Below are 144179 nucleotides of genomic sequence, written 5' to 3' on the forward strand. Positions count from 1 at the left end.
CTGAGCAAGCTAATTAAGTGACTAACCATTTTCCAAATTTATATGATCTCTTGTACATAGCGATTAATATTATGTTTGTATTTAGGGGTGGCAACACTACTCGAATCTGCGAGTACCCACTCCATCTCTACCTGTTCGGAGCGGATAATTATCCGCACCCACACTGGGACAGGTTTTAACGGGGCGGGTTTTTGGGTGGGACGGAACGGGTCGGATTTAGGTTAAATCCGCCTCTGCCCGTCCCGATATATATAATAGATATATAAATATATATTTTTAATATATAATATATATAAGATATATATAAAATAATTAGTAAAATGATTAATAATATTGTATCATATTTTAATTTTTACTTTAATTTATGTTATGTATATAAATAATAGTTATATAATTTTTAAAATTTTATTTTATTTTTTGGATTTAATAATTATAGGGGCGGGGCGGGTACCCGCAGAGGCGGGTTAGGGTTTAATATTTTACTACCCGCGGATAGAGGCGGAGCGGATTCGATACGGGTTTTCGTTGAGCGGGGCAGGGTCGGGTAGAGCAAAATCCCGCCCCTACCCGCCCCGTTGCCACCCCTATTTGTACTATCAATCATAGATCCATAGGTTCAATACTACTTATTAAGCTATATCGTTTGATATGCATTTCAAATAAAAAGCATATTATTATATCTTAGATATAAATTTTTGAGTAAAGGACATTTTCGTCCCTGACCTTTTTTTTATGGACATTTTCGTCCTCAAGCAATGGAAAATACATTAAAACCCCTGACTGTTGAAAAATATGGACATTTATGTCCCTCCGTTGATTTCTGCAGTTTGCACTGGACGAAAAACGCTGAGGTGGCACAGATAGCGCTAAGGTGGCACGTAACGGAGGCCATGTGGCATGGGGCCAAAAGTTAGTGGACATATAAGTCCCTGGAGACGAAAATGACGCCGTTTCGTCTCCTCTCCCAATCTTTGAAAGTCGTCTTCCCTGATCCCTCGTCTGGACAGTGACGGCGCAGTGGGTGTTGTGGGGAGTTGTGGTAGAAAGAAAATTCTTCCTTCCATGGCATCTGAAGGGGTATCTTCCAGTTGGAGAAGAGGTGGAGGTCAGGTGGGCTCGAGCTCGCGTCCTAAGGAGAAGGACAGTAAAGATGGCGTCTCACCAAAGTGCTTCTGTGGAGAAAACACAGTCCTTTTCATGTCGAAGACGCGAAGCAATCCGGACAGATTGTTTCTAGGCTGTCCCTTTTACAAGGTATGGAAACGAAATGTGATGCACGTTTGGGTGAAGATGTGTTAGGGTTACTAATTTTTAGGGTTTGAATTATGTGGGTTGATTTGCTGCAGGCAAGACAATCGTATTGCAAATTTTTTGTGTGGCTTGATGAGCACGTTGCTGGACTTGGATTGACAGCAACAAAGTATATGGAAGAGAAGGAATTTGTAGATGTAGAAGATTATCAGAGGCAGCATGACATGGAAATGAGGATCAGTTGCTTGGAGAAGAGGATATTAGCTCTAGAGATGAAAAGAAAGCCAATAAGATGGTGTATCTGTGTCATTGTCATTGTGTTGGTTTTTGCTGTTCTAAGTTGTAAGAGTTGATAAAGGAATAAAAAAGGGTGTTGCATTGTTGCAGCAATTATAGGTGAATTCAATGTCATTTATATGAATGATTGTATTGCCTTGTACGTGTTGTGTAAGATGTGGAGGAAATTAAAGTTGGTTTCCTAATACATAACATACCATTGCATTAGTGATAAAAAAAAGTAGTTTAGTTAACATCCATGTTCATCTGAACCACAAAAGGTGTTCAAAAAGTATGGGACAAAAAGCTAAATTGTTTGTAGTACTTTTCAACAACCATTACATAGACAAAAAGTTAACACAAAAAGCAGTTAATGACAGTAGTCTTCATTCTTTCGAGTCCTTTGTTTTTGGAGAAGTTGGCAAATTTTGGGGTGGAGCTTCTTGATTCGGAGCTGCATATGGGATGGTAGAAGTGGTTGGCTGTTGTGTATTAGTGTTGATTGTGGATGCAACGATTGGAGCCGGCGGCCTGAAGATCTTCTGCTTTGGTCTGAACCTGGACTGTTGTGGGCAAGATGTGTCATTGGCTTTTCCTGGAGGTTGAAATGGACGGCCTATAGTTGGGGCAGGTGGCCTGGTTTGAGTGGCTGTTGGCCCTGGAGGTGAAATGATAAGTGTGGATCTTGTCACTCTTGTTGGAGCTGGTGGCATAGTTGGATTGGTTGTGGTAGATGATTCCACAACAGTGGAGTTTGGAGAGCTGCCTGGTTGGCTGCTGGATGCATCCTGGAAATATGCATGTAAGATGTGAACATAATAGTATTATGAAGACAGATTAGTCCCTAAGCATAGTACCACTAATACAGAATAGTCCCTAGCCATATCAGTAATCAGACATGGTAGTCCTTAATGATTTCCAAACTAAGACAGAATAATCCCTAACCATAATATCACTAATACGAAATAGCCCCTATAATACAACATTCCACTATAGGTTCTTACCTCTGAACCTGGAGCAGATTGGGACAGTGGAAGCACAATCAGTGACTATGAGGTTGTAGCTGCTTTCTTCCTAGGGCGCCTTGTCTTCGGCTTTCAGTTTGGGTTGGAAGGGGCTCCCTTACATGTTTTGTAATTGTGGCCCTTCTCACCACACTTGCTGCAGGATACAACGAATGACCTTTTTAGTTTTCCTTCTTGCATGAGTGGCTCAGCCGGATCCTTTTGCCTATTATGAACCTTTGGCCGTCCAATTGGCCTTTTGATAATAGGTGGGTCTGGCTTCGAGAACTCAGTTCCAACCCAAAATTCTGGGCTTGGAATAGGCTTAATACAGTGTGCATATGTCCTCCTGATGGACTCCATGCATAGCTAAGGGTGAACATAGTCATGAGGTGTGTCATGTCTCTTCCTAATGGCAGCAAATGCATGTAAGCAGGGCATGCCTAAGGTAATGCAGTGAAGGTGAGTAATATAACTAAAATAATAGTAAAGGGAATTCAAATCAAAATATCATTAAAACTGAACCAAGTATGGTACAAGTCTTACCAGTCAGTTGCCATCGATTGCATGAGCAACTATGCCTAATGAGGTCCACATCCACCTTAGTTCCTTTCCGAGAAACCTCAAACCTCTTTCGTTCATTGTCACCAACACATTCAACCGTCCACTTGGTGCTTAGGTTTAACAGTTTCTCCATCCTCTTTTCCTAAACTGGTGCTAGCCTCCCTGAGTGATTCTCCAAGACTCGTTTATGATTTACCATCCGCCTCATGAGATAGCATCTAATCTCTTCACACATGGTGAGGATAGGCTTGCAACGGTAGTTAACTATTTTTGCATTAAAAACCTCACACATATTGTTTGTGAGGTTATCCACTTTTGGACCATGGGAGAAGTAAGCCTTCACCCATGTCTCAGGTTCAAATTTGCTGAGGTACTCCCAGGCACCCTTGTTAACTGTCTTCAACTTCTCCATGCATTCCTTGAATTCAGCAACAGTTGTGCACCTAGCACACTCCCACACAACTTGTCGAATGTACAAATCCTTATAGCGATTGATGAAGTTTTTCCACATATGCATAACGCAATTGCGGAGCTTAGCGCGTGGCATGACCTCCTTCAACGCAGGAAGCAAACCCTGGCCATATTATCAACCACACAGCAATGAAATTAACCAACTAGGTAGCAATGAATATCATCAACAAATTAGAAATGATCTAAACCAAATGCAGAGAAATGAAAATAACCATAAACTGGTTTTACCTTCTGTTGGTCCGATATAAAGTTCCAACCATGGTTAGCATCGTCTCCTATGTCCCCTTGTAGATTGGTTAGGAACCACTTCCAGGCTTCCTTAGTCTCAGCCCTGACCACTCCATAGGCAACAACATAAAATTGGTTGTTGGCATCCTGAGCAACTGCTGCTAGAAGCCAACCACCATAATATGTTTTCAGAAAGCACCCATCCAAATGCAACAGGGGACGACATCCATCTTTGAAACCTTGTTTGCAGGCATCTAGGCAAATGTATAATTTATCAAAAATAGGGGGGCCATCTGGAATTGGCATGAGCTCAAGCCTGGCTGATGAGCCTGGATTGCTCCTAAGTATTTCCTCACAATAATCCCTGGATCTCTTGTATTGTTCCTTTTCATTTCCTTGGATCTTCTCCCTAGCCTCCTTCACTGCTCTATAAACCATTTTAGGATGGGGACAGAGGGAAAATTCCTCTTTAAGAAAATCAGTAGCCTCCTTTGTATTCATGTGTGGTTGGGTGGACATCCGCTTTTCAATCTTCTTACTTAGCCAGTGTTGATCAGCAGCGTTGCTGCCCAAATCCCTCGCACAAGTGTGTTCTGGATGGTAGGTCTTCACTTGATAACACTGCAGACTTTTGTTGTATGATAAGTGAACCAAGTAAGGGCACTCCTTATCCCCACACCCCACTCTCACTCTCTCTTTGTCATTTTTTATCCATTTCACTTCCCGACCCTCAGCAATGAAAGAATCTTTAACTACCTCCTTGAACCTTTCTACAGTGGCAAACCTAGTTCCTAGCTCAAACCTGCCCTCACCATGAGCATACTCATCATTAAACTCTGGAAACTTTTTACCTCTGCCTTCATCATCAGATGATATGGGAGTATGTACGTCTTTAGACTCATACTCAAACATTATCTCCTCCACCTCCGTTGGGAGCTCACTGACATAAAACCCACCCCCGACTGCATAATCTGGCTGGACATCAGGTCCTTGATCCCTTGCTTCACCACGTGCATTAGTCCCATTCCCACTTCCTTCCTCTCTTTCATTAACCCTTGTGCAAAATTGTCTTTTCTTCTTCCCTTGCTTCTTTAGTGTAACTACCTTCTTCCTTGGAGTAATTACCTTCTTCTTCGAAGTGACTACCTTCTTGATCGGCGTAACGACCTTATTCTTACCCTTGACACCTCTTTTCCTCTTCCCAGCAGTGACCCCACCATTGCTGTCACTCTCACTGCTATCACTCTCAATTCCAGCCGGTGGAAGTTTGTACAAGACGTCCTCTGTGCTCTCGTACCCGTCATCAGATGAAGAGGAAGAATTCAGTTCCTCTGCAGTTTCACCCACCTCCTCTGCAGTATCTCTGTCCTGGGCAGCATCCTCAACAACCTCCGGCTCGTCGACAGGATGGTCAAAGTATATATGGAACTCACCTCGCCCTGGGTGCTTCATTAGGTTCTCTCGCATTGCGTTGATCCTTGCATCCCCAGTCAATATGTTCATCCCGGATTCAAATTCAGTGCTTGATGGATCATACTAGTATACTGCCTTGTATGACTGGTAGCCCAAACCCTTAAATAGTGTCACTAGGTCTCCGAAATTAACAAAGTCTAGGTCCATCTCAGGGAACCTCTCCTCCTTTCCATTCTGATAAACCAACTTTCCACCAACTCCTCTTACGAAGTTCCCTCCATGATGAAAGACCGGAACCACAAACACGTCAACCATCTGAAATTAACCAGTGCAGAACTACGATTAAAAAAGGAAACAACACAATGCATGAAAGAAACTATATTTTCCGAACACAATCCCTCCCCCTAATCCTACACAGGACGCAATACACCCCTTTTTCACTTTCTTTCTTACACTGCAAACATGCAAACACATTGCATTCCTAACTAACCATCACAATCTTACCTTGTGATGAAGACACCAGCCACGACCTCGAACAAAGCTTCTCCTCAGCCTCTGCCACCAGCTATCACCCCTGGCCTTTTGCTCTTCTACGTGTTGTATTTTTTTGGAGGGAGAAACAGAGACGAAGAAGTTTGATCGTCTTTGGGTTAGGATTTTCTGTAATTCTCTCACTCAACTATGGGTCTTCTGGGTATTGCATATGGGGATTCAACTGTGTTTCAAGAGGAGGAGACAAAACGGCGTCGTTTTCGTCTCCAGGGATTTATATGTCTACTAACTTTTTGCCCCATGCCACATGGCATCCGTTACGTCCCACCTAAGCGCCACCTGTCCCACCTCAACGCTACCTGTGTCACCTCAGTGTTTTCCGTCCAGTGCAAACGGCAGAAATCAACGGAGGGACATAAATGTCCACGTTTTTCAACGATCAGGGGTTTTAATGTATTTTTCATTGCTTGAGAACGAAAATGTCCGTAAAAAAAAGGTCAGAGACGAAAATGTCCTTTACTCTAAATTTTTTTTATGATGTTACTATTATTTTAATTATCTGCTCTCATTATTAGCATTCAATATGATTTATTTAATTTATTTGATAATTTAATATTTCATATCTTTTTAATATTTATTTTTATTGTTATTGTTTATTCTTCCTTAATCAATTATATATCATCATTATAATTAATGATTCTTGTGTGGTATCTCTTAATTTTGATATTACAAAATTCGCATAAGATTACATTTATTTATATCACATCCTCATTGTTTTTATGTATGTATATTATATTTTTTAAGAATATCTTTAAATAAAGAAACGGAATCAAATACTTAAAAACTAAATATAATATTTATTTTAAAGCATATAAAATTTTTCTATATATATCTATTATACTATAACAATTGTTCAATACATTTTTATTATTTGTTTTACTATTTAATTCTACCTATTTTTCTTACTTAAATATTGAATATTGTTCATCATGTCTGATCAAGAAAAAAAATACGAGTGTGATCAATGTGATAAAAAGTTTTCAACTTCAAAAAATTTGCGCGGCCATAAAAGCAAGTCTCACAATCCAGTTACTTATAATCCAAGTAATTGTAGTATATGCAATAAATACTTCGACATTTCATCGTTGCTACAAGTTCATATAAAGGAAGAACATGGTTATTATACATTCTTGTGAATGTTAAGGTATTTGAAATAAGTCCACGAGTTATGTTAGTTAAAGTTTAGAATGAGAATCAATAATTATTGTATTTTATTTATTGCTTTATTAAGAATTTTCTTAAAAAATTTAATTTGAAAATTGTTATCCTATTAATTAGAATTTTAGGGTTATAGTTTATTTTATATGGTCCTTATTATGTATGTAGATATCTTTTTTTTATTTGTTAAATTTGCACAATTATATTTTATTAATAAAAAAATTAGAGTTTAAATTCTAATCTTTGTAAGTGTTTTTTTATTTTTATTAATATATGGTCAATATGAATTTTTACGGGTAATATCTTTGATTTTTTGAAGTGAAATTTTATTTATTGTGATATAGCAATTCTTGTTAATTATTTTTATTAAAAATCCAAAATATTAATTAAAACTTTAAACATTTACCAAGTGTAACTGTGTAAGGCTTGCATATTGATTCATACTATTAAATAATTAACCTTGTATGTAATATATATTTATAAAAATGTTAAGTATATATAAAAAAAAAATTAATCAGTAACTATGATATATTGGCATATATATATTTATTTTGTTTTACATAGTTAATTTTGTATAAAATATATATTACCATATTCATGGAAGTCATTAATTATTGTCTCTCCCACAACCCTTTTATTCACTTAGCTTGTTGAATCTTTTCCTGCAAAGCTTCAAGAATGATACATGGTGGTAAAATATATAGATTATGGAAACACAGCTAAGGAGACAATAAATTAGTATGATATGTATAAAATGAGGCATACCGTATGTTCATGTTCTCATATGTTGTAAAGAATAGCGTATTATATACTTCCATATTCCTTGTTGATATATATTGTATGACCTTCGCAAAACTTACCAATAACAAGTCATACAAATAATTAATTATATTTCGATAATTAATGAAAAATAGGGAGCAGGTATATGTATCCCCCATCCAAAAGATTATATATAGGATATAGCCACACTTTGTATTCTATATCATGCTTTTCATGTGATTATTATATTGATAGAAAATTTAATGAGATAGATATCAATTTGATACCTAAAAGATTTTGGTGCCGATAAAATGGTATTTGATTTTGGTTATTGATAAAATAATTTTTGAATGATTTTAAAATTCGAAGAGTGTGTTCTCAAACTCGTCAAGAGTACACTTCTCATGAGAAAGACGTTGAGGTGACCATCAAATTTTTCTAATATAACATATCTTTTTAGATAATTACTAAATTGTCCTTTATAATTAATTTAAAAATTGAAAATCTCCGATCTTTTGTCCTAAATTTTACTAAGCTGAAAAATATGCATTGACCTCTTCTTTTACTACGTCCGCCACCTCCCTCCCCTCTTACGGTCACCTGCCACCTTCTTCTCTCTCATCGCCAAGCTCCTCCGTCTCACTGTTTTTCTTTCTCGCTCTCAAAGTTGCCGTAATAATTATTTATGTATAAAATAAGATTCAAATTTTCGATACTTGCTTAAACAAACGAGTGAGTTAACCATTAAGTCAATTTGATTACTTAAATTTTAGCTTAATAGATCATTATTTTTAAAAAAATTACCACAACAATAACAACCATTCCCACATCAAATTAAATAATGAAAGAGTAAAATCAATTTTTTTTAAATGTATTCGTTTAATAATTTTTTAAATATTTAGTTTAAAAATGAATCATTTTAAAATATAATAATACAAATTAAATATTTATATAAAATTATTTTACTTAGTAAAAGTTAGATACATAATATAATATATATATATATATATATATATATATATATATATAAGCATTATATTATTTTCATCATGTTTACATAAATAACTAATAGTGTATTACTATATCAGTAAAAATAATTAGTGTTTATTCATTATTTAAAGATCATCTAAAAAATTTGATTGGATAATCATTTATAATTTCTTACTAGTGTATGTTTTCGTGTCCTACACGGAATAATACATAAAATTATATAAAAATTTTTATTAAAATTTAAATAAAAAATATACATAGTAATTATTATTATAAATATTTTACAACTTAAAAATATTAAAAATAATTAATATTTATTTTAATCAATTTAAATTTATTGAATGGTTATTTTATTTGCCCGCTTAAGCAAGTATTTGGAGTTTGAATCTCGCCTTGTGTATATCACAATCCATTAGTTAGCGACAAACCCTTAATAAATAGAGCATCAATATGTGGTGGATTAATTCTCGACTTGCCAAGTTAGGAAATCCATAAAAAAAATGTATTTGTGTTTAAAATAGATTAATTTTTCATTAATAAAAATACTTATGAATTTTTGTCTTTGTTGAAATTTACTTGGGACAATTTTATTTATTGCTATCGTATTCATTCTTGAAATCAAAACAATATGGTCAACATTATTACCTGTTAAAACTTCACATTTTATGAAATAATTTTTAAATTTTCAAATTCATAAACTTATGTCATTACAAAATTTATTAGATCGATTAATATTTTTTGGTAATATAGTGTATCGAAACACCATCGTTGAGTATTAGTTAGTGTGAAAAGAAACCGATAACAACTTTTGTTATTCAATATATCATTTATTCTATTGAAAAATAAATTAATATGGTAATGAGGACTCACGGGAGTATGAGAAACCCACTTTTCATCCTTCATTCTTATTTAAAAAAATGTCCCCATTTTTTCTCCGTCATTGCAAGTTTCTATTTAATTACCCCTTAGAGAACGTAAATCTCTTCGGGTATCTACGAATATTCTTTGAAAACTTAAAAAAAAATTAACACAAAAAAGACATAATATAATAAATCATAAAATAATCAATTCAATATAATTCAACACAATTTATAACATATTCGTTATGAAAAATAACATTTCAAAAGGAGAAAACATAAAAAAATAATCCAACATAATAACATAACATAATTTTTTAGGATGATACTGAGCGACATAGTGACTGACTTGATGAGAGGTAGAGAAAGTGGGTTAGAGAGAGAGGGGATCAAGGCTGAGAATGAGTTTGGAAGAAAAAGAAAAAATTCGAACTGGAGGAAGAAATTAGGGTTACTAAATTCAAGAAATGGATTTACGTATATATAAATTAGGATAAATTAATAATTTTATATTCGCGTATATTTAATAAGTTTCATGGGGCGGGTACTTATGTATGTTCCCCTATTAGGAGTGGTAAACGGAAAAATCTGCCTTGTCTCGCCAAAAGTCCGTCCCGCCTAGTAAGACGGTCCTAAATTTTCTCCCCACCTGCCTAATGGTAGGCTGGCAGGATCTCCTTTTTTATAAACCATTAAATATTAAACAATATATATAATTTCACAACAATTTCAATAAATTTATAATTTCTAAAAATATAAAAAAATTATAATTCACGCACATTAATGTATTTATAATTATAAATACGTAATAAATATAATTATAAGTCAATTTTTTTGAAACAAAATAATAAAATTAACATTGTTCAAAGCAAAACCAATATTATCCAAAATATAACTTAAAATCTTCTTCAATTATCATCTTCATCATTTTGTAGATCAATAATATCATAAAAATTTGAAAAAAAAAATAGCTCTACCAAAATAAAAGCTTGGCCCAGCGGAAAAGTCTGCCCCGCCCCGTCGAAGCCCGCCAAATCCCGTGGATTAGGCGGTGCAGGGTAGGCGGGATTTTTAAGTTTGGTGGTCATAAATTTCCAACCCAACCCGCATTTTTTGGCGGGTTATGCGACCAGCTTGACAGGTTTCGACCCGTTTGCCACCCCTAGTCCCCATCCATTTTCGCATGGCAGGTCGTGAGGATTTCAGGAGTCTCCGTCTAGCTCCAAAACACGAGTAATCCCCTGCAAATACCCGTTTCGGCTGTTTTTGTAATCATCCTTATTGCTAGCATTCATTGGTTCGTGACGTGGAGCTATTCTAGCCACTCAATAAATTCTTAGATAATCAAAGTTTAGGTTATATCATTTTTATAAAGTTACATGTATCATTGTTATAACAATGTTAATAAAAGATAAATGGATAAACACTAAACTATTGTTTGGATATAAGATAAAAAAAATAAGAGGAAAGAAAAGTATATTTTTGTGTGTGTGTTGTTTAGATTAAAAAAAGAATGAAAAGAAAATAGAGGAAAATTTTTTTTTGCTTGAATGGAAGGAAAAGTAAGAAGAGAAAAAATTATAATAGAGAAAAATTATATTAATGTTTTTATATATTATATATAAATTATATTTTAAATGGTAACTCTGTATTTTTATCCATGTTTACACTTTTGAATCAGTTTTCTTCGCAACTTTGAAGAGAAAAAAATTATGTGAGTTTCATATACACTTTTATGTTTGTTATTCAATTTCTTTGTTGAACCAAATAATGAAAAATTGATTTTTCTATCCATTTTCTTCCCCAACATGTTATTTCTCTACAAATTCTTCTAATCTAAACAATATATATATAACAAAAACTAATATCACATATTAGGTTAATTTATGTTGATAAACCAAAGTCACTCTAACATTACCTGAATCCCCTAATCCCAATAGCGTTACCTAGTTGTCTCCATTTAAATCGAATTTAATAAATTCGAAGTAGGGTAATAAGTAATAAATATAATTTATATTAAATAATTTACCTCTAACTTATGGTAAAAATGTAAGATATGATACAAAAAAAAAACTAAAGCTTCATAAATTTTTTACTGATAAAAAATATTTTTTTTTTCATTTTTTAGACACGTATCTATCTTTTTAAGTTATATATTTTGATTTATATAAATTAATGATAATTAAATGTAAAAAAAATACTAATTAATAAAGGAATAAAATTTAAGATAAACATATCCTGAACAAATTGAAATAAAATAAAGACTTTAATTATGATCATTAATTATAATTACATATATTTACTTCAAGATTTATACTTCAAAAACACAGTATATTAATATTTTGTATTTTTATTTTTTAATTTTATACTATCACAAACATTAGTTACTCTCCAATAATGACAATACTTTTAAAAAAATAAATATAACTAAATTATCTTAAAATTATATAATAATTTTTAACATAATAAAAAAAATATACAATTACCTAAAATATAATATTTGTGTAGTAACTAAAATTTAATTGTCAATATAAAGTAATATATAATATCATTTCATAATCAAAGAATTTAATATTTATATAATAATATGACAAAATAAATTAAAGTTTGAGTTTAATCATAGCAAGCGTTCAAGTTTAAATTTTTATAAATTAATTTATTTGTGTTAAAGTGAATTGCGCAATAAAAAATTCATAAAAATTTCATATGTTGAAGTAGACAATAATTTATTTATAAATACAAAAAGTGTATTGAATAAGTAAGAAATTATTTTATTTTAATTTGGTCCATAATTCATATGATTTAAATTTAGCTCAATATATATGATATGATTTGATTTGATTTAATTATTAGTTGAAAATATCTCAGTTTCCTATTTTATTCATAGATTTATTATTTTAATGACTAATAAATTAATCAAATTAATTAATTAGTACATACAATAAATTTGGGTTAATAAATTTAAAAAAATAAAAATACTAACAGAATATTAAAATAAATAAATTAAAAAATACTACCAAATCAAATTGATATAAATTACAATAAATTATATAAAATTTAAATATTTAATCAAATCAATTAGTTGATATAGTTAATTTATCGTAATAACTTATAGTTAATGAGTTAAAAGAAATAAATCGAAAAACATTCTCAGAAGTATGCTATGTCAGGTTCATCGATCATTAAGTACAAAAATTCGATTTTTATATAATAGAATAGATAAATTTAAATGCGTAATATTATTCTTATTAAAATTATCTAATTATATTTACGTAATTTAAACTTTTACAGAAGATTATTAATGACATCTTATTGGTTAAAAAACTTATTAATGACTCTAGAGTCTAGATAACTTTATGTGATTTTTTTTTTAATTTTTTACATTAACTTTAGATAAAAAAGATTAGTTCTGACATATAATTGAAATTTGAAAACTTAAAATGCAATTAATAAATTTTTTTTTATCTATAATTATTAATGAGATATAATCTAGATATAATGAGAAAGAAATCTTATAAATAGAGATTTTGCATAATAGGTAGAGTTAAATTCAAGGATAACTATGTTTTTTAATTAATTTTTTTAATTTATTCAATTACAATAATAATAATAATATATATATATATTTGTCTAACTTAATTTAATTTTTTATAGACAATTTATAATATATTTTATATTCATCTACATTTAAAAAAAAAGAAAGAAATGAAAGATATATAATCTTTAACACGGTGCTCTTTTAGGTATTTAGAAATCTGAAAAAAAAAAAGCCTTGAAAAACCAAATAGCCACCCAACTTTTCTTGCCCTCAATTCTATGACCTCATTCCCAAAAACTCAGGATAGTAGAATATTGCTTGACTTGCTTTCGAATGCAATAGAGAAGAACATGCAACTTCCATCTCGTCGCCGTTATTCTACCTGTCCAGTTACTACTGTTGTCGTGTCTGTTCTACCACCGTGTGCGTTGCTATGCGTCATCCAATTTAATGAATTTAATTAGAATAAAAAATAAATTATTTATTTTATTTTAAATTTTATAAATAAAAAAACTAATTCACTGATATAATGAATTATAATTAACGTAGTCTAATTAATTAAGTAATATAAATTTTAATAAATTATATTAATATTTAAATATTCAATCAAATTAATTAGTTAATATAATTAAGTTATCGTAATAAATTATATTTAATGAGTTAAAATAATTAAATTGAGAAACTCTCTGGAGCATACTACGTCAGCTCCATTATTAAGTGCAGAAACTCAATTTTTATATAATAGAATAAATAAATAGAATAAATAAGTAAGTAAGTATTTGCACTATTATACTTCTTGTTCTACATGATGATTTAAGATATTTATTTTGTATGTTTATTTTGTATCTTATATTCATTAAATATTAATATTAAGATGAGAAAATTATGTACTAAATTTTATAAATAGTAATTACAAAAAATAATTATTTATTATATATAATAATTCTTGGTATATATAGGATCATGTATATATTAGGATATCTATTTTAATTATGTGAGTAATTATTGTTATTTTTAATTTTTTATTATATTAGTAAATAATTTTTAAAACTAAAAGAAAATAATAACTAAAAAATTTTCTTAATTTGAATAAAAACTCTCTTATAAATATAGTAAAAATATAATATGTGATATAGAAAAAAAAACTAAAGCGACATAAATTTTTACTAAAAATAAAAATATTTTTTTGTTCATTTTTTTAGACATATAACTATTTTATTCAAGGTATAAATTTTAATTGATATTTTACCAAAAAAACACAATTAATACAAAAATAAAACTTAAATAAGGCAAATATGTTGCAAAAAAAATTAGAATAAAATAAAAACTCCCATTATAACTATTAATCATAATCATATATATTTATTTTAAAATTTATATTTCGAAAATTCAGAATATTAATATTTTTTATTTTTTATTTTTTTCAATTTTAAACTATTATAAATATTCGTTGTTCTTTAATAATAGTAATCCTTTTAAAAGAATAAACAAAACTAAATAATTTTAAAAATATATAATGATTTATAAAATAATAAAAAATATACAATTACCTAAAATATATTATTTTTGTGTAGCAATTGAAATTTAATTGCCAATATACAAATTATATATAATATCCTATCATAAACAAATAAGTATTTAATCAAAGAATTTAATATTTATATAATATAAAAAATAAATTAAAATTTGAGCTTAATGATAGTAAACGCTCAAGTTTAAATTTTTATAAATCAAATTTTATCATTTTTTTCTCGAAGTGACTTATACCATGAAAAATTCCTAATGCATTATTTGATACTTAAATAATAGAAATAATATATTAATAAATAAAAAATATTATTAAAAGTTAAATCTACAGATAAAAAATTATAACTTGCAAAAATATCTCTAAAATTTATTACATAAATATTAAAAGTCATGTATTTATATAAATTAAATTATATTAAATTATAAGATATTTAGATATTTAATTAAATTTAAAAATAAATAGTATGCCAATTCAAATAATTTTGATTGAAGATAAAAAAATATATAATCAAATTATATCATATAATATAACATTTCTATAAGTTTCTTTTATAAGAGATTTAATACAAAAATATTTATCATCATCTATTTGACGTAACAATTTATATTTAAGTGAATTGTTCCAAAAAATACCTTTTTGAATTATTTATTGTTAATATCAGGTCAATTTCATAACATTCAATAATAACATAAATGATTATATTTGAACCACAGAGTTAACCTAAAATAAAATCTAGAAATTGATGAGAACAAAATATTAAGACAAAAAATTATTAGAAGCATAAAAATAGAAAAAAATATCAAATTTAAATAATATCAAAAAGAATCTAATATATAAAGATGTGAATTGTAAAAATAGAGGGATACATATATAAAGAAAAATAGCATGCATGCATAAACGTTTTTTCACTATATCATAATTTGCTCCAGCTATACGATGAATTCAGCGGTAGTCGACAGTTACAAAAGTTTACATCGGTGCACCTCGAACACATGACCTGATTTCTTAAGTTGCAAGTATGCCGAGCACATTGTCGACCAATTCCATCAGCAACGGTAATGCCTAAATTGAGATATTTTCAAGTTATAAACAAACAATTAACGAAACACTATTCATCCATACCTTCTCATTTATCCATAAAAGCAATTTTATATAAAAAAAAGAAAAAAAGAGTTAAAATAGCAAGAGTGATAAAAATGATGATTCTTATTATTTTGTTTGGCCGTCTATATATAGAAGACCAGAAAATTATCATTATCTAACAAAATTAATTTGTATTTATTGCATTTAATTTGAATAAGCAAGAAATTGTCATATTTTAGTTTAGTATTTAATTCACATGATTTAAATTTGACTTAATACATATAATTTAATTTGATTTAATTATTAGTCAAAATATCTCAATTACTTATTTTATTTATAAATTTATTATTTTAATTATTAATAATTTAATCAAATCAATTAATTAATATACATAATTTATACCTAATTTGATTTAATAAATTAAAAAATACTACCAAAATATTAAAAGAAATAAATTAGAAAATACTATTAAAACAAATTGATATAAATTATAATTATTATATAATATTTAAATATCTAATCAAATCAATTAGTTGATATAATTAATCTCATAATAAATTATATTTAATAAGTTAAAAGAAATAAATCGAGAAACACTCTCATAAGCATGCCACGTCAGCTCTATCATTAAGTGTAGAAATTCGATTTTTATATAATATAGTAGAATAGACGTTAATTCATATATAGTATATAAATAAATTTAATTAGAATAAATAATAATTTATTTATTTTATTTTAGACTTTATAAATGAAAAGACTAATTTACTAATATAACGAATTATAATTAATGTAGTATAATTAATTAAGTGATATAAATTATAATAAATTATATTAAAAAAAGAAATATTTAAATATCTAATCAAATTAATTAGTTGATATAATTAATTCAGTGCAATTAATTGTGTTGAATGAGTTAAAACAATTAAATTGGGTAACACTCTCTGAAACATGTCATGTCAGCTTCATCGTTAAGTGCAGACATCCGATTTTTATATAATAGAATAGATTACATCAAAATTAAAATTTTTATGGTCACATTTTGTCCAGTAAAAAAAAGAAAAAAATAGATAGATCCTAACTTTTTAAATTTTTGACAAATACATCTCTGACAAAATTTAAATAAAAAAAAGTTCTTGACTTTAACAAAACGGAAGACACTTGAATCCTTCTGTCTATTTGCCTCTCATACACCAAACGAAACTGACTGACGTGGATGAAATGGTGTCCAGGTGTCCATTATGGTGCCACGCTGGAAGAGGAATAAAGTTCGAAGGACAAATAAGTCATTGACTTTATCTTGCAAATAAGGTTCGAAGGACAAATAGGACATTAAGAATTTAGTTCATTATGCTTATATATGTATCATATATTACTATCTAATTCAATAATAAAATGTGTCACATGACACTCTTATTCAAAATTAATAAACTCCCTTCCTAAATTCTCTCATCTACCTTTCTCCATTTTTCTATTTCTCTCTACTATTTTTACTCTATATATAATTTATATTTTATATTAGTAATTTGACAAATCAAAATACGTCATCCGATATTTTTTTACAATTAACATATTTTAAATATGAAAGTATATACGTTACATTATTTTAAATTTTAGATAACGAATGTTAAAATTAATTATTAATAAAAAATTAGACTTTTTCATATAAAAAATAATAACTAAAAATCTTATTATTTAAATTTTTATCTACAGATATCTTGGTCTTCTTAGCAAGAGACTTTTGTCAACTTACGACTTTTTTTGTAAAAGAAGTTTGATTTTATAAATCTTTTGTCAAGCATAATGAACTAAATTCTCAAAGACTTATTTGTCCTTCGAACTTTATTTGCAAAATGACGTCAAGGACTTATTTGTCCTTCGAACTTTATTCCCCTTAGCGTGGCACCATAACGAATATCTAGAAACCATTTCACCTACGTCAGCCAGTTTCGTTTGGTGTATGAACGACAAATAGACAAAATGATTAAATTGTCCTATATTTATGAGCGACAAATAGACAACATGATTAAATTGTCCTATATTTATTAAAATCAGAGACCTTTTTGTATTTAAATTTTGTCACTCAAAAATTTAAAAAGTTTTGACCTATCTATCTTTTTCGCTAACATATTCGGTTATTCACTTTGATTATAAAAAAAAAGAAAAGGCCAAATATTTCATAAATATGAATATTTTTTATTTCGTGAATATAAATATTTGGCGCGTGCGAGAGAGGGGTTTTAGTTCACGCAGCGCAAGCTTCAAGCAGGGATTTTGGCTCTCTCTCTCTTCTCTGCAAATTCACCATGGCCGACGAAGACTACGATGACATCGATATGGGGTTAATCTCTCTATATCTCTCTTTGTTATGTGCATAAATCAGAGTTTGTGGAGATTAAAATTTAAAATCTCGTCTGTGTTTCTTCGATGGATTCGTTTTATTCATTATTAGGGTTTTTTTAATTTTTTATTTTGAGGTTCTGATTTGGTCACTGTTACAAAATTACCTATTAGCTACTGCGTTTCATGCTTTTACAATTTCAATGCTTAGTTAGAGCTATCTATTCTGCTTCTTCAATTTGTTTATTGCTAACTTGTTATTGAGAGATTTCTCATATACAAAGAATGTTGATGATGCAGATATGAAGATGAACCCCCAGAGCCTGAGATTGAGGTATAGAAATTTTTGGCCTTTTGCTATGTTTTTGTCCCCTTTTTTTTATTTATTTTGTACAAGTATATATGGTTATGGAACATGGGATTGAATGATTCAATGAAATTTATTGGTGGATTCTTTGATTTTGATGGGCAGGAGGGGGCAGAGGAGGATGTTGATAACAACAAAAATGAGGACATCACTGGAGAGCCTCTTGAGGTCGATGACAAGGAAGATGAACAACCGGTGGAGCGTCCTCGAAAGACTTCGAAGTACATGACCAAGTACGAGCGTGCCCGGATTCTGGGTACCCGTGCTCTCCAAATCAGGTTTCATTCTAACTCCCTGATGTTTAGGGTCTGTGTAGCTTTAGAAAGAATTTGTTGTGTTCAATATTTACCACAAGAATGCCATCTAATGGTTGATTGTTTCGTTTATCTTGCAATCAGTAAGCAGATTTGGGGATAAAAAAATGAGATGGTAGTTTTGCAGTTAGAATTGAAAATAGAAGATGAAAAAGAATTAACCTTAGGGTTAAGGTTTTGCTTATTATTTTTTTCTTTGTGATGACATAAAATGCTCCTTCTTAAATGGCAGTATGAATGCTCCTGTTATGGTGGAACTGGAGGGGGAAACTGATCCACTTGAGGTAATGCACTTCCTTTTATGTTCTTTTACTTGATCTTTGCTTCCTTCTTGTAATGTTACAATATTTGAGTACATTGTGACTTGTGAGTGTTTTCATTGCTAAATTTGTTATGCCAGATGACAAATATTAAATCTCCAAATATGTGTTAGTGTGGTCATATCCCCTAACATTTCATTAAGAATCTTCACGACATTGACCACCTTAATGCTTTTTTGTCAATTCCGATATCCTTGAAATGCATATTATAGTATTTAGGTTCTTGCCCTGTAGTTTGCTATACAGTTGTACAAATAAGCTGCTAATACACAGATGCATAGATTGTTCATATAGTAGCTCAAATTTCACCAGACATTGGTTTATCTTGATCTATCACGTCCCATGTGTTTCTCTTGTTTTTATGTCTGGCATGTAAACAAGTTTTACTGTCATTGCATGCCTTCTCCTAGCCTTTCCCTTGAAATATAAGTTCTCAGCTTTAGATATTACACCATAAACTGTAGTTTTTAATTCAGTTTGATGATGACATGGTTATTTTAATATAGAAATGTAGAACTATGGATTTTATTTTGATCTGCAATGTGTAGAATTTTATAAGTTATTTGGAGCAGGTTTGTTTGCATTGAATATGCCATGCTGCACATTCTCTTTGTTCCTATGTTATCCTTATTTGTTAATGTGCTGCCAACAGCTTTGATATTTCCTGTAGTTCTGAGCATTCTTTCATAGGTCTAGTTCCAACTATTTTCGTTATATTAATTATTCAAGATACATATTTTGTTTGAGCTCCTCTGTGGTTTCTTCCTTTTACTTACTCAGTTGTTTGATTGCACTAGCTTTGCAATTTTTTGAAATTTTACCTAGATCATATTTCTAATATCTTGTTTGTTCTCTTAATGTATTAGATTGCTATGAAAGAGCTTCGAGAGCGGAAGATACCCTTTACCATCCGTCGCTACTTACCCGATGGAAGGTAACTACATAATGCATTTCACAAGTTTTGGGACCTGATTTTTCTTGTTTACGTCTTCTTTCTTTATGTCATGCTCACTGTTACCATTTTTTGACTAAAATTTTCCAGCTTTGAGGATTGGGGGGTTGATGAACTGATTGTGGAAGACTCGTGGAAGAGGCAAGTTGGCGGTGGTAATTGATGCTTTAAACTGACAGATGAGATATTAGTGAGGGAGGTTCATATCAGGCCTGGATTTTGCATAAACTTTGGGTTATAATGCTGTATGAATTGTTTGTGCATGAGACTTATAGTTACGCTTGTCTATATTTCTTTAGTTTCTTCAATAGTATGTTTTAAGAATTGTCAAATCCCCTTCTTGGAAACAATATGGGATAAATGGAACACTGGATCCAAAGTCCAAACCTAATTCTGTTTTCTACTTTTCTCTAATCTTGTGTCTTGTGATGATATCTTTGGAGAGTTTTCAGGAAAATATAGATATCATCATATTTAATTGATATTATTGTTATTTATGCCTTTTTGTTATAAAAAAATATATGTTCAATTGCTCATAAAAAGATAAATGTATTACATATGTAATTGAATTTTTAAAAAATAACAAAAGTAAAAATAGAACAATAGTCGATTATCTAATCTATATATAATCAAACTACACGGGCTATATTAAACAAGATAATAAACTGATGAAAAATAAACAATTCCACAAACTGAAGCATACTATAATATAAATAAAAAGCAATATTTCATAATTATCTAAATTTGTTTTATTTAAATATTTTATTTGATATTACTACATTAGCAAATAATTTGATTTAACAATCTATCTATTATTTAAAAAATCTTAAGAACTTAACAAAAACATCTATGGATGACGTACATAGCAATTAAACTCTATTAATAAACCATTTAATATGCTACATTGCAACTTGCAATGCCATTGTTTCATATCATGGGAGAAGCAGAAGATTGCTCTCTCTACCTTTGTTTTGCTACGAAAAGCTAAATTTTAAGTTGGTACTTGTTAACAATAGTATTGACTCTTGACTTTCTATATCAGCCAAGAAACTTTTTCAAATTATATGAACCATTGTACATATATACACACGAAGGAAAGATGCTGTAAATTGGATTCACATGCATGTCCGTATGAGTCACTTCCTGACAAATATTTCCTTTGTATTTTTATTCTACTTTTATTTTCACATGTCTCGAGTTAAATATTAAAATAATAAATATTTTGATGATATTAAAACAATGATTCATCATCAACTCTAATGAGATTACATTGCAATCAAACTCAAATAACAATGAAACATTGTTTACATTGATGAAGGAATATTTATATCTCTCTACCTTTGTTCTATTCTGAAGAGCTAAAACTTAAGTTGCTTCAGAAATTGAAGTAAAATTTGGGCACTGATCTACCATGATCTTCACTGCTTTCATTGGCTGTAATAGTTCAAATCCTATGCAAATGTCCACCAGACATGGTAGTTTGTTCAGTTTCATTTCTCTGAGATTTGGAAACACAATCTTGTCACTACTATTCCTGAAAACTTGTACAAGTTCAGCAGCATCTGAAATGTGCAGATAACTTAGTTGAGGAGGCATTCCAAGCACAGAAACAGAGAAAATGCTTTTTAATTTGTTGCAATTCTTGACAGTCAAGTTTCTCAACTTTGGGAAACACACTACTTTAGTATTGGATAAATCATGATGAAGTTCTTCATTCTCTGAAACAATCTCTTCCAGTTCATTGCAGCCTTGTATAACAAGCGATGTCAACTCGGGTAGGCTTCTCAGAATCACAGCTGAGAAGATCGATTTCAATTTCGCACAGCCGTCCACCTTTAAATATTGAAGATGTTGAAGACCCAAAATCTGTCTGTTAGTAGGATCAGACCATATGAACCTCAATTCGGAGAAGCCTCGAAATTCTACTTGCTCTAATTCTGAGGCCAAATGTTTTCCCTGATCCTCCTCAAGGGAAACTCCCTGCATTAGTAGTGTTATATAAGACATCTTAATTTAGTATTTGTAACTAATTGTTTTTTTTCTTTTCGAAACGGTCTTACCAAATTTATGATCAAGTATGTATACTGTACCAAAAGTTTTCAGGAAAAAAAAGCGAATTTATCATCAAGGGGTGGAATGTACCTTATGCAGATGCTGCTGTCTCATTGTTGACCTAACCATAACATTGACACAAGATGTGCTCAATTTTGGACAGTTAACACATCTTAGCTCCCTCAAACATGGCCACCAAGGCTGACTGTTTCCCCTGCATATCTGAATGAGATTCGCGAGGTTCTGGAGTTTGAGTGATTTCAAATTGGGAAGCTTGGTTTGGATCTCATTTTGATATTCATTGCCAAAGATATATTTCAGCTCTGAAGCCTTAAAAATATCTATCTCTTGCAATTTCTCAAGGCCAACACAAAAGCTTGGGAGCACAAATTCTAACTTTGGACAATAATGAATGCAGAGTTTCTTCAAATTTGGGAGCATTGATTGTGAGTTGTTAAGAGCTTGAGATATGTCCTCATTACCATTATCTTCTTCATTTGAAATTATGCACCTTAGATCCTTGCAATCTGCTATAGATAGCTCTTCTAATTGTTCTAGACTTTTGGCAGCAGACATAGAGAATAGTGCAACCGCTGCGCAGCTGATGGCAACAGTTGGCTGATAAAGTCCTCTGCCATCAATTTTAAGGATTTTAAGACTGCGCAATTCGCAGTTCGCAGGGAAAATGTTGCGCAACTGCTCACACTTCCTTATGTAGAGTTCTTCTAATTTCTCAAAGAAGCTAAGAGCATGCATAGGTGAACCATGGCAAAGTTCTTTCAAGTTTTCCACTTCCTCCAGCTCTAACTTGACTAAACCTGGCATCAAGGCATCTAACTGAAAATAACTCCCAGAAGAAGATGTATCTATGATGCATTCTATCTCCGAACAAGAGCGAAGCCTGAGCTTAGTCAAATCATTCATGCTTCCGGCTGCTTTAACCAACTCTGGAGCAACATTCTTACATCCTCCACGAAGGCGGTTCAAGTAAATATCCTCTGCTCTTTGCAGAAGATTCATCTTAGATGCACCAAATTTGGATATATCAAACTCTTTCAAGCTTAGAGCTCTCACACTAGAATTCTCATTGATGCCATGGCCATAAGTTTGTAATGGTCCAAGCTCTAATATATACCTCTGTAGATTCGAAGATATAACATCATCAAGAAAAGTTTGACAAGGAAACATGCATTTATCATCCTTCTGGAAGGAAGGTCCAGAAACATATAACTCTTCAAGCTGTTCACAATTTCCTATTGCTTCAGAATTATAGTTTTCTAGAACTGCACAACCTTGCAAATCCAGCAACTTCAATTTATTCAATCTCTCAATTTCCTTCGGAATTTGTTTGAAGCGACAAGCTCGCAAATCAAGAACCTCAAGCTTTGTAAGGTTCAATATGAAAGATATATCATCTAAATCCCATCCTCTCAAGCATAGAGTTTGCAGGTTAGTCAAGGATTGAGTTGAATGTGGCAATGATAACAAAGTCCTATAACCTTCACTGATAATTGCCATAACCTTGATCTCTTTAAGGCCTTCAAAAGATGCACTTGCTATATCCAAGGACATTCTAGAACTCAGCAGTAGAAACTCAAGCTTTGGAGCAGTGACTTGAGCAGCAATCCGGTTCGTTTTCTTGTTCCATGATGATACTGCAAAATAATCATTGATGTCTCCATTTTCAACCAAGGTGTTTAAATCTTTAACAAGATTTACCAGAATCTTTTTGTTCTCTGATCTAGATGCTATCCACAAAGCAGTGTCGCGAACCATGTCATGCATCTTCACATGATCTGCTCTATTCACATTAGAAAAGTGTTCTTTGTTTTTGTCAGAGTGCATCAGCAGACAAGAGTTTACAAGTTTGTTAATACTAGCTCTCAACTGATTCCTTGCTGTGTCAATTGATTCAACTTCGCCACATATGCCTAATCCCACTCCATATCTGATCAAATCTTCAACAAAGATCTCATGATCTTCTGGAAACATACTACACATCAAGAACATTAACTCATCTCTTTTGCTTCTCAAATGATTGTAGCTTAATTCAATGCAGGAGAAGGCATCTCTCACTCCATCTTCAACATCCATTGGCTTTGAATGTTTCAGACTGTATAATGCTGCCTTCCAGACCTCAATAGGCTTCTTTTTCAAGGAAGATCCCACTGCTTCGATTGCGATTGGTAACCCTTTACATTCCACAGCAACATTTGAGGCCACCTTTAATAGCTCGGATGGCGAATTGTTACCTATTCCTGAATACTCTTTGAAAAACATCCAAGCTTCCTCTTCTGACAAGAGATGTAAAGGAATCTCTCTTTGACAGTTCATCAAGGTGCAAACTCCACGCAGACGTGTAGTCAAAAGGACCTTGCAGCTGCTTTGGTTACCCTCTTCACAAGGAATTCCAATATCTTCAAGCTTAAGCTTAGCCCAAACATCATCCAAGATCACAAGAATTCTCTCTTTACTTTGCAGCCCCAAAGATATTCTTATTGCTCTTGATGCTTTATTTTCTTCAGAAAATTTCAGCCCCATCAATTCAGCAATTTCCTTCTGAATCTCTTTGATATCCGGAGTTTCTGACACAGTGGCAAGCACAACTCGGTCGAAAAGATTCATAGTCTTGGCCTTGTTACCAACTGCTTTCACCAGTATTGTCTTACCAGAACCTCCCATTCCATAGAGTCCAATCAAATTGATACTGTCATCTTGCAACGCCTCCAAAATTTGATCCGAAGCTTTCTGTGTGGACTTGAAGTAAACAATGTTTCCAGGATATAAATACTCACTGCCTGGAATTGGAGCAGGGAAGGAAATAGTATCAAATTGACCATTTTTGTTCAGATTTATTAGAGACTCTATTTTCTGTTGCATTTTCTTGCACAGATTATATCTCTTCCCAATAGAACATTGTCCCTTGAAACAACTTCCATTAGTCTCTATTTCTGTTTCCAGATTCTCCACCTCTTCTACAAGCTTTTCGGCTTCATTGATCCACTTCAGAACAGAATCTTTGACTTGTTCTGTTTTATCAGTTGCTTCAACTCTTTTCTGCACACTACCTAGAGTTGAAATCAGCTTCTGCTTTTCTTTTTCAAGATTCTTAATGAATCTTCCAGCACGAAACAGATACTGTCCTTGACGTATCGCTAAATCCACCGCATATTCCGAGATCTTGGCTGCTATTGAGATGAAAATTTCAGCCATTTAAACAAAGGTAACCTGCCAAGAAAACCACATGTCAATAGCATCAAAGCAAAGAAGATTTTGTTATGAAAACCAGAAGGCAAAAAGTGGAAAAAAATCTCACAAGAAAATATTTATTGTTTATATGGTATTATGAAAGCTATTTCCACCAATGATCTCCTCATCTTTAAAATTTATCAAATTCCATATTAATCAAATTCTTAAATACCAACTTCATCACCATAGATCTTACTTTTCCATTACTATTGAGATGGTAACTATGTAGAATTAAAAAAAATAATAATAAAATGCTAAGACAGTAGAGTGCACAGCATAATCATTGCTTCAACAAAAAAAAAAAAAAAACAAATATTAGACATGAAGAATATAGAGCTTAGTAAGAAAGAGACATGTGGAATTTAAACTCACGGTAATTAAGATTCTGCAGGACTCAAAGTGTGATGATCCCTCAATAATTCTGGCCACCAGAAAGTGAAAGATAGTGTGGATGGATTTGCTTAGTGATTAAACCAAAACCATGCATACTGGGTGGAGATTAGGCACTGGAAACTGGAAAGTAAACTAATCAATCAGTAAGCACTTTTGGTTCATAAAAGTAAGATCAAAAGCAAAAGACTCTTTCAATTATTGAAGAGGAAGCATCCTTTGTAATAAAATAATAATTAATAGAATGACTTGACTTCATGAGTTGACCGAAGTCACCAAAGTTTATAAAATTTAGTTAGTAATGAATATAATATAGCAAAAACTTGTCTCATGCAATAATACTAAAATAGATTTTATTTTATTTTCTCATCACCATTTCATTTATAAAACTTATCTTCTGCAATTGATATTTTCTTTTTGGAACACACACATGGATTATTTTTGGAACAAACCTGTGTCATTTAAATTAATATGTGGAATGCTGAAGTCACTGCAGGCTCAAATTCTTTAAAATTTCATGCCTCTTGTCTTTGTTTTTTTGATAGATATTTTAGAAGAGAAGTATATTGTTGTACTTATAGGCTATAGCAACTTGAATGAAAGCCAAAAGGGCCAAAGTAAAGCTTGAAAAATTAGCATTATAATTTGTCATTGTAATATTTTTTCCAATATCATTGAATATCTTAGCCACTGAAGTGTCAGTGCCACTTACCATACTCTGAATTATTCCAGCTTTGATGAGGATATCTGCATCCTTGTTTGAGTTGACAAGTTGAGCAAGGAAGTAAACATAGTCAGTGATATAGTGTTGTCGAAGATAGTGATACTGCTCCAAAGCCACGATGTTCCTCAACCAAACTTCAGTGGAATCATCCACTACAATGTGTGGGATTTTAAGAATACCATGTTCAAATTCCAAGTCAAGTATGCAGCCATGACTTGATTTATTTACTTGGAACTTCACTCCTGCTTCAACTAACTCATATGCACTGTGACCAAGGATTAACGATCCAGGGTTCCTTGAAGGTGGCAAGTGGAAGTATCTAAGCAGATCAGTGAAGTGTGCTATACTGCTACTAGCCGGTGCTAACACTCCTTGTTTGTTGTGATATGAAAAATAACTAACAGCAAGCGACATAAATATAGGGAATCCACCACCATGTAAGCGAGAAGCAAAAGCTAGATTGTATATTTTTTCAAGAACAAACAAAGGAACCTGATTCTCAATTAATATCAAATCACCGCTTACCAGATCCCAAACCCACTGTTTTGAGAAGATAAGATCATCCTCTGTCGTCCCCTCATACTCTCTGAGGAAAAGCTCAATTACGAAACAACAGTCTATGAATATCACTTTCACCAATTCATCCACTATGAGCTCGATTTTCTCAGAATAACATGCACGAATTTGTGGTTCCAATTGTTGCAGGCAACTCACCAAATCGGACAAACTTGCCTCCGATCTTTGAATGAAATGTTGACAATAAAACTGTTTGTGCCCTTCCATGGTTACCAGCCTGGAATTCCCGTGATGATGAAGAGGCCCAATAGAAACAATCACGGGGATGTATGCATCTTCGTTTAATCGGCGGATTTCATGAGGCACCTTGTAGATGCAGCAGCATTTGGTTGTAAACAGAGGTTGTGCCTTCTCCAACATTGCTTCAAGCTCTATAGCTACATCATTCTCCATATATATCTATAAGGGAGGGGCGAATATGAAAAATATAAGTTAAGAAAAGAGAAAAATTAAAAATTAAAAAAAAATTAAACTGAAAACTTAGAGGTTTGGGAGGGGCCATTGCCCCCCTTCCCACAAACGTAGCTCCGCCACTGTATCTATTCACCTGTGCATGCATGATAATATAACCGCCAGATTGAAAGAAAGGTAAGAACTGATAATGATTGATAAAACACAACCCTTTGTCTACAAGTTATGGACATAATTGGCTAGCTCAATCTTTAACCTTTATTATAGTTCAATTTCTATGATCAGAAGGAAAAAGAGGTATAAATCGGTATTGTCAGAAAAGGTATACATTCTGTTTACAAATCTGACAAATTTTGACCAATACTTAACCAACACAACATACATATATTAGTATACAGAACTTGAATATAGATACATAAAATTAAAAATTTGTGCATGCATTATACATAGGAAAGTTCTATGGTGACATTGGTTTTGGTGGCTAAGAATGGCATACATTTGACCAACAAATAAAATATTGACATATGACAAAAAAATAAATCTAAAACTAAAATGATTCTCTCTTTCTTATAATTTCTTATAATTACTTTTATCAAAATAATTTCTTATAATTTTTTTATAATTATAAAAATAATTTAAAAAATATTAAAATAAATTTTTAATTATTATTTTATTATTATTTTTATTTTTTAAAAATAATTTCTTATAATTATTTTTATAATTATTTTTACTAAAATGATTTTTTTATAATTATTTTTATTATTATTATTTTTTATCAAAATAAATTTTTTTATAATTATTTTTTCTTTTTCTAATTTTGAAAAACTAAAACCAAAATAATATTCTTTCTCTTATAATTTTTTATGATTATTTTTAAACTAACACCAAGAGGAAAAATATCATTTTGGTGTTAGTTTTTCAAAATTACAAAAAAAATCATTATAAAAAATTATTTTTTAGAAACAAAAATAATAATAAAAATAATTATAAAAAATTATTTTAGTAAAAATAATTATAAAAAATTATTTTATTAAAAATAATAAAATAATAATAAAATAATAATTATAAATATAATTATAAAATTATTTTGGTGTTATTTTTTTGAAATTATTTTTTATAATTATGAAAATAATTATAAAAAATTATTTTGATAAAAATAATCATAAAAAATTACAAGAGAGAATCATTTTTATTTTAGATTTAATTTTCTTGTCATATGTTAATATTTTACTTGTTGGTCAAATTTATACCATTTTTAGCCATCAAAACCAATGCCACCATAGAACTTCCCTTATACATATAGGTAACCTTTTGTCTACAAGTTATGGACAAAATTAACTAGCTATATCTTTAACTTATTCAAGTTCAATTTCTATCTTCAGAAAGTGTTGAGTTTGGAAACTTCAAATTGTTGTGATGATCAAACATTGTTAAAAATATTAATTAAAAATTATTAATTTGATTTTAGCTTCAAAATTATTGGTTTAATAATTTGAGCAATGCTAGGGAGCCAGCAACTTTTGTGATTGATAGCCATCAATGATAATTTAATGGTGTGACATTGGTATGAGATTTCATCCAATGGCTCACATTTCTTTGCTGGTAAAAATTTAAAATTGATTTGATGACATTAATTGATTTCACACGTTACTATGTATAGGGGAATAGAAGTGAAAAATTAACTCATTTTAATTTCATTCATTACTTCCATTGAAAGCTTTTCTCTCTTCTCTCTCCTCTCCCTCTATGTTTCGGTCACTTCATTTGTTAGGGAAGAAGATTGTAGAAACAAGTTATCAGAAGAAGAAACAGAAGCTATGAAAAAGCAAGTGGCCAAGGTGATGATGGTCCTTGCAAAAAGAAGATTTACAGTATGACATGACTGAGATTTTTTTCACTAAAGGAAAGATGTGAAGAGGAAGTTTCAAGATTTCCATGCTTAAAGTAGAAGCAATCTGTTTCGGTCAGAGAAGAAGATCTCTGAGGTGAAGCTCGTTTCCACTTTTGTTCATCCATCACAGAAGGTAGCTACTGTAGCTACGTGGAGGAAGAAGCAAAAATGAAACAGATGGAGCTGTCAAGGATCAAGAGTTCATCAAGGGTTAGAATTCTTTCTTGGGGACAAAGTCAAGATGGAAGGCTCAGATTGATGAAGTTTGATGAGAAGGGATGAGAGAGAAGTAATTGCATGTTGATTTGCTTTCGGTTTTCTCTCTCTTCTCTCTCTGACCGAACGAGCCTTTTGGATTGAAGAAGAAGTTGGTTCGGTTGAACCGTTTCAATCTTGGAAGCTTCCCCTTCTATAATAAAGGTGAACGGCCAAGGCTTGAGACAAGGAGAGAAAGCACAGAGTTCTCATAGCTACCCAAGCTAACAGAAGTTTTTCTCCTTCAATGTGATTCACTTTGTATTTTCTTTAGTTTTGTCTGTCTGAGTCTCATGGTGAAAAGGGCAAACAGTGTGAGGTTTGTAAGAAAAAGCCAGTGAGAGGAAAAAGGTAGAGTATACGAAATTAAAGAAAAAATCATAGATATTTTAGAGGTCATTTGTATATCTCTGTGTTGTGTATCATGATTCTGTGGGAATTCCCTTGCAAGTTGGGTTAGCACTTAGCAGTTGATGAAAGCTTGGTAGGTGACCAAGTCAAGTTCAGGATTGGGGATAGATTCTAAACTTGTCCCGAATAGGAAGGATAGTTCCTAGAGAAGAATTGGTGTCTGTAATTAGTCTAATTATAGTGAAATTCCGTCACTGTTGTGATAGAAACTGGATGTAGGCTGCATTGTACTTATCAGCTGAACCAGGATACATCTTGGTGTGAATTTCTCTTTCTCTTCTACTCCATTATTGTTTCTGTTGCGTAGGAGACAAAATTGAAAAATATCTCCTCACCGGTTACGAGACAAAAAGAAAATATCTCTTGACTAGTGACGAGACAAAAAGCAGAAATATCTCTTAAAATATTTTTAAAAGACAGAAAATGTTCTCAGCAAAAAGGAACTAAAATTTAACCCCATTCTCTTAGCCACTTATAACCATCAGAAAAAAAAAATAAAAGGGTATAATCTGTAATCAATTCTCAGAGAACGGAAACATCGTTGTTTGCGCGCTTGTGACATATATATGTTGGACAAGTGTGAAAAAGAAATTTGTGACAATTAGCTTGAAAATTTAAAGGCAGTGAAATAGAGGATTTTTTTTTTACTGGGATAAGAAAGCACCTAGGATTAGCACTAAATTCGTATATTTTTATATTGAGTTTAGAAGTGGTTGCTGAACATATCCAAGAACTCAGATTATAGTATATATTTTTTGTAGATGACATCGTTTTTATGTGAGAATCAAAAGAAACAACAAATAAGAAGTTAGATTTGTAGAAAAAAGTTTTGGAGGTGTATGTATAATTTTTATACAAGTCGTAATGAAATGCAATATATAAAATGTAAATTTTGCATAAGAGGGAAAATTAAAATACTAACACAGAAGTCAAAGGAAAACATCCCACAAAAAATAAAGTGATTTAAGTAATAAAATAAGGAATACGGATATATAAAAAAAAAGTTGGAGTTGTACTTATTATTAAAAAAATGGTAAAATTTTTTTATCAGATAATTTGGATATGTAGAAAGAAGATACATAAGATAGATAAATAGTAAAAGGCAAAGGAAAATTCAAGAAGACTATATATAAGATAGAATTAAAAGAGATCTATGTATAAATAATTTTAGAGTAAAGTATTGTTTTTGTCCCCAATGTTTGGGGTAAGTCCTATTTGTGTCCCTAACATTTAAATTGTCATATTTATATCTTTAACGTTTATAAAAGTGATTCAATGTTATCCTACTATCAATTATATTAACAAATCAGATTATATTTTTCAATTATTCTCACTTGGATGTATTCATTCTCAATTAGGTCTCATTTGGATGTGTTCGATTTTAATATTATACCCGCTATTTATGTTTATATTCAATTATGTCCATAGAAAGGTGAATTATGTAAATGTTGTAGGAAATAGTTTCAATATTTGATGAGCTATTTTTCGGAGTAGGTCATCGATTCTATCCCAGACATTTGTATTTTAACTTCAAGAAGAGATTTTTAAAACTCAAACTAAAGCACTCATGATGTGTAATTGACGGCAGGATAACATTGAATCACTTTTACAAACGTTAGGGATACAAATAAGATGATTTAAATGTTAGGGATACAAATAGGATTTACCCCAAACGTTGAGGACAAAAACGATACTTTACTCATAATTTTATTATAAATAATATGTAAAATATGACTCAATGAAATTATTTAATCTATGTAATTAACTCCATCCTATTCGAATAAAATTTTATTGTTGTTATTATTTTTGACAAATATAATCATAATTATATCATAATCGAATCGGTTAGACGACTAAGTTATCGGATTACTTATTACAGATTAACCCAGTCACAAGAAAGCTACAAAGTCCTATCCAATTTTGTGGCTCTCCATTTCAATTTCCATAACCAAAAGAATGTTGTGTCTAAATTAACACGAACGAGAGTACTTATTAGCAGTCTTGCAGTCTTGCAATAATTACACCTCAAATTAACAGTCCTTATTGTGATTTAGGAATGCCCGTAGTAAACATTCAACTAATTATCTTTGCATAACATTCAACTTATAGGCAGAGCGTTGCATGAATCTTTGTAATAGCATTCAACTTATTGCAAATTTAATTTGGACATATTAATATTCAGCATTAGCACGCATTTTGGTAAAGCTTGTCGTGCAATAATACTGAAATTGGTTATACATGTTGAGAGTGAGAAATAATGATGAGTTCAGTGTGTCTAATTATTTTCTTCTAAATTGGATGTAAAGGAAAGAATGAATGTTACATGTCATTTGCATCCTAGCAAACAAAGAAGATTCTGTTATGAAAACCAAATTAAAAGGCATAAGGCAAAAGCATCTCACAATTATGAAAATATTTCTTGTTTATGTCGCATTATTAAAAGCTAGTTTTAACCACTGATTTGCTTATCATCTTCAAAATTTATCGTTGACAAAAAGTTATCTTCTATAATCGAGTTTCTTCTTCAGCCTTCATTGTTTTAGCGAGAAAAACACACAAGTTTCTTTTTCCCTTGAACATTAAACATTTCACTGTCACTGAAATTATTAAGTCCATATTAATATAATCAAATTCTTAAATACCAATGCAACCTCATAATAGTAGATCTTACTTTTCACTAATATATATGAAAGATTAAAAAAAAAAATAATATTGCTAATAGAGTAGATTTCACAGCACAATCATTGTTCCAATAATGAATAAATAAACATTAGACATGAAGAATATAGAGGTAAGTAAGAATGAGATATGTGGAATTTAACTCACAATAAGATGTTGCAGCCTCGAACTGTGATGATTCCTCGATAATAATTTCTAGCTATTACCAGGAAGTGAAAGATAGTGTGGCTGAAATTGCTTAGTGCTTAAACCAAAACCTTACTTGCATATATTGGGTGGAAGCTAGGCACAATAATCAAGGAAAGTAAGAGTAAGATCAAAAGCAACAGAACCTTCCAATTATTGAAGAGGAAGCATCCTATGTAATATTCAATAAGGATGGCTTGACTTTATGAGTTGACCCAGTCACCAAAGGTTACAAAATTTCGTTAGTAATAAATATAATATAGCAAAAACTTGTCTCATCAAACAACAGTAAAATACATTTTATTAGTTTTTCATCACCATTTCATCAATAAAAGAGTAAAACATGTATTTTGCAAACTAACATTAAGCAAGCCTAACTTATCCTAAACTAAATTATCTTCTACTTATAAAGATATCAGACTTTCTATTTTAGAATATATGAGACTTGATATATACTTTTATCTTATATTTAAATTAATACTTGTAATTTTTTTTACTAAAAAAATGTAAGTCTTAATTTAAATTTTTATCTTATAGAAAGAGATAGAGAAATCAACATGTGAATTCTTTTTTTTTTAAATCTTTCTTTTTTGGGTTGCAATGTGTGTTCTATGTATTTTATGTCTCATTGAAATATGAATGTGAGAACCCACATCTCTTATTATCTATTGGCTAAAGAATAAAATCTAATTATAATGATTATAAAAAGTAATACGAGATATATTTAATACTGTATAAAAGTAATCAATTAGAACGCGCTTTTGGTTCATAAAAGTAAGATCAAAAGCAAAAGACTCTTTCAATTATTGAAGACGAAGCATCCTTTGTAATAAAATAATAAGAGTCAATAGCGGAACTTGAAACAAAATTTTGGGGTCAGATAGAGGATAATTATCAAGATGCTTTTGATATGGACCCTATTTAAGATAAGCTCGTCTAATCTCATCTCTCTGGTTTGGGTGATATTACCAAATTTAAAGCCGTTTTCCAGGGTCTCGTTCCAAAAAATTAAGGTCAAACTCATCAGATGTAACTTTTTGAACTTTTAAAGGTTGTATCTCACTTTTTTCGTGATTCATTAAAGTAGAAGAACTATCTACAGGTATTGATATTGTAAAAGTTATATGTTCTCCTTTTTAAATATTAGCATTCTTCTTAAAAAATGCATCAATTCTTTGATTTTTCATTATTATTTTCTATAAAATTTAAATATATATCCTGTAAAATATGTAAAGAAGAAGTTAGAAGGACAAATATTAAAATTTATAATATTTATTAAATTTTTTTATCAATTTATAGATATACAATAATATTAATACTTATTGAATATTCTATTATTTTTTATCATATAAAAAATTATATTAAATTAAATAAATAAATAATATCTAATTTTTTATATTTGAACTTAAAGATAGATGGAGTGTTGCTTATTGAACTTATTGGGTACTTTAAGTCATAGTAAAGTATTTAAGTCAATTGAACTATTTTTTATCTTTTGAAAAAGTACTACTAATTTTTTTTATAAAAAATTTGGGGGGCATGCCCCCCTTGTCTGAACTAAGCTCCGCCCCTGATAAGAGTATATACCCATTTTGGTCCTTAAAGAATTTCAAATCAGACATTTTAGTCCCCAACTAAAATTAATTACTCGATTGATCCCTAACAATTAATTCCGTCAGTCACTTAGGCTCTTAGCTCCGTCAACTCTAACGGAAGACAAAATGGTCTCTGAAAACTCTAACATGGGACAAAATGATTCCTGACAACTCTAACAAGGGACAAAATGATTCCTGACCCATTTATTCGAAAACGACACTGTTCTTCCCCAATTTGTATCATATCTCGCATAACCCTAACATTCATACTCTTCTTCTTCACCTTCACAGTCTTCTTTTCCATCTTTTCCTTCCTCCTCTTTAACTCCAAGATTAAGCCATGGTGTAATTGTCACACGTGTCGCACCTACCTCAACATGTCATGGACCACACACTTCCTAAATCTTTGTGACTGGTACATCTACCTCCTCTGCACTTCACCCACCAAAAGCATCCACTTCCACGTCTTCGATAACATCACCTCCAACCCCAACAACGTCTACGACATCCTGAAGACCAAGTTCCACAACTACTCCAAGGGCACGCATTTCTCCACTCTTCGGCAAGCAATATAGATTGTTGGACATTAGGACATCATGAGAAGATTCTCCTTCAACATATGCAACTTCTCATTTGAAATAGACACTGAGTGCTTCATTCCTTTTTTCCGGAGTCCAAGTTGGCAGACAGTTTCAACCTCGTATCCAAGCTATCAGTACAATGAGCAATGTCGTCGTTGCCGCTCATATGGAAAATGAAGCGATTACTGAACATTGGTTCGGAGAAGAAGCTAAAGGAAGCGATCGGAGTGGTAGACAATGTGGTCATGGAGATGATAGGGCAGAGGAAGAGGGAGATGACAACGACGACGAGCGGGTCTTAACAAATCAGACTTACTGTTTAGATTCATGGGATCCATCGAAGACGACAACTAGTTGAGAGACATAGACATTAGTTTCCTGAGTATGAATTGGTTGAGAACAAGTTGAGAATTTTTTCTTGTGAACATTAAATTTATAGAGTGTGCATTGTGTAGTTTGAAATTACAGTGTTAGACTGTTAGTGTTATGCGAGATATGATGAAAATTGGGAGAGAACAGTGTCATTACCAAAAAGAGGAGATCATGGACTATTTTGTCCCCTATTAGAGTTGTCAGGGACTATTTTGTCCTCCGTTAGAGTTAACAGAATAAAGGACCTAAGTGATTGACAGAATTAATTGTTAGAGATCAATCGAGTAATTAATTTTAATTGGGGACTAATTAAAGTGTCCAATCTAAAATTTTTTGAGGACCAAAATAAATATATCCTCAAATAATAATTAATAGAATGACTTGACTTCATGAGTTGACCGAAGTCACCAAAGATTATAAAATTTAGTTAGTAATGAATATAATATAGCAAAAACTTGTCTCATGCAATAATACTAAAATAGATTTTATTTTATTTTCTCATCACCATTTCATTTATAAAACTTATCTTCTGCAATTGATATTTTCTTTTTGGAACACACATGGATTATTTTTGGAACAAACCTGTGTCATATAATGTGAGGCTTGATTCTTTTATCTTATATTCAAATTAATACTTACAATTTTTTTTACTAAAAAATAATAAGTATTAATTTAAATTTTTATCTTAGAGGGAGAGAGGGTTCCTTTTATTTTTCCTTTCTTTTTTTTTTGGGTTGTAATATGTGTTCTATGTATTCTATGTATCATTGTAATCTGAATGTGAGAACTCCCACCTCTCTTATTATCTATTTGGCTAAAGAATAAAATCTAATTATAATGATCAGTAGTGCTAGAAGATCAACATATTTTATGATTTGTAGTTATTAATTAATTATTATTATTATTTTTAATTATATAAAATTATATCTAATAATATAAAATTATACATTTTTTTAATAATTAAATGCTAGTTAAATTTTAATAAAAGTATTGGGTTCTCAGACTTTTTTATAACCATTATAAAAAGTAATACTAGTTACGACTTACGTGTATGATCATATAAGGAAGGAAAGTGGGCTGGAAGTAAATAAGCCCAATAGGAATATGTTGAGACAAGCTGGTGGGCTGATGGAGATGGACACAGGGTCCTACCCAGCGATTGGGCATCCTAACCGGGCCGGGTTTGACCCAAGCAGAAACCTGACCCGGCAGGCAATTGATACGCAGAATCGGCCAAGGGTGTGCACGGCGCCTCCAGCCTTGGATAACGACGACGCTGGGACGCGGAACAAGAGAGAAGAGGTCTGCCATCAACACGCTTCGGAGGTGACGGAGCCGTTCGCAAGGACGACCGGGCGAGAGGGGAATCAAGCAGACGCGAGCATGGAACTTGGCCGAATGGTTGACGCAGCGGGAGACTCGGGAATCTATGTTGAGGGGGGCTGTGGGCTGAGCTGCGACCTGGCGGTTGGGGTACGGGAGGCGGCATGTGAGCGGCCTCATGGAGGAAGGAGCACTGTCGAGGAGGCCGCCCATGAGAAGATCGACCGACGACAGAAGAGGAAGGAAGCGGCCTTGAATCCAAAACCTGATGAAGCTTCAAGGACCCGAATTGAAGGAAACGTGGGCCAAGGAAATGCTGATGGAGTACCCAGGAGTTGCAATGATCCAGAGGCCAAACGGTTTTCAAGAAGGGAGTCAGGATTGGGTCTGGGCGAAGGGGATGTCTTGCTGGATGTAGCTGCTCAGAGTAAGGTTAAAGGAAGTGAGGAAAACCATGAGAATGTCGTAGAATTAGGTCCAGAGATGGGGGATGACTCGGAGCGTCATAGGAAAATGGACAACGAAGAACAGAGGCTGACTTGGAAAGAAGAGATGGCAAAGAACAAAGAGGCCTGGAAATTAGCTTGTAGAGTCAAGTGCTCAGTTCAGTGATGAGGACGATATCATAGCGATTTTGCAGGAACAGAACGAAGTAATTGCGATGAAACGACGACAGGCGAAGCAAAAAGAAAAAGTTTAAAGGAGCCGGCTAAAAAATGGTAAATAGGTGTGTAATAATTTAGTTAAATGATTTTTAGTTTATGGAATATAAGGGGGTTGGGAGGTGATGCAAAAGTTAGTATACTAAAGAATTTTAAAAATAAATTTAAGCTGGAAATGTTGGGTATAGTAGAAACAAAGAAGGATATCATGACTAAATTTGATGTTGTCCGTATCTGGGGAAGTGACAGAGCGTGCTGGGAGTTTGTAGGCTCGATTGGATCTTCTGGAGGACTGTTGTTAATATGGAATGAATCGGCTTTTAAAATGTATAATTGTTATAAAGGGGATAGATGGCTGTGTTTAGAGGGAGTCGTGGTAAAAGATAACTTTCATTGTGCTATTTGTTTGGTATATGGATCGCATGCGAGAACTGAGAAGATCTCCATGTGGGAGGAGTTGAGTTATATTGCAGGATTGTGTCAGGTGCCGTTCTGTTTTCTGGGAGACTTTAATGAAATTCTGCTTTTGGAGGAAAGGAAAGGAGCAACCACATTACCAGCGTCTGCAGCAGAGTTTAGAACATGGATAGATGATATGGAGTTGGTCGATTTGGAAGTTAATGATTGTAAGTATACATGGTTTAGGGGACAGTCGTGCAGTCGTATTGATAGGAGCTTGGTTTCTTCAGAGTGGCTTGATATGTACCCGAAGATGCGTCTAAGAAGTGGGCCTCGAGGTTTATCTGATCACTGCCCTTTGATCATGAAAGATTTCAGAAGATTCGATGGTCCAAGACCATTCCGTAGCAAGGAGAAGGGCTTTAGTGAAGTGTTGTGAGAAGTGGTATATAAGCAGGATATGCACTGGAAGCAAATGTTAAGATCTAAATATGCCACTGAGATGGATAGAAACACAAGGTATTTCCATAATATTGCTTCGGCAAGGAGAAGGAATAACCGAATTGAAGCTTTAGTGATTAATGGGAGGCTGGTGAGGAATCAAGCAAGAATCAAGATTGCGATCCGGAACTTTTATAAACATTTGTACCACCAGGAAGCGTCCCCAAGGGTGACTTTTAGGGATGTATTGGTTAACCAGTTAAAGAGGGAGGAAGCGAAAACCTTAGAGGCGCTACCATCAGTAGAGGAAGTGAAAAAGGCAGTATGGAACTGTGAATCTTCTAAGACTCCGGAGAGCGATGGGTACAACATGAACTTTATAAAAAAGTGTTGGACTGAGATTGGCATGGAGTTCACTGCAGCTGTGATGAAGTTTTTTGAGACTGCAAGATTGCCAGCAGACGCTAATGTCACTTGGATAGCGTTGGCTCTGAAATTCGTTGGGGCTAAGGAGATAAAAGACCTTAGACCTATCAACATGGTTGGATGTGTCTATAAAGTTATTTCTAAAATATTGACACGAAGAATGAGAGGTTTTATGCCAGGCTTAGTTGGGGAAACACATAGTGCTTTCGTGAAGGGGAGAAAGATACATGATGGAGCTTTAATAGCATGTGAAACTGTGCAATGGTTAAAATGAAGAAGAAGGCTTCAGCGATTATTAAATTGGACTTCCAGAAAGCCTATGACAGAGTTAAATGGTGCTTCGTTGACACTGTACTGGAGAAGATAGGTTTCGGAAGAACATGGAGGGCGTGGGTGAGGGAGTGTGTTACATCGGCATCTATATCTATCCTAATTAATGGATCTCCGTCGAAACCATTCAAAATGGAGAGGGGGCTACGTCAAGGAGATCCTTTATCGCCTTTCTTGTTTGTACTAGTGGTGGATTTGTTGAATATGATGATTGGGGAGGCGGTTAGAAACAGGCGGATATCTCCTCTGTTAGTTGGTAGGGATAAAATAGAGCTATCAACCTACAATTTGCTTATGACACTATTTTATTCTATCCCCCGGAGGAGGAGACTGTCAGGAACTATAAGAGGCTTCTGAGGTGTTTTGAAATGATGTCTGGGTTGAGCATCAACTTCGAGAAGTCTAACTTGATACCAGTGAATTGCAACCAGGAGTGGGTCAACCGGATGTGTCAACTACTAGGTTGTCAGGAGGCAGCTCTGCCGGTGCGGTACCTTGGCATTAACCTAGGAGTGAATGCGCGATTGGTAAAAACTTGGAAGCCGATGATTGATAAGGTGGAAGAGAAACTCAACTTGTGAAAAGTAAAGGTTCTTAGCAAGGCTGGAAAGCTCGTACTTGTCAAGTCAGTTATCAATAGCTTGCCCATTTACTACCTGAATTTGTACAAGATGCCAAATGCGGTTGCACGAAGAATTATCTCTTTGCAGAGAAAATTTTTTTGGAAAAAGGATGATGGAAGACCGGGTATGGCACTAGTGAAATGGGAGATGATCCAGGCACCTAAGAAGCTAGGAGGGTTGGGGGTGGGTGATGCAGTGGTCCAAAATACGGCATTATTGTTTAAATGGTGGTGCCGGTTCTCCAAGGAGGATTGTCCCCCTATGGAAGAAGATTGTATGTTCTTGCAATAGCTTGAACCCAAGTCACTTATTGTCAACTTAGATATTACCGAAGAGGGAAGGACCGTGGAGGGACATCTGTCAAGTGCAAAAAAACGAACAACATGTTAGGCAGAAGATGATTGATGGGCTGGCTAAGGAAGTAGGAGATGGTAGATCGACCAGATTTTGGGAGGATACATGGCTCCAAGTGGGAAAGCCGAAAGACAACTTTCCGAGACTCTTCTTGATTTCAAACCAAAAAGGATTAGTTATTGGAGACTGTGGGTTCTGGGATGGGATAGAGTGGGTGTGGCACTTCCAATGGAGAAGGGAACTACGACAATGGGAGACAAATGTACTGAACCAGTTGCTGCATGTCCTGCAATCTGTTAGATTGATAGCAGATGTGCAAGATTGAGTGATGTGAAAATTTAACAAGGAAGGCGTTTATTCAACTAATTCATTTGTGCAGGTTTTGCAGGAAGAGACTTTGGATGAGGAGCTACTGAGCTATAGGTTCACAAAAGAAATTTGGAAAGGCCTAGTTCCGCCACGAGTGAAATTGTTCTCCTGGTTCGTTTTGGTAGGCAGAGTCAATACTAAGGATCGGCTGAATAGACTGGGAATCCTACAACATAATGATACTATGTGCATGTTATGTAAGAAAGATGCTGAAAATATACAACATCTGTTTATTACCTATGAATACTCTTGGCAGGTGTGGTGTGCTTGGGTCTCGGTGTTTGGACAAGAATGGATTATCCCTGGTACTGTAAAAGAGCAATTTGAGAGTTGGAGATTTGTGTCAATGAAGAAAGAGATACGCAAGTATTGGTTAGTTGAATTTTTCTCAGTGATATGGACTATATGGTTACGCAAAAATGATGTCATTTTTCACAACAAGATAACAGGGATTAGAAATTGAGTGGAGTAATCCTTTTCATATGCCACATAATAGTGTTGTAAATAACTCATGTTATTGATGACAATAACAGAGATGACATAAAAATTGTACAACTGTTATATTTTATTTATCTGTAATGCTCCACATGTGTGTTAAACTCTTTCTTTTAAAAAAAAAATACTGTATAAATGTAGAGTATTATAAATATCTATCTTAGCTTCTATGTCTAACAATACCTTGTGGGTCCATGCTAAGAGGTCCAATTGAAAGAAGCATTTTGGTCACGTTCTGCTTTAGCATCATCTTCTTGAAAATCGAAAACAAGGGGTGGGACTCAATTTGGATGATGGTTGCAGATCGTTATTATTGAAGGAAATTGATAACTTTATATAACAAAGGAAAGAATTGAATATAGTTTAGCTAGTTACCAATTCTTAATATAAGTTATTCTTACTTTATTTCAGTATATACCTAATTTTTAGTGTGTGTTTGGATTCTGTCATTGAAAGAGAAATACATGCAAAGATAAATTAAATAATTAATTAAATAAGAAGAATAAAAATGGGACAATATTTTTAAATTTGTCTCCAATTTTCTTTTGTAGTATTACAATTTATAGAATAAATTTTCTATCTCTAAAAATAAAATAATTTTGTGTGTATATTTCAATTTCCATAACCAAAAGACTTTTGCGTCTAAATTATCACCAATTAGAGTACTTATTAGCAGTCTTGCAATAATTACACCTCAAATTAGCAGTCCTTATCAACTTATAGGCAGAGCGTTGCATGGATCTTTGTATATAGCATTCAACTTATTATTGCAACTTTAATTTGGACATATTAATATTCACCATTAGCAGTAATACTGAAACTGGTTATATGTTGACAAAATGGAACCCAATTAGAACAATGGAAGAAACAATATCGATTCAAAAGTTCAAAATAGTAGTCACATACAAAGAACATAACATTGAAGCAACTATACCACTATATTATTAGCAGCACTTGCAGTAATCCACACCTTCTTAGTGAATTGTGAATGTCTACATTATTTAAACACATAAACCTCAAACCTACTACTACTAAACTTGGAGGACAGAACATACAGTTTGAATAACAGTGAGAATTAGCAGCATAATTCCAACAATCAAAGCTGCTGTACTCCATGGAGAGGTGAAATAATCGCGTCTTAGAGTTGCCATTTTACTGTGCCATGGATGATTATAGTAAGCATTCAAATCATGGCAAATTCGGAGGTAATCAACATTAGTAGTTGCCACCAAACTATTCTTCCCAACATGGCAGAATAGGTTAGCCACTTTACTTTCATAATTACCACCAAATATGCAATCAATTATTCCAGCTTTGATGAGGACACCGGCATCCTTGTTTGTTTTCATCAAGTGATTAAGAAATACAACATAGTCAAGGATGTAGTGTTCTTTAGGATAATGACACTGCTCAAAAGCCACAATGTTCCTTAACCAAATTTCAGTCCCATCACCCACTTTAATATGTGGAATTTTAAGAGTACCATGATCAAATTCCAGGTCTAGCATGCAACCATTACTTGATGATGATTTATTTACTATGAACTTGACTCCTGCTTCAACTAATTCAGATGCACTGTGACCAAGAACTAACAGTTCAGGGTTCCTTGAAGGTCTTGTATGAGATGGTAGCAAGATGAAGTATCCAATCAGATCAGTGAAGTGTACTATACTGCTACTAGCTGATGGTAATAACAATCCTTGCTTGTTGAACATTGAAAAATAAGTAACAGCAACCGACATAAATGAAGGGAATAGATCACCATCTAAGAGAGAAGCAAAAGCTAGATTGTATATTTTGTCAAAAACAAACAAAGGAATCTGATTCTCAAGTAATAATAAATCATGTATTACCCGAGTACCCATCCACGGTTTTGAATAGATAGCATCATTTGTCATCCACTCATCTTTGAGAAAAAGCTCAATTACAAAACAACAGTCTATGAATATCACCTTCACCAATTCGTCTACTGTGAGGTTAATTTTCTCCAAGTAACATGCACGGATTTGTGGTTCTAACTGTTGCACACAACTCACCAAATCGGTTAAACTTGCATTCGATCTTTGAATGAAATGTTGACAATAGACCTGTTTGTGACTTTCCATGATTACCAGCGTGGAATCCCCGTGATGAAGAGGACCAATTGAAACAACCGTTGGAGTATATGCATCTTCGTTTAATTGCCGGATTTTATGGGACACCTTGTAGATGCAGCAATTTTTTGTTGTAAACAAAGGTTGAGCGTTCTTCAACATTGCTTCAAGCTCTATAACTACATCATTCTCCATATAGAAGCATAATATGATGAGAACCACCAGAAAGAAGGAAAGAAAGAAAGGTTAGAAATTATAATAATTGATGAAAGCCATGCATGAACCTTTAACTACTTGTTCAAGTTAAATTTCTATGTACAAAAAGAAAAAAAAAAGGTATAATTTGTATTATAGTGAAAACAATAATGACTTGTATTTCATCACCATAGATCTTGTCTTTCTAAGTTTTAAATGGTAACTCTATGAAAAGAAGTTGAAAACTGCTAAGACATTAGCTTTTTGGAAGGATACTAGAGGAATCAAATTAGTTATTAATTAGTTATTAATATTTAAAAATGTGAGTTAAAATTATGTTACTAAATTATTAAATTAAAAAAAATAGTTTAATGACTAAACAATGATGTTTAAAAACTAATAAATTTTGATGGCTTCTAATATCATAGCAAGATGTTGAAGGCTCAAACTGTGATAATCTCCTCTATAATTCCGCCACCAGAAAGTGAAGACAGTGATTAAGCTAGAATTATCTTGTTCATAACCAAAAGAATCTAAGCCTACAAATGGAGTAATTACCCAAATCAGTCCCTGAGGATTTTAGAATCGGACATTTTAGTCTCCAAGAAAAATTAATACACAAATTAATCCCAAGGTTTTACTCCGGCAGACAAATCAGTCCCCGGTTCATTTTTCGACAGAATAATTACCCAGATTAGTCCCCAAAGATTTTAAAAACGGACATTTTAGTCCCCAAGAAAAACTAATGTACAAATCAATCCCAAACATTTCTCTCTGTTAGACATAATAGTCTGCTGTCCAAAAATAAAATAAATAAAATTATTATTATTATTAATTATACAATAATATTGTACTATATATTTTGTATTTTTTGGACAAAAATAATGATAAATTTATTCATTAAATTCTTATATATAGTCACTCAATAATAATAATAAAATTATTTGAGATTATTTTACAAAAAATTTTAAGTTAAAACTATTTGATATTTTTTTATTTAATATAATTAAAAGATGTCCTATGTAAAAAAAATATATGTTTGTATTAAAAAATATGTACTAAAAGAAAATATTTTAATTTGGATTTATATTAAATACATATTTTTTTTAATACAAACATATTTTTTAAAATAGTACGTCTTTTGATTATATTAAATACAAAAATATCAAGTGATTTTAACCTTGAATTTCTTGTAAAATAATTTCTAATAATTTTATTGATTATTATTATTATTAATTAATTAATTAATTAATTACATAATAATATTATACCATAATTTTTTGTATTTTCTAAATAAAAATAATGATAAATTTATTCATTAGATTCTTATATATATATATATATATATATATATATATATATATATATATATATATATATATATATATATATATATATATATATATATAGTCACTCAATAATAATAATAATAATAATAATAATAAAACTATTAGAGATGATTTTACAAGAAATTTAAAGTTAAAATTATTTGATATTTTTGTATTTAATATAATCAAAAGATGTACTGTTTTAAAAAATATGTTTGTATTAAAAAAAATATGTATTTAATATAAATCCAAATTAAAATATTTTCTTTTAGTACATATTTTTTAATACAAACATATATTTTTTTTACATAGTACATCTTTTAATTATATTAAATACAAAAATATCAAATGATTTTAATCTTAAATTTCTTATAAAATAATCTCTAATAATTTTATTATTATTATTATTATTATTATTATTATTATTATTATTATTATTATTATTATTATTGAGTGATTATATATATATATATAAGAATTTAATGAATAAATTTATCATTATTTTTGTCCAAAAATACAAAAAATATAGTACAATATTATTGTGAAATTAATAATAATTATTTTATTTTATTTTATTTTTTGAATGGGAACTATTATGTCTAACAGAGAAAAACGTTGGGGATTAATTTGTACATTAGTTTTTCTTGGGGACTAAAATGTCCGTTTTAAAAATCTTTGGGACTGATTTGGGTAATTATTCTGCCGGAAAATGAACTGGGGACTAATTTGTCTGCCGGAGTAAAACCTTAGGGATTAATCTGTGTATTAATTTTTCTTGGAGACTAAAATGTCCGATTCTAAAATTCTTAGAAACTGATTCGGGTAATTACTCCCGACAACGAGTATTAATAACAATGTAATGCTGATTGCTCCAAAGCCAGAATATTCCTCGGCCAAATTTCCGTCCATCTTCATATATGGTGAATTCTATGATGTAGAAAGAGAGAATCTTCTACACCTATATATATTTGTTGTCAATAGAAAAAATTGCCAAGTGTCCAGAGAGAGAAAACTTAAAAAACAATATTTGCCATTGCAGAATTTTTTTATTTTTGTTGTTTCTTGATGTTTAATAACTAAATGTAATAAATATTTATTTAATTAGTGATTATAAAAAAGATGTTAGACTTTTTATTTTTTATTTTTTTTTGTGAATTCTATTTATTTTGGATCAAATCACATTTATAAATAAAAATTAAAAATATAGACCTAAATTTTATAAAATGTTTTATATGTATTAAAGCATGTATTAAGTATGGTGCAACAGAAAAAAAAAATTCCTTCTAAGATGTTCACAAGAAATACATAAATTTTTTTTATGGTAATTAGACATTTTTTTAGAATAATAATTAACAAAATTTATATTAAAATATTAATTAAATTAAAAAATTATTTAAAATAACTGTCAATATTTATTAGAAATACCACAAGAGTAATAATTTGGTTAAAAAATTTGAGAAAGTAATATATATTTAAAAAAATAATATGTTTACAGTTTAAAAGGTTAAAAAATATACATAAATAATAGTTATAGTAAATAATATAAAATTTGTGATATACGCAAATATAATTTTTATTTAATATATGTGACTTGAATACTAATTTAAATTTAAATTTATCTATTTTACAATATTAAATAATATTTTATATTATATTTTAATTTTTAAGTTAATAGATGAATAATTAATTATTTGTAATTTATTATGTGTTAGTTTTTAATTATAAGATAAATTTAATTAATTCACATATCAAGTATTAAAATCGTATTTACATATATTGCAAATTTTATATTATTTACTATAATTATTGTTTATGAAAATTTTTTAACCTTTTAAACAGTAATCATTATTATTTTTTTAAATATATATTACTTTCTCAAATTTTTAACCAAATTATTACGGTTTTAGTATTTCTAATAAATTTTGACAGTTATTTTAAATAATTATTTAATTTAATTAGTATTTTAATATAAATTTTGTTAATTATTATTCTAAAAAAATGTCTAATTACCATAAAAAAAATTTATGTATTTCTTGTGAACATCTTAGAAGAAAATTTTTTTTTCTGTTGTACCATACTTAATACATGCTTTAATACATATAAAACATTTTATAAAATTTAGGTCTATATTTTTAATTTTTATTTATAAATGTGATTTGATCCAAAATAAATAAAATTCACAAAAAAAAAATAAAAAATAAAAAGTCAAACATCTTTTTTATAATCACTAACTAAATAAATATTTATTACATTTAGTTATTAAACATCAAGAAGCAACAAAAATAAAAAAAAATTTGCAATGGTAAATATTGTTTTTTAAGTTTTCTCTCTCTGGACACTTGGCAATTTTTTCTATTGACAATAAATATATATAAGTATAGAAGATTCTCTCTTTCTACATCATAGAATTCACCCTTCATATATACTATAGTTGACTTCTTTTAGGGTATATACCTGCGTTGTGGACGGATTTTGGATTATTAATTTATAGGGTTAACTTATATATAAATTTATTCAACTAAATAAAATTATCTATTAATTAAGAATGTCAATTTATTATAAATTTATTTTTCCATCAATTACTTATAAACACTTATTATAAGTGGATATGAAGAAATAATAAAAAAATATAATATATTATAAAAAAATATGAGACGCAACCTAAGGAATAATGATTTATAATAATTTAACAGATGTAACAAAAAGATGTTGACTATGTTGATTATGTTTATTTTTTTAAGTGAATTTTATCTAATATTTTTTTAAATAAAGAGTAAGTTATTAATTTCTTATAACATGTTTAATTATTATTGAACGAAATAAATTATATCATCATAGTTAATATTAACTCATAATTTAATTTGAATTTTGATAATTAAACTAATTAAATATAATAAAAAAATTTGTAAATTATAGGAATTACAAAAGATATTTTATTGTATAATTTTTTTATTTTTTTAAAACCACACATATATTAATTAGATCTAACAATACCAAAAAAAAAAAAAAATTAAAAAGAACAAATGAAACGAAAAATAAAAAAGTCTAATCATAAATTTAAAATAAATAAAAAAAGTAAATAAGGTGTTAATCGAATAAAGGTGAATTCCATAGTTATTAATAGAATTGATATTGAATTGTATGATTTTGTAGATACGATTATACGAAGGTTTAAGTGGTTTTATTATAATTAATTAGTTTGATTGTCAAAATAAATTTAAATTAAATTAATAGTTAATATTAATCATCATCTTAATGACATAATTTATTTCATTCTATAACTATTAGATTTATTATAGATGGTAATTTATTCTTTATTTAAAAAAAGATGGAGTAAAATTTACCTTATTTTAATATATTGGCTCTTATTTATATCATGTTATAATATCCTCTCTCTTTATAAGTATTCTTTTTTTTCTTATTTTTAAGTGAATAATCATAAAAAAATATTTTGTTCTAGCTTCTTATATGCACAAAACTGATATTGTATAATTAATTTTATCTAACATATTTATTTAATCTCATGTCAATTATTGTTATTTAAGCTAATATTTTTATTATATATCTCGAAGCAAGATTCTATCTAAAAAAAACATTTTCCATCATCTTCTTATATACTAGCTGACTTCTTTTATTCTAGTCAGTTATATCTAAATAGTGGTAATATTGATCTATTTATGAATAGACAATTATTAATTGTTATTCAAGAGAAGAGATTGTCCAAAACAAAAGAAAAAAAGAAAATAATTATAGGAATACCAAACGATTTAGGAATCAATTTGATTATTAATTATGATACAATAATATTTACCTAATGGAATCCAACGTCAGAAACAACGCAATAGCAATCGGTATAGTGTTTTCTTTTTTAATTAATTAAAACTTCTTAATATTATTATTATATATTAAAAGTATGCTACACATACAAACTTTTTTTACTTACAAGTCTTACAAGTTGGCACAAGCCCAACAAAATACACGCGCATTACACTCCCACATTCGAGAGTAAATACACGCACCTTACTCAACCGTTTCCTGTTTCTAAAGCGCGTTACTCACCATTATGAACGACTCTTCTTCTTCTTCCTCGATGAAAACCACAATGTCATTTTTCTTCGTGTTTCTCCTCCTCCTCCTCTTCTTCATTCTTCTCCTCCTTCTTTGTGTTTCTCCTCCTTTTTCTTCGCGTGTTTCATCTTCATCGTCATATTCCTCCTCTTTCTTCTTTTGATTTTGCAACATTATGTATTTTTTTCTTATTTGTTTGATTTTTTCTCCCAAAAAGAATTACGAGAATATAAAATAAGAAGATGAAAAAGAAGAAGCAGCAGAAGATGAGGAGGAGGAAGAGGAAGAGTTCTGAATTATGAAGAACTTATCAAAATAAAAATACATCCAAATATCTTCGTTTTACACCCAAATATATTTTTGTTTTACACCCAAATTTGCTGCAAATAAAGAAATGAGTTATGCTATGTGTACACTAAAATCAGCCACCAAAGTTAGTCACTAGTATAAAATACATACTGGAATACAAATATACATTGAAAATAAATTAAAACACACATGTATTTATACACAAATACATTGGTGGCTGATTTTAATAGCTGATTTTAGTGTACAAATAGTATTTTTGTACAGAAAAATGTTTCCTCTAATGCTGCATTTTCTTCTTCTTCTTCTTTTCCTTATTTCTTTATTTCTTTAATTAAATGAATGTAAGTTCATCCTCTTCCAAGTAATTTTGCAGCATTATGTATTTTTTCTTCTTCTTTGTTTGATTTTTTTATTTTTATTCTTGTTAAGAGAGTAAAACAAGAAGAAACTTGAGAAGGTAAAACAAAAAGAAAAAGATGAATAAGAAAAAAAGAAGAAGATGGTGATGATGAAAAAAAGAAGAAGCAGCAGAAGATGAGGAGGATGAAGAGGAAGAGTTCTGAATTATGCAGAACTTATTAGAATAAAAATACACCCAAATATCTTCGTTTTACACCCAAATTTGTTGCAAATACAAAAATGAGTTATGTTACGTCTACACTAAAATCAACCACCAAAGTCAGCCACCAGTATAAAATACATACTAGAATACAAATATACATTGATTATTAATTTCGTTTCCCTTCTTATTGGTGCTCCAAACTCTTGTAGAAAAACCTGCAACTTTCGAATAATCCTTGTAGAATTTTGCAACATCTTAAAGGGTGTTAAAAGTCATCCCAACCTTGGGGACAAACTGGTCATCAACACCACAGAAAGGCTGTAAAATACACTTAAAATACACCATATTAAAACAAGAATAAACTATAGAATGCAAATACAACTATAAAACCATCATAAAAAATAACAAAAACCAGATTCATGAATTATAACTAAACAGAAACTAAAACTGATGGTTATCAGTGGCTAAGAGAAGGGGGGCTTGAATCTTAGCCCATTTTTTCTTAGTAACACTTGCTGGCCTTTTGAAATAACTTCAGGAGACTTTTTGTTTTTTGTCTCGTACCTAGCCACGAGAAGTTTTCTTTTTATCTCGTAACCAGGTAAGAGATTTTTTCAGTTTTATCTCCTATGCAGCAGAAATAGAAATGGAGTAGAGGGGAGAGAGATAATCACACCACGAAGTATCCTGGTTCAGCTGCTAAGTGCAATGCAACCTACATCCAGTCTCCATCACAACAATGATGGAATTTCACTATAATCATCATGATTACATACACCAATTCTCCCGAGGAACTACCCTTCCTATTTGGGACAAGTCCAAAATCTAACCCTAATCCTGAACTTGACTTGGTCACCTACCAATCTTTCAACTGCTAAGTGCTAACCCAACTTGTAAGGGGATTCCCACAGAATTATGAAACACAACACAGATGTACAAAGGACCTCTAGGACATCTATGGCTTTTTCTTTTAATTTTGTATACTCTGCCTTTTTCCGCTCTATGACTTTTTCATACAAACCTCACTGTTTGCCTTTTTCCATGAGACTCAAGACAGACAAAACTAAACAGAAAAATACAACATGAAACACATTGAAGGAGAAGAACTCCTGTTAGTCTGGGTAGCTATAAGAACTCTATGCTTTTCACTCTTTTCTCCTTACTTCAAGCCCTGGCTGTTCTCCCTTATTTATAGAAGGGGAAGCCTCCAAGGTTGAAACTCTTGAACCGAGCTAAACTTCATCTTCTTCAAGCAAAAACCAGTTCGGTCAGAGAGAGAAGAGAGGAAACCGAATGTAAAACCCAACATACAATTACCTCTGTGTCATCCCTTCTCACCAATCTTCATCAATCCGGGCCTTCTATCTTAACTTGCTCTCCAAGAAGGATTCCTGACCCTTGATGAGTCCTTGATGCTTGACAGCTCCTCCTGCTCTTATCTTCTGCCTCTTCCTCCACGTAGCTACAGTAGCTACCTCCTGTGGTGGTTGATCAAAAGTAGAGACGAGCCATGCTTCCAAGGGATCTTCTTCCTCTGACCGAGTTGGATTTCTTTCATTTTTGGGTATGGAGAGCTTGAGATTACTTCACCACATCTTATCTTTTGTGGCAAAGATCTTAGCCACACCATACTATAGATTTTCTTTTTCTTACCGCCATCATCACAATGACTTCATGCTTGAGCCTAGCTTCACGGCTACAGTGTCATATCTCTGATAGCTTGCTATTTATTCTTCTCTGTTACATGACCGAAAGTGATGAGAGAAAGGAGAGAGAAGAGAGAAAACTTTCAATGTGATTTCATCAAAATAATTAAATTGAATTAATTTCCACTTTCCTTTTGCTTAGTAGTGTGTGTCATTAATGATGACAATCAAATCAATTGCTATTTCTCTCTCATGGTTCCAATGCAATTAAAGCAAGTTGAATAAATTTGAAATTCATCCAAAGAGAGAGTGAGGTAACCGAATTAAGCATGCAACCTTTGCTTTCTCTCTTTTTCAATTTCGGACCACACCCTTGTTGGTCTAGAAAAGAATTTAATTTGGGCTTGTTAAACAAAATCTAGCCCAACTTTTACAATAATAATTCAGCCACATATTTAAAACATTTTCTTGCACAAGACTGATTATATTGGGCTTGTTTACCAAAATTTTGGCCAAATTATCACATCACTAATTCAGCCAATTTATTTAAACATTAAGGCTGAAAATTCACTTCATGTTGGACTTGTTATTTTCGGCCCAAAACAAAATCTGCACACAAAATTATTAATCAATATATGTGAATTTAAAATTCAAATTAATAATTTTGTAATTAATTATTTTAATAATGTTTTATCATCATCAAATTAATTTGGAGTTTTCCAAACTCATCAAAAACAATTCAACTAAAAGAATAAGACAATTCACCCTCCGTCAGATGAAAAGTCATAAACTGTAAATACACCCAAACTTTTCTAAAATACACCCAAATATTCCTAATCTACACCCGAACGTCTGATATAAAATGAACAAAATTATATCAATTCTAATAAAAACTAGTACATTAGATTCAATTCAAACAAGGAAGAATTAACAGCAAATTTCGCAGGCAAGGTTCACGCATTAGCTACATAATAAAAAACTACTAACTGTATTCAAATTCAGATTCAATTACTAACTAAAACTAAATCACACCTCAAGAATTTCATTGAATTCAGTTTCAAAATTCGCTTCACTCTGTTTCATCTGATAATCTGAAGTTGAATCATCTATTATCTTCAAAAACGATTTCAGAGCTTGATGTCAAAAAACAATGGAAATCGAGAATAACGAAGAAAGAAAACAGAGAGAGAAAAGCACGTAAATGAAAAAAGAAAAACAGAGAGAAACGCACGTAAATGACGAAGGAAAAGGTAGAGAGAAACTCACGAAAGAGATCGAAGAGAGAAGGCAAGAAATTCGAAAAAGGAAACGAAATTTTTTCAAAAAAAGAAGTTATATATTCGCGCGTTGATTGAGTTAAAAATCTGTTAGAAGCGCGTGGAACATATGTACATAACAAACGCATTTGAGCGTAATATTAATTAAAGAACTTGTAAGACTTGTATAGCAAAATCACTTGTATGTAGAGATTAATCCTTTTGTTAAATGGAGTGCAGTTAGAGCGTAAAAGATTTCACTAATTAATATGCAAATGGTGGTGTAAAAAGTAATAAATTCCATAAAAATGATGTAATTTCATAATTTATTGAGTTAATATTGCATGTACTTATGAAAATAGATTTGCTTTCTACAATTTGCTTCCGGCATTTTTTACAAGTTGTCCCTAGTGAATTTCTTTTTTAAAAAATTTAAATATTAAAAAGACAATTTGTCCCTAGCTAATTACATTTTAATTTTTCTTTTAAAAATACAATTCCCTCTCACAAAATTAATTTTTGATCCCAATGGATTGTTTTGTTAGAATTAAAGCGTTTTGTTTAACTCGTTATGTTGTGTACTTTCACACTTTTACTTCAATCCAAAAATGAACTTGAACAATCTTCACTGCAAATTTATTCTTGGACCACCAAAATATAATGGAATACCTTGAATAAAGAATTGGTACGTATGCAAAAACTAAATTAAAGAACAAATTCTTTACTTCTCTATATGGCAGTATTCACTTTGTCATTTCTATATATTTTACCATTTTCTTTCACTCCTTCGCTAGCTAAATTTAGAAGTGATTTTTCAAATAATTTTTCATCATCCAAGTTGAATCTGGTGGGTGCTACTCTAGGGTTTGCACATACATATCATCCACATTGAATTGGACACAGTTTTGGACAATAATATCATTATTACTGCTCTCTTAGCTTGTCTATTCCAACGTATACCAGGTAAACGAGTGCACAAATTTATATTGTGTATTACAAATTTCCTTCATTCTTGTCCAACATAAATGTCATAAGCTGCACATGCATAAGATACACATGCTGCTAATTACATCAATTTTTTTTCTTCTGAAGATGGAAACTTAACTAAGATAAAGATTTAGCTAGCTGGCAAGCCAGTAAGTTAAACAAAATTGCTATATTAGCCATTTTAATGTATATTTTATATTTTAAAAGATATTTTATACTTATAACAAATTTTAATGATATCTAACATAATTATAAATTAAAACATACGTAAAAAAGCCATTGGCTAAATAATTTGGTTATAGAGTAAAAAGAGGTGTTTTGGCTGGAAATGGGAGAACTTAGTGTATTTACATATGGATAGACGTTAGAGTTAGTGTTAGTGTTAGGTTATCGGAGTGGGGGTGTTCCCTACATGTAGGTAGGCCTGCAACACACCCCCGTGTGATGCTGCTACAGTTTTGGAACCCAGCAACAACCTGCACTGCTTCACGGGCTCCACAACAACACACTCCCTGCGTGTTGACTGTTCTCTATCTCGTCGCCACATCAACACGCCCCGTGTGTGTTGACGGGGAGCTGCCACGCCGCCAAACTTGCTCAGCCATTACGCTCCCAGCGTGTTGAATCTGACACCATCCTCGGCAAAACACCTCCTTCACCCATATTCGGCCAATACACCAACAAAAGTTCCATAAAAAAAATAATTTCTGAAAGCGATCTTCACCAGATTATTTTGTGGGAGTAATTTCATGTTTTTATTATTTTCACTTTTTCAAAAAAGACATATTGAAAAATAAATTTGGTAATATATATTTATGCACAAATAAGAGTTTACAACTATCATCACCTTGATATGTATATATATATATATATATATATATATATATATATATATATTATAGATATGGAAAATGAGGATCATGTAGCTATAGAGTTTGAAGCTATGCTGGAGAAGGCACACACTCTGTTTTCAAACAAAAGCTGCTGCATCTACAAGGTGCCCCACGATATCCGGCAAACCAATGAAGATGCATACACCCCCATGGTTGTTTCTGTTGGCCCTCTTCATCATCGAAATCCAAGGGTTTTAAGCATGGAAAGCCACAAGTAGGTTTATTACAGACATTTCATTAAAAGATCCAAGGCAAGTTTGACCGATCTGATGAGTTGTGTAAGAGAGTTGGAACCACAAATCCGTGCATGTTACTCTGAGAACATCGATTTTGTTGGGAATAAGACACCATTCCCCCTTGAGAAAACACCTTTGACAGAGAAATAAAATAGACACAATCACAACACAAGAATTTAACGTGGAAACTCCAATTACCGGAGAAAAACCACGGCCGTTGTCAAATGACACAACCAGAGAATATCACTATGTGAAAATTGTTACAACACATAGACTTATTTCTCTCTAACACCGGTACCCCAGTACACCCACACTCTCTCAAAGCAAATATCTAACTACACCTCACAACACTCTCTAATCAAAGAGTACAGAGGAAAAGAAAAATCAGATATAAGCTTAAAGTGTTTCCGACTGGTACAAAAACAAATGAAAAACTTAGCCTCATATTTATAGCCTAGGCCACCCACTCCATTTGCTATCATAAGCAATGTGGGACTAATTCAATCAAATCCTAACAGATCTCACAGTAAATGAATTGGTGAAGTTGATATTGGTAGATTGTGGTTTCGTATTTGAGCTTTTCCTCCGATATGATGAGGGGCCGACAGAGGATGATGTTATCTTCTCAAAATCATGGCTGCAGCTTCGGCTATCCTATGATTTGTTGTTACTCGAGAATCAACTTCCTCTTTTTGTTTTCGTGAAGCTATACAATCTTGCTTTTGCTTCTTCCGATGGTGACGATGAATTCCCTTCGTTTATGGATCTTTCTTACAGTTATTTCTCAGCTGAAAATAATGTCAATGACCAAATAGTGCACTTCACTGATTTGTGTAGATACTGCATTTTAAAACAACGACGACCTTGTGAAAGAAAACATAAACACTTTGTTCTTGGTCACAGTGCATCTGAGTTACTTGAAGCAGGACTGAAGTTTCAAGTAGTAAATAAATCAAGTCCTATTGACATACTAGACTTGAAATTTGAACATGGTGTTCTTACAATCCCGCATATTACTGTAGATGATTTCACTGAAGTTTGGTTGAGGAATATTGTGGCTTTGGAGCAGTGTCACTATCCTGATGAACACTACATCACTGACTATGTTAACTTCCTCAAACAACTTGTCAACTCAAACAGGGATGCGGATGTCCTCATCAAAGCTGGAATAATTCAGAGTGATGTAAGTGGTAGTGACATTTCAGTGGCTAAGCTATTTAGAGACGTTGATAAACATATTCTATTGGAAAATTATAATGTTAATTATCTCCAAATTTGTGATGATTTGAATGCTTATTACAAACATCCTTGCAACACTAAAATGGCAACCCTGAGACGCGATTATTTCCCCACTCCATGGAAGACAGCAGCTTCTATTGCTGGAATTATATTGCTCCTCCTTTCTGTTATTCAGACCGTATGTTCTATTCTCCAAGTTAAATAAGTAGTAGTCACAAAAAAAGGCAGGCTATTCATGAGCTTATGAAGGTGGTTGATTCAATAATCTACTTAGAATTGACGTGTCTTAGTTAATAGAGGAATGCTAGAGGCAGCAATTTTGGTGATTTGTAATTATCAATTGGCCATCAATAGTGTTTTTAATGGTGTGAGATTAGATCTAATGGTGGGAGATCACTCACTTTTATTTTGATGGTTAAGTGCTGGCAAAAAAATACAAAAGTTGCTGGCCTCTAGACTTTTCCTAGTTAATATATTATTGCCAAGACTCCATGGCATATTTTAATTTCTATTCTTTCATTAATTTAATTAACAGTGTATAATATATGTGACAACTCTTTTAATTTGAGCTTTATAAATTGTAATTGATATATATTATTGTTGCGTTCCATATTGTCAATAATATATAAAAATAACATTAAGAAGATTTAACTAGAAAAAAAAAAAAAACACTACCAAAGTGATTAGAGAAACAAATAAGGTGAAAAAAAAAAACACTACCAACAAATAAACATGCACTCATATAGAGTAGAGATAGGAAACATAAATAAAACAAGAAAAAGAGAAATGGTCATTATATTTGCTTTATTTTTAATACGACTTAATAATAAATTGTTTACACCAAGAATTTTCAACTTTTGATTTTATCATAAAAAAGAAAAAAATTCCATGAGACCAAATCATGCTAAAATTTCATTATTATTTTTTCTCAAATTAAACATATCAGAATAAATTAATAATTTAATTAATTTCTTCTGCCTTTCAAATTTTAAACTGAATTTTTCTGAAGTTGTAAAAATCAAATAAGTACTTAGTAACATAGTTCGTCAGCTTCAACAGTTTTCTTGGTTAGTATATAGTATTTTAGAATAGTTGGAGCCTTAATCTAATAATTGAGATTAAATATTTTATTTCATTTTGTTAAAGAGAATTATATATCATTAGATATTTGTGTAAAACTATTTGGTGAAATTGTGTTGTGTACTCTCACAATAGTGCTTTTTTACTTCCATCCCAAAATGAGTTCCAACAATCTTCATGCAAATTTATCCGATCCTTGGACCACCAAAATGCAAGGGAATAGCTTGAATAAACTAAATTAAAGAACTAATTCTTTACTTCAATTCTATATGGTATGTAGTACAGTATTCTCTTTTTCATGCCAGCCTCTCGTTTTATTTATTTATTTATTTATTTATTTTTGTCATTTAAGTACCATATTTTCATCATCCACATTGAATTGCACATTGATATCATTAGTTCATTACCGCGCGCTCCTTTGTATATTTCAACATACGAGGTAAACAATACGATGGAAATACGTGTTTTTCTCTAATTTAATATCTAATAGCTACTAGTTAGCCTCCCACGTTCTATATTGACTTGTTTTTAAATAGTTCTCGGATATATTCTTTGATAATTTTTCAATATGATATTTAGACACAAAATTTCATTTAAATTAATAATTTGATGCCTTTAATAAGGATATATCAAATTCTATCACGTGGAGTGATTTTTCTATTCTTTTAAAATATATTAATAAGTGTATTGATTTTGTTTTCCAAATTGAGCTCCGTTAGTCGTGAGTCATAGGTTTATTTTATTTTATTTTTTTTGTTAACATACACTTCTAAAAAGCGTGCAAAATCTAAAATTAAATATAATTCATATGTGCATTTTTTTATTAATTTGTGTGTAAATTTTATGTAAGATAAATACATATTAAACTAATGAAAATGTTAAAAGGTCAATATTTTTTAGCCAACAAATTATAACTTAAATGACATAGTCTTCCCATATTTATTTAGAGGTTGTGGGTTTGAATTTTCCTATCTTTGATAAAAAAAAAAGATCAATATTTTTAGTATAAAAAAGTTGCGTTTGAATACAAGATGAAAATAAATTAAATAAAAAAAAATTGAGAAGATAAGATTTTTAAATTTGTTTTCATTCTTATCCAATATATATATGTCACAAGTGTACCAACACAATGTTTACTTCTGATGAACTGAGAAATTAAACTTGAATAACAAGTTCAAGATTTAGCTAGCCAATTTTATAATAAAATCTTCACGCATGCATGGTTTTTATGAATATTATTGCCTATTCATATAAAGATAATTTTATATAAAAATAATAATTAATAATTATTAGATAATTTAATATATTTAATTATTATCTTTACATAAAATATTACTTATATATTAAATAAAAAATATTATGAAGCCATCAAAATTTATTATTTTTTGTCATCACTTAATCATCGATTTAATTTCTATAGTCTAATTTTTTTAGTCTAGTAATCAAATAATATAATTTATCCCATACGTTGAACATTAACGATTAAATAATGGATAAAAATAATAAATTATGATAATCTCGTAACATTTTTCTTCAATCATTTCTAAACTTCTTTCTTTCTTTTTTTTCTTTTTTTTTTTTCTTGTGCACATGCATAGATATATGGAGAATGATATAGCTATAGAGGTTGAAGAAATGCTGAAGAAGGCACAACCTTTATTTACAACCAAGGAGTGTTAACACCGGTTAGTAACAGTATAACACACTTTACTGATCTGCTTAGATACTTCATTTTGCCACCATCTCATAAAAGACCTTTAAGAAACGTCCTTGGTCACACTGCATTTGAGTTAGTTGAAGCAGGACTGAAGTTCCAAGTAAATAAATCAAGTCATGGATGCATACTTGACTTGGAATTTGAGCATGGTGTCCTTAAAATTCAAAGAAATAATTGATGAAAGCCATGCATGAAGATTCAAAGTATTAAGATAGAGAATTAACACTAACTAGAGTACTTAGCAATTTTGGTGCTCTGATATCATATAATGAAATTACTCATTCCAAAATTTAAGTCGATAGAAAAAGATAAGAAAAAAACAATATTAATAATTATATTTCTAACCATTGTCATTAATATGGCCGTTACCACAAGTATAAATCGGCTTTACGAGCTATAACTCGGCCGAACCGTTATAAATCGTTTCGAACGTTACAAATCGGCCATTTATTCAAATGATATCACTTAATGATAACGGCGATAAAAAGTGTAACAGTTGATGCTCGGTTATAAAAGGTAAGACATCGTATCCTCAGGATATACAAAAAATACACAATACTAACTTAAGTATCAGAGTACCTTTTGCAAGTACACTCCTTTGTGCTCATATTTTTCGCAACGTGAAATATCTTTGGACGGAAAACTCAGATCCTTCAAGTTCATACGTCGGCGTTGGAGATATTTACTCGGCGGCAACTTCTAGAAACAAGGTCAAGTCCAGATAACTGCACCAGAACAGTCATCATTTAGGAATGTCTTTAGTAAACATTCAACTAATTATCTTTGTATATAACATTATTCAACTTATAGGCAGAGCATTGCATAGATCTTTGTATATAGCATTCAACTTATTGCAACTTTAATTTGGACATATTCAGCATTAGCATGCATTAGATTGAAAAGCTTCTCATGCAATAATACTGAATTTGGTTATATGTTGAGAATAAGAAACACTGGTAGAAATAGTGTCTAATTATGTTCTTCATCTATGTGTGTAACGCATTGGTATGGAGTAAAAGGGTGCTTTACAAGGATGTGGGGCAGCTTTTAGCTGTACTAATGGAGCAAGAAATCGGAGGAAGGGAGTTGTGGAGTAGCTTTTGGCTGTACCAATGGAGCAAGAAATCGGAGGGAGAGAGTTGTGTGCCAAAAAAAAAAATGAGGTACCAAATCGGAGGGTCCGAAATATGAGAGATGAAAATTTTAAATTTTACGGTGAACTAATCGGATCCTCCGATTAATTTTTTTTTAATTAGAAAACGGACCCTCTGAATTTGCATAAAAATTTATTTTTTTGAAAACGGACCGTCCGAGTTCTACTACCACAACTCCCTCGGTCCGAATTGTGTTCCACTGTCACCACATGCAGGTCAAGCACCTGTGTACTCCATAACGAAGTAAGACACCAAACTTACCTCCATATTAAAAATAAAAAGCGCACCCTGACTTGTTAGTTACCTAGTAGGATTGATATTTTTATTATATATATTCGAAGCAAGATTTTATATAAAAAAAATTCATTTTTCATCATCTTTATATATACTATAGCTAGCTGACTTATTTTATTCTAGTTAGTTATATCTAAATAGTGATAATATTTAGCTATTTATGAAATCAAAAATGATATTTTGTACATTAAAATCAGTCACTATATATATATATATATATATATATATATATATATATATATATATATATTGTTTAATTTATTTTTAATATATATTTTATATTAATTACTAATTTTAGTGTACATGTAACATAATTGTTATAAAATTGACAATTATTAATAGAGTTAATAGTCAATTTCGTCCCTGAAAGATATCTCGATCTCCATTTTCGTCCTCAAAAGTAAAAATTAATCAAAATCGTCCTCCAAAGATACCTTACCTGATCACGTTCGTCATCTCCCTAACTGAGTTGGCAAACGTCCGCTGACATAGGCTGTTAACTGCCAAGGTGGCAAACGCCAGGCTGTAGCATGTTGTTGAAGACAAGATAACTCTTGTTTAAGATGTCAAATTAGTCCTTAGAGTGGATAAACCCTAATCCCAATTTGAACGATAAATATATCTCCGTGAACACATGCATCGCACGACAGATAAGCCAACCCCTTTGCCACATCCAAGATTATGCTCTTCCTTTGAGGCCAAGTCAGCAATTTCTTCAACTTTTGCTGCTCACTCACCAGAAACAGATGGTCTTCAAGATTTTCATTCGGCATGTAATCATAAACCAAAAACCTCTGACTTCTCCTGTCATTAAATTTTTCATCATCATCACCACTACACAACAGCCTCGAAGAGGCACCAGATTCCGGTGCTTCAGGTTGCTAATAATCTCTACCTCATTACAAAACTCCACATCCCCTTGAAAATCAGATTCCAAGATCCTCTTAACCGCCACAACCGAACCATCGGACAAAACCCCCTTGAAAACAAGCCCAAATCCACCCCTGCCAATGAAATTCTTGGTTGAGAAATTATCAGTAGCCTTCTCAAGCTCATCAATCTTGAACCAAATAGACCCCGTATTCGGCCTCAACCTACGCCTAGACCCTTGTTCCTCAGGATCAAAATCAAATTCATCATCATTAAGCTTCTTCCTTCTAACCTTCCTATCATACCAAACATAAACTCCTAACAAACAAGACATAACTAACAAAGCAACACCAGCACCAGTTAACCCAAAAACCAAATCCTGGTGATTTTTTCCAACAAAACCATCACCCTGTGGGTAAAGTGACATACCAAAGATGCAACTCATGGCACCATTGCTTTCAGGTCCATACTGATTCACAAACGCAGCAGCATATAGAATAGTAAATTTGAAACAATTTTCAGAGTGAGAAGCATTACCATCAATGGAGACAAGTTTATGCTGCACCTGAAACCCCGCAGTAAGACACACATTACATAGCAAAAGATCAGTGAGGTCTTGTTTGCAACTAGTATCAAGAGGCGTGATTTGACCAACCTTCTTGTCCCAATCTTTTAGTTAGGGTTTTAATTCCTGCGCAGACGTTTCGGGACATGATGAACTGGTGAGGGTCAAAGCACAAGTCAACGAGGTTGTTTTGGAGAGACAAGGAATTGAGCTGAGACTGGAAATCATGGACGCATGAGGTTGAGGTTTCAAGGTTTGGGAGGTTGAAATTTGTAGTTGCTTTAAGGTACTGCATGAACCCTATTCCGATTAGAGATAAGAGCGAGGTGCAACAGTTGCTCAAGTTTGATGATAAATAGTGGAAATTCTCACATGCTGAAGGGTTTCATAGAACTCTCTTAACATAGTTGAAGTCGATGGGGCATGTTGAAGGAGAAGAAGGAGAAGGTGAAGGTGAAAGTGCTGCCATGGTGAAAGACAGAACGGGGGTAACGCATTGCAACGTTTGAATCCTTCCTCTGAAGACAAAATGGCGACGTTTCAATCCTAGGAGTGCTTTCTACCGAAACGACGTCGTTTTTGTTCTCTGCCACCTTGGCAGTTAACGGCTTACGTCAGCGGACGTTTGCCAACTCAGCTAGAGAGATGACGGAATGACGAACGTGATCAGGTAAGGTATATTTGGAGGACGATTTTGATTAATTTTGACTTTCGGAGACGAAAATGGAGATTGAAGTATCTTTCAGGGACGAAATTAACTATTAACTCATTATTAATAGTTATTTAAGAGAGGAGATTGTCCAAAACTAAAAAAAGAATAATTATTGAAATAACAAGCTAGCGATTTAGAGATTAATTTAATTATGAATTAGGATATAATATATAATATTTACCTATTAGAATCCAAGGTGAAAAACAATGCAATAGCAATCGGTAATGTTTTGTTTTCTAGCTAATTAAATCTTCTTAATATTATCATATATTATTGACAAAATGTAATGCAATAATAATATCCATTACAAAGCTTAAATAAAAGACCAGATCAATATGTATCTTAATTAAATAGGGTAATGCTAGGTAGACAAAAAAAACAGTCAGAACTTGCCTTATTTAGCATTAATTAATTATCGCAATAATTAATAAATGCTAAATAAAGTAAGTTATGGTTGTTTTTGGCTGATTTTCTTTGGTTACCAAACATTTCTGATTAAATAAATGAAAGAATACAAATTAAAATCTATAATAGAGTGTTGGCTATAATATATTAACTAACAAATCTTCAATTTAAGTAGTCTCTATTGTGAATGTATGTGGCTATAGTAGTAGCTTTAGTACTAGTTATTTAAGAAAGAAGCTGGAGAATGGAATATACAGTCTGAATAACAGTAAGAAAGAGCAATAGAATTCCAGCAATAGAAGTTGCTGTCTTCCATGGAGTGGTGAAATAATCGCGTCTCAGAGTTGCTATTTTAGTGCGGCAGGGATGTTTGTAGAAAGCATTCAAATCATCACAAATTTTGAGAGAATTGACATTATAATTTATCAGTATAGTATTCTTATCAACATCTCTGAATAACTTAGCCACTGAAGTGTAAATACAGCAGCTTTTGGTTGTAAACGAAGGTTGTGCCTCCTTCAGCATTGCTTCCAATTCTTTAGCTACATGATTCTCCATATATCTATATATATGCACGTGCATGAGCGCCACCAGAAAGAAAGAAAGGTTATAGAAATGATAATAATTAATGAAAGCCATGCACGCATGAACCTTTTCTCTACAAGTTAGCTAGCTAAATCTATATTCGGACGAGGCAAGCATTCTGTTTATAACTGACATTTTTTTTACCAACACAAGATATATATATATATTAGTGTAATTTATATTTATATTATACAGAATTTGAATATGAATTGATAAAATAAATAATATGTATTTGCATGCACTGTATATAAAAAGGACAGAGTAGATAGCCTGCTTTATAATCTATTCTTAATATATAAAAGTAGGTACATAGATTTACCCACATTACTTCTAAGTTATTTTTCTTCTTCTACTAATCCCATGTCAGCACCAACACTTACTTGACAAAATTTTAGAATCCACCACTCAAATCTTGTCAAATCAATTTTTATTTTCACATAAAAAACCACAAAAAAACAACTAAAAAACACAATAAAAACCAACAAATTAACTTTTTCCAAATTAATCCTTATTTCTAAAACAACAAAACACAAATTAACATTTTTGTTATTACCTTTTTCAAACCCTCACCCTCTTAGCACCTCTCCGTACCAAGATCCTATTTCCTCCATCCTCTTCCGGTCCCATCCTATTTCCTCCATCCTCTTCCGATCCCATGAGCCATTGTTTTTTCCTCAAAACAAATTGTACATCGCGATATCCATCTCCGGCGGAGCCGCATTGCATAAATTGCAGAAACCAGGGCAAACTCCATTCCTCCTCTTGTGGTTTTCTTGTCAGAACTCGATTCTGGGTCTCAGACCAACGTCACCATTCGACGCCGCCAACGTAGGAAATTTGTCTCAGGTATCTTCCTAAAGATTTTCAACTTTGTCGTTTACTCTTCTCATTGTTCAATATCATTTTCAATAACCCTATTTATTTGTTATAAATAATAACATTTTAATTGTGAACTCATTGCAAGTAGCACAAGTTTATGTATTCCTTTTTTGTAAACGGTTATGTCTAACACTCACAACCAAAATTATTGTGCATTTAAAATTATTTCTTCCTATATACTATTGATTGCAATATTTCATCATCAAATTATAAATTGTTATTTTACATGTGGAGTACTTCTTCTACAATTTATATTTACGTGTTCCTTTTTTTCAAATTGTTATTCCACATGTGCAGTATTACTTCCACAATTTACTTAGAATGGATTATCATTCTTTGACCATGTCTTATTCTCTTTGTTGTAGAAGAATTTGCAGTGGTAATGACAGACCGGAAGAGTTAATATATACCCAAAATTGCTAGATGAAAATCAACCGATCACTATTTAGTAAAATGTTTTAAAAAAATTAAAACAAAAAACTCTTATCTATTATTATTCAATTGAAACATCAAGTACTAATTAAATGCAATAAACATACATTAAAAGTGTCATAATAATAATAATTATAAAAAATTTCAGTTACAAATATTCAAATTCTACAACTTATACATATTAAGACTCTTACTATTCTTCATTTCTTAATCTCTTATACTAATTGTCAAAAATTCCTTAAATTTAATATAACATTTTTATACGTTTTTCATTCTCATTAATTTATTTATTTCATTATTTACAAACAAAAAAAATCGCAAAAAAAAGACAAAGTGTAGCCATTAATGCAAATCGAAAAATGAAAAAAAAAGAAAATGCAGTTTTATATAACTCTAATATAAATAACCTATGTCTTTTTTAAAAATAAATAAATTCAAAATTTATTTATAATATGTTCTCTAAAATATTTTTAATATAACATTTATTAAAATATACTATATAGTATAAATAATCTACTTCTCCGCATATTGCGCGCGTCTCACTCTAATTCCTACTAATTATTAGATATTAGATTTAGAAGAAAAAAAACAAGTGTTTCCGTCGGGTCGTTTACGTGGTAATTATTGGTATGTGAAAATATACAAGGAAGCGTTAATGATATTAGTGTTCACTTTAATGTGGATGATGAAAATATGATACTTTCAAATGATTGATGAAGATACTGATTAATTAGCTAAGGGAAGAGTGAAGGAAACTGATAAATATATAGAAATGACAAAAAAAAAAAAAAAACCGTAAGGCTGACATGAAAAAGAGAAAACTACCACATATAGAAGTAAAGAATTTGTTCTTTAGTTCAGTTTTTGTTTAGGTCCCAATTGTTTATTCAAGCTATTCCCTTGCATTTTGGTGGTCCATGGATCGGATAAAATTGCAGTGAAGATTGTTGGAACTCATTTTGGGATAGAAGTTGTTAAAGAGGTCAAAACTTTGCCACTAATCATTCCCGGATTTGTAGAGACCATAGTCATCATATTCAATTCACCAAAGGTATAGTCATATTAGAGTGAGAATATCATGTTTAAAATCTAAGTTTAGCAATATATTTATAGCTGATTTTAGTTTACACATACATAATATAATCTATTAAATTATAAGTTATATTAACTTTGAGATTGAGGGAATCAATTTTAACTTTAAAATTTAATTCGTGAGATAAAAATTTTCATTTATAAACTATTTAGAGACCTTATATTTAAAATATGTGAGACTTGTAAGTTGTAATATTTTAAGAAGAAAACATCATACTTTGTCCACTCATCTCCTTAGGAAGAGCTCAATTAAGAATATCAATATATATCACCTTCCCGAAAGTTATCCGCTGTGAGATTGATCTCATCTCTCCGAGTAACGCGCATGTTTATTTGTTTCTCCAATCACTTTGGTAGTGTTTTGTTTTGCTTTCTAGCTAAATCTAATTATTATTGACAAATTAAAATGGAATGCAACAATAATAATATATATAAATTACAAACTCAAACGAGTAGTAACATATATTACAATCTTAAATTAATGAAAGAATACAAAAGTAAGAACTTATTAAACTTGGAGAATAGAACATATAGTCTGAACAAAAGTAAGAACGAGTAATACAATTCCAGCAATAGAAGTTGCTGTCTTCCATGGAGTGGTAAAATAATCACGTCTGAGAGTAAGTTTGAGAGTTGCTATTTTAGTGTGAAAAGGATGCTTGTAATAAGCTTTCAAATCATCACAAATTTTGAGATAATTAGCATTGACATTTGACGCTATAAAATTTTTATCAACATCGTTAAATAGCTTAGCCAATGAAGTATCATTACCACTTATCGTATTCCGAATTATTCCAGCTTCAATGAGGACATCCGCATCCTTGTCTCTGTTGACAAGTCGAGTAAGGAAGTTAACGTAGTCAGCGATGTAGTGGTCATGAGGATAGTGACACTGCTCCAAAGCCACGATGTTCCTCAACCAAACTTCAGTGAAATCATGTACTACAATATGCGGGATTTTAAGAATACCATGTTCAAATTCAAAGTCTAGTATGCCAATGCCGTGTTTATTTACTGTGAACTTGACTCCTGCTTCAACTAACTCAGATGCACTGTGACCAATAACTAACGGTTCAGGGTTCCTTCTAGGTCTTCTATGAGATGGTGGCAAGTACAAGTATCTAACCAGATCAGTGAAGTGTGCTATAGTTCTACCATCCGAAGGTGGTGACACTCCTTGGTGGTTGTGAATTTTAAATATACCAAAAGCAAGCCTCATAAATGAAGGGAATTCAGCACCATTATTTAAGCGTGAAGTAAAAGCTAGTTTGTATATCTTCTCAAAGACAAAAAAAGGAATCTGATTCTCAAGTAATGTCAAATCTTGCATTACCAGATTACTCATCCACGATTTTGAATGGATGACATCATCATTTATTACCCACTCATCTATGAGGAAAAGATCAATTACGAAACAACAGTCTATGAATATCACCTTCACCAATTCATCTACTGTGAGCTCGATTTTCTCCGAGTAACATGCACGAATTTGTGGTTCCAATTGTTTCACGCAACTCACCAAATCGGTCAAACTTGCCTCCGATCTTTTAATGAAATGTTGACAAAAAACTGTTTGTGCCCTTCCATAGTTACCAGTCTGGAATTCCCGTGATGCAGAGGGCCAATTGAAACAAGCACCGGGGTGTATGCATCTTCGTTTGATTGGCGGAGTAGACTGGGAACCTTGTAGATGCAGCAACTTTCGGTTGTAAACAAAAGTTGTGCCTTCTCCAGCATTGCTTCAAGCTCTATAGCTACATCATTCTCCATATATCTATCCACATGCATGCATCACAACGTAACGTAACCATTAGAAATGATAACAGCCTAATATATTAGATTATTCAATGTTCAATTGATTAGTCAACATTTATATATAGAAGCCATGCATGAACCTTTTATCTACAAGTTACAAAATTTGATAGCTAAAAGTCCAGGCCAGCACTTTTTTAACAATTTTATCGGCACTTAACCATAAAAAAAGAGTAATTTTTTATTATTGGATATAATCTCACACTATTAAAAATACTATTAATGATCAATTAATAGTTATAAAATATAAAATTTGTTGCCCCCTAACACTCTTGGATAAAAAAAACGAGAAGAAAAAAAAAAGGTATATTCTGTGTTCTCAGACAAAGTAAACACTTAACATTAATTGGCCTATCTTGTCTACAACAATAACGAAATACGGTTATTTATATGAAGCCTATTAGTATATATTACTATATAGGTATATAAATATATAATATATATAGATTGTATCATATTATATGTTGATAAATTATCGCTCCATGACATACACAAGACTAAGACTAAAAATAGTAACATGCATATACACGTGAGAGGTTAATTATTAGATAATAGAGTGAGAGGAAAACAAGTGTTCCCATCGTATTGTTTACCTGGTATGTTGAAATATACAAGGGAACGATAATGATATTAATGTGCAATGCAATGTGGATGATGAAAATATGTTACTTCAAAATGATTGGTGAAGATATTAAATTAGATAAGGAAGGAATGAAGGAAACTGGTAAATATATAGAAATGACGAAAAAAATAAGGTGGATACTACAATGAAGATGGCATAATTGTCTTCATATGAGTATATTTCTTTTTGACCTTTGGATGATGGATTGTATGGTTAGATTTTGATATTTATAAATGTGTTGTTTTTGTTTAAAGTGTGGCTAAATAAATAAACCACACTTTTAACTAAAGCATCTTCATGAGAAGATATTTTTGCCATCTTCATTGTAGTATCCACCAAAAAATAAAACGTGAGGCTGGCATGAAAAAAGAGAATATTACCATATAGAAGCTAGATAAAGAATTAGTTCTTTAATTTAATTTTTGTCTAGGTACCAATTGTTTATTCAAGCAATTCCATTACATTTTAGTGGTCCAAGGATAAATTTGCAGTGAAGATTGTTCGAATTCATTTTGTGATGGAAGTAAAAATGCGCAATTGTGAGAGTACATAACACAATTTCACCAAATAGTTTTACACAAATATTTAATGATATATAATTCTCTTTATTAACAGTTTAACACTATTAAAAAGAGAGAGAATAAATAAAAAAGGAGAGTGTACGTATATGTAAGGGTTAAATAATTAATAACCATAATTTCATATACCTATTTAAATGTATTTAAAATTAAGGTATTTTTAATTATCTTTTTAATTCATATAACTATTTTGTGACGAAGAGAGTATTACATAAAAAAAATGATTTTAAATCCAATATTAAAAAGTTGTCTAAAATATTAAATTTAATTACACTACCACAGATATAGTAGTTCACCAAAGGTTCTTGAAATAACGTTGCTGCATGCTCTAACTGCATTTTATTTAGAAAAATGAAATAAAATATTTAATCTCAACCGTCAGATTGATTTGTATGGTTTGGATTCATGGACTATTTTACTCCTCAAACATGAGTAGAAGTTGTAGAACATGCATGAAAGTAGCATTTGCCACACTTTCCCTTTTAAGTTTTAAGTTAACCAATTCAAAAGAAAGAAATAGGTTGACTTTGACCCAACAAACCAAAAAGGAGGACAATTTCGAAATTACTCAATAGTCAAGGGGCAAATACGGAAACGCAAAGTAAAATTCCCATTCTGTATTAGTATTGACTTGTGCAATCCACGCGCCACTTAGCTCACAGTTCTTCAGATTTTTACACACTCTTCCGGTCTTCCTTGCGATCTGAGCTAACATTTCTTTTCTTTTCTCTCTCTCTCGTTTCTCCGATTCGAAACATCTGAATTCTCCGGGAAAATTTCATTTTCCGAGAAAAAATAATACAAAATGCACGATTTCTGCTTCACGATTCCGTACGGTTTGATTCTGGTAGGCGGTGGACTCTTCGCTTTCATCAGGAGAGGAAGCCTGGCTTCTCTCGGCGGAGGCGTTGGCTCCGGCTTGGTTCTCATCTTCGCCGGTTATCTCAGTCTCAATGCCTTCAACAAGCGCAAGAACTCTTACCTCGCTTTGTTTATCGAAACAAGTAATAACTCTTTCTCATCCTTCAGCTGCTTCTGTTTTACTCAGATTTTGTATTATTTTCATTGTTGACTTTCAAATTAGTCGTATGTTTAGAAATCGTGATTTAGCTGGTCCGTTTGTGTGATTCAGTTTAGGATTTGGAAGATTTGAATCTGCTTAAGAGTAATAATAATGATCAATTTAATCAAATTAAAAGTAGTAAATTGATTCTGTTTTTGGTTTTTAGGATTTTAAGTAGCTTATAGCTTCTAATTTAACTAATCAGAAGCTTACTAGTTTAGTAGGATTTTCTAAGAGGGAGAGAATGAAATAGGTGATACATAATAAAGAGATGAGAGATCTGTATGAATGCATTTATCCTCGTTAGTAAAGTGAACGAAGATATTGTTCTGAAAGTAAAATTGTATATTGAAAATTGTTTTAGGTTTAGAATGCTTACAAATTGAAAGAACATGTTTTTTTTTTCTGTTAAATTTGTTTGTTACTATTCACTGGAAGAGAAGAGAAGGATTCTTTAGAAATAAATTTTTCATATAAAGAGAGCTGAGTGAGTGCTCTAGGATTGCTGCTATGTCTGTTAAGATCCAAATGAAAAAGCTTAAGGAGGAGGACCTTTTGGACATAAAGTTCTGATACCATGTCATGAAACCACCCATCCCAAAAGCTTAAGCTGATAGGAAGAGGCAACATGAATGCTTATATCTCTTAACAGCAATGCAGACATTTGAATGTAAAAGCATTCTCCATACGAGCAACAATCAGCAACGGTTGTCATTAGCCCTACCAAATAATAATAAGTGCATGCAGAAACTTTGGCAGAATAGAACTAAAATGAAATGCATTGTTCATATCTATGCATCCAAAAATTAATCATGAATATTCATCTTACATGCCATTCACGCTGCATTAACTATGGTAAATATTTGTGAAATAATCTCTTCTTTTTTTTCTCAGTTACCGCAGTCGCACTAACATGGGTCATGGGACAGAGATACATGGAAACATCCAAGATTATGCCTGCTGGTCTTGTAGCAGGACTTAGGTAATTAAGATAATGGATTAATTCTCACCCTCATACGCCAAACATATTTATTCTCACTGGAGTTGTCAACTTGTGATTATATGATGAAATTAATGCAAACCCGCAAAGCTAGTTATTTTCTCTGAACCTTTTATTTTTCTACAAAATGAAGGCTGCCCCATCCCATTTTTTCAAGATAATTTGTTTTAGCATCTCATTGGTGATTATAGTAACACTATATATTACCCTTATATTTTGTCCAATTGCTCCACCTGTCACCAAGCACTATTTTGCATTAAACATTGTTAATGGTGCCTCACTGAACATTTATGCTGGCGGTGGATTATTTTACTTTTATAATTTGATCTTTAAATTTTAGTTGATATTATTGACTTGGGGCAATTTAGGTTAGGCTGTTTATTATTTATAAACTACTGCCTATGGATGTTCATTGATTGCATTCCAAGCTGCAACATTGAATTGCTTGTGTATGGAATTAAGACATTCTGCCTTTCTTTTCTTGTTGCAGTGCTCTTATGACCCTCTTTTATTTCTTCAAACTAGCAACTGGTGGCAACCATCTCTCTGCCAAGGCAGAGTGAACAATAAAATGATATATCCAAATGTTTTCTTCCTAGAATCAAGATATGTTTGGACGACCTGCATACATTCTCAGATGACTGAACTATATCATTGTACTTGTATACTTGGTGATTTCATTGTATGGAACTGAAAGTAGTTGTTTCCGTTGTCTAATACATGAGAGTATGAGACCATATCACCATACCACACTTGGCAAGCACCTTGTTTATTGCATGATTGACTAAATTGATGGAAATTGCAAATGAAATGTATTAACATTTGTATTTGGCTACTGTCTAAATATTCATTTGTCCATACTCTGGGAATAAAATTCTTCCTGGTTTGGCTTGAATCTACCTGTCATCTGAGATGTATTACGTAGTTAAATTCGATTAAATCATGAACTGACTTATTCTGTTAAGTCATACTCGGGGTGCTGATCTTACCAACAAACTAGTGATTTTCAGGGACTATAAGTCTATTACTTATTAACTAAATCATGCCGATGATACTTCTAAAAAACTTACGCTCATGAAAAAAAGGTTTCCAGGCCTACTCCAAGTACAAGTCCTAAAAATAAAAATAAAAAAGATAAAAATGGGAAGAAATAAAAAACCAATGTGCCTAAAAACTTAAGCGAAATTGGCAAGTAATATCCACTTTCTGATTTTTTAAAGTAATATTTACCCTCCAATATATATATATATATATATATATATATATATATATATATATATATATAGGATTACAAGAATGTAAGGTCAATCTTGTGTTTGCAAAGTAGTTTGTCCATACGCTCTACGGAATCTAACGCTTGAAGCCACAGTTTGATACCACTAGACATACAGCCTTAGGATGAATTTGGTTTTGGTAAAAATATGGTGGAATTTTTAATAGTTGAGTTTTCTGAGCTAAAATATAGTAGATTTTAGTATTTTATTATTATAAAGTAATATCTTTGTCTCAACTCTCAAATAAATATTTGAGACAAAAGTGATATTTTAACTTATATTTTATAATAGAAGCTATTTGTAAATCTTTTTTCCTTAATTTCACACACAATCAATGAACCAAACAAATCCTTACTATTAAATCTTATACTACATGAATAATAATACTTTTAGTATCTAATTCTTTTCTCACACCACCTACATTGTCAAATGGACAAGAATTACTTTCTACCCTGTCAACAATTTGATCTTTTAGGTACTTAAATCTTTGTAAACTGTTATAAATCTCAAATATAAAGAGAACAAAGCAAACAAGCAACAACAAAATAGTGTAGGCACAAGAAACCTTTGCCTTTGAAGAACTTGCCTATTTACATACACATATCCTCTTCACAGTTCTTATCTATGTTCTAACACCCATACTCTATAATAAATGAAGATTTTGACATCCTGAGCATTCTTGAGCATTGATTTGAAAGTTGAAAATTGGAGAAAAGAGACGAAAGAAAAAAAATACCAGCAATGATGTGATGATTACCTGTATGATAAAATAGCTAGAAACCATATATTTAGAAGCTAAACTGCCAAACATATCAATAATAAAATAATATTAGATCATACCATGTGTCAAAACATTATTGGATTAGAATTAATTAACTACTAGAGTTTCAATCATTTAAAATATAAAAGATTCAATGGAAGGTGTACACAGCCGGCTGCAGCTACTCAGAGTAGTTTGTTTTTTTATAAAAAGCATCACTGAAACAGAAAACACAGCTAGGAATCTTTAGAATCCAAGAAACCATGAGTGTTCTCCTTGCTACTCTCCTCTTACTAATCCCAGTTCTTCTTCTTTTGATCAGAAGAAGAAAGCCATCCAAAAGGGTCCCACCTGGTTCACTTGGAATACCAATCATTGGTCAAAGCCTTGGCCTTCTTAGAGCTATGCGTTCAAACAATGCAGAGAAATGGATTGAACAGAGGATCCGAAAGTATGGTCCTGTTTCTAAGCTAAACTTGTTTGGAACACCAACTGTTTTGATTTATGGACAGGCTGCAAACAAGTTCATATTCGCTAACAATGGAGGCACAATTGATAACCAGCAAACACAGTCCGTTAAGATGATCTTGGGAGATCGAAACATACTTGAACTTAATGGCGAAGATCATAAGCGAGTCAGAAGCGCGCTCATGTCGTTCCTCAAGCCAGAATCCTTGAAGCTGTATGTGGGGAAGATTGATGGAGAAGTTAGGAGGCACCTTGAGATGCATTGGAAGGGAAAACAGAATGTTAAGGTATGTGATGTGACTATGAAAAGCTAAACAGAATAGTGTCTAAGAAAGAACAAGTTGTATAATCATGCAACCTAAGTATTCTAATCATGTCATGTAGAGAGGGAAAAGAAGAGACATTCAAATCCTAACAAAAAGCAAGTTTACAGTGTTCCTTCTTTTCTAGCAGATTGTAGGAGGCAAATCAATGTTGGAAGAAAATATTCTCTAACCTTCTGTTTTTTGTTTATTTTGGTAGGTGTTACCTCTGATGAAGACACTCACATTCAACATAATTTGCTCTCTTTTGTTTGGTCTTGAGCCTGGAAAGCAGAGAGATCAGTTCCTAGTTTCTTTCCATACAATGATCAAAGGAATGTGGTCAATTCCTATTAACTTGCCGTTCACACGCTACAATCGCAGCCTCAGAGCAAGTGCAAGGATCCAGAAGATGTTGAAGCAGATTGTGGACAGAAAAAGGGTTGAACTTGAGCGAAATGAAGCCTCTACTCACCAAGACTTGATCACTTGCTTAATTGGCATACAAAGTGCTGGTGATGAACAGGTTATCACTGAGAAGGAGATCATTCATAATAGCATGCTTGTCATGGTTGCTGGATATGACACTTCATCTGTTCTAATCACTTTCCTTATCAGACTCTTAGCTAATGAACCTGCAATTTTTGCAGCAGTTCTTCAAGGTATGAATATGATTAATAGATAATTCTGTGTGTAACATAAAAGGGGGGCATATTTCTGCTGAAATAGTCTTTGAAAGATTGCTTCACTGACAAAATAATCAATGGAGGATTGAATATTCATCCGATAATATCCAAAAGGTTAGCTTCCTTTGACATATTCACTCAATCCTAGATTTCAGTTGACAGAATTGCTTACATTGTTGTGAATAACCAGATGGCATGTAAGCATTTCCACCAACCAAAAGTAGTCTGACGTACGATTGAGTGATTTTCTCAAATAGAGCTAATCTTTTGGGTATATCAGATGGATATTCATTTTTTAACAGGTTGTTTCGCTGGCAAAGTTCTCTTTCGGAGGATATTTTGGTACTTCACTCAAACTAGTATAAGACATGTATGTATTTGGGTATGTGCTTGCAGAACAAGAAGAGATAGCAAAAAGCAAGCAATCAGGAGAGCCTCTAACTTGGGAAGACCTTGCAAAGATGAAGTACACATGGAGAGTAGCATTGGAAACTCTTAGGATGTTTCCTCCCATCTTTGGTGGCTTCAGAAAGGCAGTGACAGATATTGAATATGATGGATACATTATTCCCAAAGGGTGGCAGGTAAGATAAACAATCACCACTCAGACATAAACTTTCTAACACAAATGTGCAATTTCAAAGTTCCCTTAATAAAGATTTAGATTTACCATTGGGAGAAACTGCATCCAACTAATCTTAAGGGTGACAGTTATCAATGAACTTCGTTATATTATTAGTTATTCAATCATGTCAGTGACTAAAAATCTTTCTATAACTTTTCATGTTTATAGATCTTCTGGGTTACAGCAATGACTCAAATGGACAATAGCATATTCCCAGAACCAACAAAGTTTGATCCAAGTAGATTTGAAGAGCAATTGTCTATTCCTCCATACTGCTTCATTGCGTTTGGTGGGGGATCAAGAATATGTCCAGGATATGAGTTGGCCAGGATTGAAACTCTTGTTTCAATCCATTATCTTGTGACAAGCTTCAGTTGGAAATTATGTGCAGACGATAACTTCAGTAGAGATCCAATGCCAGTTCCAACTCAAGGGCTTCCAATTGAGATTTGGCCAAGGAAAAATCTTCCTTAAAAACTAAACCTTCATGTCAAGAACTGTAGTACCATAAATAAGCCATTGTTGGCAGGTTACCACATAAATTAAACTCAAGCTGGCTTTTTCATATGATTTTGTACTTTTTTCAAATAAATGCTGAGGTGAAGAGTAAGAGGATGTAGGGTCGGTTTACAATTAATGATCCTTTCTGATATTCCCTATTAACTTGGCAAACAACCATATATAACAATAATAATACTTAATTGGTTAGAATTGATCAACGAGTAGTTCATAATAAACCAATTTTTCACTCAATCATTTGAATGATTAATTATGCATTTTTAGAAGAATTTTTTTTCCACTTTTCTGATGTGGTTAGAAGTTAAAACTACATTTTTAAGAGAATAAAATGAAATTTAACCATATTTTGCGTTTTTTAAATGGGAAGAAATGGATAAACGGGAAAAGAACCAATGTCAACTAGACATCTAAGTTATGTGCCATTTTTCACAGCTCACAATCCAACCATTTCCAACTAGACAACTAAAAATGTAGCTAAATCAATCATGGAATGGGGAAAATGTTGCAAGACTTGGGATAGGTTTTGTATCTGATATAGACATTTAAATAAATTTTGCATGATACAAAGGCAATCTTGTATATATTTACATGTTCAAATTTAGCTACAAACTATAAAGATAATCATAATCCATGATACATGAACTTTCTGATACAAGAACATCTACAATGTTGAACTGTTGATAACTTCTTATTTCAACATATGTTTACAACCAATATCAATAATTCATCTGGTATGTCCTAAATGATCCAAATCTAAGAGGCGAAAAAATCTGGTGAAAGAATCATCCCATGGAGTGGAGATGATGAGTGATGACTCCTAGCAGTTTTCAGGTCTGTAGTACTTTGTGGGAAGAGATGGGCACCTTTCATTCATATGAGGATACGGTTCCATGCTGTTGTATCCCGGAAGTTCCATTCGGTACTTTCCTTTGATCTGACAATATGGAAGCTTCACAGTGTCTCCATCATTGCACCAATTCGGCAATCGACTAGAGTTGTTCTCGAAGAAATTCAGAATGTATGCATCTTTTATCTGCATTAATTGCAAAAAAAAAAGGTAAGTCCATGTGTACTTGGTAAAGATACTAGTACAAAGAAGTTTTTCTAACTTCACAGACAAACTCACTGTAAACTCTGTCACTTGAACAGAACTAGCAATTGGGTTGAACAATCCAGCCGCTTTGTACATCTCAAGTATAAAAGCAATGCAAGAAGTTGACTTCCCATCACTGTAGACCCAGTCATCCTGCTCCGGAATTGTCAGCAATTGTTCAAAAGATGATCCACGCTTTTCAACTTCGACCAAAACTTGTGAAAGATCAAGTCCCTGTAGATACACCAAAATATTACATAGTTCAGTTTTTCATATTAGGTGCCTAACAATATCTTGAATATACTGATACATACGAATCCAAAATGACCATGGTGTACTAATATATACAATAGATCACATCACAAGCATCTTCTGCTAAAACAGGCAATACCTTAGTGCCTAGTCGTTTGTTCAAAGCTTCATTCCACATATTTGCAGCATATGCAGGTTGTAGTTGACTCCAAATTGTCATAACACAAGCAACCTGCAGAGGAACAAAGTACAAAAGACTCATTCATGAGAATCGTACGATTTGTAGCATGTAGCTAAAACAAATATGAGACACAGTTTACATTTTGTAAATTTATCCTTCACTTTTTGTTTGTTTTTGGAATTAAGCAAAGACCTTTTTAGGTAGCAGACAAGCAATTACAATAAGACACATATGAGCTGATGATACAGTACTTGAAGAAAAAAAATTATATTATCTGTATAATTTGTGTCAAAGCTCATGCCAAATTTCTGCAAAAATCAATGTTATATATGATGATTCTCTGTCTGTCGGAAAAGATAAGGCTTCAAATTTAGGGGGAAACAACTCAAGGTTGCATGCAATCTAACACAATTTAATAAGAATTGATGATTTCATTAATACCACATTAGCATCTATAGGAGGCGGATAGTTTCCGGTTAAAGTGTCTATCCAACTGAAGATCATGTTGTGGTAACCATATGGTTTTCCTTCCATGCTTCTTGCATACTCCCAGGCAGCAGTCTCATTAAATTTGGCACGAACATCAGGATGCAAAGGAAGAAGTGCAATATGGGGATTGGAGTCATCTTCATTCAGCTCAAATTCCCACCACTCATCCCATGGAATCAAAGCAATTATATCTTCTCCCTGCAATTGAGAATGTAGGCTTAACTACTCTGTTGAAGACATGGTTAATGGAAAATGTTCTTTGAAGATAAAAAAAATACTCAAAGCTAAATATACAGGTTTCAAGAAATATTTCAAATTGCGAAGGATTAGTATAAAAGGAAAGTCATGGAATTATCAAGAAATAACAACAATATATAACAAATGATATGTAAACTGATAATGCAACTTAAATATTTTACCTCTTCATTTTCATGTCCTGATTCCCCAATCCAAAGCTTTCCATCGGAATCCCTTAAGCAAACGGCAGTGTGTCCAGCATACGCTCCACTAACCCACTTCTCTAGAGACTCAAAAGCACCCCAACGACCTCGGATCTTTGAAACAGCAAGGAAATCACCAGAATGGATATCGTCAGCGGTGACATTTGTAACCCACGGCTCAGGACGTGCTTCGAAAGAAGCTCCCATATGCTTCTTCAAAAAGTTGATATTGGAGTTCTCACCCCATCCAGTATTTGTAAATAAAGGAAAGACCTCCCATAGTGCTTCAAGTGTTCCCAACATCCCAGCCTTCATAAGAAAAATTGATACCCCATGATTTTTCACCTAATTGACCAAGAGAGTTAGTATCTCTAAAACCAAATCACGTGTTTCAACACCGCACTCAATGATAGTGTAAAGAAGTGATGGCCACTTACATACTCATACTCAGCTTTGCCTTCCCACTCGCTGAACTCGAGTGTATGCTCCCGTGAAAGGAAATAATAATCCCATGTTACTCGATACGGGGTAGCAAATATATAAAGATCTAAGCATGTCCAACTATGAGCTTCGCTAACCTAGATAAGCATATAGATACAGCAATAAGTCAGCTTCCTTCTAAGACCAAAGACAAGTTTGCATCGGTAAAATTGGAAGGTGATAGAAATATAAACATAGAACTGCATACAGTAATAATGACTTATCAAAATAATGATTTGCGGAAAATCCAGTCACCTCATTCTCTTTTGATGCAATCTAATCTAGATGACCACCAAAGGAAATTTTCTAAACCTTCCAAATGTCAATCTCACCAATCAAATTCTACCAAAAACTACTCAAACACAAACTTGTATCTGAAGCAAAACTCCATAATAGGTCTGTTACCCTCTCCTCATTTAGGCACCCTAATATGTCGAAAATTGAAAATACTCTCAGGCACACCAAAATCCCACAGGATTATCTATATACTTTTCCAACTAAATTTGGGGGGGATACAAGATAGCTAAAAAATCATGATCAGTTTCTACTTAATGCTTATCTTATATGCCAGTCAATACTAAGATTTCATAACGTCAGCAAAAACAAGGTTGCTTAATTCATCGATCTAATTCAACTAGTAAACTACAATTTTTACAATAAGAGCTATCTTAAAATCTCAAATTCAAGATTTTCATTCTCTCTGTCTCTCTCTAAGAAATACCATCTGCCTAGATTGCCAAAACTTGAAATTCACATGAAGGAGTGAAACTAAAACAAAAGCTAATAATACATAGAAAAAATAAAAGTAAAAAAGAGACCTTTAGGTGAAGGGTGCCACCGCCATACTGGGTTTGACTATTGTTATGGAACACCATCCAAGCCTTGTTCTCATAAAAGCAAGCACCTTTCCACTCGACTGAGTTATCCGGTGAGGAGGAGTTAGAGGCGGCGCCGACGAAGACCGGAAGAAGGTCGACCGCACTGTGGAGAGAGTTGAGGATCGGCCAAGAGAGTTGCTTTGGGAGCAGAGGGAGAAGGTCCCGAGGGTGAAATGGGTATTTCAAGGTCGAAACTTGGTGAGCCGTTATGATGATGAGAAGGAAGAAGGTGCTGAGCAATAACGTTTTGTTCGAGGAAGCCATGGACATGGGAAGAAGGAAGAGTGTGAATGTGGAACTGCTCTCTCTTCGTTTTGCTTATTTTGTAAACGGACCCAACCATCCAATTATTTGCTTAGCTCTTATGTTCATTATTCAATCACCCTTAAGATATTTTTTCACTTCATTATTATTATTGGGCAAAATTTTTTCTCATCTTTGAAGTTTGAAGGGATTGATTTTGGAATAATTTTTTTTTAAATATCAATTAGATTTTTTAATATAGCAAATAGGGAATATTAATATGTTTTCTGTTAATAAATAGTGCGACACAAAATAGAATTATTCATGTATTTACAATTGTGCATGTCTCATTAGTCATTATTATCACATGAATATGAATACAGTGTAGTTTTAGACCGTAAAATATTTATTATTTTTTAAATTTTTATATATTTTTTATCAACTATTCTTTATTTATCATAAATCCTATCAAAACAAATAAAATTTTGTTCCAAAAATTATTATCTACGTGACTATCTTTCATAGATAGACACACTAGAGTAATTAATAGTACATATAAACATCATCGTTAAGTTTTAGTTGATAAATGGACCGAAGTATATCATGTGTCCACCATTTGCTAATTTTTTTTCTTTAAGAACTAATTTGTCCAAAGTCAAAATCTTGAAAGATCTAATTGTCACTTTACTCTTTTTCTTCTTATGAGATCGAAAAGAAAATATGATGAATATATTGGTCGTTTTGGAGTTTTAGTGTTATACAAAAATATGGTGATTATGCTGCGTATATATTAAAATTAACCATTAAAATTAGTCACTAATATAAAATACATTTTAGAATATAAATATACATTAAAAATAAATTAAATTATACATATATTTATATAAATATATTTATAGTTAAATTTAGTGACTAATTTTACTATACCAATAATATTTTTAAAATACAGTATAAGACAAATTCTTTTCTTTTTTTTGATTAATGACATTAGAATCAAATGCTGTAATTTTGTTTTTTAATAATACAATATTATTTTTGATAAATTTGGAAAATTTTAAATTAAATTAATGATGATTAAACATTATTAATATGATTAATTACAAAATTATTAATTTGATTTTGGTTCATATGTGTTAATTAAATAATTTTACTGTGCAAATTTTGCTATTGGGCCGAAAAATAGCAAGCCCAAGATGTTGAAAGAGAATCAACCTTGGTTATAAAAAATGTTAAATGTTGTGGCTGAATTGTTATTACTCTTGTTGGGCCAAATTTAGTTATTAGCCCAAATCAACCTTAAAGAAAAGATCCACTAGCTTGGTCCGAAATCAAAGAAAAGGAAATGGGGCACAATATTTTTCTTTACTCATTTAACATGATCCATTTTCTTTAAACTGCTGCATGCTTCCAATAGATTCCACATTCTTTACTTGGTGGAATTCAAATTTTTATTAAGAGGAGTTAATGCAGACATTGGAACCATAAAAGAGAAAGAGAAATTGATTTGATGGCAACTTAATGATGATCCACGCCACTCAAAGCAAGAGGAAAGAAAAATGAAGAAACAAGCCATCAGAGAAAGAAGTGATGAAGCTAGGCACAAGCAAAGAACCATTGTGATGATGGCATCAAGAAAAAGAAAATCTGAAGTATGGTGTGGCTGAGATCTTTATCACTAAAGGCAAGATGTGGCGAAGTAAGCTCAAGTCTTCCATACCCGAAAATGGAAGAAGATCCATTCGGTCAGAAGAAGAAGATCCTTGGAGGCATGGCTCGTCTCTGCTTTTGATCAACAACCACAGGAGGTAGCTACAGTAGCTACGTGATGAAAGAGGCAGAAGTTAGAGCAGATGGAGCTATCACCATCAAGAACGCATCAAGGGTTAGGAATCTTTCTTGGAGTGCAAGTCAAGATGGAAGGCTCGGATTGATGAGGCTTGGTGACAAGGAAAGACACAGAGGTAATTGCATGTTGGGTTTTACATTCGGTTATCTCTACTCTCTCTCTGGCCGAACTGGTTTTTGCATGAAGAAGAAAAAGATTAGCTTGGACCAATAGTTTCAATCATGGAGGCTTCCCCTTCTATAAATAAGGGAGAACAGCCAGGGCTTGAAGCAAGGAAAAGAGTGAAAGCATAGTATTCTCATAGCTACTTAAGCTAGCAGAAGTTTTTCTCCTTCAATATTCTTCATTTTGTATTTTTCTCTTTAATTTTGTCTGTCTTGAGTCTCATGGAAAAAGACAAGCAGTGAGGTTTGTAAGAAAAAGTCATAAAACAGAAAAAGACAAAGTGCACAAAATTAAAAAAAAAGTCATAGATGTCCTTAGAGGTCCTTTGTACATCTGTGTTGTGTCTCATGATTCTGTGGGAATCTCCTTGCAAGTTGGTTAGCACTTAGCAGTTGAAAGCTTAGTGAGTTACCAAGTCAAGTTCAGTTTTGGGGTTAGATTCTGGACTTGTCCCAGATAGGAAGGGTAGTTCCTAGGGAGAATTGGTGTATGTAATCATGATTATAGTGAAATTCCATCATTGTTGTGATGGAGACTGGATGTAGGCTGTATTGCACTTAGCAGCTGAACCAGGATACATCTTGGTGTGATTTTCTCTCTCTTCTACTCCATTTCTGATTCTGTTGCATAGAAGATAAAACTGAAAAATATCTCCTAACTGGTTACGAGACATAAGAAAAAAGTCTCTTGATTAGACACGAGACAAAAACAAAAATATCTCCTCAAATATTCTAAAAGACAGCAAGTGCTACTAAGCGAAAAAAAAGGGGCTAAGATTCAACTCTCTTCTCTTAGTCACTGATAAACCATCAATTTTAGAATAAATCGAACAGATCTATTTAAACATTGAAAAATTTTAAATTTGATTTAATATTCATTTTTTATTTTATTATCTATTTTTCTACACCAAATCAGTCTGATTTTCATTTACAAATTGTCCTACATTTAAGTATAGTATATAAAAGTAAAATACACCAAGTTTAATATAAAAAATAAACCCAATTAATAATTATGTCTACATCAATAATTAGAGATATAATTTTTCTTATTTTTTATAATATTTTTTAATTTAATAAATTAAAAACTAATTTATTAATATCTAAATCTTATTTAAAAATTTATTATTGATAAATATATTGTATATATGATAAAATTCGAATTTTTAACACTTGTTTAAATAGTAAAATTGAATACCTACTCAGCCAACTAAAAAATATATATTATTGTCACACACTTGGTGTAAAATTATATACAAAATGATGTGATGATTGAATTTTAATTTAGTTTGATTTTATGTAAAAGAAAGCCTCGATTAAAAATTTAAATAATCATTGGTCAAGCCTTTTTCATACACATGGATCACATGAACAATCGTCAATTCATCATAGATCTGTGGTAGTTGTTGAATGGTAAAACCGTCATTTGTGAAAACAAAGTAACTATAAAGTAATGATCTTGTGCTCAAGTGCATTAGAGTAGGGATGGCAGTAGTATCCGTATTTGTGGGTATATTCGGTCGGGTCTAAATTATGGTGGGTTAATGCGTGACCTGCTCCGGAGTGCATATATATATATATATATATATATATAAAATTTTAGAAATTAGGGTTTAGTTCTCAACCCTCTTTGTCACTTTTTCAACTCTTCTTCAAGAATCATAGTCTCGGTTCAGCTACACCAGACCACCAGTTAGTCGCCGACTCGCCGTTACAGTTTGTTTCGTCACAATAAGTCGGTCGGCGTTGTTACAGCCGCCGTCGCTCACCAACCCAAGGAATTAGGGCTCAGATCTCCACGTCGGCGTCGCTCCCACTTCTCGCCGTCACTGTCCTCGCCTCTCCGATCTGTGGTCTCTGGTCTTTGTCATCCCTTTTTCATCCCTCGTCGTCTCTCTGGTGACTGATAAGCACTAAGCACTCCTCGCTCACTACTTACTACTTCTGTGCTTCTTCAATTTTTCTAAGTTAATTTTTATGATTTAAGTTTTATGTTAAAATAGTTAAGCAAAAATTAAAATTAATTTTGATGCTCAAAAGATTCTTTGAAATTCAGTGCATGTAATCTTTTGCCTGGCAAGATTCCTGCTTTAATTTGAAAATAATGTGATAGAGTTGTTTCTCTTAGGGTTCATAGAAACTCCTTCTATGAGCATGTTTCAAAACCTGCATTGCCTAATTCTTCTTCTTGTAAGAGTCTTAGTTTCTTGATTTGGGTGATAACAGATTTTTTGGGGAGTTTCCTGAGTTTGTTACTAAGTTTGGTGGGTTGAAACAGCTTGATTCAAAGAACAATATATTTATTGGTTCAATTTCTCAGACTTAGTTGGAATAAAGCTTGAAAAATTGAAGTCGTTTTGGCTTCTTTGTTGATTGGTTATATGCAGAAGTTGTTTTGCCTTTTTTATCATTCTTATGCATTCTGGATTTTAATTTTATTCTGATTTTACAATTGTCATTGAGTACTGAATGGATCCTTCAAGATTAGAATGATTTGGTTTATGAAAGAAAATATGCTCATGGTGTTCTAATTATGAAGAAAATCACAAACTATTCTGTTTTCTTTGTTAAGAATAAAGACCAGAGCAATAATTTTCTGTTCTATTCTATATATCTTCTTATGTCCTAATTAACTTTCTTAATCCTAACCTGTATATAACTATATCGTTATATAGTTCATTATTTTGATAAACAACTTTAACTTGTATCTACATTTTTGAATAGTTATCAAGGACATATAATATAAATAAATAATTATTGTGCATTTCAGTATGAACTATGAAGAACCTTAGAAAATAACTCTCTCTTTGTTTTTCATATATTTAACTGAAAAAGGAATTAAGATCCCTAGCTAGCTACTTGGGTGTCGTTTTACTAAGTGATAACTGATAAAATACTAATGAAAAGACATCGCAAGTGGTGATGTGTATTGTATGTTCATAATATGAAAATTTTGTTGATTCAAAATTTAAACTGTGGGATAAATGGAAGGTATGTATGTAAGGATGAGGGATAAATGGAAGGTAAGTATGTAAGGATGAGGACAAAACAAATGAAATGCTGAGACAAGAAAAGATATGGAACCAAATAGTAGGCAGCTATGATGTGATGTTATAAAAGAGAAAATGGATCAAAATTCTTGAAAAGATAGTAACATGAGAATTAATTACTTTGATCATGCAAAAGCCATGAAGTAACAGGAGGTTGGTGCGTGAGCTTATTATATTAGGAACAAAGAAATATTAAAAAATTAGTAGATGTATTTATTATTTTGTGCATTTATGCTTTGAATTATCATTTTTATGCATTTTTAATTTTGATTTATTCTGATTTTGTAATTGTATATTCTGATTTTTATATATTTATGATATGATTTATGTTAATTTTATACCCTCATTAATTTTAATTTTATTGATATAGGTGTTTTCAAATTATTTCATGGCTAGTAATGCTAGAGAAGACACACAAAGTAACAGTGTTGCTCCTAATGATAATGAAATTGAAGTTCAAAATAATGTTAATCAAACTTCAGAAACTCCACAAGCAACGGATAATGTCTCAATTCAAGAAGGATCAACCAAGACACAATTCTATATTGTTCAAATTATCCTAATTTGAACTTTACTCTCAATGTAATTTGAATCACACTGATTCGAATTACAGACATACGCACACACCCACTAATTCGAATCAACCTGATTCGAATTACACACACGCAATCCAAAGTATAATTCAGGTTCAGTGTTATATTTGACTATAGAGTTTGATTATTTTGTTTGCTGAGTTTGATTATGCTCAAGTCTAGTGCTATATTTGACTACTGTGTTTGATTATAAATTGAGTTTGATTATACATATTTACCAAGTTTGATTATACTCAGGTTAGGTGCTATATTTAATTTCTGAGTTTGATTATACGTGTTTACTGAGTTTGCTGAGTCAAGTAAAACTCAGCAAACACGTATAATCAAACTCAGGAATTAAATATAGCACCCAACCTGAGTATAATCAAACTCAATTTATAATCAAACATAGTAGTCAAATATAGCACTGAACTTGAGCATAATCAAACTCAGCAAACACAAATAATCAAACTCAACAGTCAAATATAGCACTGAACCTGAATTATACTTTGGATTGCGCATGTGTGTAATTCGAATTAGCCCGATTCGAATTAGTGTGTCTGTGTAATTCGAATCAGGTTGATTCGAATTAGTGGGTGTGTGCGTGTGTCTGTAATTTGAATCAGTGTGATTCGAACTACATTGAGAGTGAAGTTCGAATTAGGGTAATTCGAATTAGAATTGTGTCTTGGTTGATTCTTCATGAACTAGTTTTGGTTTTGGCTGACTGGTGTAAATCCCCCCCTTGGCTTATACCAGTGAATTGCCCAATCTTTTACATAGTACCAATTAATTTGTTAATTGTTATCTCTTTTGATTTTCAATTTTAAATCTTAGGTTTGCAAACTTTTAATGATGATAAAGATGTTAAAAGTGATCAAGAATAAGGGTTGAAGATCCTTTTATATCTAATATTGTAATTTCTTTATTATGGTGTTAAATTTGTAGTGATCTAACAATATTTTTTTTAATTTCAAGTTATTTTAGTTAATAACATTGTATGAATTTTATATTTGTATTTTAATTTATCTATGAATTTTAAATTTTTGTCTTAATTTATATATAAATAGATAAAAGTTAAAATATTTAATTTTTATAGGGACGGGTAGGGGTGGGGCGGGTTCGGGTTCTTTAATTTACTACCCGCGGGTAGTGATGAGGCAGGTAGTATATGAGTAACAGGACGGCGGAGCGGGGTTGGGTAAGGCAAAAACCCATCCCTACTCGCCCCACTGCCACCCCAAATTAAAGATCATGGAAATGGATTTTCTCGAGTTTTTTTAACACTTGAGAGAATAAAGTGTAATCTTTCACTTTTAATCCTATAAGTGAGGCCAAAAATAAATAGGAGAGAGAAAATAATAAAGGATGAGATCAAACACCGGATAATATCTAGTTTTTTTCATTGGAGAGGATCCACTCCCGTGAAGGATCACTATGTGTTTTAACTCACAGCAGAAGAAAAAAAAACTAATCTTAAATATTTATTTTGTATTTAAACTTTATTCCAATGATAATATATAGATCAGATCTAAATATCTAAATTTAAAATTCAAGTTTAGAAATAGAATTAACTAATTATTGTCAAATTTCATTTAATATTCTCAATTATCGTACTATTATTATATTCTTGGTGTTAGTAAAGAATACAATAATATTCCATTTGAATTAATATAATTATTTATTTGATCAAATCAAAATAATAATTAGATAATGCTACAACAAATATTAGAACACTCGTTAGTGTGTAACCCTATAGGTTCAATACTAAGCGGGTAGTAAATTAGTCATACTAAATTTACTAATCAATGTTGGCGTCTGGCAACACTCCTTAACGACCCAATAGTATGAAGTAATATATTTTTACTAAGAACCTTAGAAGAACAAAGTATAATTTCTTCCATCTTTCCTACTCTTGGTTAACCCTTAGAGTATGATTTAATTGTCAAATTCTAACTTGTTACCATTATTATAATGAACTGCAAATGACTTAAAAAACTCATTTCTTCATTCATTCAATCCCCTTAGTCAAGGTTTTATTCATCTCAGTTATTATAATCATAGAGTTCAAACTCTTTACTAAGAGTTGATGGATTCCTTATTGACTAATAATTAATTCTACAAGTATTTAAATCATACACAATATCCATTCAACTAGCAGCACTCTAGGGTATTAGGTGTCCGGAATCAAAGTATAATAAATATATTGTTAATTACTATGACAGCTGCAGGTCAAATGAAACTCTATTAATATATTTATCTTGAGAATATCCTATGACAAATATGCGGTAATTATAACCATTAGGAATTTTTAAAGTGAATCGGTTCAATGATTATATCTCTATATGCACTATTTATATATATAATTTAATAAATGAGATTTATTATATTGACCGTTATAATGTCTTTTTTAATAATTCTATAACGAAAAATAATTTAGATTAAATTATAAAAGATTGATCTCTTAATATTATGATCACTATCATAATAATAAATCTCTAAATTTAATAAAAAATCTTATTATATTAACATTTTAATATAATAATAATAACAAATTATTTGATACATGATCAATTAAATTGTGGTCATACTATTTATTCCTAATAATATGCTGCGGCTTTATGCCCTTTATCAAATATCAGATAAGAATATTTTATGGTAGAATAATTAAAATATTAATATATATTTTATCAAAATAGTTTAATTAAATATATTAAAGCACTTCAACTATTATTTTCGATGGTCTCGTATAAATAATTCTCAATATTGAAGCAATTTAAGTGACAACTAAATAGCTTGTTTTTTTGGCCCTTTCAAAAGTTATATATAAATACAAAAATTCTCATTGGCTTAAACAATGAAGAAAACGAAATTGTATACATAAAAGGTGCCTTCTGTGGTGGCTTATTGTTTGCATGGCTATGGTGACCACAAATAGGTTTACCAATTAGTTGTGGCCATTTGGCAACTGAAAGCGTATCACTAAAAGTGTTACTTAAAGAGAAAATGTTTCCCTTAATCGTTAACTTGGCTCTGATACCAATTTTTGTAATTTTTGAAATATCTTTCTTGGGTTGGGTTTGCATTATTAAATTCTTCTATTTCTTTTAACAAATTTTCTATTTCTTTTGTTATACATTCTATACAATTTTTACAGAATTGTTCTACTTCTTCTCTATTTCTTGTATAAATGTTACTATTTTGTAATCTTACTTCATAATATCTTTTTTGACTTTTTTGAAAATCTAAATCATTTTTTAAATCTTGTAATGTTTGATTTGCTATACCAGGCATTTTATATGCTTTTTAGATTATAGAGTTTTATAAAGGTAATAAAAGTACTTGTAATTTTTGTTTGGATTCAGTTTTGTACTTGTTCTAGAGGTTCAACATATTGAGGTTGTATTACTTGAATATTTTGAACATGTATTCTTGATTCAAAAGCTTGTAACGCAATCATACTTTGTATATGAAGATAATGTAATCTACGAGCACGATAAATCTGTTTATTCTTGATATTTTCTTTTAGATTTTTGACTGATTTTTTAGTTTTAAAATGTTGTATTAATTTCCTTGTTTTAATTATCTTTTTATTTACCTTTTTGATTTCTGCTTCTAAATTTGAAGATTCAGTTGTCAAATTTTTTATTTTCATGGTTATAGCCATAATTCTTGTTTTCATATTTCTTTTAATTGCTTTTAAAGAAATAAGACTTTTTTGAAAATCTTTCATATTAAAATTTCTGCATCTTCTACCATAGCTTCATTGTTATTTTCTAAAGATTCTATTATTTTTTCTAATTCTTCGACTTCTTTTTTCAGATTATTATAAAGTAACACTAAAGCTTCGAAAGCTCTTTGATTTATTTCAGAAAACCTTAAATATGTTAAATGATTTTCTCTTTCAAAGAGCTCTTGTTTCTTATTTTGATAAGACACATATATTTCTTCTTTATTTATTGTCATAGCTTGTTTTTTAAAGTTTCATTTAACGTTTCAATCTTTTTTGTTAATTCTCTTATTTCAGAATCTTTTTCATCATTTTTTAAATGGGATAAACTTAAAGGACTATTGATTTTAGATTCTCTTATTCTAAAACTAGAGGAACACGATTTTCTTGATGGTTCTCTTAATAATAAAACTGGTTTCTCAATAGGCTTGCGTTTTGGTGTTTCAGTTCTAACAACTTTTTGGAATAAATCATCGATATAAATTCCTTCTTTATTTTTAAATTCTATACTATGATGACTATTGGTTAATGCATAGTTTATTGCATATGTAATTGAAAAAGGTTCGTCGTTTTGTTCCATTAAACTTTGTCTATGAAACTTATAGGCCAAGCTTATGGATCTATCAAAATTTTTTGTTGATAAAGGAATAGCATATCCAATATGGGTATTAAATTTAACATTTACATTTGCCAAATTTCCATGAATAATTTCAATTATTTGATCTGTGGGATCAATAATTCTTTTATCACAGATTGCTAAACTTATTGGTGAATTAATTCCTTTCATATATGTTGATTTTACTAAAACTTGGATAGTACTAATATGAATCCATCCGATCTTAGATCTTTTTTGTTGATCTTTAATTTTCTTTATTTGTTCGTTTATTTGTTCTTCATCTATTAGAGCTATTTCAAGTTCTCCATTAGCAGATTCTATTTTTACAGGTGCTTCAAACTGCATTTTTCCATAATATATTATGTTTTTTCTATTAAAAATTTCTTTTAAAAAGCTTTGTTTAAAATTCTCATTTGCTTTGAGATCTAGTTCTGATTTTAAAATAGCTTGTTTTTCATTATCAAGTAGAGCAGTTATTTTATAATAATCAGATTCTTCAGTTATTTCTAAATCTTCTAAGTAATTCATAATATAAAAAGATTGAGATGAAGATGTACCTTTCTGGAGATGAACTTTTATTTAATGTTATTTTACAATAGGTATTCTTTCTCCAGAGGGGAGATTTTACAAATTAACTCCAGAGGGGAGTTTCTTATAATTATTTTTCTATTTGATCAGACTCCAGAATCGCCTCAGCTACTTCCTCTTCGCCCTCCTGGCCTGTGAGTACTCTAAGCTTCCTGCTTTCTGATTTCTGATTTCTGATGCCTATCAAATGACTTAGCACTCTATTTATAATGGTTGGGTCTGATGGACAAATCCCATCCTTACCCTTCTTGTGACGTCATTGCATGCGTCACTGAGCACTCAGTTTTTACCAACTACATTATTGGTGCTTTTGTGACGTAAGCTCTTACATTATTCAACAATAATGTTGATGGATGACTCAGATGTCTCATCCTCTTCTTTTCCCACGTGGGTGGGGTCTTCAGCATTGTTGCTTTCTTCAGACATTTCTGAGGCGCACAGCTGGCACTTGTGGTCTTCTTTGTCTTTTAGTAAATGGCATAGATTCCTCCTTATCCCGTTAGGAAGTTTTTCCAGTAATCCAGAAAAGTTGTAAAATGCTGATTCAAAATCCACTAGGAGTCTCATCTCTCTTGATTCAATTTGGTTTTTCTTACTAGAAACAATTAGAGTGTTTCTGCTTTTGTAGTTTATTCTTGTTCTGGATTCTTTGTTTATTTTTTGAGCTCTCTCGAAGACTCTTGCCAATGTGCTGGCTAATCTTCCTTCGTCGCTATAAATTGACAAATCTTGCACTTGTTCTATTGGTTGAAAATCTCCTGGGAAGACTGACATGAAAACCACTTGGAATGCTGGGATCAAACATTCTCCTTCTTCATTGAAGATTGGCTGACTACTTGTAAATTTTAGGGATATATCCCTTGGTTCTCTTGTATCAATCATATTTTTAAATTTTTTCACTGCATCTATAAAACCTGCAGGAAATTCTTTAATAATATTTAAATTATCAAAAATTAGGATTGTATCAATTAACCCATATTGGAAAAACTGATATGTATCAGAGGGTGAAGCCTCTGGAAATATTACCAGCTTTGTTAGCTGTTCTTTGTTAATGGGATAATATCCCAATATTGCTCTTTTGTCTAGAGTCCAATTTAGAACTAGATTAAGGGTTTCTCTACAGTTTGATCTGCAGACCCTTTTCTTGTCATTTAATTCGGCCTTTGTGGGAATATTTTTCAGCATTCCTGTTCGAACTTGAACTGGAGTCTTTTGGATTTGGGCTGGAGCTTTTTCAGCCCTTCTTAGAATTTGCTCTGGGTGGAGCACTTCATATTTCCTGAGGGATTCTTTTGCTTCTTCTATTGTCAAGAATCCTCCTTTGTGAATAGTTTTGGGCTGGTGAGTGAATGGGGCTGCTTTAGCCCAATCGTCGTAGACTCCTTTCATTGGGCCATTATAGATGACATAATATTTTTTGTCCTGAGTTGATTTTTTAACTATTTCTGCCAGAGTTTTATTTTCAGGGATTTTTTCAGAAAAAATTGGTTTTGGTTTTTGTGGCTGGTCCACCACGCTTAGCTGACTAAACTCTGATGGTGTTGCCAGCATTGGTATTGGAGCAGGTAATGTTACCTGCTGGGTTACTTTCATGGCTTCCATGGCCTTCTTGATGGATTGAATTTGAGCTCTTAGCTGCTGACAGTGATTGCACTTTTCAAGCTCTTGTTCAAGCTTCTGGATTTCTTGATTCATTGTGTTGACAATGAACTCCATTCTCTTGTCAATGTATCTGCAATAATATTTTTATTTCCTTTAATGTACTCGATTTTTATCGGGTATTGTAATAAAAACATTTGCCATCTTACCAGACGACCATGATTATAATCAGCTTGTAAATTGTATCTAATAAAACCTGTTAAATAACTTGAGTCTGTTCGTAATGTAAATTCCTTGGGAAGTAGATCAATCCTCCATTTCTTAATAGTTTTTATTGCTGCTAGAGTTTCTTTTTCATGGGTAGTATACCTCTGTTCTGTTGGTGTAAATGTTCCTGAGATATATCTGCATAGTAATTCCTTTGAGGAATGTTTAGAATCTAGTGATTCTTTTTCTTTGTTCAAGCTTTTTTCAGCTTTTTTAGCTTTTAGACAGCTTGACCAGGTCTTGTCTGAAGCATCTGTTTCTACTATTAAATAGTCATCTTCTTCTGGAATATAAAGTTCTGGAAGATTTTTACAAAGTTCTTTAATTTTTTGAATCTGCAGGCTATCCTTTTCTTCCCATTTCCAAATCTTTTTTATACTTATTTTTGAAAATAAGTTTTTAGTATAGTCTGTTATATTCTTTAAAAAACCTTGATCAGAAATATAATTTATGCATCCTAAAAATCTTTGTAATTGTTTTCTATCTTCCATTTTATCAGGAAATAAATCTACTTTTTCTAGTACATTTGGTTGAAGTTTTAACTTCCCTTCAGTAGATAGAATTAATCCGAGAAATTCTATTTCTTGTTTTGCTAGCTTAGCTTTCTTTTTACTAAGGACTAAACCTTTTTCTTTACATCTTTCTAAGACAATTAGTAGTTTTTGAAGATGATCTTCTTTATCTTGTTTTGTAAAGATTAATATATCATCAATGTAAACTAGAACAAATTCATTTAAATCTTTTAAATTTTCTTCCATAAATCTTTGATAAATACCTGGAGCTTGTTTTAGTCCAAAAGGTAGGACATTCCATTCGTAGAGTAATACTCCTGTTGATTCTTTTGTTGGACAAGTAAAAGCAGTTAATTTCTTTGTTTCTTCGTCTAATCGAAGTTGCCAATATCCTGATTTTGCATCGAGCGATGAAAACCAAGTTGCTCCTTTGATCTTTTCTAGAATGGAATCTTTTCTTGGGAGCTTATGAGCATCACCTATGGTTGCTTCATTCATTTTTTTATAATTAATAACCATTCTTCGTTTTCCTCTTTTAATTTCGTTATTGTTTTCAACATAAAAGGCTGGGGCCGCATGAGGGCTTTTACTTAGTCTTATAATTCCTTTATCCAAAAGATCCTTACATTCAGATGAAAATTCTTCCTTATCTCTAGCTGAATAAGGAATTCTATTTGGAACATTTATTTCCCTTGTAGGAACTTTTAGCTTAATGCTTATTAATTCTTTGTTTGTATTTTTAATATCTAGAGGATTTTCAGCACAAACTTCATTTAAAAGTTCTTCTATTTTGATCTCAAGGTCATTTTTTGGACTTTTTATCTGGAAATATAAGTTTAAATAACATTCTTCTAAAATTGAAAATATTTTGAATTTTAAAATTTCATTTATAGTAGTAGTTGGGATTTTTATTAATTTTGCCCTTTGATTTAAAGAGGAATCATATGGAGCTTTTAGAACTATATATGTTAATTCTTGAATAAAAGGGTGATATAACTTTAGGAAATTATTTCCTATAATAAGATCTATTCTAGATTCTAATTTATATATAGATGGAACAATGAATCTGTAATTTTGAATGAAGACTTCAACCATTTCTGCTTTTAAATTAATTTTGTGTATAGATTTATCGGCTATTCTAATTCTTAGTGGATTTTCTAACTTTTTCCAATTAAGTCTTATATTTGAACTTGCAAAACATTTTGTTGCCCCTGTGTCTATAAAGGCATTAATAAATTTTTCTGTAATTTTTACAGTAATAAACGTAGCGCTATTACTCAGTTCCTGAGTTTGTTTCTGAGTCTGTTTCTGAGACATATTCAAAAATATATTTTAGCTCATCATCAGATTCTTCTAGAGGTTCCATAAAACAAGTTTTTGCAACTTCCAGTTGCTTAGTTAGGTCTTTTTTATCCTTTTTTTTTTGGACATTCATTTGCATAATGTCCTTCTTCTTGACAATACCAACATTTACAATTTTCTTTTTTATTTGGGCAATAGTTCTTTTGTTTTTTATTGATACTTCTTTCCCTAAAATATCTCTTTTTTCTCCAATTTGGATAATATTTTCTTTTTCTAAAGTGATATTTTCTTTTTCTTTGGATATTTTTATAAGGATGGTATTTTCGAATATTTTTATTAGAACCATATTTTTGAGGAATTTCCTCATTATCTTGACAACAAATTCTAATTATATTATTAAATCTTTTTTGAGTAGCTTCTTGCATACAACGTTCTTTTATTTCCTCTCTTATAGCAAATGTTGCTCCACCGAAATTATTTTCAATTGTTTTATTACTTATTTCTCTTATAAATCTTCCCATGATAATTTCATTAGCAGGATATGGAAGTTTTGTGATATACATGCTAAGATAATGATTTTTATCTTCTTCTTTTAATTTATAATAATATATTCTATATTCACAAATATAGGATTCTATATAGCAAAGATCAAATATCTGAATATTGGCCAAATGATTTTTTGCTTCTAAATACTCTTTTTCAGAAATTTCTTTTCTATGATTTATGACATTTTTTCCAAAAAATTCTTTATATAGAACCTTCATTATATGTGCTATTTTATCATAAGCTGTTGTTTTTTCAGCTAATTCTTCTATTATTTTATTATCTATTGATAACATATAATTTCTTATAGTTCCTTTAGTATGGAATCCTATGAAATTCCAGATATCCATTTCAGATAATTCGTTTAATTTTGGGTTTGTATAAGCTTCTAATAGAAATGAGTTCATCCAATCTTCGAAAATTTCTTTTTCGTTCTTTTTGCAATCTAGATCAAGCATTTTTTCTCCTTCTAGTTCTTGAATTTTAGGAACGTAGTTAGATGGTATTTTAATATATTTCGAATTTTTGCTTATAAAACCTTTTTTGAAGGCATAATTTTCAAAACCTGTTTCCCATTTAAATTGGGTTTGATTATTATTCCCAGATGTTCCAGCTTCATCTTTTACTTGTACTGGATGTACTGGTTCTTCATCACTTGAATAGTCTAAAACATATTCTTCTCTTTCAGAAAATTCTGGTTCTTCTTTAATCTGAAAACCTTGTTCCAAAAAATTATCTTCTTGAGCCATCTTTAATTGTTTAAAAAACATTGTAACTTCTTCCAATTTTTCATCAATATTCATAGTCTTAGAGGTGGTCTAATCCTTAGATTTGTTGTATTGATTTTATTTTGGACTTCTTCTTTCTTAGGAATTTCTTTTTGGAAATGTTTATCAAGAATTTGTTCAATTTTATTTATTATATTAGGCTCTTCTTTTTCTTTATTTTTCTGAAATTTTTGAGAAACTAAAATTTCTTCAAGCATATCTATTATAGAATTTAATTGTGGATTAAAAGTATGATGAAGATGGGGATAATTTTCTCCATGATAACATTTTTTAGAAACTCCATGTGAAATGTAAGTTTTTTCGGGTTTTTGAAGTCCTTCAATAAAACTTATAGTAAAATAAAGATTTTGAGAAAAATCCTTTTGTATTGATTTTAAGAATTCAGTATCATTACAGTTGACATTGGTCAAAATCATTAATTTTTGATCTATTAATTTTGATAGATTAATTATTTCTTCTCTTAAATCTTCTAATTTACTTTTTTCCATAAGGTGACGCTTTTCTTTGCGAAAGGATACGCTTTTAAGTGTGACCTTAGCCACCTTTAGCCACTATAGCCATAGTCACCAGAGACTTGGCCTACATAAAATTAAATAATAAAAAATATTAAAAATATTGTAATAATTAATAAATATTTATTCACGTGACTGTAAAATGTCCGTAATAAATTAATAAAAAATAATATTATACATTTAAATTTTTTTATTAACCAAATTTAATTAAATTAGTCTAATATAATAAAATTAATTATATTAATATTATTTTAAATTTTATTATTTAATTTAATTAAACTTAATTCATAAAAAAATTAGATATATAATAAATATTATTCTAACTAATAACCTATCTAGTGTTAGCCAACCGAGAAGGAATTTGAGAGAAAATAACAAGACAGCATTCTTCTCCTTCGATGGTAGTTTCATCGTTATTGTTCCTGCTCATATCCCTCAATTTTCACCAGCTTCCTCTCTTTCTTTTTATCTGGAACTGGAACTAGATTTGTGTAAAAAGCTAATATTTTAAATAAATAAAATAATAATAAAAAATTTTGAATTTTATAATTGAATAATAATAATTAGTTTGATCAATTTAAATTTTTTTAACATTGTTTTGAATTATAATTTGATAACTTTAATTGTTTTTAAATCTTATATGATATTGTTAGTACTTTATATTTTTACAAATCATATATTATATTTCATGAAAAAAAAATAAAGATTAGGATATGATGGATTTGAATCTGTAATGCAAAGTACCTGCAAGTATGGTTTGGAGAGAAAAATAAAATATCTGCAAATAACAGAATAGATAATGAAACAAATAGTTAATATTTGAGATGGATATAACCGCAGTACTCTATTCTATTGTCATCTCTACCTTTTATTCCATCTTATGAAACCAAAAATGACATGAGATGAAGATATGAATGAGGTTGCAAAAGTAGCACAGTTATGCATGTAGTTGTACCTTGTAACAAACCTTAGAGCATGCTTTTTGTAGCATGATCAATTCATCACTAATTGACCATTCATATGTTGCATTTTTTTTTCATTCACTATGGTCCAAAAAAAGTTTATTTATATTAGTATAGAAAGACATTAAATAGAGTTTGTGGCAGGTGAAGAATGCCTTAAAAAACAGTTGTGGCATCCTAATGAAATGCAACAAACTTATCAGATTATACCTTCAATTTTTGAGCCATTAATATACAATGTCTTTATCATGGTAATGTCCTGTGTAGGCTAATGAATCGAACTCTATCATGGTAATGTCCTGTGTAGGCTAATGAATCGAACTCCTAACACTTTGCTTAAACGGACGAGTGAACTGACCACTCTTTCAATACAAGTTGGTTCATAGAATTTGGCAAACTACTCTATCTATTTTTTTAAGGATTATGCTACATATACACTAAAATTAGTTACCAAAGACAGTCACCAGTATAAAATACATGTTGGAATACAAATACATATTGAAATAAATTAAAGTGTTAAGTATGATTTTCGTCCGTGAGGTATAGGCCGAAAATTTTTTTCGTCTCCAACCTTTTTTTGCATACAAAATCATTTCTAAAGTCTAAAACCAAATTTTAAAATTGTCCTTTTTACTTGAATATTAAAATTTTAAACCAAATTACTCGTAACAAAAAATTATAAAATATAAAAAAATAAGAAAGAAAATGTTTCTGCTCCTACAAAGGGGCAAGTAAAGAAGAAGAAGGGGGAAGGGAAGAAGTAGAATAAGTTGTCCACGATTCACCGCCGCCGCCACCTCCGTACGATTTTGATCCCTAAAGTAAGGACGATTTTAAAACCAAATTAACCTTATGGACGATTTTGTATGTAAAAAAAAAGGTTTGAGGACGAAAAAAATTTTCGACTTAATATCTTAGGGATCAAAATCGTACTTAACCCTAAATTAAACTACACATATATTTATACGGGATAAGTACTTTTTTCATCCTTAAGATTTGAAGTTAAAATCAAAATCGTCTCTAACCTTTTTTTCTTATTAAAATCATCTTCAATGGTACAATATGTTATAAAATCGTCATTTTTTATTTCAATTTTATTTTTGTTACCAAAATACCCTTCATTATTAAAAAATTATAAAATAAAATAAATATAAAATAAAAAAAGAAAAGGGGGTGGGGAGAGAAAGAAGGGGGGAGGAGGGGGGAGAGAAGGGGGACGGCCGCCCTGCCCTGCCGCTTTGTCATCCTGCCGCACCGCACCGCACCACCGTACGACTATCTTCTTCTTCTTCTTCTCCATACCGCCGCACGACTGCACCGCCGCCCTGCCGTCCTGACGCACTGCACCACCGCACCACCGCTTCTTCTTCTTCTTCTTTTTCGAACTGGATTTTTTGTGAAATTTCTGGATTTTTGATAAAATTTGTTGTGGAATATTGTTGTTGCTGAAATTTGAATTTGGAATATTGTTGTTGCTGAATTTGTTGATTATTGTTCAAAGTGCATATTGCTTGAATTTTCTGTTAATGATGATGATAACCATGAAGAGAGGGACATGAGGAAGGGGGTGGGGGGTTACGGTGATGGAGTGGGGTGAGGAGGTTTAGGGTTACGGGAGTGGGGTGAGGGATTGTTTTAATTTTTTAATTATTTTTATTATTTAATAAGAGTAATTTGGTAAAAAAAATAAAATTGAAGTAAAAAATGACGATTTTATAACGTTTTGTAACGTTGAAGATTATTTTAATAACAAAAAAAGTCGGGGATGATTTTGATTTTGACCTCAAATCTTAGGGACGAAAAAAGTACTTATCCCTATTTATACACAAATATATTAGTGACTGATTTTGGTGTACCAATAGCATTTTTTATTTTTTAATTGTTATCATGTAGTTTCTATTTATTTTGTGTTACCTAATTTGTATAGCTTTTGAAATCAATAATAATTCACATCAAATATGCAACTAACAATCCAATTCCAAAACCCTTAATATATTAACATAAAAAAATTATGTAACCTCCTATATAAAATTATCAAAGCTATGTTTTGAAAAGAAGTTAATTGACTTGATTGACAATAAAAAAATTTCAGAGCTGTAAGATCTAAATCACAGCTAAAATTAGGTATCACACTTATTACATAAACACATGCTATCCATATAAAATAGTTGGCTCTATTTATTTTAGATGATGATACTTTTTAAAGGAATGAACCACCTTTTTGGCTTGTCATAATGAAGTGGAACCTCTATGATTAATGAGTATGAAAATCCTATATTGAGGACTTTAGAAAATAACATCAAACATGAAATGGTTATTTTTGGATTAACAAATTTGACTAAGTCTTCATTGCCTTTTCCTCCTTCATAGAGGCTTTAAGAAAAAAAAAAAAAGAACACAATGACATGTGGGAATAGTTCTGAGAAGCCAGATTGTTCAATCTGGTTTTTTCAGGAACAAATTTCCCTTGTGTTAAGAGATCACCTGAAAAAATATTAATTTCAAGCCACTTCTGGGGTTTCTTATGTAATTAGTATTGGATCTTTATAACATCTGTAATCTTAGACATAGATTTGTTGTATTTTTCTGCATGAGGGTTGTTTTGGTCAGATAAAAATATTTAGGAGTGGAAAATGAGCTTCTTTGCATGTTGCACATCACAACATAGGTTCCATAAGAAAACTTTGAAGAAGAAAATTAAGAGCTATCATGAAGGAAAACCTGTACCATCAATATTTGCCAATTTCTCTCTCAAAACTGGTAATTTCTTTTCATCATCTTCAATATCTTAATCTTCTTCATTGTGGAAATATCTCTTCAAATTTTTGTCTAATGTCTTGAGGCCAATTTTGTTTTGGTGTTCAAATCTTTTAGATCAAGTATGTATAATCCTAAAAATGAAAAAATATATGAAATAATGCTAATACAATAGGCTTTAATTTCTTGTTCTATGTTTCTTGCTGAATAATTGATCTTTAAACTTTTATTCCTCAATTTCTCATAATCTAAGTTTAGCATAATTGGTCTATGTACAAATCTCTTAAACCATTCTTAATGATAAATCACCAACACTGAAACCTTGAACAAATTTAATCTTGTAGATAGTAGCAAGCGAAATTTCATCGAAGGCGAAATAGAAAAACTTGGAAGAGGAAATTTAACCTCTCAGATTTTTACTTATTCCGAGCTATGCTTCGCAACCCGGAACTTTCACCCTGACTACATGATTGGTGAAGGAGGCTTTGGAAGAGTATACAAAGGATTCCTTAGAGGAACTAATCAGGTATATTACCTTAGCTCATCTCATATCTCTTTGAATTTCCATTTGTTATGAAGAGTATAAAGTTAATCAATCTTGTTTTAAATGATGTGTTAAATGCAGGTTGTTGCTGTGAAGCAACTTAACAGGAATGGATTTCAAGGAAACAGAGAATTTATAGTAGAGGTTTTGATGTTAAGCCTCTTGCATAATCCTTACCTTGTCAATTTGGTAGGGTATTGTGCTGATGGTGATCAAAGAGTTCTTGTGTATGAGTACATGGTTAATGGTTCTTTAGAAGATCATCTTTTTGGTAAGTAAAATACTCATATTTCCAAAAGATTTGTGACTTTTTGGAAATTTGATACATTCATAACTCAATATATTTCGATACAAATTGTATCCGAATACACTGAATTGTTAATGTACTGAAATGAAAATGATTTCCAGATCTACCTCAAGATAAAAAGGCTTTGGATTGGAGCACAAGAATGAAAATTGCAGAAGGTGCTGCTAGAGGACTTGAATATTTACATGAAGTAGCAAATCCGCCGGTTATATATCGCGATTTCAAGGCATCAAACATACTTTTGGATGAGGATTTCAATCCAAAATTATCAGATTTTGGACTAGCAAAGCTTGGTCCGACCGGCGATAAAACTCATGTGTCAACAAGGGTGATGGGAACTTATGGTTATTGTGCTCCTGAGTATGCCTCCACAGGACAATTGACAACAAAATCTGATGTATATAGTTTTGGTGTTGTGCTTTTGGAGATGATCACAGGTAGAAGAGTCATTGATCATATGAGACCATCAGGGGAGCAAAACTTAGTTACTTGGGTATGTCATTGAATTATTTCTTATCAATCATAGATAGTTCCTTCATTTGATAGTTGTAGAATTTGATAGACTTAAAACAAAAACATCTCATTTCTCATAACATAGTAGATAATGTTGGATCCAATAGTAGCATTTTTCTATTTTTTTCACAGAATCTTGAAAACAGAAACATTGAAAGTACAACAGAAAATGAAAACACAAACCAAACACATGTTTTTAACATTATGATCAATGTGAATAGAATGTTCCAAAATTTATATAATGTTTGTTATATTTTCAGGCATACCCACTACTCAAAGACAGAAGGAAGTTTACACTAATGGCTGATCCATTGCTAGAAGGGAGATACCCTATAAGGGGTCTGCACCAAGCAATAGCAATAGCAGCAATGTGTCTTCAGGAAGATGCTGAATTAAGGCCTTTGATTAGTGATGTAGTTACAGCTCTTAATGTATTAGCAAGGAAGAATGTAGAATGGAGTGATAACAATAATAATAGTAATAATTCAGTTGAGAGAATGACTTTGATAGATTAGAGGTCATGTCATAGGATGTGAATATATGCATTCAAGCAACTGTAATTGAAGTTTGTGAATCCCTCTTGAATATTTCTATGTGAATTATTGAATCGATAATGTTAGAAAGAAAAAAAAAACCAAAATTTATCTTATTTAATATTTATTAATTATAGCAACAATTAATAAATACTAAATTAAGGCAAATTCTAATTGTTTTTAGCTAATTTTTTATTATTAAATATTTTCGTATTGAAATAATAAATTGTCAACTCATACTAAGATTCAGATTTCTCTAACTAGTGTTACAAAATTTCAGAGAACTTGCAAAATGCCAAAATGTAATTTGCTGGTGAATTTTTTGAGAACTATATAATGAATTCATAATTTCATATTGTTAATCAAACACACAATTATAAATTTATAGTTATCTTGGACAAAAAATGACTTTGGCTTGATCACTTTCATGTTTAATTTCTGCATATTATAGTTCACAATTTCATTTATAAGAAGTCACTAATTGATTAATCAATAATCACGGTTGGTACAAATTAATTCATTAATTATTTTTTTATACTATAAAATAAAATGTGTATATAGTATTTGTAGTAGTATAATTTAAGTAAATTAAAAATTAAATATTTAAACGTATCCACTAGACAATAAATCTAACTTTTCTTTAACATATAAATGTAATAGTAAATTACTCAACAATAAGGTGAAGCTATTATTGTCTAAAGAAATGATACATAGTAAATACTTAATCCGCATTAAAGGCATAAAATAAAATATTAAATTTAATTTTCAATAACATTCACCATAAATCTAAAAAGTTGAACATAAAAATAATTATAAAGTGTGAACTTTTAAATAATTTTTGTTATGTGAGAATCAGTTATTATACCATCGTAGGATCTCTTGATTTAGAAAAAAAGAAAAACATTGACACTTCTACTTGAATATTAAAAATAACAATTTTGTTGCGTTTATATCTTTATAATAAAACTATTTTATTAATTAAGAAGTAAATTAAATATATAATTAATAATAATAATAATAATAATAATAATAATAATAATAATAATAATAATTGTTCATACCCTGACCCAATAATAAAGGCCCAGGTCCAAAAGAAAGGCTTAGTCCAAAGGATTGAGCCTTACTACGCACCGACCTAGTGTCAAGAAGTCGGTATTGACTACGACTTGTCCTAAAGAAGTCGGGCATGAGATTAGCTGGCAGATAAACACTCATTCAAATGAGTAACCGCCCCTAAAATCTCTCCAACCGCTTCATCAAGCCATATCTTAACCTCCCTAAGATAATGGGACGGTTAACACCCTAAAGATACGGCACTACTCCAACGGTGGTTATTGGCTCACCACTATAAATACACTGACACCCCTCAGGTATCTTTAAGCCCAATACTCTCTAGACCTGCTAACACCCTTGCTAACTTAGGCACGGAGTGTCTTTGCAGGTACCACCCCCCATTCACTCACGCACACAAGTCGGAAGGAGGCTCCAGCGCGCGAACCAGCTCGGAGACTACCATCCGCGGACGATTGGGGCAACCAACGTCATCTAATCTATTAATCTCCGGTTACCCACCGTAACATTGGCGCCGTTGCCGGAGAACCGAGAGATCATCCATCGATGGCGGACAGATCCCACGAAGAAGGCCATGTGGAGACAGATTCTGAACAAGAGAATCTGGACACAGGCAATAACGATGTGGACCTCGCCCTCCACTAGGAAGTTGACAATCAGCATAGAGAGGGCACCTCCGGGGTAAAGAACCCGAAGGTGAATTCCTCAGAAGGGCGCGAATCAGAAAAAGGAGGACCATCCCATGTAACTGAACTCATGGGGTTAGTCCACAGCCGCCTGGAACAGTTAGAACAAGAGCGGGAGCGGCAAAAGGAAACTGAAAAGTACCTAAGAGGAGATGGAACGGCGAAAAGAGTTAGAAAGAAAACTCTTAAAGCTGGAATCCTCCCTCAAGAGTCACAACTCCCGCGACGAACAAGAAGAGCCGCTCTTGGGTGAAGAGGATCCTTTCAGCGAGGACATAATGAGGGCAAAAGTTCCGAGAAACTTCAAAAGCCCAGATATGGACCTCTACGATGGAACCACGGATCCAAAGCATCATCTAAGCAACTTTAAAAGTCGGATGTACCTAGCTGATGCTTCCGACGCTACGCGATGCAAAGCTTTCCCGACCACTTTATCGAAAGCAGCGATGAAGTGGTTCGATAGCCTTCCCCCGAGATCGATCACTAGCTTTGAAGACCTCTCAAGGAAGTTTTTGATGAGGTTCTCAATTCAGAAAGACAAGGTGAAACATGCACCGAGCCTCCTGGGAATAAAACAGGAGGTCGGAGAACCTTTACGAGCCTATATGGAAAGGTTCAACAAAGCATGTTTGGAGATTCAAGACCTGCCCACAGAGGCAGTCATAATGGGACTAGTCAATGGACTTAGAGAAGGACCCTTCTCGCAATCCATATCTAAAAGACATCTCGTTTCTTTAAGTGATGTACAGGAACGAGCTGAAAAGTACATCAATATGGAGGAAAACGCCAAATTAAGAGACCTGAGTTGGCGACAAGGACCCCCTCCCTCAACTAAAGAGAGGGAAAGGGAAGCCAAGAAAAAGGAAGAGCTCGGTCTTGAGAGGCCAAGGAAATATCACTCTTATACTCCCTGAAAGTTTCTATAGTGGATGTATACAGAGAGATTTGCAACACTGAAAGACTGCCACCCCCTAGACCCATTAAAAATAAAAAAGGGGGGAGCCGCAGCGATTACTGCGAGTACCACAAAATATATGGTCACTCCACAAACGACTGCTACGACCTCAAGAATGTGATAGAAAAGCTGGCTAGAAAAGGTTGGCTTGATAGATATCTCATAGAGAGGTCGGACAGTCATGAAAAGAGAAAGCGAGATGATATGGATAGAAGAGACCCACCACCGCAAACTCCAGAGAGACATATCCATATGATCTCAGGAGGATTTGCGGGAGGAGGACTCACCAAATCCTCTCGCAAAAGACATCTCAAAAGAGTCTATCAGGTCGGGGAAGAGTCACCCGACCTTCCTACCATTTCATTCACAAAAGAAGATGGGCAAGGAATAATCCATGGACACGATGATCCAGTGGTAATAACTATGATCCTAGCAAATACCCATCTCCACAGAATCCTAGTAGACCAAGGAAGCTCGGCGGACATTCTCTTCAAGCCTGCTTTCGACAAGCTAGGGTTAGATGAGAAGGAGTTAAGTGCCTACCCCGACACCCTATACGGATTAGGGGACACGCCAATAAAACCACTGGGAATTTTACCCCTCCACACCACTTTTGGAAAAGGGGAAAAATCAAAGACTCTGAGTATAGACTTTATAGTCATAGATGTAGGGTCAGCATACAATGCTTTGATCGGCAGAGCTACCCTTAATCGACTCGGAGCGGTGGTATCCACTCCCCACCTCTGCATGAAATTCCCGACCTCAGCGGGAATAGCAACAGTAAGGGGAGATCAAAAGTTGGCAAGGAAATGCTACAACGAAAGCCTAAATCTGAGAGGAAAGGGCAAAGAAGTTCACACAATAGAGCTCGGCGGCGCAAGGGCCAGAGAAGAGCTGCGACCACAACCAGGAGGAAAAACCAAGGAGATACAGGTCGGTAAAGAGGAAGGAAAAAACACTTATATAGGAGACAACCTAGGGGAAACTCTAAAACAAGGGTTGGCTAAACTCCTAAGAGACAATTCCGACCTCTTCGCCTGGAAGGCCTCTGACATGCCTGGGATTGACCCCGGGCTCATGTCTCACAAGCTCTCGGTTTATCCAGGGTCCCGACCTGTACAACAAAGAATACGCAAGCTCGGACCAGAACGAGCCCTAATAGTAGAAGAACAAGTACAGGCACTTCTGGAAGCTGGCTTCATTAGAGAAGTCAAGTACCCAACATGGCTAGCCAATGTAGTGCTGGTCAAAAAACAGAATGGCAAATGGAGAATGTGTGTCGACTATACCGACTTAAATAAGGCATGTCCCAAGGACCCTTATCCCCTACCAAGTATTGATACCCTAGTGGATTCCAGCTCGGGGTACCAATACTTATCGTTCATGGACACCTACTCGGGATATAATCAAATCCCGATGTATGAGCCAGACCAGGAGAAAACGTCATTCATCACACCCAGAGCTAATTTCTGCTACGTGGTCATGCCATTCGGATTGAAGAATGCAGGAGCCACATATCAAAGGTTGATGAATAAAGTGTTTTCCCCTCACCTAGGGACCCTAATGGAAGTATACGTCGACGACATGCTGGTAAAAACCAAGAAGGAGGTCGACCTCCTATCAGACCTCTCGCAAGTCTTCGATACCATAAGGCTGCACGGGATGAGATTAAATCCTGCAAAGTGTGCCTTCGCGGTAGAGGCAGGGAAGTTTCTAGGGTTTATGCTAACACAAAGAGAGATTGAAGCCAATCCCGATAAGTGTAGAGCCATCCTAGAAATGAAAAGTCCGACTTGTTTGAGAGAAGTCCAGCAGCTCAATGGCCGACTTGCAGCCCTCTCCAGATTTTTGGCAGGGTCGGCACTAAAGTCCCTTCCTCTGTTCTCCTTATTGAGAAAGGGATGCCAGTTTGAATGGACTCCGGAATGCGAGGAGGCGTTCCAAGAGTTCAAAAAGTTTTTAAGCCAACCTCCTATCCTAACCCGACCAGTACCAGGGAAAGACCTCGTTCTGTACTTGTCCGTAGCAAACAGGGCTGTCTCGTCAGCCCTGATAAAAGAAGACGAGGTCGGACAACACCCAGTTTACTTCATCAGTAAGGTCCTACAAGGCCCTGAACTAAGGTACCACAAACTAGAAAAGTTTGCCTACTCCTTAGTAATAGCCTCACGAAGGCTACGACCTTACTTTCAAGCCCACACAATAAGAGTCCGTACGAACCAACCCATGAAGCAAATCCTCCAAAAAACGGATATTGCAGGGAGAATGGTTCAATGGGCGATAGAGCTCTCCGAGTTCGACTTAAAGTATGAAACTCGGACGGCGATCAAAGCTCAATGCCTCGCTGACTTCGTAGCAGAATACGCAGGGGATCAAGAGGAAAAGCCGACTACATGGGAACTCTATGTAGACGGATCCTCCAACAAAACCGGAAGCGGCGCAGGCATAATATTGGTAGATGAAAGAGGAACCCAAATAGAGGTTTCCTTAAAATTTGAATTTCCGACTTCAAACAATCAGGCAGAATATGAAGCCTTGATCGATGGACTAAAGTTGGCAGAAGAAGTCGGCGCTACAAAGGTGATGATATACAGCGACTCACAGGTGGTGACCTCCCAAATAAGCGGAGAATATCAGGCAAAGGACCCTAATATGAAGAGGTATTTGGAAAAAACTTTGGAACACCTTGGGCGCTTTGCAGAAACTGAGGTTAAACACATAACTCGGGATCTAAATAGCAGAGCGGATGCCCTATCCAAGTTAGCAAGTACCAAACCAGGAGGGAACAACAGAAGCCTGATTCAAGAAACCCTCCAGGAACCCTCAGTAGCAAAAATAGAAGATAAACAAGAAGTACTTGAGGTAACCGGCCTAAACCTCGGATGGATGAATCCCTTAGTCGAATACATGAAATTCGACATCCTCCCTAAGGAGGAGAAAGAAGCTAAAAAGATCCGAAGGGAAGCACAACACTACACCTTGGTGAGAAATGTCCTCTACAGAAGAGGGATATCAACACCATTGTTAAAATGTGTACCGACCTCAAAAACTCCCGAGGTATTGGAGGAAGTACATAGTGGGATCTGCGGGAATCATCTCGGAGCAAGGTCACTAGCCAGAAAAATAATCCGAGCTGGATTCTACTGGCCGACCTTGCAGAAAGACGCCACAGAATTTGTGAAAAAATGTCAACCATGTCAGATGCATGCAAATTTCCACGTGGCTCCACCGGAAGAGCTCATTAGTATCACTTCTCCATAGCCTTTTGCAAAATGGGGGATGGATTTATTAGGTCCTTTTCCCCAAGCGCCAGGACAAGTCAAATACCTGATCGTGGGAATAGATTACTTCACAAAGTGGATAGAAGCAGAACCATTAGCCACTATCACCGCTCAAAGAAGTCGCAGGTTCCTCTACAAAAATATCATCACAAGATATGGGATACCTTATTCCATTACTACGGATAATGGAACCCAATTCACCGATGCTACTTTCAGAAGCTTAGTAGCCAATATGAAAATCAAGCATCAGTTCACCTCAGTAGAGCACCCACAAGCCAATGGGCAAGCCGAGGCAGCCAACAAAGTCATACTGGCAGGGCTAAAGAAGAGACTGCAGGAAGCAAAGGGAGCTTGGGCTGAAGAGCTCCCTCAGGTGCTATGGGCTTATAGGACAACCCCCCAATCCGCCACGGGAGAAACACCTTTCCGACTAGTCTATGGCGTAGAAGCCATGATTCCAATAGAAATCAATGAGCAAAGTCCAAGGGTAATTCTCCATGACGAGGTCGGAAATGTATGGGGACACAGAGAGGAGCTCGACTTGCTCCCCGAAGTCCGAGAAAATGCCCAGATAAGAGAAGCAGCATTGAAACAAAGGATGACTACAAGGTACAACAAAAAAGTCATTCGAAGAACATTCGCCCCGGATGACTTGGTCTTAATCAGAAACGACATTGGAGTCAACAAATCAGGAGAAGGAAAGCTCGCCGCAAATTGGAAGGGACCATACAAAGTCAATGAAGTTTTAGGAAAAGGTTATTATAAAGTAACCGACCTGAACGGCACTGAATTACCAAGGTTGTGGCATGCTTGTAATATGAAAAGGTACTACAATTAAAAGCGAACTCTACTCCCTGATGTACTCTTTTCCCAACTTCATGATTTTTTCCCAAAAAAATTAAAGGGTTTTTTCTGGATAAGGGTTTTTAATGAGGCATCATAGTAGAGGCTAAGGGAAAATAGGCTATTAAAACCCTTAGTAGCAAGAAGGTACCTCCCCAATTAATAAAGATATTTTTCATAATATCTCTTATAAACTCCTTTTTATTTTTATGAATCTTTCTACGAAACGCGCCGACTTAAGCTCGACAAAACGTGAAAATCCCATGAACCGACCTAGATGGTCGTCAGGATAAAACGACGAGGTACAAGTCGGTGTAAAGAGGTTATATAAGCCGATCGTAAACAACTCGGAAACAACTCGGCTCATAAGTCGAAACAAAACTCCGAGTAGAAAAGCTCGAAAACACTTCGACTCAGAAGTCGGAGTGAAAAACCGAGCAGAATAAAACGCATCGCAAAAATAACCTAAGTCATGAGAACCCAACAAAACATGGTTGGGTGTAAGGAATAACAAAAAGAGATTGAAAAACCTAGGGAAAAGTTTAAAGGCTCCCAAAAAAGTCCTTAAACAAAAAGGCTCGGAAAAGCAGACGAGCCAAGGGAAAAGGTTTTCGAAAAAGATCAAGAGGACTTTGAAAAATCAGAAAGGCATACACGCATAAGGTAGCTTAAACCCTTATCCAAAAAAGGGTATTTATTATGTTAATTTAAACCCTTATTCAAAAAGGGCACTTGCGAAAATATTTTTTTTACGGCCTTAAAAGGCCAAAAGAAATTGTTCAAACACTACCCAACAATATGAAAAGAGTTTAAAAAAGGGGGGACTCACAGGCCGAGCCCCCATATAGCCATAAAAAATTACTTTTGCAGAAGAGTAGACGGATCACCACTACCAGAATCAAGAGGAGCGCCACCAGGGCCGGGAAGAGAAGCATCCACAGGAGAGGAAGAGGAAGTCGGAGGAACAACTGAAGAACTCGGAGCGTCCTTAGAACGAGGAGGGGACTCAATGATCCTCTGCCCCCGAGTCTTCAATTCTGACTCGGAAACAATTACGGGGACAGGAGGATCCACGATAGCACCGTCAATGACAACTTTATCAGGATGTAAAGGAGAAAGATCCAAGTCGGGAGCGATAACTCTGACTTGCTCCAGGAAAATCCTCCATGACTCCTCGGCACCATCAGCGATAGAGTCCTCCAACTCGGCGTACGCATTCCGAGAATTCAGCAAATCCTTCTTCACAGACACAAGATCCTGAAATAAACTTTGATAACTCTCCTGTGCTGTCTTCCTCAAACTCGCCTCCATATTGCATTGGGCCCGCAGCTTGCTCTCCTTCTCCCGAAGGCTATCTCTCTCCGCCCTCAGCTTAGCTACCTCCTCCTTCAACTCCCTCTCATGGTCCTGGTAAGAAAGAAGTCTCCCCTCCAACTCCTCAACCTTCGAGGTTACCCCCAAAGAGCTGAGGGGAGTCTTCTCAAAGATATCCAAAAGCTTGCCACAAACACCCGCCGCCCTAAAACTCTCCTCAGCCAGAATGGTGAGCTAGTTTCGAACAGAAACATCATCCATACTTATATGAGGATAGATGTTCTTTCGGACGAATGCAAGAGCATCCGCCTTAACCCCACCATCAAAAGAAGAGCCAGACTCTAAAGTCTTGCGCTTCTTCTTCTCTGGCTCAGGAAGAAGTCGGGCGGAAGGGAGTGGCCGAGATAAGGTGGAAGAAGAAATCACAATGGGCTGAGAGGGAGTCCCCACGTTCTGAGGAGGAGGAGGAGGAGAGATGATCGCCCTGGCACCGCCAGCCCTGGCCCGGGACTTTGCCTTAGCCTCCTGAACTCTCTGGTAAGATTCCTGAGCATTCTTCCTTGCCATGTCTGCAAAAGAAACAATTAGCAAAAGTTACAAGTCGGTAAACCTCAAGTCGACAGAAACAAGTCGGAAATAGAAAATGCATGTACTACCTAGTTGCGACCGAACAAAGGTCGGCGTTCCCTGGAGGAATTTCCTAGTGTCCAAGTATGGGGCCCTCTCCCACGCTTCTCGGAAAAACCCCACAATGGCCGCCTCCACCTCGTCCAGGTCATCTAGACCATATTTCTCACAAGGGGAGGCCTCCAACCAATAGAGGGGAAAGCGAGGGGAAGAATGCTCATCTAGGAAAAAGGGGTGGTGACCCTCTACGGCTTGCACTTTGAAAAAATAATTTTTGAAGTCATGGAAGGATTCGTCAAAAAGGGTGAAAATTCTCCGACCTTGTATGGCTCGGAAAGACACCCATTGTTGCTTGTTATTTAGCCCACTAAAGGGCTTAGTCATGTGAAAAAGAAAGAAGAAAACCCTCAAAGAGGTCGAAAAGTCCAAAGCGTGACTGACAAACTGATAAATTTTCAGAAAACCCCAAGAATTGGGGTGAAGTTGAGTAGGGGCAACTCGACAGTGGTGCAAAACAGATATTTCAAAATCCGAAAAAGGAAGAAAAACACCCAAGCGGGTGATCATACATTCATACATGAAGAAAAAATGAGGGGCCGCCTCATTGGCCCTCCCAAAACAAACCTGGTCTTCCGGACCCGGGATTACCAACTCATATTTTGGCTCGTCCTCCTCCGAAGTACAAAGCCTTTGGTGAGTACGAAGATGAGTAATAAACTCAGCGTCGACCAAGGGTTCCTCCCCTAGGACCGTGACATCAACCCACTGAGAAAGAGCATCTACGGAAGCCATTTTCTTTTTTCTTATGAAAGGTGACAGAAACCTACAAAAAGGAAAAAAGAAAAGAAAAATAAAAAAACACGGTCTCTAAAGGGAGGAGATACGAAGCCAAAATCTACAGACCAACCTATCTACCCACAAAACAAAAGCATGCAAACACAAGGCATGTCGTGAGAAAAGAAAAGCTAACCTTTATCCGAAAGTGAAGGTTAGAAGAAGCAGAAGTCTCCAAACGAAAGAATGCAGCACGAACAAAGCAAGAAGAAATTTGAAAGATTGCAGAAACGGAAGAATAAAAGAGAGGGAAAGCATTTATAAACATGCTAAGGAGTATAATGGTAAAAACGGAGCAGTCATTAATGAGAGTGCACCGTTACCAAAGCCATCAATCCCTAAACGCATCCCTAACGGACACGACGCTTGAATAGACGTAACTGTCAGAAACAAAAGGTCGCGAAAATCACGTCGGTTTAAAAACCCGTGTTTCCTCCAAGAAAGTCGGCTACGAACCCGAGTTAAATACTTGAACCCAAGCTCTAAAGAGATCTTGGGCTCAAGTAGGGGCACTGTTCATACCCTGACCCAATAATAAAGGCCCAGGTCCAAAAGAAAGGCTTAGTCCAAAGGATTGAGCCTTACTACGCACCGACCTAGTGTCAAGAAGTCGGTATTGACTACGACTTGTCCTAAAGAAGTCGGGCATGAGATTAGCTGGCAGTAAACACTCATTCAAATGAGTAACCGCCCCTAAAATCTCTCCAACCGCTTCATCAAGCCATATCTTAACCTCGCTAAGATAATGGGACGGTTAACACCCTAAAGATACGGCACTACTCCAATGGTGGTTATTGGCTCACCACTATAAATACACTGACACCCCTCAGGTATCTTTAAGCCCAATACTCTCTAGACCTGCTAATATCCTTGCTAACTTAGGCATCGGAGTGTCTTTGCAGGTACCACCCCCCCATTCACTCACGCACACAAGTCGGAAGGAGGCTCCAGCGCGCGAACCAGCTCGGAGACTACCATCCGCGGACGATTGGGCCAACCAACGTCATCTAATCTATTAATCTCCGGTTACCCACCATAACAATAATAATAATCTTATTTTTATTTGGTGTAATTGTAACCCTACAGTTCATAATATAGAATAGAACTTTCATTTGACAACCTCGCCTTGCGTGGCATCTGAATTTTTGTCAGTGATTTTAAAAACGTGCCAACTAAACATTATTTTTTTTAATGTATATTTTATATGAATTTAATTTTAATTAAATATGAGTATAAAATTATTTTATACATTCATTCAATTAGATAATATTATATTAGTTAAAATAGTTAATTTTTAGCATAAACTGTATAAATGATTATTGAAAAGAACGGTTATGATACGAGTGTGTGCGTATAATGTTTTATAGTGTATCGAAATTAAATTTATTTTATATTATATAATTTTAAAATATTATATGGTATATAAATAATATATTTTTTAAGTAGTAGCAGGGTTTAGCTGCTTCTTTGGCTCCCAATCTCTCTGCTTTCGAGGGGAGAATAGAATTCTAGTCACTGAGGAAGGAGGGAATAGCAGCCATGGAAGTTCCGTTAAGACCATATTGCCCCTCGTGCTTTTCACTCTCACACTCTTCTTCTTCCACCTTCCCTTACCGTCTTGCTCTGTCTTCATGGTCCTTTTCAGCTCCTTCAGACCCTCCTCACAGGTTCACTTTCTCTGCTCAAAATTATTTTGGTTCAAATTTTAGCTTGCCCATGTCTTTAATTTCCGTTATAGCTCCAAAGCTTGTATCTTTTCTACCTGGGGTGTTTTCGCTTTTACCTCTTTAGAAACGAGTGTTTTCATATTGTTGAAATTGTTGCTGCTGTTTGTGTTTTTGTTGTAGGATATTTTCTAGTTTCTACCATGTGTAGAATATGTAGGATATTGGATAAGTATGTTTTGTACTCACTTTTTCTTGAACACTGAGCAACTCACTCATGCACCTTATACAATGGTGAAGAAAAGTGAATTGGCTTGTTACGAGGAAGAGTTAGTACATGTATGATGTATCACAAATTTGGATATTATCTTATGATAGCTTTAGAAGATGTTGAATATGCTATTGAATTTCATGGATTATTAGCATTTATGTTATTTAAATGATATGAACTGTAGAAGAAGAATCCATTCAGTCCAGGCTGCCAACAGTGGCCACTTGGATAGCATTGTTCGCAGTAATTATCTGCGGTTTAGAGAAGGTTCATGGTGTCTGCAGAGGACGTCTGTGAGATTAAATAAATACAATGACATGAGGTTCAGACGAAATGCCCCACATAAGGTTCCGGTTTGCATTTCGCTTATGAAATTTTCAAATGCATCCACTGGCATTCTGGAGGAAATGACAAAGGAGGGAGAGCTGAATTCTTTGCATCCCAATGATACACAAGTTAGTATGGTGGGTTCAGTTCCCTGCAATCTTGGATTATCCGTGATGACTGGTGAAAGAAAATTGTCAGGGGGTGATTATAGAGGCTGGGCTAATGCAAGATATAAGTTGACCGAAAGTAAAAAGGAAACAAACAGTATGAAGAAGTATGAGAGGGAACTTGGTAGTTCTTACCCATCTAATAGATTACCTCCCAATGGTAATGGACAAGTGGTTTCTAGGAATGTGGATAGCAGTCTTGTACTACAAGAACATACTGACCATGTCTTAACACCGGTTAGGCATTCCGGATTAAAAAATTCAAATGTGTGTACAGATTCTGAAACGGTTGTCCGTCAGTTAAATGGATATACACAGGAGATCAGCAAAGAAAAAATTAGCAAAGTTAATGATGAAAACGTTTTGGATACAAATGTAAAGGTTTCAACTAAGGCAACGCGCCCTAGCCGGACACGTGGTTCTGACCAATCAAAACTTCGAGACAAGCTCTGTAGTATCTATCAAGATGTTCTGGTTGTTGACAGTATTCCTCTTGCAGAGGAAGTGGCTAAGATGCTCACAGTAAAGTTTCGGCATCTTATTCATGCTTGTGATACGGAGGTACAATTTATATTCTCGGCTGTATTCCCTTATGTTAAGGCGGTGATTATGCATATTTTGAACATGGCTTTTAGAATATTTATCCTTTATAAGTAGTGAGCATTAGATATATGCTGATTTTATCATGTTTTAAAGGTAGCCAAGCTAGATGTCAAAGAAGAAACTCCTGTGGATCATGGGGAGATAATATGCTTCAGTATTTATTCTGGTCCAGAAGCTGATTTTGGTGGTGGAAAGTCTTGTATCTGGGTAGATGTTCTTGATGGTGGGGGCCAAGAGATTTTAGATAAATTTGCTGAATTTTTTAGTGATTCATCCATTAAAAAGGTACACTTCTCTTCTTCTGTGCTAGTCCCATGTTCTCAATCCTATAACTCATCACAATGTGTATCACCTTGTAAGCATGCATTCATGCTTCGTGCTATTTGAATGTCTAGCTTCCACTTGGTTTGTACTGTGTTTCCAATGGTATGATTAGTAGTGTAATACTTTAATTCCTGTCGTAAACCCATGCTTGGATTGCAATCATAATACTGAAGTATTTGATACTTGAATATAGTTGCCAGTTGGTGTGTGGTTTTATGTGTAGGACAAAGAAGTTTGCAACCTATATAGTTTTCTTTGGAGGCGTTAGGCATTCTCATAAACAGGGAAATGACCAGTCATGTTTGTTGTTTCACTTTTTGTCTTTAATTGATTCTCTTACGCACTAAGATACCTTCTAGAAATATGCACTGAGCCTGGCATGACTGTTTCAATCTGATGTTTTGACATTTCATCTGCTAATTTTTATTCGATTAATTTCTGTGGTCAATTACTCCTTGAAACACACATGGTTAAAAATTATTCATTTCAGTTGCGTCTGGTCCCTTCCAAACATGGGAAGATGACTTCACAACATTGGGGATGGAGGTGCTTGCAAGGCTTCCTAAGCATATATGCCATTTAAAATTTAAATAATCATCTAGAGTTGTTCTAGGGCCTCCAGTTAATGAGTCTACTTTTTCACTTGACTTCCTGCAACAAACTAAGTAACTAACTCCTTGGTGAAAATGAAAAAAATTGTTTGTTTGTCCTTTTCATACTAAAGTGGGTCTCTAATGATTCCACAACATCGGGGTTCAGGAATGGAGAATAATTCTATCTTTCATAAAATCATATTGAGTTTATTGCTAGGTTTATTTTAAGATTACAAATAATAATTGAAATTTGAAACAATCAACTAACCAAGTCATCAGTACATTCTTGTAGGTCTGGCATAATTATAGCTTTGATTGTCATATTATAGAGAACTATGGATTTAAAGTTTCTGGTTTTCATGCCGATACGATGCACATGGCGCGACTATGGGATTCATCAAGACGCCTGGATGGGGGCTATTCTCTTGAAGGACTTACAGGTGACAAAAGGGTCATGTGTGCAGCTCAGCTGAATCATGACAAGGATCTACTTGGTAAGGTGTCAATGAAAACTATATTTGGCAAGAAAAAGGTGAAAAAAGACGGATCCGAGGGTAAAACAATTACTATTGCTCCTGTTGAAGAGCTACAAAGAGATGAGCGTATACCTTGGATATGTTATTCTGCCTTAGATGCTAGAAGTACTCTGAACCTTTATGAGAGCTTGAAGAGCCACTTGTCAGCCATGCCTTGGAAACTTGATGGTGTACTAGTTTCTGGAAGAACAATGTATGATTTCTATAATGAATTTTGGAGGCCATTTGGTGAGCTTCTGGTTACAATGGAATCTGAGGGAATGCTAGTTGATCGGGCATATCTTGCTGATATAGAAAAAGTGGCGATAGCAGAGCAAGATATAGCTGCTAATAGATTCCGGAAATGGGCATGTAAGTATTGTCCTGATGCCAAGTACATGAATGTGGGAAGTGATCTACAGTTGCGCCAGCTGCTTTTTGGTGGCATTCCGAACAGGTGGTTATCTTTTAAACATTTGCTGATCATTCATTGCAATATTGCCAAATTGATTATTTCGATATCTATATCTTTATTCTTTATTGGGACCAATTGGTATGCCATGATGTGTGGAGGGGTATAAAAAGAATAAAAATTTTCATATTCACTTTCAAATTCTTCATTACAGAAAAGACCCCAATGAGGTACTTCCAACTGAGCGGATATTCAAAATTCCCAATGTTGATAAAGTGATTGAAGAGGGCAAGAAGGCTCCCACAAAATTCCGTGATATAAAGCTGACAAGCCTTGGGTATAAGCTGGAGACTGACATGTACACAGCAAGTGGTTGGCCCTCAGTTAGCGGAGATGCCTTAAGGGCCCTGGCTGGAAAAATTTCTGCTGAATATGACTTTGTTGACGAGAATTGTGACTTGGATCTCAGTGAACATGAAATTCCTGAAATTCCTTCTCAAAGTCAAACTGCATCTGCACAAATAGATAAATCTGCATATGGAACAGCCTTTGCAGCTTTTCCAACAGAAGAAGAAGGGAGAGAAGCTTGCCATGCAATCGCTGCTTTATGTGAAGTCTGTTCAATCAATTCTTTGATTTCCAATTTCATCCTTCCCCTGCAGGTATTTTTTTTTATAATCCAATGTTTATTCGTATTAGTGACTAGATGGGTGATATATGTGACTAGATGCATGACATATTTTAAACATTCAATGAGTACATGTCTGAAGTTCTTCGTATTTTCTGTGTGAGTTTCACATTTTTCTTTATTTCAGGGACATAATATATCGGGAAAGGATAACCGTATTCATTGCTCCTTAAATATCAACACAGAGACGGGACGTTTATCAGCAAGAAGGCCAAACCTGCAGGTAAATTTTAGTTTGCAAGACACATTAGAGTTTTTTTGATATTGAATGTAATAGATTAATAATTCCCCTGAAAAAGAGACTTAGCCTGATGAATATTTAATTTACGGATTAGAATCAACCTGCTTTGGAAAAAGACCGGTACAAAATCCGTAAAGCATTCGTAGCTGCTCCTGGAAATTCTCTTATAGTTGCTGATTACGGACAGGTTAGCAGTTTATATTGTTGATCTAACGCCGTAATAGTTGCAAGAAAGTTCAATATCTTGATTGAGTTATGTATTTTTGCAGCTGGAACTTAGGATACTGGCACATCTTGCCAACTGTAAGAGCATGTTAGATGCTTTCAAAGCCGGCGGAGATTTCCATTCAAGGACAGCGATGAATATGTATCCATATATTCGTGAAGCAGTTGACAAAAAGGAAGTGCTTCTTGAGTGGCATCCTCAGCCCGGCGAAGAGAAACCCCCAGTTCCCCTACTGAAGGTAACTATCAGCGGACATCCTTATATCAGTAGTATTCTTTACATTGAAAATCCATTCAGTGGTTCAGTTTGTGGATATATGAAGTATGATGATATTTGTGTCATGTTCAATTGTTCATGAATTAAAAATTAAAAGAAGTTTTGAACATACATGGTATTTCTATTATGTTTCTCATTGCAGGATGCATTTGGTTCGGAAAGAAGAAAAGCGAAAATGCTCAACTTCTCAATTGCTTATGGAAAGACTCCAGTGGGGCTTTCAAAGGATTGGAAGGTATGCCAGGTTCATTCCTTATTAGTATTACTTGGGACCACCTCATAGACAATTTCTGTCTGCCTCTCAGGTTTCCGTGAAAGAAGCTAAGAAGACAGTTGACCTTTGGTACAATGATAGAAAAGAAGTTTTGAAATGGCAAGAGGAGCGCAAGAAAGAAGCTCATCAGTTCCATTGTGTTCACACTTTGCTGGGCCGAGCCCGGCGGTTTCCATTGATGGGGCAAGCCAACAAGTATCAGAAAGGTCACATCGAACGAGCTGCTATTAATACTCCAGTGCAGGTCCGTAATGCTTTCAAATAAACTATTGCATTCTTTGCCCCTGCCCTCATTTAGTTATCACTACACTCTCAAGTTTGATCATAATGAATTCTGAATAGTTCATACTCCGGTGCCTTTAGTCTGTGGCCTGTTTCGGCATGTAGACCTTTCTTTCATGGGTTTCTGACTTTTAGAATTCAACAGGGTAGTGCTGCAGATGTTGCCATGTGTGCCATGTTGGAAATTTCCAATAATAAACAGTTGAAGGAGCTCGGATGGAAGTTACTTCTTCAGGCAAGTAATAGTTGTTAGTTGTCAGACTTCTTTAAGTGCAAGTTACTCTGACCTCTCCTAAAATCACCAAATTGGCTCATCCTTAAACGCTCCTAAGTAAGGAGTACTGCACTCTTTGTTAATTAAACAAATCTTAGCTTTTCATTTATTATATTTTATATTAATAGTTCAGATTTAGAGTTTAAGGTATTTATTTTTTGGTTTCTTCTTCATTTCTAATAGCAAGTTAATTTTCATGGAGCGCTGCACTCCTTAATTTCTCGGGAGCGCATGAGCATTCATCCCTAAAATTATGATGCCCTTCTATTTGTCATAGGCAAAAGGCAGTTATAAAACATTAACCTTTTTATCTTTGTATTATTGATGTTAATCCAAATCTGAATCCTTTTTCAATATCCATGAATCAACTTTCTTGCTACTTTGTATCTAAGATTTTTATTTGACAAAGCAGGTTCATGATGAAGTGATATTGGAAGGGCCAAGTGAGTCAGCTGAGGTAGCAAAGGCCATAGTTGTAGAATGCATGGCCAAACCCTTCCATGGAAAAAACATTCTAAAAGTCGACCTCTCCGTTGATGCCAAGTGTGCTCAAAACTGGTACTCTGCCAAATAGAACATTCCATTATACAGCATGAAGTCCATGTCTCTATTTGGTAAATTAGTGATTTTGTTTGAAAGGCAAAAATAATGCCTCAAATAGTATTATTATTTTCCTCCTTTCATTTCTATAGAGGTTTGGGGTTGTTTCAAGTGTTATGTTATTGTGATGCCAAAGCATAACACATTTAACTTCCAAGATGGAAGCAAAAGGCCAAAATCAATGGTCTCGGCATTTGACTGCTTTAGTTGGCAGTTTTTTTTTTCACTATTTTGAATCACACCTAATTGTCATGCCTTGCATCATGAACCAGTATAGCCATTTTGCATGATGCAAGCATTATGTGATGTATATAAAATTGGTGGAAAATTAAAGTTTCTATTATTCTGTTTCTCTTAATTAGGGATGAGATTTGCAACCTTTAAGATTTTGTTTGGTTGCCTATGCATATTTTTTTTGTTACATTTATTTAGATTTTTGTAGAGAAAATATTTAATCTAAATTAGAGATACTTAGGAATTATAGATTATCTTATGAATTTTATATAAAAATATTTTTAATTTTTTAGATCATGGTGGGTGTTTCAATGTTTAAATAACATCCTCTGTTGGTAATATCCACTTGATATTAACTTCTGGTTTAGTTGTATACTATGAACGTTACATCATGCATCTTTTAACTTGTAAGCTTTAAACGTATGAAAATCAATTCTATTTTTTATTTAAATGTACATATCAACTACAGCAATTTTGCCATGAATTGCTGACAAAGTTTGGAGATTTAGAGTTGTATATTTAGGGATCAAAATCGTACTTAATCCTTTTTTTTTTTCTTGTTACTTTTCCTAGTTTGCATACTTCTTTCAAGTTGACTCGAGACTTTCTATGACTTAGTCTATGTACATACTTTATCTTACAAATGAAATTTGAAAAGCATTCCTTGTTCTATTTAAGATAAAATATGATGTTTGAATACTAATTTCAGAATAAAGACCTGTAAATAACGTATAGAATACAACAATTAAAAAATATATATCACATTCATACCTGATACAATTACAGAAAAGGGAGCTACCATATGAAGTGGTTTCCAATAAACACATGGGTTATACATGATATTTCAAAATATAAATATATTAAATCTACCACACCATATTGAACATTAACGTAATCATCCAATCAAATCCAATCCAAATAACACAACGCAAACATTAATATAGTACTAGTGTACTACTTGGAGGATCGAAAATACTGTCTGAACAATAGTGAGAAGAAGCAGAACAATTCCAGCAATAGAAGCTAACGTCCTCCACTGAGTGTTGCAGTAGTCGCGCTTCAAAGATGCTTTTTTTTGGTTCCAAGACTTCTGACAGAAATCATTCAATTCTTCAAGAATACAAATATATTTCGTATTAAAATCTGAAGTCAAAATGCTCACTCCAAGGCCATTGAACATTTTAGCCACTGCATTGCTATCACCTAACCAATTCTTAATTATTCCTTTCTTAATAAGCAAATCCACATCTTTGTCTGTGTCGATAAGAAAATCAATGACACAGATGTAGTCGTTGAGGTAGGATTCGTCTATACAGTGACATTGCTCGAAAGCTAACAAATTTCTCAAAACAACTTCGGTAGAGTCATCCACTGTAACGGGTGGAATTCTAAGAGTATGATCTGAAAGTTCCAAGTCTAGTAAGCCTTTACTATCTTCGTTTACCTTAAACTTCACTCCTGCATCCCTCAGCTTAGTTGCACTAGCGAGGTGTGTTACATGTGCTTTTCTTGAGCATTTAGAGATTGATAAGGCAGAAGATAATAATAGATGTTTTCTTGCTAGGTCTGTGAAATGAACTATTCTACCAACATCGTTATTGCCAGAAAAGATATCATCAGGAAGGATATAAGGAGTGAAAGTTACCAGTGGAGGATTCAAGGTAGAAGGAAAGGCTAGAGTGTAAAGCTTGTCAAGAACAAAGAAAGGGACTTGATTCTCAATCAGCAACAAATCATATTTCAAATGGGTCAATAACTGAGGTAACAGAAAAGAGACATCATGTCTTGACCACTGATGGAAATGGGACTTGAATAAAAACTCTAATATGAAGCAGCAGTCCACCAAGATCACCATAACATGTTCTTCCTTACTAAGCTTGATGTCATCTGAGTAACAACCACGAACCTCTGCCTCCACCTCTTGCACGTAACTCACAAAAGTTTCCAAGTTCTTTGGCTCGGATCTTTCAATGAATTGTCTGCAATATAATCTTTTATGATACTCCATCTTTAGCAGTTTTTCATTTCCATGGTGAAAAGGACCAATTGAAACAACCTTTGGAGTGTATGCATCTTCATTTGTCTTGCGGATATAATGAGGCACCCTGTGGATGTAGCATTCATCTGTAAGAAGAGGCTGTGCTTCCTCCAACATTGCCCTGATGATCTTGATTGAAATATCATTAGCATTGTGACTCTCATCATCTTCCATCTATTATGATTATGGTTACTACGTGAAATCAAATTTTGAGACACAAATTCAAAGCATGGACAAGGACTTAAATAGAGGACATAAATTGTGCAAATTTTTTTAATTACGAAATTGTTTCGAAAATAAAATAGAAAAGACACCACCAAAATTAAAAAAAAAAAGGTTATGGGTTTTGCTTCTAGTTATGTTGTAAAATGAAAATGGAGTTAATCAAAATTAGTATTTTACCATTAATATCATGTTAACATGGCATGCTTCTTGAATTATTTTTCAATTTATTTAGCGTAGTTTTTGCTATTATTTATAACAATTTTTATTTGAAAAAGAAATGATAATGATAAATAATTATAATATAAATTGCCATCAATTACATATATTTAAAATTATAAAAATTAATTATTGTACAATAAAACTATAATACCGAAAAAACTATATCTAATAATTAAATTTAATTATTGATGTATTAATATTTTTATTTTAAATTAAAATTTTGATATTCTTCTTCAATAAATAGTATAGTTGGCTTGATATTTTTTGGTTTATTTCGTCTAATTTATTAAATATAATTAATTATAATTATGGTTATTTATCTCTTCTTATTTGTTCTTATTTTTACTAATTTTTATTTCAATTTATGCTTTTGTTCACATCACCGGACTAATTCAAACATTCCTCATACTGATAAATATTTTCCAGGTGAGAATGAGTGCAATTCATACACTCATTATAAAATTCCAAATTAAATCTTATTAATACGGTTTATTGTGGATTATAATATGGTTTGTAGTTTGATTAATTTTTTATTTGTGTCTATATTATGATATGTTTTATTGAAAAATTTAATTATTTAATTTTTTTTAATTTAGTTGTTTTCTAAAGAAAAAAAGAGATTAGGCAGATTGGTTCGTCAATCCATCAGTCTGTTATAAAACAAGGTGAATTATTATTTATTAATTTTGACTCATTCTGTTTTGAGACGAATTTTAACAAAATAGAATGAATAATTCACTTTGACAGCTCTGTATATAAATCATGTAACTATTTTTGTTTGTGACCCACCCTAATATATGTCAAAAACGTCTTTTTTTTTGAAATATTTTTTAATAATTAAAATTTAACACATATAACTAATTAAATCATGTTATTTTTATTAAAATTAGATTAGACAAATAAGATCAGTTTAGCTGAAAAATTAATAAATTAAATTTTTAATCGGTCTAAATTAATATTTTTTTATAAAAAATGACTACAATATTTCTATTATAAAAAATAATCAAAATATGCCTATTATATATATATATTTGAAAACTATAAATTCTAACTCTATGACGAAAGAGAAGTAAAAATGCTAGAATTCAAGATTTTTAAAATTAATATATATATATAATAGAAATATTTTAGTTATTTTTTATAATAAGAATATTATAGTCATTTTTTTATAAAAAATAATATAAATTTAGACAAGTTCAATATTTGATTTACTATTTTTTTAATTAAATTAATTTATTTGAATTAATTTTAATAAAAATAATACGGTTTAATTAATTATATGTGTTAAATTTTAATGACTAAAAACATCTTAAAAAAAAGACGCTGCTCCTTTTTTGTTGAAGAGTAGTTGAGTTGAATATAATTTAAGTTTTGTGCTTAAATCATATTAACTTTGTTAAGAATAGTAAATCTAATATATGTGCTTATGTTTCAGTAGTGAGGTTGTTTTATGAAAGGCTATTTTAATCACTGTATTTCCGATCATCTGCTTCAAAATTTATCGTTAAAAAGTAAACTTCTATAATAGTCTTCTTCTTTAGCCTTTCTTTAGCAAGAACACACACGAGTTTTTTTGCTTGAACTGCAAGCATTCCGTTACTGTCACTAACTCCATATTAATCAAGTTTTTAAATACAAACCTCACCACCGTAGATAGATCTTACTTTTTCGCTAATATTAAGATGGTAACTATATGAAAGGTAAAAAAAATATTGCTAAGACGGTAGATTTAACAGCACAATCATTTTCAATAATAAATAAATATTAGACATGAACTTAGTAAGAAAGTGATAGGTGCAATTTAACTCACAGCAAGATGCTGCAGCCTCACACTGCGACGGTCTTTCTATAATTTTGGCCACCAGAAAGTGAAAGATAATGTGCCTGAAATTGATTAGTGCCTATACCAAATTCTTTTTTTCAATGGAAGGTATTGGGTGGAAGCTTGGCACTGAAAGTATTGGTTTATATAAGCAACATTAAAAGCAAAACTAAAGGCTCTTTCAATTATTGAAAGAGGAAGCATCCTTTGCAATCAATGGGATGACTTGAATTCATGGGTTGACCCAAGGCATACAAAATATAGTCAATAATCAAGGCTTAGTATTATTTTTTGGTTACCTAACATTGTTGAATTGAATTAATATTTAGGTGAATTCTATCCCACACCTATTAATGTTTTGAAGGTACTATATGTACTGTGTCTCTATTCTGGCAATTGGGATAATGAGGAGTTATTTTTTTTTATTTTTGTTGTTGTAAGCTACAATGTGAGATGGGCTAAATCAAGAATGAAAAGATTATGTTTTTGTTTTTTTCTTCTTTTAATACAAACGAAAACCAAAGTCAAATTAATTATATATAAGATACTTCCATATTAATTAGTGTGAGAGTCAAATTGAATTTAATAGAGAAGTGAATTCAAAAAATATGTAAAAGAGAATTCTTGGTTCTAACTCTCGCCCCCAACTCACCAGATTGTCCAAGGTAATTTCCCTTGATCTTTTGAGGAAATATTGGCAATAAATACCGGTTAGAATTCAAAAAATATCAAGTGACTAATAATTTTTTTAAAATTTTTGTCTTGTATTTAAATCAATACTAATTAATTCTCTATTTTGTTTTGTTAAAAGTGTTGTTTTTCTACTATTTTTCTATTATCTCTACATGATAAAAGATAAAATTTACTTATAATAATTATATTATTAAAGAATAATTTGACTCGGAATGCAAACGAACCAAACAACTTACATAAAGGGTAATCAAAATAATATACCATCAAAATATGTAAAGTACGAGAAAATAGCACTAATATTTTAACGTAAAAAATTTCAAACTGAATAAAGCAAAAATCATAGATCAACATTCTAAAAAAGTTTAACTTCGGCTCATAAAAAATAAGTTTAACTCACAACTTTATTCATTAGTAATTGAATCTATTTTTTAAGTTCAAGTTGGCTCATCGAAAGCTCACGAACTAACTCAAATAACAAAATATAATCTATAATTATATATCAATAAATTATAACTTAGATATATTAAAAAATATTAAAAAAAATTATTTTATATATTGACTATTTATTAATTATACATTTTTTATTTATATTCTATATTAAAATTATATATAAAAAATGTCTATAAAATTTATATATATATATATATATATATATATAATTGAACCAATTTATAAGTTATCAAACTGAATTTATCTAAACTCAAGTTTAACTCATTTAATTTATAAACTTAATTTTAAGTTTAAATTTGGTTTACTAACTTACAAATTTAACTTGTCAAATTATTAACAAATCCAACTAAAATTGACTAATAATGAACTCACTTCACTCCCTTTTAACCCTAATTATAACAAACATGCAGCCTCAAACAATGAGAATCATTAAACTTGCCACTACACCCATACTTACGTAATCATTTATTATTTCATTAAAAGCTAATGGCTGGACAAAATATTTAGTGGCAAAGAATTAATGATTGAAACATGCATGTCACGTTTCATCGTACATAAAATTTACCGTATTAAGTGAATATTAAAATTAGAAATTAAAATTAATTATTAATATAAAATATATATTAAAAATAAATTAAACCGTATATATTTATATAAAAATATATAATAATTAATTAAATAATTAATTTTTTATACGCATAATATTTTCGTATAAAATTAGTACGAGATATATCTAATTATTGTATAAGTACAATTTATGATATCGTAAATATCTTCTACCAATATCTTGATACTGCCTTCCACATGCTCAACAGTGTTAGATCTGCATGGTGAAGAGGTCCAATTGAAAGAAGCTATGGAGTGTCTGCATCTTCTTTTAGCTGTCGGATTTTGTAGAGAACTTCATAGATGCAGCATTCGGTCGGCTAGCATATATCTTCCATCTCAAGTTCTCAACTGCCACATGATCACCATTTGCATTTACAATCTTTTGCTTCAAAACTGAATACATATATTTAGTGTTTATAAAAAAAATAATTTTATGATTGTAAAAATATTTTATTATTTATTCTTATGCTATGACAAATTATATTTTTTGTGGTGATTTGACAAAGAAAAAAAAAATTGCAGGGCAGGAAGAAGGCAATAATATCCTGTTGGACAGCATTAATCTTTGCTCTAATATCACATTAAATTCCTCTCTCGGAGATTACTATTTAGCATAGTATAGGAAAGTGCTAGATAAACAATAACCATCTTAAACAACATGAATAACTACTAATCAAATAAAAATATAGAAAAGTTTAGAGGGTCAGCAATTTTTGTATTTTCTGGTCAGTATTTAACCATGAAAACAAAAGTGATAGATCTTCCACCATTAGATATTATTAGATGTAATCTCACACCATTAATAAAAATATTATTAATGGCCAATTGATGGTTATAAAACACCAAAATTGCTAGCCCCCTAACATTCCTCTAAAAATATACTACACCCTAATTTAATGCTACTAATTAAATTTAAGATTAATTTACTCTTTTAATCTTATTAATTCATATTATTCATATATTGTTCAAAAATATTGTTGGTTACCTATATTTTTTCTTTAGGATATCAAAAGTCTCTCGAACTCTATCTCAACGCTATTAGTTTCACGATGAAATAGATCAAAGTAGACTTTTCAATAATTGCTAAAGACAAGCTTTCACACACCACTTGCTTAATGCCGCAATCTCTACTTAAAACCATACTCCTCCAAAGAGCAAAAACCTCACACATTTCAAAACATTCCACTCCACAAAATCCCAAGACAACCTTTAACCCGTTTTCCTTTAAAATCTTTAAAAACACAACCAAATCCGGCTATAGTTCCAGCATGACCAACACAGACATTGCTATTCAATTTGAAGAAGTTTAATTCTCAGGAACAAAAATAATTTTCTTTGTCATAATACTTTCAAACTCGTGCCATTTTCTTAGGAAGAAAAACCACATTGTTGACCACCCCAGTCTAATCCGAAACAAAAATATCATTGCATCGATCCCGCCAAGGCGCCAAATCCACCACAAATCAGCAGCAACAAGATAACAGTTCTCACTCATAGTCTTTTGAATCCAGATAAACCTTTAAGAAAACTAAATTAGCATTTCTCAATAAGGAATGATCAAGAGTATTCCACACCGCCTTAGGTTTGTCGCGATCTCATATGCAATGAGCAACTGATTCCGCCCTTTCGTGACACTTAGGACAAATCTCACCATTGTTGTCAAACTCTCGAGTTACGAATTTACGAGTTTAGATATAGAATCGAATTGACTCGGGAAATTACTCTATCTTGAGTAGACTCGGCTAGATTCGGTCAAACTCGGATAAACTCGCGAGTCTAAGACCGAGTTAGCGAGTTTGTGTTTTTCTTCATTTTTGCTCAAAAAAACATCATTTTGAAACTAAAAAAATACTTTTATTATTAAGCTTACGATAACACTCCCAAATAATAAAAAAAAACTCACTCATCTGCATCGTTTTTCTCAAGTATTTGTTATAATGTATGCTATTATTTTAATTTATTATGTGCTTTAAGATTGATATTATTAATTTTTAAGGGTTAGAATTTAGTAAATATATATATATATATATATATATATATATATATATATATGTAAACTTCATAACAGATGAACTCATACGAGTCTACGAGTTAACTCGCGAGTCGAGTCTAGGCCAACTCCACGAGTTTATTTAGACTCGCGAGTTTGACAATCTTAAATCTCACTAACTATATTAAGTCGCGCTTATGACGAAAGCTCTGAGTCAGAAGAGCATCATGAAGACAAATCCAAATGAGAAATTAAATTTGGTATTTTTTGAAATATTTGGTTTTCACACCCAATCCCAATTCAGATCATCTCTCCATTAAAAGTGTTGTTTAGCTAGCCAGGAGTAACTATCCCGAACGATATACATTTTGGTAGTAGTAGATCTCCAATACCACCTTATTTTCGTCGCAGTTTGGACTGTGAAGTGCAACTTTGCAAATACATGTTTTATATGATTAGGAATAGGAGTTGTCAAAGTACCAAAATTATTTCTAATTAGCTAAGGAGGTATTTATAATTTTTTATTAGGTTAAAATAAAAAAATTTAAAAATTTACAAACAAACATAAAGTACAATTTAATAATTAAATAAAAAATAAATAAAAATACATTAAAATAAACTATAATTTTTAAATAACATTTGATCTTTATATCACAAATATTCTCAAGTTCTAAAATGTTGACATAATAAGGAATAATCTCCCCAAACTTTTCAAACGGACTCCATCCATCATGTCACAGGGACTGATCAAGACTACCAACATACTAATAAAATCATCTTCTAAAATATGGGTTAATAGTCAAATTAGTTTTTAAAAGATAAGGCATTCTTTAAATTTGTTCTCGAAATTTTTTTTAATCAAATTGGTCTTTTAAAGATTACGAATTAATCATATCGATCATTCAGTTACTCCACTCACAATTTTCGCCAACAATTGATGATAAAAAATGTTAACTGATAACATACATGACACATAACATATTCAATTGGACGTTGACTAAATATTATTTACGAAAATCTATCAATTTAGTCATTATATCATATTAGGAATATGATTTTTGTAATTGGGAAAAACGACTAAATTAATAAATTTTTATAAACATATTTAGTCAATATCCAATTAGACATATCAAATATTATATATGTTATCAATTAACATTTTATAACATCAATCTTTAAAAAAAATTGTTAATGGAGTGACTAGAAGACAAATATAATTAATTTGTAATCGTTGAGGAATCAATTTAATTCAAAAAATTTTAAGGGATAAATTTAAAGAATATCTTATCCTTCCAAAACTAATTTCACTATTAACCCTTCAAAATATTATAATCTTTAACAATGCTCTTCATTCTAACAAAAAGAGGCATTCTATTGCGCTATAGGTTCAACAATGACAAATTTAATTATTTTAGTAGTTAATTATTTTATTGAAAAATATGAAAAAAAATCTAAAAATATATAAATACATAGGGATAATTTGGGGTGACTAATTTTTTGGATTTATATTATGGAATATTATTTATGGAGTATTTTTGAAAATGAACCGACAATTTTTCATTGTTTCTTATCACTCTCTTTACATTAAATGTTCATATATGTGGTGGGACGTACTCTAACTATATCAATATTTAATTTGTACGATGAAAGACTTCAAAAGTGGTTGCAGATAGTTATTATTGAAGGAAATTGATAATTTCATATAGTCGGACACTGGTAGAGAAATGAATGCTAAAGAAGGAGACAAAGTTTAGTTAGGTATCAATAATTTATAATTAATTAAATTATTCTTTTATTTTAATTTATTTTTATATTGTTGATTTTTAAGTTGCGTTTAAATTCTATTTTTAAGAGAGGAACATAAAAGGAGACAAAGTTAGGTTAATAGAGAGATAAGCTAATATTTGTTAATTTGTCTCTAGTTTTTTACGGTATTTAACTAATTCACTATCCAATTTCCAATCCTATGAGATTATGATGATTACTGAATTATAAATTAACACCCCAATTAATCAAAAGATCCAATCAAATTATGATTTAGATGCGTTGTTCAAGACAAAAGATAGCGTTTAGAAAAGATATAGAAGTTGAGAGATTACAATTAAGAAATAGAAATTGAAATAAGTTTCAGTATTATATTTGGTGTAAAGTAAGAGACAGCTGAAATAAAAATAAAATTTTAATTTAATTTACACAAAAGATAAAATTAGAATTAATTAATTAAAATAAAATATTTTAGATATAAAATATTATTAAAATTTCAGTCTTTATCTTTAAAATTTTTTATCTCCTGTATACTCATTTTTTAGAAATACTAAAATACTGAAATTTTAATTTAAAAATAGAGACTAAAATTTTAATACCAGAATTATTTAAACACATAAACCTAAAACCTACTACCAAATTTGGATAACAGAACAACACTGAGAATTAGCAGCGCTTTTGAGGTTCAATTGTTGAAATAATACAAAATTGTTTGATTCCAGTCTTTTTGCAGAAGCTCTAGTTGTCGTCTGCTCATAATCTCTGAAATAATACAAAATTACAAAAGGCATGCATGAATAAAGTATTATACTGAAAACAATAAAATAGTACAATTTTATATATATATATATATATATATATATATATATATATATATATATATATATATATATATATGTCGTGAATAATAATTTGAAATTCATCACCAGAGATCTTATTTTTCTAAGTTTCAAATAGTAACTCTATGAAAAGAAGTTGAAAACTGCCAAGTATATATGTACCATAAAACAAGTCCAAAATAAATATTGGTGGATTTTGGGTTATTAATTTAAATAAGAGAAATGTCAGGTCTATTAGAATTTTTTATTTTTTATCATTATTTAGTCATCAACTTAATTTTTTTAGTTTAGCAATTTAATAATATATTTTATTTTATACTTTTAAACATTGATAATTAATTGATGGTCAAAATAATAAATTCTAATGACCTTTTAATATTTTTCTTTAAATAATATTTGAAAAATAATTAAAAATCAATTCAAACGGTCTAAAATTATTTTATTTAACATTTATTAATTATTGATAAAATAATTATGTAATTTTAGATGTAATAAATATATAATTACATATTTATATACATGAAATTATGGATATTGTATTATATAAAATAACTTTAAATATTGTCTCTTTAGTTTATATATAAAATTATCTATTAATTAAGAATATTAAATTATAATAAAATTTATTATAAATTTATTTTCGCATGAATTATTTATAAACACTTATTATAAGTGGATATGAAGAAATAATAAAAAATATAATATATTGTATAAAAAAAATGAGACGCAACCCAAGGAATAATGATTTATAATAATTTAACAGATGTAACAAAAAGATGTTGACTATGTCTATCTTCGATTGTCAAACTGTTGATTATTAGTTTAAGCTTTTCATTCCTCTGTTCATTACTTGTAACACAAGAATAGATTGTGAACTCTTTCTCCACACTCGTGGATTCTGTTATGGTATCAGAGCCCTCAGAGCCAACGTGTATGGTGTTTATGATTTGGTTAATTTAAAAATTAAATCAATTTTTTAGTTAATAAAAAATATAATATTGATTAATTAATTAAATTAGTTTTACATGATAAAATTGATTATTAATCAGTTAATAAAATTTAAAATTGGTTTTTAATCGATAAATAAAGCAAAAATTGGTTTTAAAAAAATAAACGGTTTTTATATAAAAATCGATTTTTACACTAAAAACGGATTTTTACATCGAAAAATTAGGTTTTATACTAAAAAATTGGTTTTTATACTGTAAAATTCGTTTTTACATGTAAAAATAAATTTTTACACAAAAGTTAATATTTTTACATACAAAAATTCAAATTTTTAAACTTTTTAATTGAATATTTTTAATTTAAATTTTTTTCTTTCTGAATGATACGAGTAACATTTGTAAATAATGAAATCCCTTCCATTGCTTTCTCCTTTTTCTTTCTTATCTCTTTTCATCATTTTCTATAAAAAAATTTCTAATATAAATAATTTTATTTCTAAATGATACGAGTAACTTTTTCTTATATCTTTCTTTTCATTTCTCTCTTTTTCTCTCCCCCTCCTATTCTCTCTTCCTTCTATCTCTCTTTCTCCACTTCCCCTCTTTCTCCCTCTCCCTTCTCTTTCTCTTCTTCTCTCTCTCCCCTCTCTCCCATTTCTCTCTCTCTCCCCCTCCTCTATCTCTCCACTTATCTTCCTTCTCTCTCTCCCCCATTTTTCTCTCTCCTCTTCTCTTTCTTTTCTCTATCTCCCCTCCTCTCTATCTATCTATCTCTCCCTTTCCCCTCTTTCTGCCCCTCCCCTTTCTGTCTCTCTATCCTTCTCTCCGTTTCTCTCCCCATGCTCTCTCTCTCTCCTCCTCTCCCTTTCTCTTTCTCTCTCCCTTTCTCTCTTTTTTCTCTCTCCTTCTCTTTTTCTGTCTCTCTCTCTTTTCTCTCCCCATCCTCTTTCTCTCTCCCCTCTCTTTCTCTCTCTTTGTCTTCTTTCTCTCTCTTCTTCTCTTTCTCCTATCCTTTTTCTCTCTTCTTATCTCTCTCATTTTTTTCTCCTCCTTTATCTTCTCCTCCTCTCTCTCTTCTCTCTTGCTTTAGAGAGAAGAGGAGAAAAGAGATAGAAGAAGGTTAGAGATTGAGAGAAGGTTGAGAGAGAAAGAGAAAAGAGAGAGTAAGAGAAGAAAGAGGAGAAGAAGAGAAAAGGAAGAAAAAAAGAGAAGGAGAAAAAAATGGGAGAGAGAGAGAGAGAAAGAAGAAAAGGAAAGAGAGAGGAGAGAGAGAGAAAGAAAGAAAAGAAAAGAAACGAGAGGGGAGGGAAAGGAGAGGAGAGAGAGCGAAAAGAGAGTGGAGAGAGAGAAAGAGAGAGAAGGGAAAAGAGAGGAGAAAAGAGAGAGATATGGGAGAGAGAGAATGGGAGAAAGAGAGAGGATGAGAGAAAGAGAAAGGGAGAGAAGGAGAGAGAGAGAAAGAGAAAACGGGAGAGAAGGATAGAGAGACAATGGAGAGAGAAAGAAAGACGAGGTGGAGAGAGGCGGGAGAGGGGGAGAGAGAAGAAGAAAGGGAAAGAGAGAGATAGGGGAGAGAACGGAGGAGAGAAAGAGGAAAAAATGGGGGAGAGAGAGAGAGAGAAGAGGAGGAGGAGGAAGAGATAATGAAAGAGAAGGAGAAAGAGAGAAGGGGAGAGGAGAGGAGATAAAGAAGAAAATGAGTGAGAGAGAGACATGGGGAAGAAAGGGGGAGAGAGAAGGAGAAGAGAGAGAAATAGGGAAAAAAGAAAAGAGATAAGGAAGAGAAAATAGAGAGATGAGGGAGAGAGAGAGAGAGAGATGAAGGGGAGAGAGAAAAGGAGAGAATAAAGAAAAGGAGGAGAAAGAGGAAAATGAGAGAGAGAGAGGAGGGAGAGAAAGAAAAAAGAGAGATAGGAGGAGAGAGAGAAGGGAGAGAGAGAAGAGAAAGAAGGGAAGGGGAGAGAGAGAAAGAGAGAGAAAGGGGAAGAGAGAGGGGAGAAGGAGAGAAAGAAAGAGTAAGTAATTTGATTTTTAAATTAGGTTTTGATTTTAATTTGGTTTTGGTTTTGATTGGATTTGGATCCTCTAAAGTTTGAATTTCACTTTAGAGAGTAAAGTGTGATCTCTCACCATTGATTTCATAGGTGGGACCAAGAATAAATATGAAAGAGAAATTATTCAAGGGTAGAAGATCACACTTTACTCTCTAAAGTGAAATTCAAACTTTAGAGAATCCAAATCCGTTTTGATTAACCTATTAAAAACCGAATTTTTTTTAATTTGGTCTTAGTTAACCAATTTTAAAAAATATGAATATAATTTTTAAAATTATTTTATTAAACTAGTTAATTAAAATGTGGTTATAATTTTTTAACCAATTAATCACATTTTAGTTTTTTTATGAACATCCCTACCACCGTGTATGAAAAGGTAGTTAAGGTATGAGAAGCTCTCAAGCTCTCGCGATAGAGTTTAATGATACAACTTATGGGGTACCGAATGCTTTATCATAATATTTTTAAAGCTAAACCTTTTTATATTATAAAAAGTTTGTAGGCCAAATTAAAGTTGACTTTGATACTTAACTAGGCTCGCCATTGTTTTGCAAAATACAGTAGCAAGCAATACAAGAAGCGCAGAAGAAAATTCTGTTGTTTAGTTCATTCCACAAAGTGTTCAAATACACAATATAAATATTAACCGCTCTCGTTCTTGTAATATTCTTTATCTTATAATTGAAATTGAAAAGCTTCTCTTGTTTTCTTTAAGATAGAACATGGTGTTGATGATATAAATGATTCATAGAGTGCTAGTAAAGTGGTGAGTTTGATTCGTAGTTTAGTAAGGGAGTTTCACACTATTTTTGTTATGCATCAATTTCTGTCTCCTCCTTCACTTTGTTTGTATTGGGTTCCACCTCCAGTTCATTCTGTTAAATTGAATTGTGATGCTAGTTGGTTTGCTCCTTCTGGTTATGCTGGTTTTGGTTGTATCATTTGCAATCCTGATGGATGTTGGTTGAAATATTGCACTGGAAAAGTCGAAGTGTGCAGTGTTCTTTTGACTGAATTGTATGCAATTTGGAGAGGTTTACTTCTTGTTTGGGAGAGTGGATTTCGTGAGGTTATTTGTGGAACAAACTGTTTAGAAACTCTTTTCTTGATAAACCAAAGAATACTTGGTAAGGATATTCCGAAATAGGATTTGGCAAAGCATATACATGAGGTTATGAATTGGAATTGGAGAGTCTCTATTTTTTTAATTCAAATGACTGCAAACAGTATTGCAGATTGTATGGGTAAAGCAGCAGCTTCTGTCGCGGACATTCACTCGAATTGAAGCCAACCATGGAGTGAGTTTAACATCTAATAGATTTAGATATGACCCTAGCCAATTAATTTGGTTTTGTCTCTTTTTTTTTCTTTCTTTTTTATTTAGTCACAAAAAAAAAACATGATGTTTAATTTGGATACTAATTATAGAAGAAGCTATGCATGAATTTCTTGCAATGAAATTAAATTTAAAAAATAGAATAATAATTACTCAAATATTTTCACACGATCGTTTTTAATAATAGAATAGATCAAATAATTATATTTGTGTTAAATTAAATCAGAACAAATTAAGTCTAGTAACTATAAAATCTAAAAGATTCAATTTGTAATTACTAAATATAAATATTTATTGTTGTCATTGTTCACATTAAAGAATATAAGATGTATGTTCAATATTATTCATTCACTCATTAAATTCGTATTGAATCCTATATCTTCGTCGCGAATGTTTGATTTCTCAATTAAGTATGTGTTTATAATTAAGTGATGTGTTGCAGATTTATTTTATATATATTTTTTTCAAAGTAAAAGTACATATATTCCCCTATAAATCATACATATCTTTGACACAGGACGTAGGTAAACACTAAAGACTAAAGACCAAAACGCACCCTTTAATCTATCTTCACATTTGGTTGTCTTTGAATTGATTATCAAATTTTAGTTTTCAATATTAACTAGTAGAAGGCAGCACCTAAACAACAACGTCCACACCTGCATGAAAGGTTCTTTGCTCCCTCTCTGGGTTCCAGTTTGAAGCACAAACAGGAAACAGATGTATCAAGTTTCATTCTTTCTTCATCAAACATAACATTGTTGAAAATCATCTCTTTCAATTCCTACCCTTCCACACAAACCACATCACCGCAACAAACTCCTTTTCTTACTCATACCCCTATCTGCCCAAGCCTCAAAGCATTCCTTCGACGAACCCGCCCAAAGAAAAAGTACTGCACCGTTTCCAGTCACCCATACACAGCACACAATTTACATTCCTTTGTTCTATCTTTTTCTTTAGTTCCTAATAATTATTTAACAGAGTTGCAGGAAGAGCATGACGACCATATATACAACAATGACGAGGGTTGATGATGAACGAGAACGACTTCAACAACCACCGAGAGTTTTTCTGATGCCACTGTACATGGTTGTTGGTTTTTCGCCTTTTTATTGTGCTGTTCAGCCAAGGTTTGTGGAGTGACTGCCGCTTCTAGAGCCTAGTCCCAATAGTTCGGTTGTGATCAGGCAAGTGTGGACTGCCAACGCTGATTCCGAGTTCCAAATCATAAGCAGCCTGATTGACAAATATCGATTTGCTTCCATTGACACTGAATTCCCCGGCGTAGTCATCCTGCGCGCAACAAGAACTACCTGAGTCTTGTTCCAGAAGAAACTTACCAAGTCATGAAGGCCAATGTTGACGCCCTCAAAATCATCCAGCTTGGACTCACTCTCTCCGATGAACACGGCAACCTCCCTGACCTAGGAACCAACAACAGAACTCACTACATTTTGGGAAACTTATTTTTTGGCTAATGATGATGGGTTTAGGGAATATGTTAATATATTTTTTGGGTTGGAAATTGCAAAAGCTTAATACTCTTAAGTTGAAAGAAATTATCATACATTAGATTTTTCATGTAACAACATTTTGTCTGTGAATTACAAAGTAGTATCAACTGGTTATTTTTTGGATATGACAATTGTTTTATAACACTTCAATTACAAAGCGGCCTTTTTTTCAGATAACAGTAACATATATTTGAATATACAGCGCTGGTTTTTAGCAGTACCATGTGGGACATTCATGATTTGCTTTTTTTTAATGTAGAGACTATGCTGATGCTTTTTACAAGAGATCCTTCTGCATTTGATTTGGGATTGTGTGACATGCATTGTGAAATGGAAATACTAAATATAAGTGCTAGTTTAGAATCAGTTGAATATTTGTTTTATGGCTAATTCTATATATTTATGTGTTGGGTGTTCTAGATCTCTGGAGCAGTTCTTGTTGACTTAGTTAAGTTGGTTTTGGGAGGAGGAAGGAAGCCAAATCTTTGCAGTAGTATGCTATCTGTGCCACTAATTGGTGTATTTGGTTGGGGCATAACTATATTAGATAGCAAACACGTGGACAAGAAAGTTTGGGCAGAATTGGATATTTGTCCTCTATTTGGTGTAAAACTCGTGATTTTTTAGAGGTTTTCCCCTGTCAGACATTTATAGAATCTGAAAACTCCACTTCACTAACAACCTGTTCTTTTCTCTGCTTTTGTTGTCTGTCTTAAAGATGTTCTGCTAATACATGTAATGCATAAAACAAATCTTTTGATATCTTCTTTCGTCCAAATCTCTTTGATCTGGTTGAAGCTTAATATTTGGGTCTACAAGAGCGTCCAATTTTGTCCAAAATATCAAGAAACATATTTCTTCGAGAGATGACAACTTTGGTTTTTCTGCTCTATAATTTCCTGCTTTTCCAGTATAATTCTATATCTATAACTGGGGAACGGGTGATTTCACACAAATTCATTCCTACCCCAGCTCTTCTAATTCTATTGTTTACTTTCTATCTCTTTTGGCCTTTACAATCATTACATGCAATGGCAATATTATGAATCCATGTAGGCAACTAGATTGATGGATTGACCAAAGGAAGCATGTTTTTAGAGCACCAACTCCAAACATTAGAAAGGCACACCATTTCTAATAGGCATTTCAAGTATTTGGATTCAGAAGCTCAAATTCCAATTATGAGTTAAGTTCTAAACACCAAATAGTGTTTGAGCCAAAATAAATTAAGACATTAGAAATCTGTTTCCAAGCGGAAATAATGAGTTGATGTTGAATCTGTTGAGTTCTGGCTCTATACTTTTGTTTATCTAGGGAGTTGTGTTTTGCTCTACAAAGTTTTTCTTAATGGTGGTCTTTTATAAGTAGTTAGAGATATTCATTTTTTATGTGATGCAGATTTTGATGAAGATGGTATTTCAGGCTTCATTGCTGATTATGCTGTGTGAGGAACTTCTCATGAATGCTTCTGGTAATGTCCTTCATGCTGTGTGATGTCAGGAGGCTCGTCAGCATATCTATATTTGTCATAGGCAATTATAAAACATTAACCTTTTTATCTTTGTATTATTGATGTTAATCCAAATCTGAATCCTTTTTCAATATCCATGAAGCAACTTTCTTTGTACTTTGTATCTAAGATTTTTATTTGACAAAGCAGGTTCATGATGAAGTGATATTGGAAGGGCCAAGTGAGTCAGCTGAGGTAGCAAAGGCCATAGTTGTAGAATGCATGGCCAAACCCTTCCATGGAAAAAACATTCTAAAAGTGGACCTCTCCGTTGATGCCAAGTGTGCTCAAAACTGGTACTCTGCCAAATAGAACATTCCATTATACAGCATGAAGTCCATGTCTCTATTTGGTAAATTAGTGATTTTGTTTGAAAGGCAAAAATAATGCCTCAAATAGTATTATTATTTTCCTCCTTTCATTTCTATAGAGGTTTGGGGTTGTTTCAAGTGTTATGTTATGGTGATGCCAAAACACAACACATTTAACTTCCAAGATGGAAGCAAAAGGCCAAAATCAATGGTCTCGGCATCTGACTGCTTTAGTTGGCAGTTTTTTTTTTTTCACTATTTTGAATCTTACCTAATTGTCATGCCTTGCATCATGAACCAGTATAGCCATTTTGCATGATGCAAGCATTATGTGATGTATATAAAATTGATGGAAAATTAAAAAAGTTTCTATTATTCTGTTTCTCTTAATTAGGGATGAGATTTGCAAACTTTTAAGATTTGTTTCGTTGCCCGTGCATAATTTTGTGTTTCATTTATTTAGATTTTTGTAGACAAAATATTTAATCTAAATTAAAGATACTTAGGAATTATAGATTAACTTATAAATTTTATATAAAAATATTTTAAATTTTTAGATCATGGTGGGTGTTCAGTTAATACTTATTTGTCAATGTTTAAGTAACATCCTCTATTGGTAATATCCACTTAATAATATTAACTTCTGGTTTAGTTGTATGAATGTTAGTATTTTTTTTTTCTTGTTACTTTTCGTAGTTTGCATACTTTCAAGTTGATTCAAGACTTAGTCTATGGACATTCTTTATCGTACAATTGAAATTGAAAAGCATTCCTTGCTCTATTTAAGATAAAACATGATGTCTGAATGAGTTAATATTCAATTTGGTCTCTGAATTTGTACATAAACTTCAATTTAGTTTTTAAAGTTTCAATTGTCTTTATTTAGTCTTTAAATTTTATAAACTGTGACTCACATTTAGTCATTAGGATAATTTTCGATACACAAATGTTAATGGAGTTTTGACCTGGACAGACAAATATCCTGCTAGAACTTGTAAAATGATATTGTTTTGGTTTTGCCGTTCAAAGTCTAAAAACGATGTCGGATCATTTGTTTTGGAAAAAAAATTTCAATAAATACTACTCATGATTTTTTTTAGCTATTTGAATGCCAAAACAAAAATAATATTGCTTTACGGAGTCTAATGTGACATCCAGCTCTATGTGTCGAAAATTATCTCAAAGTAGACAAACATGAGTTATGTTCGCAAAATTTGCAAATTAAATAGAAATAATAAAAATTTCAAGGACTAAATTAAGATTGATGTGCAAATTGAAGGATCGAATTGATTTTGAATACTAACTTCGTAATAAAGACGTGTAAATAACTTATAGAATACAACAATAATAAAAAAAAATCACATTCAAACCTGATACAATTACAGAAAAGGGAGCTACCATATGAAGTGGTCTTCAATAAATACATGAGTTATGGTTATCAATGTTGATAACAAACATTTCAATTACTTTAAAATACAAATAATATTAAATCTGCCACACCATATTGAACATTAACATAATCATCCAACACAACACAAACATTAATATAGTACTAGAGTACAACTTGAAGGATCGAAAATACTGTCTGAACAACAGTGAGAATAAGCAGAAAAATTCCAGCAATGGAAGCTACCGTCTTCCACGGAGTGTTGCAGTAGTCGCGCTTCAAAGTTGCTACTTTTCTGTTCCAAGGCTTCTTACAGAAATCATTCAAGCCTTTAAGAATACAATAATATTTCTCATTAAAATCTGGAGTCACAATGTTCACTCCAAGACCATTGAACATTTTAGCCACAGCAATGCTATCACCTAACCAATTCTCAATTATTCCATTCTTAATCAACGAATCCACATCTTTGTCTGTGTTGATAAGAAAATCAATGACAAAGGCATAGTCAGCGAGGTAGGCTTTGTCCATACAATGACATTGCTCGAAAGCTAACAAATTTCTCCAAACAACTTCGGTAGAGTCCACCACTCTGATGAATGGAATTCTAAGAGTATGACCAGAAAGTTGCAAGTCTAGTAAGCAGTTACTATCTTTGTTTACCTCAAACTTCACTCCTGCTTCCCTCAGCTGAGTTGCACTATAGAGCTGTGTTACCTGTGCTTCTCTTGAGCATTCAGAGGATAAGTCAGAAGATAATAACAGAAGCTTTCTTGTTAGGTCTGTGAAATGAGCTATTCTACCAACATTGGTTAAGGATAGCCCATCCCTATTACCAGAACTGATACCATCAGGAAGGATATAACGAGTGAGAGTTAACAGTGAAGGATTTGAGGTAGAAGGAAAAGCTAGATTGTAAAGCTTGTCAAGAACAAAGAAAGGGACTTGATTCTCAATCAACAACAAATCATTTCCGCAGGTCGTTAACCAAGGTGACAGAAAATCATGCTTTGGCCACTGATGGAAATGGAACTTGAGTAAAAACTCTAATATGAAGCAGCAGTCCACCAATATCACCATAACATGTTCTTCCTCACTAAGCTTGATGTCATCTGAGTAGCAACCACGAACCTTTAGCTCCAGTTTTTGCACGCAACTCACAAAACTTTCCAAGTCCTTCGTCTCGGTTCTTTCAATGAATTCTTTGAAAAATATTGTTTTCTGGCCCTCCATCTTTTGCAAGTTTGGATCCCTATGATGAAAAGGACCAATTGAAACAACCTTTGGAGTGTATGCATCCTCTTTGAGCTTGCGAATCTCATGAGGCACCCTATAGATGCAGCATTCATCCGTAACGAAAGGCAATGCCTTCTCCATCTTTGCTTTAATCTTCATTATTATTGCAGCGTCACCAGGATTCGGATTCGCCATCTACAAGTGTTTGGTTTCGAATCTCTTCAACTCTTAAATAGAGTTTAGATCCCAACAAATTAATATTTGGACAAAAAAATTGTATATGTATATACAATTATTATTATTATTATTATTATTATTATTATTATTATTATTAGTAATGCTAGGGAGACAATAATCTAAAGTTAACATCTATAATTTCATGTTTGTAATATCTATAGTAAAATACTTATTACATCTAATATATATTTATTACAGAATAACATCAAACATCTATTCTTAATATATAAATGTAGATACATAAGTTTACCTACGTTACTTTTAAAATATTTTTTTCTTTCTACTAATACCATGTCAGCAACATCGCTTACTTGGCAAAATATTAGAATTACCCACTCAGTTTCCGCCAAATCAACTATTATTTTCAAATTAGTAAAAAAAAAATATACAAAAATTTGTAACCTACAAAGACATTCAATTCATATCCATATATTTATTATATCTCACCGTTATAAACAATACAATAAATTTATAACTCCAATAATTAATTTATTAATTTCTATAAATAACTCATTAAACATAATAAACATTCATATTACAAATGTAATAATAATATCATTAATCATAATAATTTTTACGTTATAAATATTCAAATTCCATACTATTTGAACTATTTAATAAGTCTCTTATCACTATTTTTTTAAATAACATCAAATTTAGCACAAAAAATTTATTTTCAAACTACGCAACATCTCAAACTTACTCAGTGGAACATCATTCTTTGGATAATATCACCAAACAAAAAGATAATTAATTTATCAAAGTTCGTATGGTTTATCTATAGAAAACATTAACACCCACAAATGAAAAAGAGTCTCTTTGTTTAGAAATGATTATATTAGATGAAAAGGTAAAAAACAAACATATTTATTATATTTTTAAATTGAATTTACGAAAAAAATAATTTAATTATTTTTGTTTTTTATATTTTTTATATTATTTTATAATACTTTATATATAATTATATTTTAATATCGTTAAAAATATATTTCTTTTAATATGCTATTCATTATTCTTTTTTAACTAATTATGAACTATAATTTACTAATACTGTAGGGAAAAAAAGTCTATACTATAAAAATTTAAAAATAGAAGATACAAATGATTTGTAAAGGTATAATGAAAGCAAATTTTTTACTCACAATTGCTGTAAAAGAAATTAAAGATCCAATTTTAAACATTTTCCAAGATCACTATTTTGAATTTACATCACTTGAGACATTGTCTGACAGAGTGGGTCAAAGAAAAATACTAACAAATAATTTTATTTTATACAATTTCAATTATTTTTATTCAAAATAACTCATTCAAAAAAAATCTACACATTTTTGTTCTTTTTATTGTAGGTGTCATTGGAAAAGTACATCAAGAGATTAAGAAGAAAGAAAACCATACAAATTCAAGACACATTTTCGGAAGAAAAACATACATGCATGCAAAGATGGAACAAAACATAATAGAAAGTGCATACAACTCAACAATTCATAAAGAACATGCCTTCACAAGAACCTCGACAGAAAGAAGAAAACAACAATTCTAATAATAACCAATAAAGAAAAAGGAGGACGAGCGCCACATAAGAAAACTAAATTCATCAACTAAAACAAATGCAAAAATTAAATTACTAAATAAAAATGTCACTTTGTACAACTCTAACATCCAAATCTTTTGTACTACAAATTATTTTAAATAAAACACCTTTCAAATTTAATTTTAGTTTACACATTTAATTTAATTCTACAAAACATAGCCATTTTTAATATTTATTATATACTATCATTAATTTACCGTCCGCGCATTGCGCGGGTCTCATTCTAGTATGTAATAATACTTAGTATGTGAAGGAACCATGTCAATCTATTAGGCTGCGTTTGTTTCTGACAATAAAATAAGACAAGATATTGAAAATAAGACAAAGAACAGAGATACAAAATTTTGTATTTATTCTGTTTGGTGATAAACTAAAATAAATTATGAAAATTCAATTTATTCTATTTTTTTCATTAAAAAAAATTGAGACGAAAAATATAATAAAAAATATAATTATAAAAAATTAACGAAAATAATAAAAGAGAAAATAAAAAATAAGTTATGTCTCTTATTATTATTTTTGTGTTCTTTTAGTTAAGAAAAATATAAAATATACTAATTCAATATTTCTAGACACATTATCTCTATCCATGTCTCTTCTATTAAACACAATTTAATGTTTTTGTATCTCTGTCTTTGTATTTTGTCTCTATGAATAAATGCAATCTTATTTATTACGACGTCCTTTAAAAATTTGCCATCTCAACATCAAATTTATTTACTATACAACATAATCTATCTATATAGTTACATTATCATCTTTATAATATATAATAAAAAATAATATTTATTTATAATTAACCAAAAATATTATTTATTTAGCACTGAAAGACATACCATAATAAAATTGAAATTTTAAGAATCACATTAGATAGTTACATAAATTTCAAAAGATCTCTATAAAAATTTAATTTATTTATTTTTATATTCTTATGAGAGAACCTTCATCTTTGTCCTTATGATTATTTATTTCTTTACCTTTATAATTACTACTATATTATTAGTTAATGTAGAAAAGACAAAAAGATATTTTTTGCAAGATAATATAATAAACAAACTCACCTTGCGGCCTTTCTATGTATAAGAGTCTTGCCCGCCTTTGACTCAATGCGCTACAGCAACAATTGAACTTTCTGTCAGAAATCATTATTTTATGTGGTTTGAATAATAGACACTTCTAATAAAAACAAGACATTGTATGACATGGAAGGAATAGGAAAGACAACCTTACACAAAAACAAGTCGTGTTAGATGACAACAATTCCAAATAAATGGCAATAGATATAGTGATGAAGCTGGGAAAAGAAGCTGATCTTAGCTACATAACAAAGGTAAGTATATCACTTTTTCTTTTTGGATGCTCCTATATATTTATTTTTTTCATGCTCAAAGGCAAGTATCACCAAGATTATGAAATGAGAAACACATTTATACAAGATTGGCATTTATTTTTGTATTGCGTTACAAGATTGATGGTTGAGATTTGATGACTAGAATCTAAGTTTTAATACCAAAAAAAAAGAAGAGCTTTAAAGTGTTTCTATACATTTCAACTTCTATCTTTGCACCATATTCTTTATTCCTCAAACACATTGTTTTTTGCACACGATGAAGGACAAAGCTGCTGCTGTTAGAAATTAAATCATCCTCACTAAGTTGAAAATAAAACCAATATAATTATCTTCTCTTAAAATTATTTGTATCTCTTCCAGATATGCTAATCTCTATTACTCTATGTCATGTTGGTTAGTATTTCTTTTTAATCACTTTTCCTAGTTTGTATGATTTCTAGCTTTTAATTGGTACGTTGAGAAAAATCATGGCTATATATATGACATTGTGTCTTCGTCGGATGATGATCCTTATGACATTGTAGCTTTGAATACTAATTTCGGAATAAAAGCATGTAAATAATGCAAAGAAAACAACAATATTCAAACTTAGAGGTCTTCAATAAATAATAATTACATAACATAGTGACCCTTATATGATATATGGACTACACATATTCATAACAAACATTTTAGTTCTTCCAAAATACAAACATATCAAGTCTACCATATTATAATCATCCAGTCACAACACAAACATTAATCTAGCTAGCACTAGTATCTAGTGTACCACTTGGAGGATAGAAAATACTGTCTGAATAACAGTGAGAACAAGCAGAAAAATTCCAGCAATTGAAGCTACTGTCTTCCATGGAGTGTTGCAGTAGTCACGCCTCAAAGTTGCGACTTTTTTGTTGCAAGGGTGGCCACAGAAAGCATTCAACTCTTTGAAAATACGGATATATTGCACATTAAAATCTGGATTTAAAACACGCAGTGCAAGACCATTGAACATTTCAGCCACTGCATTGCTATCACCTAACCAATTCTCAATGATTCCTTTCTTAATCAACAAATCTACATCCTTCTCTGTGTTGATAAGGAAATCCAAGGCTACAATATAGTCAGCGAGGTAAGATTCCTTCATACAGTGGCATTGCTCAAAAGCTATCAAATTTCTCAAAATAGCTTCAGTAAAGGCTGTCACTCTAATAGATGGCACTCTCAAATTATGACCTGAAAGTTCCAAATCTATCATGCATTGGCTATTTTTCTTTGCCTTAAACTTCACTCCTGCTTCACTCAACTCAGTGGCACTATAAATGTGGGGGAACTCTGCTTTTCTTAAGCATCCAGAGAAGCCAGAGGATGTTAATAGGAACTTTCTTGATAGATCTATGAAGTGAGCTATTCCAGTATCGTTGGATAAGAATAGCCTAAGAACATCACCGGAAATGATACTATCAGGAACGATGATACTACCAGGAACAATATAACGAAGAGTGAGCGTTAGTAATGGAGGAGAATCAAGAGCTAGGTTATAAAGCTTCTCAAGAACAAAGAAAGGAACTTGATTCTCAAGCAACAACAAATCATATGCTACAGGATCCCTTAAATTTCGTGGCAGAACAATGGCATCACGTCGTCTCCACCGATGATGGCGCTTAAGTAA

At 32.3% G+C, this 144179-nt stretch overlaps 15 protein-coding genes, 2 long non-coding RNA genes and 1 pseudogene across 20 annotated transcripts in view; 9 read left to right on the forward strand and 9 right to left on the reverse strand.

Annotated features, from left to right (window-relative positions):
• Positions 1 to 17848: 17848 nt before the first annotated feature.
• LOC112701983 (DNA-directed RNA polymerases II, IV and V subunit 6A) lies at positions 17849 to 20353 on the forward strand. Its single transcript, XM_025752811.3, has 6 exons — positions 17849 to 18010; positions 18310 to 18343; positions 18482 to 18654; positions 18923 to 18974; positions 19877 to 19944; positions 20053 to 20353. The coding sequence occupies exons 1-6, from the start codon at positions 17976 to 17978 to the stop codon at positions 20123 to 20125; spliced, it is 435 nt and encodes a 144-aa protein (XP_025608596.1). The 5' UTR covers positions 17849 to 17975; the 3' UTR covers positions 20126 to 20353.
• A 749-nt stretch (positions 20354 to 21102) lies between these two features.
• Positions 21103 to 32937, reverse strand: LOC112701984 (disease resistance protein At4g27190). 2 transcript variants are annotated; one of them, XM_025752814.2, is made up of 6 exons: positions 32748 to 32887; positions 26903 to 27352; positions 26366 to 26774; positions 25636 to 25776; positions 22105 to 25242; positions 21103 to 21942 (listed from the first exon to the last, which is right to left on the reverse strand). In XM_025752814.2, exons 5-6 carry the CDS (start codon positions 25225 to 25227, stop codon positions 21328 to 21330), a joined length of 3738 nt encoding a protein of 1245 aa, XP_025608599.1. In that variant the 5' UTR covers positions 25228 to 25242; positions 25636 to 25776; positions 26366 to 26774; positions 26903 to 27352; positions 32748 to 32887; the 3' UTR covers positions 21103 to 21327. The 2 variants fall into 2 exon arrangements, with proteins under 2 accessions (XP_025608599.1, XP_025608597.1); XM_025752812.3 differs by having other exon boundaries at positions 26366 to 27352; positions 32748 to 32937.
• Positions 26204 to 27346, reverse strand: LOC112703922 (UPF0481 protein At3g47200-like). The gene has a single exon (XM_025755537.1). It carries the CDS (start codon positions 27344 to 27346, stop codon positions 26204 to 26206), a length of 1143 nt encoding a protein of 380 aa, XP_025611322.1.
• Positions 32938 to 38855: 5918 nt separating the features above from the next.
• LOC114924297 (uncharacterized) lies at positions 38856 to 40724 on the forward strand. The gene is made up of 6 exons (XM_029288223.1): positions 38856 to 39137; positions 39239 to 39442; positions 39587 to 39721; positions 39861 to 40187; positions 40272 to 40382; positions 40518 to 40724. Exons 1-6 carry the CDS (start codon positions 38856 to 38858, stop codon positions 40722 to 40724), a joined length of 1266 nt encoding a protein of 421 aa, XP_029144056.1.
• A 1063-nt stretch (positions 40725 to 41787) lies between these two features.
• On the reverse strand, positions 41788 to 43044 carry LOC112703933 (UPF0481 protein At3g47200-like). The gene has a single exon (XM_025755547.2). It carries the CDS (start codon positions 43042 to 43044, stop codon positions 41788 to 41790), a length of 1257 nt encoding a protein of 418 aa, XP_025611332.1.
• An 11060-nt stretch (positions 43045 to 54104) lies between these two features.
• On the forward strand, positions 54105 to 55773 carry LOC112703937 (UPF0481 protein At3g47200-like). Its single transcript, XM_072199836.1, has 2 exons — positions 54105 to 54300; positions 54848 to 55773. Exons 1-2 carry the CDS (start codon positions 54105 to 54107, stop codon positions 55771 to 55773), a joined length of 1122 nt encoding a protein of 373 aa, XP_072055937.1.
• Positions 55774 to 60391: 4618 nt separating this feature from the next.
• LOC112703940 (probable receptor-like protein kinase At1g11050) lies at positions 60392 to 63676 on the reverse strand (annotated as a pseudogene).
• Positions 63677 to 65861: 2185 nt separating this feature from the next.
• LOC112703944 (UPF0481 protein At3g47200-like) lies at positions 65862 to 66572 on the reverse strand. The gene has a single exon (XM_029288225.2). The coding sequence runs from the start codon at positions 66570 to 66572 to the stop codon at positions 65862 to 65864; it is 711 nt and encodes a 236-aa protein (XP_029144058.2).
• Positions 66573 to 68825: 2253 nt separating this feature from the next.
• Positions 68826 to 71323, forward strand: LOC112701985 (protein FATTY ACID EXPORT 6). The gene is made up of 3 exons (XM_025752815.3): positions 68826 to 69369; positions 70323 to 70410; positions 70919 to 71323. Exons 1-3 carry the CDS (start codon positions 69171 to 69173, stop codon positions 70989 to 70991), a joined length of 360 nt encoding a protein of 119 aa, XP_025608600.1. The 5' UTR covers positions 68826 to 69170; the 3' UTR covers positions 70992 to 71323.
• Positions 71324 to 72473: 1150 nt separating this feature from the next.
• Positions 72474 to 75180, forward strand: LOC112701987 (cytochrome P450 716B1). Its single transcript, XM_025752818.3, has 4 exons — positions 72474 to 73217; positions 73453 to 73894; positions 74315 to 74502; positions 74712 to 75180. Exons 1-4 carry the CDS (start codon positions 72726 to 72728, stop codon positions 75015 to 75017), a joined length of 1428 nt encoding a protein of 475 aa, XP_025608603.1. The 5' UTR covers positions 72474 to 72725; the 3' UTR covers positions 75018 to 75180.
• A 399-nt stretch (positions 75181 to 75579) lies between these two features.
• LOC112701986 (uncharacterized) lies at positions 75580 to 79323 on the reverse strand. Its single transcript, XM_025752816.3, has 7 exons — positions 78816 to 79323; positions 77955 to 78095; positions 77497 to 77862; positions 77030 to 77275; positions 76547 to 76639; positions 76189 to 76389; positions 75580 to 76095 (listed from the first exon to the last, which is right to left on the reverse strand). The coding sequence occupies exons 1-7, from the start codon at positions 79143 to 79145 to the stop codon at positions 75880 to 75882; spliced, it is 1593 nt and encodes a 530-aa protein (XP_025608601.1). The 5' UTR covers positions 79146 to 79323; the 3' UTR covers positions 75580 to 75879.
• A 3236-nt stretch (positions 79324 to 82559) lies between these two features.
• On the forward strand, positions 82560 to 85802 carry LOC112701988 (uncharacterized). The gene is made up of 2 exons (XR_003153894.3): positions 82560 to 83024; positions 84546 to 85802. It is a non-coding gene; the product is annotated as an uncharacterized lncRNA (long non-coding RNA).
• A 12600-nt stretch (positions 85803 to 98402) lies between these two features.
• Positions 98403 to 100936, forward strand: LOC112701989 (probable serine/threonine-protein kinase PBL23). The gene is made up of 5 exons (XM_025752819.3): positions 98403 to 98926; positions 99268 to 99449; positions 99549 to 99738; positions 99876 to 100267; positions 100548 to 100936. Exons 1-5 carry the CDS (start codon positions 98800 to 98802, stop codon positions 100800 to 100802), a joined length of 1146 nt encoding a protein of 381 aa, XP_025608604.1. The 5' UTR covers positions 98403 to 98799; the 3' UTR covers positions 100803 to 100936.
• Positions 100937 to 111862: 10926 nt separating this feature from the next.
• LOC112701990 (DNA polymerase I A, chloroplastic/mitochondrial) lies at positions 111863 to 118526 on the forward strand. The gene is made up of 12 exons (XM_025752820.3): positions 111863 to 112098; positions 112551 to 113421; positions 113557 to 113748; positions 114673 to 115352; positions 115522 to 115969; positions 116123 to 116218; positions 116331 to 116423; positions 116506 to 116700; positions 116881 to 116973; positions 117044 to 117256; positions 117440 to 117529; positions 117981 to 118526. Exons 1-12 carry the CDS (start codon positions 111971 to 111973, stop codon positions 118140 to 118142), a joined length of 3261 nt encoding a protein of 1086 aa, XP_025608605.1. The 5' UTR covers positions 111863 to 111970; the 3' UTR covers positions 118143 to 118526.
• A 621-nt stretch (positions 118527 to 119147) lies between these two features.
• Positions 119148 to 122934, reverse strand: LOC112701991 (UPF0481 protein At3g47200). Of its 2 annotated transcripts, none has more exons than XM_025752822.2 (2): positions 122695 to 122934; positions 119148 to 120561 (listed from the first exon to the last, which is right to left on the reverse strand). In XM_025752822.2, the coding sequence occupies exon 2, from the start codon at positions 120555 to 120557 to the stop codon at positions 119349 to 119351; it is 1209 nt and encodes a 402-aa protein (XP_025608607.1). In that variant the 5' UTR covers positions 120558 to 120561; positions 122695 to 122934; the 3' UTR covers positions 119148 to 119348. The 2 variants fall into 2 exon arrangements, with proteins under 2 accessions (XP_025608607.1, XP_025608606.1); XM_025752821.2 differs by having other exon boundaries at positions 119148 to 120614; positions 122695 to 122820.
• Positions 122935 to 135533: 12599 nt separating this feature from the next.
• On the forward strand, positions 135534 to 137101 carry LOC140174187 (uncharacterized). The gene is made up of 2 exons (XR_011863404.1): positions 135534 to 136376; positions 136566 to 137101. It is a non-coding gene; the product is annotated as an uncharacterized lncRNA (long non-coding RNA).
• Positions 137102 to 138062: 961 nt separating this feature from the next.
• Positions 138063 to 142581, reverse strand: LOC112701992 (UPF0481 protein At3g47200). Of its 2 annotated transcripts, XM_072198600.1 has the most exons (4): positions 142403 to 142429; positions 142239 to 142288; positions 138777 to 139576; positions 138063 to 138442 (listed from the first exon to the last, which is right to left on the reverse strand). In XM_072198600.1, exons 3-4 carry the CDS (start codon positions 139542 to 139544, stop codon positions 138437 to 138439), a joined length of 774 nt encoding a protein of 257 aa, XP_072054701.1. In that variant the 5' UTR covers positions 139545 to 139576; positions 142239 to 142288; positions 142403 to 142429; the 3' UTR covers positions 138063 to 138436. The 2 variants fall into 2 exon arrangements, with proteins under 2 accessions (XP_072054701.1, XP_029144059.1); XM_029288226.2 differs by having other exon boundaries at positions 138063 to 139576; positions 142403 to 142581.
• A 529-nt stretch (positions 142582 to 143110) lies between these two features.
• LOC112701993 (UPF0481 protein At3g47200) overlaps positions 143111 to 144179 on the reverse strand; it is a 1980-nt gene continuing 911 nt past the window's right edge. The window contains exon 3 of the mRNA XM_029288190.2: positions 143111 to 144179. This exon is cut by the window's right edge and continues 385 nt beyond it. Within this exon, the coding sequence (XP_029144023.1) occupies positions 143289 to 144179 (891 nt within the window). The 3' untranslated portion in view covers positions 143111 to 143288.

The sequence above is a fragment of the Arachis hypogaea genome, chromosome 7 (assembly GCF_003086295.3).
Source record: "Arachis hypogaea cultivar Tifrunner chromosome 7, arahy.Tifrunner.gnm2.J5K5, whole genome shotgun sequence".
Lineage (NCBI taxonomy): Eukaryota > Viridiplantae > Streptophyta > Magnoliopsida > Fabales > Fabaceae > Arachis > Arachis hypogaea.

What these genes read in the sequence shown, in the direction of transcription:
- LOC112701983 (XM_025752811.3), top strand. Translation starts at nt 17,976, where the DNA reads ATGGCCGACGAAGACTACGATGACATCGATATGGG. An exon ending in CCCCAGAGCCTGAGATTGAG is followed by an intron (nt 18,344 to 18,481) that starts GTATAGAAATTT and finishes TTTGATGGGCAG; the next exon opens with GAGGGGGCAGAGGAGGATGT. An exon ending in ACCCGTGCTCTCCAAATCAG is followed by an intron (nt 18,655 to 18,922) that starts GTTTCATTCTAA and finishes CTTAAATGGCAG; the next exon opens with TATGAATGCTCCTGTTATGG.
- LOC112701984 (XM_025752812.3), bottom strand. Translation starts at nt 25,227, where the DNA reads ATGGCTGAAATTTTCATCTCAATAGCAGCCAAGATCTCGGAATATGCG. An exon ending in GACAGCAGCATCTGCATAAG is followed by an intron (nt 21,943 to 22,104) that starts GTACATTCCACC and finishes CTACTAATGCAG; the next exon opens with GGAGTTTCCCTTGAGGAGGA.
- LOC112703922 (XM_025755537.1), bottom strand. Translation starts at nt 27,346, where the DNA reads ATGGAGAATGATGTAGCTATAGAGCTTGAAGCAATGTTGGAGAAGGCA.
- LOC114924297 (XM_029288223.1), top strand. Translation starts at nt 38,856, where the DNA reads ATGAAGAAGAAGGCTTCAGCGATTATTAAATTGGACTTCCAGAAAGCC. An exon ending in ATATGATGATTGGGGAGGCG is followed by an intron (nt 39,138 to 39,238) that starts GTTAGAAACAGG and finishes TATCCCCCGGAG; the next exon opens with GAGGAGACTGTCAGGAACTA. An exon ending in TGCTGCATGTCCTGCAATCT is followed by an intron (nt 40,188 to 40,271) that starts GTTAGATTGATA and finishes TCATTTGTGCAG; the next exon opens with GTTTTGCAGGAAGAGACTTT.
- LOC112703933 (XM_025755547.2), bottom strand. Translation starts at nt 43,044, where the DNA reads ATGGAGAATGATGTAGTTATAGAGCTTGAAGCAATGTTGAAGAACGCT.
- LOC112703937 (XM_072199836.1), top strand. Translation starts at nt 54,105, where the DNA reads ATGGAAAATGAGGATCATGTAGCTATAGAGTTTGAAGCTATGCTGGAG. An exon ending in AAGGGTTTTAAGCATGGAAA is followed by an intron (nt 54,301 to 54,847) that starts GCCACAAGTAGG and finishes AAATCCTAACAG; the next exon opens with ATCTCACAGTAAATGAATTG.
- LOC112703944 (XM_029288225.2), bottom strand. Translation starts at nt 66,572, where the DNA reads ATGAGGCTTGCTTTTGGTATATTTAAAATTCACAACCACCAAGGAGTG.
- LOC112701985 (XM_025752815.3), top strand. Translation starts at nt 69,171, where the DNA reads ATGCACGATTTCTGCTTCACGATTCCGTACGGTTTGATTCTGGTAGGC. An exon ending in CGCTTTGTTTATCGAAACAA is followed by an intron (nt 69,370 to 70,322) that starts GTAATAACTCTT and finishes TTTTTTTCTCAG; the next exon opens with TTACCGCAGTCGCACTAACA. An exon ending in GGTCTTGTAGCAGGACTTAG is followed by an intron (nt 70,411 to 70,918) that starts GTAATTAAGATA and finishes TTCTTGTTGCAG; the next exon opens with TGCTCTTATGACCCTCTTTT.
- LOC112701987 (XM_025752818.3), top strand. Translation starts at nt 72,726, where the DNA reads ATGAGTGTTCTCCTTGCTACTCTCCTCTTACTAATCCCAGTTCTTCTT. An exon ending in AGGGAAAACAGAATGTTAAG is followed by an intron (nt 73,218 to 73,452) that starts GTATGTGATGTG and finishes TTATTTTGGTAG; the next exon opens with GTGTTACCTCTGATGAAGAC. An exon ending in TTATTCCCAAAGGGTGGCAG is followed by an intron (nt 74,503 to 74,711) that starts GTAAGATAAACA and finishes TCATGTTTATAG; the next exon opens with ATCTTCTGGGTTACAGCAAT.
- LOC112701986 (XM_025752816.3), bottom strand. Translation starts at nt 79,145, where the DNA reads ATGTCCATGGCTTCCTCGAACAAAACGTTATTGCTCAGCACCTTCTTC. An exon ending in GTGGCACCCTTCACCTAAAG is followed by an intron (nt 78,096 to 78,815) that starts GTCTCTTTTTTA and finishes ATGCTTATCTAG; the next exon opens with GTTAGCGAAGCTCATAGTTG. An exon ending in ACAAACGACTAGGCACTAAG is followed by an intron (nt 76,390 to 76,546) that starts GTATTGCCTGTT and finishes GTGTATCTACAG; the next exon opens with GGACTTGATCTTTCACAAGT.
- LOC112701989 (XM_025752819.3), top strand. Translation starts at nt 98,800, where the DNA reads ATGAGCTTCTTTGCATGTTGCACATCACAACATAGGTTCCATAAGAAA. An exon ending in CAATTTCTCTCTCAAAACTG is followed by an intron (nt 98,927 to 99,267) that starts GTAATTTCTTTT and finishes TTAATCTTGTAG; the next exon opens with ATAGTAGCAAGCGAAATTTC. An exon ending in AGCAAAACTTAGTTACTTGG is followed by an intron (nt 100,268 to 100,547) that starts GTATGTCATTGA and finishes TTATATTTTCAG; the next exon opens with GCATACCCACTACTCAAAGA.
- LOC112701990 (XM_025752820.3), top strand. Translation starts at nt 111,971, where the DNA reads ATGGAAGTTCCGTTAAGACCATATTGCCCCTCGTGCTTTTCACTCTCA. An exon ending in TTCATGCTTGTGATACGGAG is followed by an intron (nt 113,422 to 113,556) that starts GTACAATTTATA and finishes CATGTTTTAAAG; the next exon opens with GTAGCCAAGCTAGATGTCAA. An exon ending in ATTTCATCCTTCCCCTGCAG is followed by an intron (nt 115,970 to 116,122) that starts GTATTTTTTTTT and finishes TCTTTATTTCAG; the next exon opens with GGACATAATATATCGGGAAA.
- LOC112701991 (XM_025752821.2), bottom strand. Translation starts at nt 120,614, where the DNA reads ATGGAAGATGATGAGAGTCACAATGCTAATGATATTTCAATCAAGATC.
- LOC112701992 (XM_029288226.2), bottom strand. Translation starts at nt 139,544, where the DNA reads ATGGCGAATCCGAATCCTGGTGACGCTGCAATAATAATGAAGATTAAA.